This window comes from Lepidochelys olivacea (assembly GCF_965140295.1).
Source record: "Lepidochelys olivacea isolate rLepOli2 genome assembly, chromosome: 4".
Lineage (NCBI taxonomy): Eukaryota > Metazoa > Chordata > Testudines > Cheloniidae > Lepidochelys > Lepidochelys olivacea.
In genome coordinates, this window is record NC_140414.1 from 23,616,530 (window position 1) to 23,760,708 (window position 144,179).

General features: G+C 41.0%; 4 protein-coding genes across 15 annotated transcripts; 2 read left to right on the forward strand and 2 right to left on the reverse strand.

Annotated features, from left to right (window-relative positions):
- Positions 1–9,859: 9,859 nt before the first annotated feature.
- On the reverse strand, positions 9,860–44,077 carry HELQ (helicase, POLQ like; the record flags this gene model as incomplete). Of its 6 annotated transcripts, XM_084626629.1 has the most annotated exons (19): positions 9,860–10,073; positions 12,139–12,273; positions 15,389–15,502; positions 15,999–16,172; positions 16,779–16,877; positions 19,559–19,716; positions 21,576–21,798; positions 22,427–22,531; positions 22,949–23,090; positions 25,875–26,114; positions 27,223–27,368; positions 28,346–28,444; positions 29,705–29,802; positions 34,593–34,665; positions 36,412–36,612; positions 37,355–37,533; positions 38,960–39,716; positions 43,415–43,492; positions 43,913–44,044. In XM_084626629.1, 17 exons carry the CDS (start codon positions 39,690–39,692, stop codon positions 9,972–9,974), a joined length of 3,021 nt encoding a protein of 1,006 aa, XP_084482755.1. In that variant the 3' UTR covers positions 9,860–9,971. The 6 variants fall into 6 exon arrangements, with proteins under 6 accessions (XP_084482755.1, XP_084482756.1, XP_084482754.1 ...); XM_084626630.1 differs by lacking the exon at positions 43,415–43,492 and having other exon boundaries at positions 39,323–39,716; positions 43,913–44,077; XM_084626628.1 differs by lacking the exon at positions 43,415–43,492 and having other exon boundaries at positions 25,875–25,988; positions 43,913–44,077.
- MRPS18C (mitochondrial ribosomal protein S18C) lies at positions 44,049–70,565 on the forward strand. Of its 4 annotated transcripts, none has more exons than XM_084626637.1 (7): positions 44,049–44,189; positions 45,281–45,339; positions 48,662–48,745; positions 49,858–49,915; positions 50,271–50,330; positions 50,413–50,485; positions 70,254–70,565. In XM_084626637.1, the coding sequence occupies exons 3-7, from the start codon at positions 48,671–48,673 to the stop codon at positions 70,525–70,527; spliced, it is 540 nt and encodes a 179-aa protein (XP_084482763.1). In that variant the 5' UTR covers positions 44,049–44,189; positions 45,281–45,339; positions 48,662–48,670; the 3' UTR covers positions 70,528–70,565. The 4 variants fall into 4 exon arrangements, with proteins under 4 accessions (XP_084482763.1, XP_084482762.1, XP_084482765.1 ...); XM_084626636.1 differs by lacking the exon at positions 44,049–44,189 and adding an exon at positions 44,343–44,608 and having other exon boundaries at positions 70,254–70,550; XM_084626638.1 differs by lacking the exon at positions 44,049–44,189 and adding an exon at positions 44,774–45,197.
- Positions 50,529–73,420, reverse strand: ABRAXAS1 (abraxas 1, BRCA1 A complex subunit). Of its 4 annotated transcripts, none has more exons than XM_084626632.1 (10): positions 73,262–73,420; positions 69,335–69,425; positions 67,561–67,597; positions 65,076–65,159; positions 64,928–64,994; positions 63,785–63,978; positions 59,369–59,488; positions 55,479–55,563; positions 52,576–52,687; positions 50,529–51,876 (listed from the first exon to the last, which is right to left on the reverse strand). In XM_084626632.1, exons 1-10 carry the CDS (start codon positions 73,346–73,348, stop codon positions 51,446–51,448), a joined length of 1,308 nt encoding a protein of 435 aa, XP_084482758.1. In that variant the 5' UTR covers positions 73,349–73,420; the 3' UTR covers positions 50,529–51,445. The 4 variants fall into 4 exon arrangements, with proteins under 4 accessions (XP_084482758.1, XP_084482759.1, XP_084482761.1 ...); XM_084626635.1 differs by having other exon boundaries at positions 50,535–51,876; positions 69,335–69,421; XM_084626633.1 differs by lacking the exon at positions 65,076–65,159 and having other exon boundaries at positions 50,531–51,876.
- Positions 73,421–86,556: 13,136 nt separating this feature from the next.
- Positions 86,557–115,214, forward strand: GPAT3 (glycerol-3-phosphate acyltransferase 3). The gene is made up of 13 exons (XM_084627014.1): positions 86,557–86,642; positions 88,035–88,339; positions 99,156–99,228; positions 101,790–102,060; positions 103,523–103,597; positions 105,036–105,125; positions 105,830–105,923; positions 108,377–108,492; positions 110,991–111,046; positions 111,587–111,672; positions 112,226–112,354; positions 113,137–113,216; positions 114,044–115,214. The coding sequence occupies exons 2-13, from the start codon at positions 88,196–88,198 to the stop codon at positions 114,168–114,170; spliced, it is 1,341 nt and encodes a 446-aa protein (XP_084483140.1). The 5' UTR covers positions 86,557–86,642; positions 88,035–88,195; the 3' UTR covers positions 114,171–115,214.
- The last annotated feature ends 28,965 nt before the right edge of the window (positions 115,215–144,179 follow it).

The window sequence follows — 144,179 nt, forward strand, 5'->3', positions numbered from 1 at the left end:
AGTCCTAGACTCTATTGTATCTTTAGTAGCCCACAAAACCTTGATGCTGAAGATAAGCGAAAAGGCTGCCCGACCGGAGCACTAGAGCTCATTATAACAATTTACTGTACTTGTCATTTTCAACTCGCTTTGCAAACTTCTTAATGTTCAAAACTGGGAGACGGGTCTTAGGGCACTAGCCCTTTTTTCTAGATGAAAAAAAGGAAGGCAGAGAGTATGTGATTTGCCCAAGGTTACAGGCATCAATGTCAACCAGGATTAGACCTCCTGTGTGCCTTCATCCCAATCCCATTCTCTGTTCTCCTCTTCTCATTTCCCCAGAGCAAGGGTGGCCAACCTGAGCCTGCGAAGGAGCCAGAATTTACCAATGTACATTGCCAAAGAGCCACAGTAATATGTCAGCAGCCCGCACATCAGCTCCTCCCCCTGCTCCCAGTGCCTCCTGCCCAGCAGCAGCCCCACTGATCATCTGTGTTCTGTGGCATGCAGGAGGCTGGGGGGGGGGGGGGAGGAAGGGAGGGAGACGGGAAGCGAGGGCACTGCAGGGGAGGGGGTGGAGTGGGGGCAGGCCTAGGGCAGAGCCAGGGGTTGAGCAGTGAGCACCCCTTGGCACATTGGAAAGTTGGCGCCTGTAGCTCCAACCCCAGAGTCTGTGACTATACAAGGAGCCACCCCTGCCCCAGAGGAACCCACAACTGTATCAGAGGTATTTAGTTTCTTGGAAGGGGTAATCATGATATTGCATATTCTAAGCATTTCACGCTAGTGGTTGTGTGGCCATTACAAGCAACTCTATTTCTTAAAACTAGTGTGAGGTAAAGATAAAACAGTCTAGGAAATTAAATAGCACCAAGAGGAAGTGCAGACTTATCCAGGGAAACGAAGTGGACAATTCTGACCACAGCTAGTTCTGTTTCTTGTAAACTGAAAAAGTATCATGCAAAGCCAGAAAAACGCCTGTATATTAAGGAACTTAAAAGAGTGAAGATTTTCAACCCATGAAAGTCGGGAAATTCCAGTGACATTTCCCACACAGCATTAACTGAGTCACATTGAACTGTATTACAACATACTGCCCTATTTTACAGTTTAGTGGCTGGCTGTGTATTGTACTGTATTCCTGCACAGAAAGCTTTGGCAAGGTGAAACTCAGATTGTAGGCATAGCTCGGATTTATTAGGTCCCCCCCCCAACAAGAATTAGAAACCCAGAAAACAGTCAAGGTTGCACTTTTCAAAAGAGCCCCCCAAATTATCTTAAGACTGCCCCAGATGCCAGCTGGCCATCCTCCCTTCATCTACAGGGTATTGAACATGTGCACAACAAAACACTGGTTTTTTAACTAATTTAATTCACACATTGTCAATACCAAATAACCTTTACAAGTTGCATATGAATGTTCCAACTTCACAATTTGAGCATTCGGGGGTCTATACATTTGAATGACAGATAATTGGCTGGCATATGTAATCAGAAGATCTGAAGATCCTTCAATACCTCATAGGACTGGGCCCTTAACGAAGAGCAGGGAATGACTAATCACACTGTTATTTGTCTGATCAAGAGGCAGAAGGACAGCGTGATCGACTGCAGGGGTTCCCAAACTTTTTACTCATGTGACCTACCAGCTGCATTTAATCTTTTATGGGGACCACTATTACATATGTACTGTGTGTATTTAACTACTATTTGCTATGTTTTAAATCCAGTAACTGTGCAATGGCAATACTGATTTTGTATTAACTTCATAAAAACATTACAGTATTGGACACACTGCTCCCTCTGCCTGATGCCCAAGCCCAGTGGAAGTGGGAGTGCAGGGTAAGGAGTGAGGTGACCCACACCTAGACCCTTCCCGCAACCCACCTTTTGGGAAACAAGTGTAGCGGAAAGAGCACTGAATCAGGACTGGGAGACCTACGTTCTATTCCCAGTGCTGCCACTACCCTGCCATGTGAGCTTGGGCAGGTTATTTCATTTCTCTGTGCTTTGGTTTCCCTTACCACTCATTGTCTGTCTAGACTGTAAGCAATTGGGGTCCGGCATATCTTTTAATGCTTAGCACAATGGGTCCCAGACTTGGTAGGAAATATGTAGGTGCTGGTATAATGCAAAGTAAAAGCAGCATGGTCACTACATCGTTCTGGTTAAAGCATTGGAGTTTGCGTCATCGCTGATGCTTCAGACTCCGAGATGGATAAGATCCTCTAACCACCAGCACAACATTCTATTTTTTTATTTTTAAAACACAGTTCTCCTCCAGCAGAAAGTACCAACTGACCTTCTGGCTTGCACAAAACACACACCAGCTGTGACCATGGAAGCCCACAACCAAAACATCCCTACGGTTGCAGTTTGCATAGCTATCTTCTACCCCGCAGCTCCCTCAGCCAGCCCTGCAAAATTCTACTTACCCACTCACTCAGGGTGAGTCAACGATCACGTGTAACAGCAGTGTCGGGGGGAGGGCTTGGGCCTAGGTTAGCCATCTTTCATGACAATTTTGCAAGGCTGATGTTTCTTTTTGAACCTTTTTTGTCCCACAATTTGTAGCTGAGCATCAAATGGGAGTTACTGCAGATTCAGCCCACAGGATTCTGTATGATAGAGTAAGAATAAAATGGAGAAGTGAAACAGACTTGGTGGTTTGTTTTCTATGCTCAGGCTGCAAACTTGAGTGGCCAGGGAAGGTCCTGGTGTAACCTTCTCCTTTCCCATCCCCACCCACTGAAATTTTGCAGCTATGCACTTTCTTAGGGACATGGTGAATTCTCCATTCTCCAAGTAAAAACGAGAGGTCTCTCTAAAAGATATGCTGTAGCTGAAACAGAGGTTATGCGCCTGATGCAGAAGTTAGTGGGTGAGCTGTGTTATGCAGGAGGTCAGACTAGATCATAACAGTCCCTTCTGGCCTTAAAATCCATTAATCTATTCTTGCCTGTCCATGATAGAGAGGACTTCTGGACCACACACCTAACTGGTGCAGTTTAGAATGTCTACCTCTATGAATACCAGAAGCAGTTAGGGGGTCAAAAGGGAGGAAACTCCCCCATTTTTCAAAAATTCAAGGAAGGAACTCTTATTTTAACTGTACTGACTGACCCAGATCTACTCATAATAATTATGGGTAGACAAAAAACCTACTCTCCTCAACCTCCAGCACCATGAGGTGCTCTCTGCTTATAGGAAACTTTTAAACCACCTAATCTAACCTATTTAGCTGAACCACTCTGCACGTAATACAGCTCAAAACGTCTGTATTAAATAGACAAATGGTGGTGATCCATTCTCCCTTCCATCCAAAAAAGCTTCCTCACTACGTTGGAGACCAAGTTAAACATTTTTAATTAAAATGCTGCTAGAAAGGCCATTAAGCATGTTAGTGGCTCTAGCAAAGACTTAAGCATCTTGGAAAGCTGAACAATGACAAAATGTAAAAAGAAAAGGAGGACTTGTGGCACCTTAGAGACTAACCAATTTATTAGAGCATGAGCTTTCGTGAGCTACAGCTCACTTCCTCAGATGCATATCGTGGAAACTGCAGCAGGCTTTATATATACACAGAAAATATGAAACAATACCTATTCCCACCCCACTGTCCTGCTGGTAATAGCTTATCTAAAGTGATTTCCAGCACAAATCCAGGTTTTCTCACCCTCCACCCCCCACACAAATTCACTCTCCTGCTGGTGATAGCCCATCCAAAGTGACAACTCTTTACACAATGTGCATGACAATCAAGCTGGGCTATTTCCTGCATAAATCCAGGTTCTCACATCCCCCCCACCCCCATACACACACAAACTCACTCTCCTGCTGGTAATAGCTCATCCAAACTGACCACTCTTCAAGTTAAAATCCAAGTTAAACCAGAACATCTGGGGGGGGGGGGGGGTAGGAAAAACAAGAGGAAACAGGCTACCTTGCATAATGACTTAGCCACTCCAAGTCTCTATTTAAGCCTAAATTAATAGTATCCAATTTGCAAATGAATTCCAATTCAGCAGTTTCTCGCTGGAGTCTGGATTTGAAGTTTTTTTGTTTTAAGATAGCGACCTTCATGTCTGTGATTGCGTGACCAGAGAGATTGAAGTGTTCTCCGACTGGTTTATGAATGTTATAATTCTTGACATCTGATTTGTGTCCATTTATTCTTTTACGTAGAGACTGTCCAGTTTGACCAATGTACATGGCAGAGGGGCATTGCTGGCACATGATGGCATATATCACATTGGTGGATGTGCAGGTGAACGAGCCTCTGATAGTGTGGCTGATGTTATTAGGCCCTGTGATGGTGTCCCCTGAATAGATATGTGGGCACAGTTGGCAACGGGCTTTGTTGCAAGGATAAGTTCCTGGGTTAGTGGTTCTGTTGTGTGGTATGTGGTTGTTGGTGAGTATTTGCTTCAGGTTGCGGGGCTGTCTGTAGGCAAGGACTGGCCTGTCTCCCAAGATTTGAGTGTTGGGTCATCCTTTAGGATAGGTTGTAGATCCTTAATAATGCGTTGGAGGGGTTTTAGTTGGGGGCTGAAGGTCACCTTCACCTTCAGCCCCCAACTAAAACGCCTCCAACGCATTATTAAGGATCTACAACCTATCCTAAAGGATGACCCAACACTCAAATCTTGGGAGACAGGCCAGTCCTTGCCTACAGACAGCCCCGCAACCTGAAGCAAATACTCACCAACAACCACATACCACACAACAGAACCACTAACCCAGGAACTTATCCTTGCAACAAAGCCCGTTGCCAACTGTGCCCACATATCTATTCAGGGGACACCATCACAGGGCCTAATAACATCAGCCACACTATCAGAGGCTCGTTCACCTGCACATCCACCAATGTGATATATGCCATCATGTGCCAGCAATGCCCCTCTGCCATGTACATTGGTCAAACTGGACAGTCTCTACGTAAAAGAATAAATGGACACAAATCAGATGTCAAGAATTATAACATTCATAAACCAGTCGGAGAACACTTCAATCTCTCTGGTCACGCAATCACAGACATGAAGGTCGCTATCTTAAAACAAAAAAACTTCAAATCCAGACTCCAGCGAGAAACTGCTGAATTGGAATTCATTTGCAAATTGGATACTATTAATTTAGGCTTAAATAGAGACTTGGAGTGGCTAAGTCATTATGCAAGGTAGCCTGTTTCCTCTTGTTTTTTCCTACCCCCCCCCCCCCCAGATGTTCTGGTTTAACTTGGATTTTAACTTGAAGAGTGGTCAGTTTGGATGAGCTATTACCAGCAGGAGAGTGAGTTTGTGTGTGTATGGGGGTGGGGGGGATGTGAGAACCTGGATTTATGCAGGAAATAGCCCAGCTTGATTGTCATGCACATTGTGTAAAGAGTTGTCACTTTGGATGGGCTATCACCAGCAGGAGAGTGAATTTGTGTGGGGGGTGGAGGGTGAGAAAACCTGGATTTGTGCTGGAAATCACTTTAGATAAGCTATTACCAGCAGGACAGTGGGGTGGGAATAGGTATTGTTTCATATTTTCTGTGTATATATAAAGCCTGCTGCAGTTTCCACGATATGCATCTGAGGAAGTGAGCTGTAGCTCACGAAAGCTCATGCTCTAATAAATTGGTTAGTCTCTAAGGTGCCACAAGTCCTCCTTTTCTTTTTGCGAATACAGACTAACACGGCTGTTACTCTGAAACCAATGACAAAATGTATGATTCTGAGTCTTGATTTTCACAGCCATATTTTGATTAAATGAGTGGTTTGGGTAATTTCCTTTGTTACAGAAAAATTCAACACAATTAAGCTCAAAAACAGCTGAAATTCCAAAGAAAGGCAAATCTTTCCAAGCCTGATTCTAAACCAGCAAGCTGTTCTGGTCATGTACACACAGACAATTCCTGGCTAGACTTACCACATAGCCCCCTGAAACTAGCGGATTGAGTAAGACAATCCTTCACTTAACATGCTGCGTTTGCTTAAACCCAATTTCTCTCCTCCTTCTCTGATTTTTAAACTTTCTTCAGTGTTTATTTGATTCACAATTATGGACAAGAGAGGAACATTTACTGACACTATTCTTTGATTCCCCGTGTTTCACATGGCTTCGTAAAGAGAAGCTGCAGAAAAGTCATCAGAAGCCACAGGCTTGAAGAATAGTTACTTTTAAAAGCTTCCAATTAAAAATAAAGGCAACTTGTGATTTTAAAAATAATTTAGCTATTCATTGTGACGAATGAGTGGCGTTTGCAATACAGGGAAATGTAAGAGTAAAAAAACAGTCAGATCAAACAGGAAACATTTCATTGCTGTATAGGAAAGTTAGGTTTGTCATGCTGCCAAAGGGTATGACTTTGTTGCCATTCAGTGGAATGTAAATATTCTCCAAGGAATACACAACAACTGGCAACTGTAGATAATCTGGGACCATTACGCAGCTCGAGACATTGAAACATCAGAAGCAGAATAAAAACTAAATGGTCACCTTCTTACAAATCGAGTCACAAAAGGCAACACATTTAACTTGAAGTAGGTGGCTTATAGTCTAGGTAGAATCCATAGCTGACACAACACTTAAAAAAGGTAAAATTAAGGTTTACAATATGAGAGAATGGGCATGCACTAGAAATGCCTTCTCAGAACTAACTCACATGGAACTGGCTTACAAGGCCATAAAAAATACATCTCACTTATAGTGGGTGTGATCAAAACAGCAATTGAAGCCTGGACTCCCCTTTAGAAGAAGCTTTTGTATTAGACCAGTTTTACAGATGGATAAACTGAACTAAAAGGCTTCCCTGAAAATCCCAGTGGCAGAGCTGGGAATCCTGACTCCAGACCCCTGCTTTAGCCATAGGAACATGCTGAATCCCTTTTGTCATGTTCACATGGAAGACAGACCTGCCAGATCCTTTAAATGAAGGAAAAAATCCTTTTACTCTCCTCCAAAGTTTACGAAGCCATTCTGGGGTGAACTTTTTGACAGCAAGATATACCATAATAGGCCATTTATCATCAGTGGGTAATGAACACCCCGTTTTACACCTTGAATTGACTGGCTTGTTTTAATCAAAGACAATAAAGTACAAGCTAGCTGTAATGTAGTGTTCATTTCAACTGCTGACGTCTCAATCACTTCAGTTCTAAAGACAGCAAAGCAAAAGGTCACATCAGAGAATGCCTGTGGGAAACAGGATCATCCATCTGGCACTGCCCAGCCTGCAGAAACAGCAGCAAAAATGACAAATGCCAACCTAAATTTCCCCCAGACTGGGATTTGAGGAATTAAATGCATTTGCTTGTTTCTAACACATATAACCCTTTGTTAGGTCTTTTGAGGAGACCTAGGTTTTGTGGCCTTTTGGGGACCCTTCACATAATCTCTACACCTACCATCATGACTAAACCCCATCTTCTCTGGTAGCAGCATTATCACACCATTTTGTACACCAGAAAACCGACAAAGCAGTGTGCACACAGGGGAGTAAGCGACCCAAATACCACCTGCTGTTAAAGACCCATTTCTCTGCTGTTTAGTTTCATCATGTAGGAAAGATCATATCAAATGTTTACAGTAAGAGTTTACAAATCAATAAAAATAGCCCTTAACAGATCATTAGATTACCATAATAAATTAATACTTCGCATAGCTTAGTTACTTATATAGGTTTTCCTAGAACATTAATTACAGTAGTGGAGTAGTGAGGCACCAATGCTGAACCCCTAACAGTGGTCTATGAGCTTTCTCACTGTCCTTGTGAGTGTTATGAGAATCCAAACACTCCCATCCAGCCTTTTGCCCCTCAAGATTTGAGCAAAACCAGGAAGAGCCAAACAAACCTACCAACATTTAGATCCACCAGTCCTGACAAAGGCTGAAGACATGACTAAAAAAATCCTCTATGAAGGTTATGTCTATTGTTCTCTGTTGGAGCTTTCTCCTGATGTACTTAGCCCTGTGATTCCCCCACCCCCCGCTCTTCACATTCTAGGGATTGTTTGAAATATCAATCATCATAAATGAAAACTCCAAACAAACAAATTAATTTTCTATTTGCAACTAGATTTTTTTTTCATATTAGCCCTACTTTGGAGAGACCTGTGAGCAAGAACCATTTTCAGCAATCTCTTTACCAATAGAAAGCACTAGGGATTTCTACACTGGGCACAAGAAACAGCTCTGAATACTTAAGCTATTGTAAATATTACTTCAGCACTTTGGCAATGGCTAGGACTACATATTTATTATTTTTAAATTTAACTTGGCAATGTGTCCTGATGCATCCAAAAAAAGGCATTCTGCTAGGTAGTGAAATGTCTAGCAATGCCTCCTTTGTGTAAATGGAGCTTCCAGGAGCTGAGCTGTCTGTGGTATTTCTGAAGTGTGAAGCTTGAGTTCATGATCAAGCTTTAATAGGGAGTGTATAAAACTGAAGCAGCGCTGACTTAAGTACCTTATACAATAGCGGCAAAAATACTTACCAGAGTTGTAGCACTAGCAACTTGGCTGGTTTAAATGAAGCCCTGCCACAGATACTTTATTCCATGGCTGATTTGGATTTCCTCCATTCAGCAGTCCAATAGTAAATAAAACTCAGTTGATAAACAGCTTTGACCAGAACTGATCAGCCTCTCCCCACCTTCCGGGTTGGGAACATGTTCAAACAAATCAAGACATTACTAAATCTATTACAGTGTGCATTAAACACCCCCCTGATGCAACATAAAATCGTGTTCTATGGACTAAAGGATAGTATGTCCATCCAAGACCATCTACAGACCACAGACATGATTAATGCTGTGGGTGGAAGGGGTTAACAGTAGCAGTAACGTAGAAGAAGAATGTATGTTGGGAAGTCTGTATGGAACAGGAAGTGCCAGCGGATTTTACAGAGAAACTTTTTCGTTTTTAAAGTTATGCTTAAGCTTCACTCCGTGCTGAATACCACCCACAATGCTTTGTGATTTTGTCCATGGCTTCGGAATTGTTCTGAGCCTTGTGTATAATTTGTGTTGTCCAGTAAAAGCTATTATCTACCTTTCCAATACAGAGAAGTCTAACCTATAACAGCTGAACAGAAACAGCCATCTTAACTGACAGCTACCTCTTTGCCAGAGCCGTCTTGGTACAGATACCTTTTTATTAGCATCCTAATGAGTTTGTCTATGGAGTTGTGGGATGTTGATGCAGTTACTGGAAAGTTAGACCCTTGCCTAAAACCTTTCACCTTCCAATTTCAAAATCACCTTAAAGATATTGATAGGTAAGTTCTGGAGAACCTTTATGTTAGTCTATGCATGAACACTGTATCTGCAGAGAATGGGATCTGCATTTAGCAACAACAGACTCTGAGGGAGATATTATAGAAACAATCAGAAAGGTTTCTAAACCTTCCCAGGCAAAGTATACGTCAGCACAGACAGTGTGAATTTGATGCTGACCTCATGACAGTTAGGTAGAAGTAGTGCTTAAATTAGGCAGTGTTTGTACAGGTACACAGCTTCTGAATCATGTAACTCCTACTTGAAAACAGACTGAATACATACCACAATTGTGAGGTAGTTTAGTCATACAGATAAATATCTACAAAGGGACTAATAATGGGAATAAACTAATTTTCACGTGTGTCTAAATTAAACGTTTACCCTTGGTCTCTAATGATGGAAGGCTATTCACCGAACAGTCAACTAACATTCTACCCACAATTCCATGCAATTGGAACAAGGCTACCTGCATTTATAGAACTGTGTATCTAGTGCCACTTTTTGATTCTTCCTCCTCAGTTATTCAAGAGATCCAACAATCAGACCATTCAAATGACATCCAGAGTTACAAGAGCATTCTGATTTCAAAATTTACAAAAACTGAGGTATACAAAAAGGGTGTTTTGAATATTTATTATGAGAACAGAAGCTTAAGTTACACACATGTACATTAAAAAGAATTAAAATAATTTTAAGAGCTGAAAATTCATTCCACTGCATCATGGTTTTTTATGGCAAAGTTGTTAGGAGGCCCTCAGATGTATCTGTAGGCACCTTCAACAGTTCTTCAACCTCTTCTTGTAGAGCCTCAGCTTTTTCCCTCAGCAGCATCTGCAGCCACAAATTAAATGATTAGGAGACAGTTCACAAACAGATGCCAGTGCAATTAGCAGTAAGATGAAACACACCTCGTCATTCAAACACAAACTAAGAAGAAGAAATTAGGTTATTAGGAACAAAATTACTATCATATTGACTCAAGAATTGCAAGTCACTAGGAGGATTTTCACATTTAATATATCAATATGGCTTTACTGCTCGCAGAAATCTTCTTTATATAAGCCTATCCATCCTACTTCAGTTTAAGCTTGATATGTCAAATCTAGAAGACTAGAACAAAAATGTCACAGAATGTACAGATCACAATTTTTATTCTGCAGTTCTAAGAAATGAGCATAATTTCTTCTTGTTCTATTAATACAATTATATAAACAGCCAAATTTAGGCCATTTAAACATTACAGTTTCACAAGGTTTTAAAGTGTTTTGTTAAGACCATTTCCAACAATAGCCACACTTTTTAAATTGTAAAAACAAACTCTGAAAGGAAGTTAACATTAATATGTTGACCACAAAAGTAAAAACAGCAGATGATGATTTCCTTGCATTAAGCAACAGTTGTATGTCTAATATTAAAACCATAAACATATTATGGAGAATCACAGTAACTCATGAATGTTTTGTGGCATCGCAGTTAGTTTGTTCTTCAGATTTCACAAGTGTCTAAGAATCTAGTGGTAATAATATAACATTATCCAGTGTGATGTATTGTTCTTATTTCTTGGGGCTGTACTTGGAGTCCCTGGCATAAACATATCTTGGAGAGAAATGCCCGATGCAAGCTAAACTGATATAAGCAGTTTTAAATCAGCATGAGTGTCCTCAGTAGAACTTTGTTAAATTGGTGCTAAAACTGTGTAAACCAGCCCTAATTTATACTGATTCTAAGGTCTTCCCTCATATTATAAACTGCTGCTGTTTCACAAGGCTCAATAAATGACTTCCCTCTGCTGACTTGGTTGTAAAAGTAGAACTACTTCCAGTCATTCTGACATTGTTGATGCTTCAACACAAACAAGGACACAAACTAACTGTGAGGAAAAAATTCTGTTGACTAGGAAGAAAAAGCAAATGCTGCTTGTAATTTTTGCTCTGAGATTAGCCATATTTATTATGATTTCTGTTCTCTGTATATTTATCTGTATAACATCCACCATGCTTTACAGACTGATACAAAGCCAAGGTCTTTGCCCGAAGGAGCATGTGTTCTAAACAGATGACAAAGTAAAGAGAGGAATAGGGAGGTAGTAGGACTAAAAGAAATGTGACGACCACCAGTGTGAAGTTAAGCACAGATCTTGTTAGTTCCACAATTTGTGAATAGATTTTTCATGCACATCTTCTATAGTAAGTTGGCAATTTTTTAGGAGGTTGGGGTGAGCGGGCAGGCTATAATTTATAGACCGAAGAAATCTATTCTCCCCAGCCATGAGCACCGCTACAATTTCTGAGGCACTAAACTGCCTCACCAGAGCGGTGCATGTGCAATTGTGATTACTGCATGGGACTAGAAGTCAGGTCACTGATTCCCTGCATGACTCTGGCAAGTCATGCAACTTCTTTGCCTCAGTTTTTTCACTGGTAAAATGAGAATAATACTCCTCCTTCGCCAGCTTGTAAAATCCTTTTAGATCACTGGATGGAAATAATACTTTGCACCTGCATAGCACTTAGCTGCTGTTGAGGCAAAATGGTCAGCAAGGGTCTCCCTCATTCCTTTTATAGCAATATGAAGGAAATACTCTTAGCCTCCCCACAGTGGTATGATTAGGGATCTATTACAGAAAAGCTTCATCTTGAATGAAAATTACAGGCAAAGAGGTTTTATATATTACACACACACACACCCTCCCCTGCTTAATACATGGGAGATTTAAGTGGGAAACTCCCACTAGTAAATTTTGCACGTTGATCCTAGCTAGTCACAAATTACCTAAATCAATCTATTGGGGAAAGATTACTAAATGGAAAAATATTTAGTAAACTCAAAGTTTTCACCCAGAGTTCCATGTTTGCCAATATCCCTTTGACAGCTCAAATAGTCAAGTTTTGCTCACCTTTGCGGATGAAACTATTTGTCTGGCTTGACGTCGTGACAAATGCTCTATCATCTTCACCAGTGTTTCTGGATCTGCATTAGCTAGGTGTGCTAGAGTTTTGTATCCTGAATCATACAGCTGTTTTGCTCGAGACTGCAGGCCAAAAATAAAGCAATGTTAGAAATTAGATTAGTAAATAAGAAGTGCAAGGAACTTGTCAGTAAGTCCAAATCTCTGTTCTGACCTCATAGTTCATTCATATATCAGCTAATTTCTGATTACTTCAAATGGCAGAGTGATACTGTATGCATATGAAGTCCAGTCACTGTTACAAAAGTTTACTTAATAATTAAATTTGTTCCTGAAAAGCCATTATTTCCTCTCTACATTCTTGTTCAGCTATTAGTAACCTTTCTGCCTCTTCCACATTATTTCCTCTCAAGAAATGGATCGGTATAGACCTGTCTTTCCTCTTATTGTCATCTCTCTCTCAGCACTCGTCCTCTATTTGAGCTGAGCACATTTGAAAAATCTGGTCACTTCGTTTAGGTGCCTGAATGGAAGCAGCTGAGTGCGGAGTTCTTTTGAAAATCTGGCCCTTAATTTTTGAACCTCTGAGGACTGTCACTGCCATGAAATCAGATGATTAATAGCCACACAGCCTCAGACAATAAGCTCAGAACAGAAAAGGTATTTTAATTTTATAGCACACAAAATGTTTTATTTTTCTTCCAACATCTGAGTAATACCACCCTTGTTTATTTTTGTATTGGGTGCAAAGCTGTGACTATGGACTCTCATATAATGAATGGAGAGGTATAGTACTTAAGGAATAGGATTATTATTTTTATTATTATTTGTTTGGTTTCCTTTTCTCAGGCATTTTATTAGAGCTCATAATGTTATGATGAAAAGAAACAAAAGCAGCCAAAAAGAGACACTTATGAGAAAGATCTTTGTTGCAAAATTAGTTGTGCTAGGTCTTACACAGTTTAAATGAAAACCATCTCCAATCTGACCATGGATGTTATGTTTTTCATACAAAACAAGGTTAACAAAGATTGTTCTATAACTTAAGATATACAAACAGCTGAACTTTAATGCACAAATGCTATCCTCAGGCTTCACTGAACTGCCTTCCAGCCTTTTTTCCCTTCTCTTGCTTAGTTCCATGAATTTTCTTCTATTTATTTGGTTCTAGTTGCTTAAAATTTTCCTCTCGATAAAGAAACCAGCCTTAAAAGATCTAGAGACTTTACAATGTCCTCTAGAGCAGCCATGGACTAGAAACGTTTAGCCATAGGATAACAGGGCAGTGGTTTGCTGACTTCATAGAAGAGTAGCTTGGTAGCTACCTGTAACTACCTTCCATGTAGAAAAGACTGCATTGTACAGTTGTTTTATGCGCTTGATAATGATAGTTTATTTGGGTGGTCCAGAGTACCTCCAGGATAGTGAGTTCAGTCCTACAGGAGCGGTTTTATTTCATTCATTTGAAAATATTTGAGAGAATGGGTACAGACTGCAATGTTTGTCTATCAAGCGCTTATGTGTAACATTGGTTTTAGTAGTGTTTCATTCACAAAATTCCGCAGGAGTCCGGCCTGCATAGCATTGTTGGCCACACACCACATTCAACACCTTTGAAATCAGTTTTGATACCAGTAAGGACACATCTTGGGCAGCAGCCACTAGAAGGCAGCAGTCATATTTTACGCTGACAGCTGTAAAACAAAACTTTGAAAGAACTGTACAGTTCTACTCTACTTCCCTCTGCAGATGACTCCATTTAAAAGAGCAACTGAAGAGGTAAACAGACCCTGTTTCCCCTTTGCATCAAGTTCAGAAACCTTTACAGAGAAAGGGTTGGCCAGCAGAGGGAAACTGATTAGGCTACTAGCTAGTTTCCCTTCCTGGCGAAAAGCACTACTACTACTGAACCTGATAACGGTAGCAGCATTTGTCCACAATATGGTCTAAGTGTGGAGTCATTTAACTTTGAAATGAGGTCAGAGAATGCACATGAAATAGCACTGAGGGCAGTATTTACCAAACAGATTCATTTGATATTTGAACAGCCTCCTTCAGATTAGAGACCAACATAATTCCCTCCTCAAAATGTGGGCTTCATCAGAAAAGTCACTGTAAAAAAAGTGGTAGCTTCCAACTCAAGATAGGTGCACAAAGTAGACTCTCTCTTGACTAGAGTGATGAATTAAATTACTATACCATTTTTTACTCCTATTAATTCCGCAGAGCCACCAGTAGAACAAAAGAGCACATAAGATTCTATTTCAGCTTGAGCATCAGCAGAATTGGTAACCAGTGTACTATTGTGACATTTTTATTGTTGCTGTTGTAGGAGCCAGAAGGAAAAAGCAACCTGAATGCAAAATTTGAGTTTGAGCTTGCAGTTCTTACAGGGAAACAGTTTGTTGATAATTTGTACAGTCAATTGCTTGACCACACTTTGGTTTATTATGAAACATATTCAAGAGACCATATAACCAGTATCAGTCAGATTTACTGCTATAAGCAAATAATATAGTACAGGGAAAAGGTTCAATACAGTACCAGTCTATGGGAAGCCATCTTGAGCAGCATTATAAAAAGGGATTGTGTAGATCAACTGAAACTAGACTTAACCAATCAGCTTTCTACTTTGTTTTTCTGGTACCATGGCATACCCCTTATCTCTTTATTCTGCACACATGGATTCCTGGTACCCAGGGCATGAAGACACCTTCTAAGTTTGTACTAGGGTACCACGTTCACATGCCTCGATCCTGACAGTTTCTCTACCTACTTAAGCCAAAGCTTACTTCAGCAAATGCAAGATGTTATGGGATACTTAGCAGAGTGAAAAGTATTATAGTAAAGGTATAGTCCATTTTAGGCTATATAATTGCAATTATGTTTGTGCTTAATGTATGAAAATATGTATCTGGCACAGACAATATATATTATTAATATGGGATATATATGTAGCTGGCATATATTGGTCAACACTTTTTACTTATAAACTGAACAGATGAATTATGAAAACCACTGAAACACAAAGATGGCCCTCCACATTTAACAGAATAATTTTCTTTTCATCGTAGAACTTGCACCCCAGAAAGATTTAACAAGATCTTAGCAAAATGCTAGATTCTTTATAAAAATGTTTTTTTGGCTTCTTCCACAGGCACTTGGGGACATCATGGTTGAGGTTAGTATAAAAGCTTGGATTTACCATTATCCGGACTCCCAAAGTGGGTACACTAACCTCTAAAACCCCTGCCACCTCCATAAGAGGGATGAGTTCTGCCTTAACACAATAAGTCAGTCGCTTGGTGAGTTCTGTCAGCAGGGCTTTATAAACCCAAAATTCCTCCAACTCCTGCAGAAACAAAGGATATTAAAGTCTGTAAAGTAACGTTACAAGTCTAGTTAAATTCCTGTACTCTGGGCTAGTATTCTGGTTGGAGCATTGCCAAGGCAGCATATGTGTCGCCTTGGAAGAGGGATTATACCATTCGTAGTAATCCTTCTGGCCAGTTCCAAGAGTTGAGTCCAGCATTCCTCAGCTAGCCACCCCAAAGTTGGGCCCTTTTGAAGGATGAGGCAATACTTTAGGGATTAGATGTTCTTTGGAAGTCATTTTGGATTTTCTGAATTTGGAAAGCTGAAGTAGCAGTTGAAGCTGCCAATGCAGCCATGTTTCCAAGAAGTCACCATGCGATTAGATGACCTCTAAAAGGTGACACCATTTTAATGTACAGTAGTAAGTTCTAAAACTCTACAGCAAAAAGTCACCCTTTTCCTCAGACCCTGATGAATACATTTTTATACTTTACATCATGTAAAAGCAAAAATGTCCATTTAAAATATATTACCTCAGAGAAGTGCAGCACACAGGAGGAGAATGAGGCAGCAGAGTTCAGGAGATTTTGCACATATCCTCGAGACATGTTAAATTTTTCTGAAACGTTCCATATGTTGGTCTCTTTCAGGAGGGCATAAAGAACAAAGGACAGGTACAGCCTATTTACGACACCGTTGTCCACATCCTGGGAAGACAGATGCACATGTTCAGTTAGAACTGTGAGCGAAGGTCCAATAGATAAAACTGAAAGAATATCAGAGAAGAACTCTACATTACTAGGGGAACAGACTATCACCAGAATAGGGCTTTTCCATCTCTAAACCTCTCTAATCCTATGAAACAGTCAGATGTAGTAGTGTTGCATTCAAGAATTTGTGAAGTAAGGGAAGAAATAATGGGAAGCATTTTGGTGAAAACAAAGATTAGTTCAGCCTGCTCTGACTCTGTACACCTCAATCTGATTTCTGTTTCTGAAAACTACAATAATTAAGCTGTATGTTTGCCATGGCTAGCATGAGAGTCCTGGATCCTACCGTTTCCATGGCTATACAATAGAATGCACTTTAATAACTTCATACGAGAAAAAATAAATTAACAGGGCATCATTAACTTGAAAAATCATATTTCTGTCTGAAAACTATGCATTTCCTAGCTACAAGTCACCCCTAAAATTACCTTAACTGTGACATTAGAGAACCCCCAATTATTAGCTGCACTATGAAAAACAATTCAATTGACAAGATTACAATTCTACTGTTTTGTCCTTAAATAAAAATAATTTTCAGCCTACCTTTTTGATGGCTTGTCCAGAAGCCTTTTTCGTAATAAAACTTTCAGGGACTCCCACAATAGCTGCTACTTTCTGTTCTACTGAATTTAGCTGGCTGAACTAAAAAGTAAAATTAAAAAACCAACACTGCAGCTCAACACACTTTCTATATTAATCAAATGCAAAATACCTTTAAAATATTATATCTTGTAACTCCAATAAAGATACAACAGTTAAAAGAGAACTTCAAATACATAACATTTTATCCCTTTAAAAATGTCATAAATATATACATTAATACAGATGAACCCCATTTCCCCTTCTGCAACACACCTGCATGTGTACAAAACACACAGACATGGAATCACTTCCCCCTTATCTGTAGTATAGCTATTTAAGTGGGCACAAGCATCGTTACATGATAGTTTTTGAGCTGCAATATCTGTAATTTTGTTTATCACTGGAGATATGCAAGAAGGCAGTGAAAATTTGAGAGAACTCATGTTCAAGCTGACCACTATCAAATTCTAAAACTTTTTAAGCATATAAAAAAAGTTTTCCTTGAATTTTAGTATCTTTGCGTATAGCTTTGATAAAATATATGAGCAATACTAAGTAGAACACCAAAAAAGCCAATTTAAATTAAGTGCTTATCAGATGTCTGGCTCTGTAATCATTCACAGAAGCAAGCTATGGAAAATTTTTGTGTTACTGGAAGTCAGCGACTATTTTCCCTTTTTGCCAGGATAAGAGTTGCCACGCAGAGGTCTTTGGAATGCTTTATTTTACTTTTCCCCTATGTTTAGTACTTTTTATGAAGGATGCTCAAGAAATAAAATGTATTTTTTATAATATGAACAGAGTACAAAATGATCTCTTAGTCTTTTATTAACCACTTCAGCATCAACCAATTTATTTGGTTTTACCCAGAACTCAGTAGTTTCCTTGGCTACACTTTGAACTGCCTCTGACTTCAGACTTTCCAGTTGTATCTTGGCTTTCACATCAGAATGGGATTTATACAAAGCAAACCATAAGCTTTAGGGATTTTAATGTTATCATGGGCATATTACACTTTACGGTCACTGTCTAAGGGTATGTCTACACTGCAGCTGGGAGTATACTTCCCAGCACAGGCAGGCAGGCAGACACACATACTAGCTCTGCTTGATCTAGAGCACTAAAAATAGCAGCGTTGCTGGGGTAGCACAGGCAGGATCTCAGGCTAGTTGCCTGTGTACAATTACCTCCGGACCCCCCACCTACCTACTCCGATGGCTAGCCTGAGCCACTGCCTGTGCCACCTTGGCCACAGTGCTATTTTTAGCGTGCTAGGGTGAGTGGATGTAGCTCACCCATCTAGTCGTGCTCGGAAGCACACCCCAGCTGCAGTGCAGACATACACAGAGAGGCTTTACAGTTCAGAGATCAAGCCAGACCCAGGTACAGCTAGAAATCGTAAGATGCCAAACTACATCTTAAAACTACTTAAAACAAAACTACTGTTTTGTGCTGTGTTAAGAAGCAGCTCTGTTATATATCTCAATTCTCCTGGCGAAGAGCTCATTGGATTACACAGTTCTAATGAGTGAAATAATAAACTGATTTAGCATATAATTACATTTGAGTTTTAATGCTACAGTACTGGTTACAGTTACATTTTGAATCAATATGATTGTTTCCCTTAGTTTCTCTATAATAAATGTTCATGGTATATTAGCTTGTCCCTTTTCTTTAACTTATGAATTTTAGCTGCTAGGTGGCTAGTAGTTCAAAAGGTTTACTCCTGGGGGAATTCTGTGCCACTGCGCAATGCAGAATTTTGCAAAAATTAATGTTGGGCATGCAGAATTTCCTTTTTCCCCCTACAGAAATGGGTGGCAGAGATGTTGGCCACCACCACAGGCCGCAGGACCCAGCAGAGCCCAGATCACAAATAGAAGATAAGCTCAAGGGGAGGGGGAGGGAACTGGAGTTCCCAGCAGTTGTAGTTCCCAGCACGCCCTGAAGGAAGGAGGCGGCAGCGCACTGGGAACTCCGTGCAAGCCTGGGACCGAGCGCCAGGTTGTTTTTCCCTCTGGATCCCTGTGCTCTAGGTGGGTAGGGTCTGAGAATAGCTGGGCTCTGGGGGGGTAGAGGGTGTGAGTGTCTGGGATGGTGGGGGGGGAGGAGGGCCCACAGCTTGCCTCTGGGGGGGGTAGAAGGTGTGAGTGTCTGCCCCAAGGTGTACCCACAGCTGGACCCTGGGTGGGAGAAGAGGAGAGTGTCAGGGGAGGGGGAGGAAGAGAGGGAGTAGAGGGTGTGAGTATCTGGGATGAGAGGGGGGGCACTGCTAGGCTTTGGGGGGGGGTAGAAAGTGAGAGAGTCTGGGCCAGGGGCCTCAGCTGGGCTCTGGGAGGGAAAGAAGTGTGAGTTTCTGACCCCCCCTTGCTGGGCTCTGGAGGGAGAGGGGGGCAGAGAAGTAGGAACTGGGTTGTTGTAGGTGTTTCTTTAATTCTCTACTCCTGGGAGAATTTTTGTGTGTGTCTGTATTGTTACAAACATGCTTGCTGACAGGTAATTTGAAATATATTACCAAAATAATTGAAACTGGTGTGATTAGAGAGTGTTATTTTGACAAATACAATTTGCAAAATTTTAAAGTATTGTGCACAAAATTAATTTTTTTGGCGCAGAATTCCCCCAGGAGTAAAGGGTTACAATCCCAAGTGAACTGATAACAGAGGAAACAGCTATATAACCCAACCTATATTTTTCTGTGCAGGACAGCACTTGCTGTATGGGTGGAAGCCGTGTCTTACCTGTCTAAAATAGATCATCCAGTCTGGTCTGCAGTGATCAGTCATGTCATATGGAGTTGTCAGATAGAGAAGGTGAAGGCAGCTCTCAAGAACCAACCCCTCAAGACCTTTCTTCAAGTCTCTGTAGAGAGCATCACAATAGGCCAAGTCTATAGAGCCTAAAATGAATTAGTATAAAGATACCAGTTTATATAACAGTGAGAGTTAAGTATAATATATTGTATCATATGTAATTCTCCCTCTGTTCTTTCTTTAGGGACCTTTAATAAAGCCCCTATTTCAGTAACCAGCAGGGTGCCAAGGACTCCCAAGTCTAATTTGTTAAGTCAAAAAGAAATGTATTTTACTACCCCAAAATTGCAATACTGCATGTGGATGACACCCTGGAGAGTGTTACTACAACAAAGGCCAAATATACTTAGAACTCATTTGTATAACAGAAAAAGCAGTTAAAATGAAGGAAGACACTTGGTCTCTATTTTTAATGGGGGGGATATTTGAATATTAGAACTCAGTAGGCAAGACAGGAACATAGGAACTGCCATACTGGATTCGATCAGTGGTCCTTCTAGTTCAGTACCAGATGCTTCAGAAAAAGGTGCAAGAAGGTAGACAAATGTGGGCTAATCAGTCTCCCTTATTATATGACATCCTGACATCAACAATTAGAGATTGGCTTAAATCCCGAAGCATGAGATTTAACATAACTTCCACACTTTTTATTATTGACTATAGCAAGTCTTGAAATTCTTGATATCCATATAAATGTCCAATCCCTTTTTGAATCTTGCTAAATTTTTGGCCTCAACAATTTCCTGTAGCAACAAGTTCTACAGTCTAATTACATGTTGTGTGAAAAAATATCTATCAGTTTTCAGCTTCCCATTTTTAATTTCATTTAATGCCCCTGTGCTCTTGCGTTCTGAGAGAAATCCCTGATCTAAAGTCTCAAAAATTGCATACGCTTACATTATGTCCCCTCTTTTTCATTTATTTTCTACGGTAAACAATCCCAATCTTTTCACTCTCTCTTAATAGGAGTTTCTCCTTGCCCTTGATTATTCTTATTACCACTCTGAACTCTCTCTCATTTAGCAGTATACTTCTTGAGATGGGGAAACGTGCATTGCACACAGTATTCCTGATGGAAGCCACACACTGATTTATACGAAGGCATTATAATATTGTCCATCACATTCCTCATTAATCCTAACATCATTCACTTTTTTGATCAGTAGCTACACACCAAGCAGATATCTTAATCTTCACTGAGCTGTCTACAATGATGCCAAGTCCCTTTCCTGAGTTGATAGAATTAATTTAGAAATCTGAAAAGGTGCACAAGTAATTTACACTTCCCCTGACAATGGGCACTACTTTGCATTTATACACCCTATGTTTGTCATACTATTTCCCAATCACCTAGCTTATTTAGGGTTCTTTGAAGTTTCTCAAAACCTCTCTAGTCCTGATTAATCTAAACCACTTTGTGTCATTTGTAAAACTTGCTACTTCACTACTCACCCCCCTTACCATATGCTTAATATATTAAACAAACATGGCACCTACTTCAGAACCCAAGACACCTTGCTGTTAACTTTTTGCCAAGGTGAAAATTGACCATGTAATCCTACTCTTTGCTTTCCTGTCCTCCTACCCACTTTTTGAGCCATGATAATTCTTTGCCTCTCGTCTCATGACTACATAGCTTCTTTAGCAGCCTTTTGTGCAGGACCTTTTTGAAGTCTAAATAGTTTATGCTCACCACTTTTTCTTTGTCTACTACTTTACTGACAGGTTCAAAGAATATGTGAGACATGATTTTCCTTTAACCAACAGTGCTGGTTACACTCTATTATATCATGATCTTCCAGGTGTTATTTTGATTTTAAATTATTGTTTCAGAAAGGAGGTAAGAGGTTGGATGAAAGTTTTAAGTGAGTGTGAAGAAAAAAAGGCCAGATTTTAAATGTTATTGTGAAAAAAAGTACCATGAAAATGAAGAAAACTCTCTCACCTTTGTAAGTAGCTTGACCCAACTGTGTGATCTCTAGATTACTTTGGGATTTTTGCTCCTTTTCACAGGTCATTTTTCCTTTTAGTAGTCCTTTTTCTATCAGACATCCCAGTGCTTCTCTAGTTATATCTGAGAGGCTCTTTTCTTTAGACAGAAACTGTTGCTGAACACCAAACAGTGTGCCACACATAAAGTGGTAGATCTCTTCAGGGTTTCTTGCAATCTATAACATTTTAGTATGTGATTATTTAAACATAATGTTGCAATCTGAATATTGCTACGCATAGCATGAGAGATAAGTGCCAACCAACAATCTTTGTCTAAGTGAAAACATTATGCTTACTACTGAAGACATAGGGCAACACTTAATTTTATGTTGCTACAGAACTGTGTGATACCTCCAAGTTATACTACAGACATTCTGGCTGTAAGAGATCTGATATAACACTACATGCCACTCTGCTCTAACATTCCAGCTTTTAGTGTATCACTTTTTGGGGCGGGTGGGGGGGCTCTTTAAGGAGTGAGTAATACTAGAACATGTTTAAAACCAATGCAGAAATAGAGCAGAAACCACTTGGGACTTGTCTAAATTAGGAAATTTTATCATCATGTTTCAACATGATTTAACAACTGAATTAGCTAACACAATGATGACCTCATCATCATCATTTGTGTAGACAAGGGCAAGCTATGCTCAGCGCTGTGCAAGCTAGTCATGGTTAAACTCAAGGCCTTAGTGAATACTAATGTAACTGATCTCCATCTTAGTGAAATGTACAGTTATCTGTATCCACACTCCTAATATCAAAATGCATCTCTAGTTGCTCACAAAAGAATTAAATTGTTACCTTTAATCCAACCAAAGACAGGAGCAGGCTTTGGATTCCCTTAGTGAATTCAAGAAAGAGGTTGCTGTAACAGTTCTCCAAAGGACTATTTACTAAATTCTGAATCTAAAAAACAAAACAATGGTTATTTACACTTTGCATTCATAAACTCTCCACAGGTGAAAATATTCCATTTTCAACAAATATCTTGAAGGTTTTTTTAAAAAATCAAACTAATAAGAAAATTGCTGGAGATGTCCAAGTTTTAGGATTGACCTCTGGAGATAAACTCTTATGTGAGACACGACATATGCTGCAGAGAAACAACTGGTCTCCAAAGAGATTGGAAAAGGGCTCTGGCTGCCCTCATGATTGCAGAAAAGGGTCCCACAAAAATAATTATTACAAGGAGAGTCAAATAGTTACACAAGAAAAAGACTGCTGCTTTCAAATGAAGAGTTGGGGGCAAACAATTCAAATCCTCTTCTCCCCCCATCAACTTCTTCTGATGACTCAAGCCACCACATTTTTTGAGTAAGTTACCAGATGTTTGTCTTTTTCTTGCACTATAAGAATACTTTCACCAGCACTGTCAATGCCAGCTCGACCAGCTCTGCCAATCATCTGCTTATACTGGTTTTTCTTCAGGAACTCTGTAGCAACATAGGGAGCTCTTAAAATAACCCTAAGAAAAAAGAAGAGACTTTGAAAAAGCTACGTTTTGTAGTAAGAGTACAAAAACATCAGTAAAATTATATTAAACACAAAGCCCTCCCCAAGAGAAAAGTTTTTATTTGCCTCATGATGCAAGTCTCATTGTTAATGAGAATTGTGCATGCCTGTCAAATACAAAACATACCCCAACAGGTCTATTTGAAAATCAAGAGCAATACTGAGCACATGGAAAGAATCTTTGATAAAATATGAACAAGTGCCAAACTGAATTTTGTATCTATCTTATGGACTGTATCAGCTCCAATCACTATAGTAGTATCTAAGCACCTTATTAGTATTAAAAAAAACAAACAAACAAAAAAAAAACCAAATAAGCAACTATGCCAGCCTGCATTGCTCAGTCGTTAAATTTTCCAACAAAAACCTTCATGCTTTCTCCCAGGCTGCCATTCACTCTGGAGGAGCTCCCCATAAACATTCGCAAAACTCACTCATCCAAAACACTTTCTCCAAGATGTCAACAAAAAAACTTGACGACGGGTAGGGCTGCTGGTGTGCTGAGACCACAGCCTTGCACACTGACCAATACTGTCTCATTGTTTCCTTGTATCCTCCCATTTGTCTGTCTGTATCCATCTGTTGTCTCATCCTATACTTGGACTGTAAGTGCCTTGGGGCAGAAGTCTTTTTGTTGTGTGTTTGTACAGCATCTAGCACAATGGGGTTCTGGTGCATGACCAGGTGCTACAGTAATACAAATTATAAACAGCACCACAATGTCATCAAGGACTTCTACAGACAACCCACAAGTTGCCTCCCCTGCATCTTTATACTGTAGCATCTCCTACAACTGTCTATATTTTTTAAATATTGATTTGATGCAATATGACATTAACCTCAACAAACAATTTGGACTTCTGTCTACACTCTACAGAGTTTAAGTTTTATTTAAATTGAGAATATAGAGCAACAGGAGAATTATTTAAATTATCGACATGCATATTCCATGAACTGTCAAATAAATGACAAAAATGAGCTTATTTCCAAGCCCTCAAATCTCCTTAAGTAATAACTCTATTTAGAAAGGCTATTTCTAAAGAATTCTACACTGAAATAAAGCCAAAATTGCATTTAGTCACGTTCCAGTTATATTGAATAACAAAAATCTAAATTTAACAAACAAGATTAAACACAAACTTTGTCTCTAGATCACAAAACTCTAATATAAAATACTAAAAAGGAGCCAAATCTGTTTTATACTGCCAGATTATTCAGTAACAAGCCTACAAAAAATTGTGCCCCATCAGATTTACTGAAACACAAACATTGCGCTTTAAATCATGCAATTTAAAGGCTGAGTCAACCTGAATGTAATAACTTACAAAAGTTGTTCAGGTATCAGATGCCTTGAGCCCCCTGCCAAATTTTTCTGGTTTTATAATGACATTTTCCTTTTTTTTTTAAATTGTTTCTCTTTTCCCTGGTTGCTGCATGAAAAACCCACACAAGTAGGGAAAAGATTTCCTACAAAATGCTGACAAATGCACAAAGACAACAAATTGGAATTACATTTTTATTCTCTAATCTCTTTCAGTTATAGGTTATTTACTATTGTACATTGATGAGTTAAGACTGCAGGCTATCAATAACCAATTTATCCATGAAAGTGTAATTTATTTTAAAAGCTACTTTTGGATAAGCCCCTTTGTCTGAAGCAGGCAAGAGGACATTCTCCAAGCCAATCAGAATACATAAGGTAACTGATCACACTGAGAAACAATATGTCAATATCCTGCCAAAGTGTACCATTTTCGAATAGTAAGACAAGACCACAATGAGTAATAAATCATAGCATCCTAAATTCAAGAATGTCATTACATTAATTCAATCTTTGTTTTCAATAAATGCATTAGCATTTACACAGCAACAGGTCATTTGGACACACTTCTGTAACCACCACCAGGACCTCAAACATACAGATTGAACAGATGTGCTCTATGCTAGTACATTTTTGTGTTGTCTACACTTTTCAATAATCTCTCCAAATAAAAAGGACTATTTTCAGTGTAATTCCACTTTGAAAACTGTCTAAAAATAACATTGTTTGTTTCCTTATTTACTATCTCAGTGATTTAATAAAAAATTCTCAGTTTATAAGTAAAGTGATGGTTTTCTTAATTGCCAGCTCTATAGATTCTACCTGAAAGCCAAGACGTGTTCTTACTGTCTCATGCACCATCGTAAGTAACAGATTCTGCAACCCAAATTCTGCCCTCAGTTATGCCTGTGCAATCATCTGATTTGGTCCTGCAATTGGAATTTAGTTACAATTCTCTAACTTATACTTGAGTCAAAATAGAATGCATCTTGACTGTTCAGAAGGATTCTTGCTCAGCAGGGTTTCCAAGAGCAAAAAGCAGAAAAACTCATCCTTGAAATCAGCAGATATGACTAACAAACACACAAGGAGAACTACTGAGTAGATTGCAAAAAGAAAAGGAGTACTTGTGGCACCTTAGAGACTAACCAATTTATTATAATAATATAATAAATATTATTTATAATAATAAATTGGTTAGTCTCTAAGGTGCCACAAGTACTCCTTTTCTTTTTGGAAATACAGACTAACACGGCTGTTACTCTGAAACCTACTGAGTAGATTGTGCCACGTTTAATCGCTACTCAGAGTGGAACCTCATTAATATAATGTTGACATCTCCAATTTTAGACAAAGCAGGAGTTTTGACAATATAGGGTTTAAATGAATCCTCACAAATACTTTTGCATGACTAACCTTCGAGCTGGCAGGTTGACTCCAGCAGCTAGAGTAGATGTGCAAGTAAGAAGGCACAGGACACCTGCAGAATAAGCCTCTTCTATACGTTTCCTTTCGTCACTGGTAAGGCCGCTGTGATGGTAGGCAATACCAAATGCAATGGTTCGCTTTAGAACAGGACAGAGACTTCCCTTACCAATATTCTTCAAGTCCTTAATAAGATCTTGTTTCTCTTTTTCCCTGTGATTTCTATATTCCCTTGAGGGGGTTGGGGGCAAACAACATAAACACCCTTAACATTTACATTTTGACAATTCAGTAACTACGTTAAAAGAAAAGCATACTTCTAATTTGCTCCTGCACATTCTCCATTCCTACAGCAAGAATATGTTCACCTCAACCACTGAAGTCCGGAAAACATTTTCTAGTGTTTCTAATACTATTATTACCAAAATGAGAATCACCGTTAGTCAGCAGCAAAAAAAAAATCAACCTATACTTTCAGTCAAGAAAACAGAAAGGATCAAGAAAATGGTAAATGTTCTATTTCAAATGCACTGAGATGAGTAACGAGAGAATGATACAACCTGCCTACAAGTCTAGTAATAGCACAGATTCTTTTCCTCATAGGCAGCAATCACAATGATGGGAATACCAAGTAGTTAGCGATTTCAATTTTCAGTATTTATTTTGTTAAGGTAATCAGATATACACACTGAAAATGAGTCTAAGTGCCATGTAACTTCCTAGAAACATCATTTCTATAGATTTTTTTGGATTATTATTAGATGAATTATTGCATGAATCTGAGCAGATATTGGTTGTTTCATTGATAATGAAATAAAACGTTAAGATATTCAACTTAAAAAAAAAATCCAACTTTTTGTTTGCATCTTACATTCCCAGCATATGTAACCAAACACAAAGAGCTGCTTAACAGGCTACTGTTAGGCATGACAAAGAAGAGAACCACTGAGAGCATGAATGGTAAACAGTGAGTGCTGTAATTTACACAGAACAGCATGAACAAGATGTGAATTCCATTGATGGTCTCTAAAGGAACTTTGCTATTTTTGCTCTTTTTTCTTGTTTATATTTTTTAAACTGATTCTTGAAAAATTGTATTTTAGTGCCTGTTTTTGTTTTAAACCAAAAATGGACTCTGGAACAGGAGCATTCCCTTCAAACTACCCTATAACTCCATTCGCCCAGGGCAAGTTAATTTTTTTTGTTTTTCGTCAGGCAAGTATTTTTTTCATCATCATTGGAAAAGGCAGGTGACTAGTTTTTGTGCTAAAAGAAGTCAACAGTCAAGGCCGATTTGGCATTTCAGGTGTACTCTAAAATAGTAATGAGAGAAACATACTTGTTCAGGTATTTGCATATCATTTCAGCTACATTTTCACAGTTCTTTTTAGTGGAACAAAAGACTAGGCAGGAATAATTTGGAATGACTTCTGTCACCAAGGCAATAAGGTGGTCTGGGTCCATCTTCTGCAGATTACTAGAATACTGAAATAAAAGTGAAAAAAAAGAGTTATCACACACTCTACTTGTGATTACTACATGAATTAAACCGAAGGTCCTGACCCGCAAATCAATTCTGAATCTCCTTTCGCTTTAAAAATGCAGAACTTTAAGGGATGCTCAGTATTTGACTGGAGAGAACAGAAAGGTGTGAATGGAATATTTTGCCTCTTTACTACCATTGGAACTCATTGGTAACACTGGTGCTACCTGTTCTATCGTACTGGTAGTCACTCTATCAATGAAGAAGAGTACTGGTCTAGAGATCAGAAGTTTTTTTGGGGGTGGAGGCACAGTAAAAAGTAGGTAAAGACAACAAGGAGTTCGGATTGTTACATTATGGTTGTGGGCATAGCAACCTAGAATCAAGAACAGAGACCCATTACCTTCCTTCCCCCACACTTCACATCTGGGCACTCAAGTATATTAGGCCCCAAATTTGATCTACATTAAGAATAGTTATACCAGACGAAACAAAATTTCCAGAAATCCAGTAGTCATAAGCCAATATGAAAGAGAAGGGTATCTCCTCCTACCACAATGCAGGGGCAATGCCCTAGTGTGAAAGCCTATCACCCATTCCCAGCTGTCGAGAAGAGAGAGGGTGCTGGGATACCTACCTAGGTGGTTTTCCTGGCCCTTGCTCATAGGCTCTATCCTTTTTGTAGCAGCTTCTGGCTAGTTGTCTGAAATTTTCAAGCACCTCACTCCCCCAGTCAGAAGGGAAAATAAGTTCTCTCCCTTCTTCTCTCCTGTACAGCTGGGAATAAAATTAAAATCTAAAAAACACCCCTCATTTTAGTATTTGGCCTTCTAAAGACCACTTTTCCATTGATATTCTACCCCTTTATCATACTGTATATTTATGAACCAATGAGTCCTAATAATACCTTAATTTACCTTAAGTTTTGAATACTGTATACCTAAAGCAATGAAAAGTTTCATACATTTATCTGTATTACCTTGAAATTAAGAAGACGTGAAAAAGTAAGGCCATTCTCTGCTTTGTCGTTAACTTCATAGATACTATCTTGTATTTTAACATACTCCTTTAATTCTACCTAGGTTGGTTTAAAAAAAAGGAAAGAAAAAGAAATGATACATTAACTTTGGTCAAATTACTGTCTGCATCACTACAACTTTAAAACTATGAGATCTCTTGGAAATACATTTCCAAACTTCAAAAAATAAAGGACCATTCTTATCTCTACACCCAAGAGCTGGCATATGGCATTTATTTGCCTGTTCTTTACCTCCAAGAATTCATTACCTCAAGACAATACACACCTTTCCTACCAACTGGTAAAGTACAGCTTGGCTGATGCTGTGAGCTTCAGGGCTAGTGCACAAGCAATTTACTTTCAGTTTTGCATGCTATTTCATCTAATGTTAGTTAGCTTTACTGATTCCCTTCAAGGTAAGTATCTTTCTGAATTGCAACAGTATAAGTTAAATACAGTTTGTATTGTGTGTCACTTCCACTACTGCCACATATCTTTTAGAAAATAAATGTGATTTGTCCCCGGAAATCTAGGCAAGCCGAACAATGAAAGACGTATGTTTTTAATTCTCAAAGCAAAGGAACACTTTTTTAAACATCTAACTGTATACCCTCTTTTCTCTGCCCGGGTAGAGAAAACAAATGAGAAATTTTAGCCCAAAGGTTTTTTGTTTGTTTGTTTTTAAAAGGTAACTGAAGCATCTGATTGAAGGAACTCAGAATACAAGTGCCTTCTCAATCACAAAGAAGGGCTGGTCTACCTATAGATTTTGTACCACCTTAACTGAACTGATTTAGAAACCAATACAGTTAAAGCAGTACAACCTCCACCTGCAGACATAGTTATACTGGTATAAAGGTGCTTATATTTATGGAAATAAGCTGTGCAGATACAAGCACCTTTATACCAGTATAACTATGTCTGCACGGGGAGGTTGTACTGCTTTGAACTAAGTTTCTAAGGGCACGGCTACACTGGAAACTTCAAAGCACTGTCGTGGGAATGCTCCTGCAGCAGTGCTTTGAAGTGCAAGTGTGGTCACATGTGAGCGCCGGGAGAGAGCTCTCTCAGCACTCCTGGTAGTCCACCTCCACGAGGGGATTAGCTCTGAGCACTGGGAGCACGGCTCAGAGTCTGATTTTTCATACCCCTGAGCCATCAAGTTAGAGCGCTATAAAATGTAAGCGTAGACAAGCACTCAATCAGTGTAAGTGGTACAAAAACTGTGTGTTGAAAGCTCAAAGTATGAAACTAGCAATCACTTTTAACTCTAAAAATAAAAATGTTAAGCAATAGTTTTCCCTAGTCTTGAACACGTACTGGTCTAAAATTATTAGCGTAATACTCCGCTTGCAGGAACTGCTGCAGGTCCCCAACATTGTTTAAAGTTGCACTCATTCCAATGATTTGAGTAGTTTCTATAAAATAGAAAATTAAATGTTGAGTAAATTAGAAGACACAAAATGTTAAAAATGTCACAAGATGTATTTATAGCCTTATATAGCACATATAAAAAGCACTGAATTCAGTATCTAGGCAGCTGTTTAAATCATGCCATTATTTTTTTTAAAAAGGCCAACCAAAGGGGCCCACAGACTTTTGTACCTATTTCAGTGCAAGTTATCACAGCACAAGCAAAGTTCTAGTTAACAGTGAACATATTTTAACACAGCAGTTGCCATATCAGAGCCAACTGCTGTAAACCCAACCTAACTCCATTAATAAAGAAAACTTAAGGGAACAAGAAACTTTACTACCTGTGGAGGAATTAAAGCTCTCACAGTGGTCATTGGGTTAGATCAGAGGTTCTCAAACTGTGGGTCGGGACCCAAAGTGGGACGCAACCCCATTTTACCGGGGTCGCCAGGGCTGGCTTAGACTTGCTGCAGCCTGGGGCCAAAGCCAAAACCTGAGGCCCACAGCCCAGGGCTGAATTTGAAGCCCAAGGGCTTCAGCCCTGGGCAGCAGGGCTCAGATTAAAGGTCCCCTGCATGCGGCTGAAGCTCTTGAGCTTCAGCTTTGGCCCTACCCTCCCCACCCAGGGCGGCGTGGCTTAGACTTTGGCCCTCCCACCCAGTGGGGCTCAGGCAGGCTCAGGCTTCAGTCCCGCATCCTGGGGTCGTGTAGTAATTTTTGTTGTCAGAAGGGGGTCACAGCGACATGAAGTTTGAGAACCCCTGGGTTAGACTTTTATTTAAAGCTTTAATTTGGCAGCTCTTAAGGTTCTCAGTGAAACAGTTTAACTGTTCACCATCACAACAGTCCACTAGCACTCACCTCTCACACGTCAAGAGAAGGATGTATTTTTGAAAACGATGAAGGTAATAGAATTGGAGAGCCACATGACAAAACAGCCCTAGCAATGGTTTTATAACATACAGGGCTCCAGACTAAAGGGCTGAACCAGGCCTAAGAGGCTGCCCAGACCAGCAGCCAATCAGAAAGGGCTGGGGGAGAGCCAATCAGAGCAGGGAAAGAGGCAGCCAATCAGGACAGGGCTACATCCTATATAAAGGCTGCCTAGCAGAGAAGGCAGTCAGTTGCTCTCTGACTAGCAAGGGAGAAGGACTGGCTCCTGAGCTAAGGAGCAACATCTTAGACAAAGCAGTGCTGGGCAGGCTTGGGGAAGCAGAGCAGAACTCTGGCCCAGATACCTGCCAGGCTGTGGCCCTTGCTAAGAGGGGTTGAGAAGGTGCATCGGGCCAAAGGGTGTGGCCCAGGAAAATAGGGAGGCAAGAGGGGAGAGATGGAAGGCAGAAGGAGGCTGCCCCTAGAAAGTCCCTGGGAAAGGACCCAGGGTAGTGGGGGGTCCTGGGTCCCCCCCCGCCTTCCCCCTTTGCACTGTCCCTTGCCATTGAGGAGAGAGGCCGAGACAGACCATGACCTGCCCCTGAGACAAGGGGTTAGACTCTAGGGCTGTGGTTGGCCATGGAGGCAGGGACAAACGGAAGAACGGCTGTTAACAACACCACCCCGGAAGGGGGTGAGACCAGAGTGGTGGGCACTGCCGGAGGGCAGTGTCCTGAAGTGCATGCAGAGTGTCCTGCAGAGGACACCGCCGAGCAGGGAGCAACGCAGGTCCCAGGACAGCGGAGCGGAGCCAATGGGCAGACTACCATGTGTTTAGGACGCCCCACAGCGGTCAAGAGCTAATTCCTGGAGTGACCAACAGGGGGTGCCAGCGGTGATGAGTGGTGACCCCGTCACACAACCAAACAGATTAAAAAAGAAAAAGCAACAATCAAATTGAAGCCTGGACTGAACAAGAGTCCTTCAGTGTAACAAGAAGCAAGTTTTAAAGGCAGGTGCCCTGGAGCTAGGAGTGTTCTGCTGCTGACCTTAGAAAGCCACCTTCTAGGCAGATGGTCATGATACAAAAGGCCTTAACTATCATTAGACGACAGCAGAGAAGGTGGTGTCTTCTAAATAACTGGGTCCCAGACAATGCATATTTAGATTTCTTGAATTTTACTCAGAACACCCAAGTAGCCTTTAGTGCCACACTTGAAGAGCACATGCTGAATGTTCTCCACCTTTCTCACTGACAAGGCAGGTGGCTGTATTCTGTATCAGATGAAGACTGCAGAGGTCCACCGGCGTACAATTGCATTAGGGGAACAATTACAAAAGACATGGTAATACTGTGGCAAGGTTTGCATCCAAGAAGAGTCTCTGGGCTAGTCACAGACAGATAACAGAAATATCTCACAATGCCCTTTTCCGTGTACTCAGGGAAAAAAAGATCTTCCACAACCCCTGGCCACAAACCACACAGTGAAAGGGCAGTGCTCCCCACCTCCATTCTTTTAGATCAGTGACCCTCTTCCATTTATATAAAAAGAATAAAACATGTAACAATGATAAGCCTATCTGCTTCAAGACCGAGCTGGGTAAGTTTATGTAGGGGATGGTATGATGAGACTGCCTACAATGACATGTAGCTGATCGACAACTGCTACATCTCCAATGGCCAGTGAGGGGACACTAGATGGGGAGGGCTCTGAGTTACTAAAGAGAATTCTTTCCCAGAAGTCTGGCTGCTGGGTCTTGCCCACATGCTCAGGGTCTAACTTATCACAATATTTGGGGCTGGCAAGGAATTTTCCCACAGATCAGATTGGGCAAAGATCTTGGGAGTTTTCACCTTGCTCTGCACCATGAGGCACTGGTCACTTGCAGGTTTAAACTAGTGTAAATGGTGGATTCTCTGTAACTTGGAAATCTTTAAATCATGATTTGAGAATTTCAGTAACTCAGCCAGGGTTAGGGGGTCTATTACATAGTGGGGGTGTGAGGTTCTGTGGCCTGCAATGTGCAGGAGGTCAGACTAGATTATTACGATGGTACCGTCTGACCTTAAAGTCTATGAGTCCATGTAATTTATTTGTTTGTGTGTTTCAAGAGGCTGGCATTGAAGGGTAAGGGTGTGAAAGGAGTGGCGGGAGAGATTTTATTCGGCAGTTTGATCTCAACATAAACCAACACCTTGCAAATTCCCCCGATTGCCTTTTGTGAATCTCTTGGGCCTTATGACCTACCAGTTATGAAACACTGTTCTAGATTAATCCCCTGACACAGCAGCATCCATCCTTCCCAGATTAGTTGCAGACATATCACTTCCATTTAAGTCAAAACAAGCTGAGAAATCACAAACATTAGAAAACCATCTTAGATGAAAAAGGAATAAAGAATTTAATGTTGTCCACATACTGGTGACTATGGGTGTGTCTTCACAGTATGGTCATCTTGAGTTAGCACACCAGTTAACTGCACTTGAGCAACTATTGTTCAAAACAACGAGTTACTGAGTGAGTTGCAAAGTGACTAGATTAGCTGCTGCTGAGTTGTAACTCAAGCTGATGTATCCCCACTGAAGTACTAGCTCAAACTTCAGCAGCATTCAGGCTTCGACCTCCCCCTGCAAGGGAATGTCTACGCCAGGGATCTCAAACTCGAATCACCACGAGGGCCACAAGAGGATTAGTACATTAGCCCGAGGGCTACATCACTGACACCCCCCTCCCTACCCCGGTCCCCACTCCACCCCTTCCATGAGGCCCTGCCCCTGCCCCACCCCTTCCCCACCCCCATTCCAACCCTTTCCCCAAAGTCCCCACCCCAACTCCACCCCCTCCTTGCCCCTATTCCAACCCCTTCCCCAAATCCCTGTCCCTGCCCCGCCTCCTCCCCTAAGTGTGCGGCTCCCTGTTCCTCCCACCCCCCGGAAAGCGTTAAGTGCAGCCAAACAGCTGTTTGGAGGTGGGAAGTGCCTGGAGGTAGGCAGACGAGCAGGGATGCGGCGTGCTGGGGGGAGAGGGAGTGGGGGAGCTTGATGGCCACAGGAAATAAGTCCAGGGGGTGCGGGAGAGAGTGCAGGGAGCTTGGCGGCCCCCAGGGAATAACCCCACAAGCCGCATGTTTGAGACCCCTGGTCTATGCTGTAGCTGGGACAATGTTTCCCAGCATCGACAGACATGTACTAGCTCTGCTCCAGCTAGCATGCTAAAAATAGCAGCGTAGCTGCAGCAGCATAGGCAGTGGCTTGCGCAAGCCACCCGAGTTCAAGTCCACCTGACTGCCCAGGTGTGTACTTGGGTGGTTAGCCTGAGCTGCCACCCATGCCACACTACTATATTTAGCATACTAGATCCAGCAGACCTAGTGTGTGTGTGTGTCCACCCATGTTGGGAAGCATGTTCCCAGGTGTACTGTAGACATACCCTGAAAGGCCAGCTGTCTTGAGCTTATAGTACCACCTAACTCAAGCTACAGATTTTTGTATGTGGCTGGAAATCAAGTTAAGGGTAACACTAGTTATAACTCAAGCCAACTGTGCCGTGAAGACTCACCCTATGCAATGGATACTGTTTCACAGTGTTCCCTAAGGCCTTTATATAAACATTTAACAGGAAGGGTCAGATTTCACTCTTGAGGGAAGAGTTCACCCCAAACTGGAATTTCTCAGAGATGAAGGAAGGGGACTACTACAGGGCCACTTCATGAACTCCTGCAAGGCACTACAAAGGGGTAAAAAATAACCGCAGTGATCCATGGTGAAATACACTATTACTCAGTGGAGTTTCTGATATTTTAGAAACCGCGAAACAAAAAATAAATTAAAAGTTGGATTATCTCTCTCAAGTTATACAAGTTGTTACTTTACATGGTATTTTTAAAGTTAACTAGTCATGGTGCAGGAGTTACTTACTGCTGGTGTAGAGAATTTTTGCAAGAATCATTTCCAGTGTAGCTCCACGACTCCCCTCACCAAGCATGTGCAACTTTGGGGAATAATAAAGAGAAGTGAGGCATGGTAAATTAGTTACTGACTTAGCAATATTTCTAAATACAAACCAACATACAAATCAAATCCCAAATATTTTTAATATGGTAAACCTTTTGTCCGATTTCTCTTTAAGTTTGGTGTATTTTGACTCTAAAGCCTCCTCCAATAATGTCATCTCACTATAAAATATTATATATATATTTATTTTTTTAGGAGAATGCGGAAAAAAAGTATGTGTTTAACAAGGTTTGCTTTCCATTAAATTAAATGACAACGGTCACAGGGATGGCACTTCCTGGCAGAAAACACTCAGTGCAGTGATCTTTTATTACTACCCAGTTAGAATTTATTTTGTACATCTCTTATCTTGATCAAACTGTGCAACGAGAGGTCTGGGGCCGCTGCGGGGGCCAGAAGCAAGTTTCAGGGAGTTTGACAAGCATGGCTGGCGTTAGACCCAGGACTGAAAGCTGAAGCCCTGCCATGTACGACTCTAGCCAGGCTCAAGTACCACCACCCAGGGCGGAAGACGAAGCATGAGCAACTTACCTTCATGATGCCGTCTGCGGCATGGGGCCCAGGCAATTGCCCTCCTTGCTCCCCCCTAACGATGGCTTTTGCTTTTATATGCAGAAAAACAACTGCTGTGGCACAGCTGGGCCACGTGTGTGTGTGGGGGGGCGCTCAGAAAGAAAAAAGTTAGGAACCCCTGCTTTAGAAGGCAGTGAAGGCCTTTTGCTAACAGTTAATGACAGTACAGCAATCACTGGCAAAGCAGCAGTTAATTCTCAATGTTTTCGTCACAGAACATTTTATTAAAAAGGGACACCTTCAACTTGAGTAATATTGTTGGTAGTTACATGGGGCTGGATTGACACCTTGTAATCTAGTTTAAGTAAGGGGAAGCACATAGCTACACTATACCAGGAGCAGAGTAGGGACGGAGTTGTGACTCTGGCCTACACTTAAAAATTAGACTGTCCTAGCAATATCACTCAGGGTTGTGAAAAATGCTGTGCCCTGAGCACTGTAATTAGGTCATCCTAACCCCCACGATAGATGTAGCTAGATCGATGAAAGAATAGTTCCATCAACCTAGCTACCACCTTTTGGAGAAGTGGATTAATTATATCTACAGAAAAAACCCTTTCATCGACATAAGAAGCTGCAGCGCCTTAGCTGTACCACTGTAGTGCAGTAGACATATCCTCTGTCAAATCTGAATAGTGCTGTTCCTTTATCTTCTTAGATTAGTTCATGCTACAAATGGACTCTCAGAAAACCATGTGATCAAAAATGGTTTATGCTAGACTGAACATGTTTTTGTGTATAATTAAGGGATCAGTAAAACACATTCAATGTAACCAGTTCAAGATTAATTTAAAGTTTGTTTTATACTAGTATGGGATGAATGCCCCTTGTATCCTATTCTGCAAATGGCTGTGTTTTAGGTAGTTAACATTTGCCAACCATCTTTAAGAAGATTTCTCAGACAAATTAAGAGCCCACTGCTCTATTAAGATACCAGAAAGGAGCAAATCCCAAATGAGCAATAACCCTCAAGACAAATCTTGGATACTCTCCAGCTTGCTAAGCAATGGTTTTCTAATATAGTACCTGTACAATATGCCCATTTGTACAGTATATATACAGTTTTAAATGGTGTATTTTTCTTGTAACTGTTTTGTAAATAAAATAGTAACATATGTATTAGTAACCTGTTGCAAGTTTTATAACAAACCTCATCTACTACAACTAGACCCAGGTCACCAACTCTTCCTGTTTCAATCAAGGAGTTCACTAGGCTGTGTCCTTTCTCTATAGTAGCAATGTACAGTGATTTCTTCATTCTCCTTTTGATTGGAGGAAATCTTCCTTTACTTCCCGCATATTCTTCAACCAAGAAGCCTAGCTCTATTCCAAAACTTGACAAGGCCCAAACCTACAATATAATAAAATGCAAAAAGAACAAATTACATGAAGAGTAAATTAATTTTCACACTTAATGACTTTGATCTTGCAATTAACTCATGCTAATGGAATTTCAGGATTAAGGCCAGAAAATAAGACATTATTTCATGTATACATTATGCAACAATACAGCTGACAATAAGAACTATTACTTGAACAAATGACTACTGCAAAAAGTGAAATCAAAGCATATTAACGACAAAAATATTTTAGTACATAAGCCTTTCAGGTGTTGAGATTTGTCAAACCAGTGACAAAATACTTCATCTGTCCTCCATAAATCACTTATTAGTTCCATTAGACAGCTATGTTTTTTTTTTGCAAGATTATTTAAATGTCAACATGGATTTTAGAGTAGACTTGGATTAGACGGCACTGCAAGCAAGGCACTAACATTCCAACAGCTTGGTGCAAATCCAATTTTTCATAACTCAGTTGAAGTGGATATCCTTAACTATAGACTATGTACATTTCATCACAAAGAGTAGTTTGAGAGCCTCTTAACTGAACTAGAAAATAGAAACATACTTTTCATTTCCAGGCTGATATTTATTCAAGATACACAAGAATATATTCACTAGAAATCTCCTATGGATTAACAGAGGATTTAAAATATTTACAGTCAATTTTCCAACACTGGTAAAAAAAGTGCATGTATAAAAAGTAATATTCATTTCAGAACAAAACAAAAAACCAAAATACTGTTTTCACACCTTTTCTTGGACAATAGCCACATATGGTAGAACCATTAAAACATCTTTCTGCCTGCAGAGTAATTCCTGAAGAATTAAAATTTCAGCTACAAGTGTTTTTCCACCACTGGTTGGCAATGAATATATTAAGTTCTTTCTTTGTTGCAGAGATTCTAACGTTAAGCAAGTGTGCTGCCACTCTGTAAAATTGAAAGAAAAATTATTTTGCCACCTCTCTTCTCACATGCATGCTGATTCAGGATCAAAATACACCCTTTAGTTTTACAGAAAACGTATGGGCAGATTATTGTCTCAGGCAGCTTTCACTGATAAAGTACTGAACATTTCTGACGATCCAGCCTGCCCATCCTCCTTCTTATAAAAGTGTCCACAGAACAAAATATTTTAATATACCACATACAGATGGCTCCATCCTACATATAGGTATTAAAGCATCTACAGCAACAGCCTGCCATTCAGATTGCCCAGATGGTTAAACAGCTTTCAGAAGGTAGAAATTAAAAACAGCTTCATGGAATGACCACCAGCTGCAGCTGGGCAAAATATTTTTGGTGAATAGTTTTATTTGCCAAAATATAGAATTTTGGTTGAACTTAAACTATTTGTGATTTAGTGTCCAGTCTGCAAAATACAATTTTTTGGTTCACTGAAAAGTAATATTTTGGTGATGTCTTAAAGAACCATTTCATTTTGACATTACCAAAATTTTACCAGATTAGGTCACCCGAACAACCTTAATTCCATCCACGTATTATCACCTGCACACCACTAAAACCCAGTAGACAACCTTGCATCGCAAGGTTGTACATCTTCGAAAATAAGAGTCACAAAACCAACAGCATGTCTCAACAGAAATACTCAATGTGACATTATCTAGACACAAATACAACCCCAAAGTAGTTGGCAAAGCCTATCTCAGATTTCCAAAAGAAGACAGTTCTACCATAAACTGAGAAATTAAGAATGTTTCTATCCTTTAGGGGCCACAGAAGTTGAGGTGCCTTTGGATAAGAACTTCTTAGCCCCTATATTTTCTGTTGATCAGGTAATTCAATCTTATCATAAAACTTAAACACAGGAACATACAGCTTTAAGTAGCTACAACAATGTAACTCCAGCCTTTTTACAAAGCACATGCAAATACCATGAAAAAAAATAAATTCAGAATTTCTTAGCAAGAGTGGTAAATATCAACCATCTCTTCCCCTACATCCTGCCTCAACTACAGTTTTAAGATGACCTTATCATGCTTTTAAGTCCTCAAAAAAAAGTTTGGTTACACAACGAAAGCTTAGGGTGGATGGGGGACAGAGTTACAGTTTCCATATTTTAATGTTTAAAAAAAAATTAAGAGTAACCTTAAGTTTCCTTGCTTTCCACTTTTTCAGCTACAACATTCTTTGAAAGATTTTTCCTTAGAATTTATGGGTTAATTTTAACTAATTCCAACTCAACAAACTTACTGTCTAGCAACTTAAAACAGAAATTTTGTTTCCACGAGTACATGATGAAAAGGTTGCATCAATCTGCTGGAAATATTATATCCACTGTAACCCAAGAGCAAACAACTGTGATTTTTTTAAACAAAAATTTAATGGATATTACCATAAAGTTTTTCAATCCCTCGGAACTGTATTAAGAGATCTCTAACTTTACTGGGTAACCCATAAAAAGGGCCAATGTCAACAGAAGAAGTTTCAATAGTTTTCTTGGCAACACAAATTTCTTCAGACAGAACAGCTTCTTTGAGCTGTTTAGTTCTAGAAACCTGTGGAGTCTGAGCCTTGGCATTTCCAGTCATAGTATTTTTGAGGTGATCTTTGAGACTCTTTCTTTTACTCATGTTGGACGTGGTGCTTGGGGACAATTCATTATTTATTTTGGTGTGCTCTGCATTATGGTGACAAGACGACTGATTCAACATTTTATCAAGGCAAGAATTCATGTCATTAGCACTCTCTTTTGTACCTGATGATTTTCTAGAATCAACTGAGGTATTATTCATTTCCTCAAAATATAGAAGCTGTGAAGATGGCAAGTCATCTAAAAAACAGTCTCCAGGTTCTAGAGTCCTGTTATCTTGTTCACTTGTGGTCCTCAAATGACTCTCTTCTTCAGTTTTGAAACCAATAATGTTTCCTGCAGCAGAAAAAATTAGTTCCTTGCTTCTGGCATTTTGTAATTGAAGATACCCAAATGCAGGCTCTACAGTAGCTTTTTCTTCCATGTTTTTAGTACATGAAGTCAAGTCAATAGATTGAATACATTCCTGCTCCATATTATCAAACTGAGCTAACAAAGAATCATTTCCAGAAAAGCTGTCATAATCACCAAACATGTCCTCTTCACTGTCATTATTATACTGCAAAAAAAAAAAAAAAGAGTATATTTATGAATATTCAACAGCAAATGGGAGGCTGACTCACATGCTGACAGATTTATATCTGAAACATCTGACTCAAAACCAAAATGTCAATTTCATGAGTAATTTAAGTGTGCATTTCATTCTATTTGTGAAAGATAATGGTTGGGATTTTCAAAAGCACTAAAGTGACTTGTGGTCCTAAATCATTGAGGCTTGGTCGACACTCAGATTTCATACTGGTACAACTATTTCAGTGCGAGTTATACTGGTATGACACAGCATCAACAAGTTGCATGAAGGTGCCTTATATTGGCATAGCTTATCCCACCCCTTCTCATTCAGAAATGAACAACACTGATATCAGCCACCTGTTCACCAGTGCAACTGTTCATACTCAAGGAGTGCTTTATCTGTACTAATATTGTTGAAGTGAGCCAACTCTTGTATTTAGACAAGTCCTCAGTCACATTTGGTAGCATTTTTTCCAAAACAATATAAAAGATCTTTAAGTGCTTTACAAAGACAGATGTTTTACAGATAGGTGCAATGAGGTACAGAATGAAGGGTAAGTAACAAAGCTGGGAGGGGAAGTGAGTAAGGGTCAGACCAAGGTGAAGCATAAACCTGCATACCTGACAAAGTAACTAGATTAGCACATACAAAAATGCATGTTACCTTGAATAAATCAGCCAATTAACTTGAGTTAACACAGGATCACTAATGCCCTCTATTAGAGAGCTGTCATATGTTTGGGGACAGGAGCAAGTGCACATAAACCTGGACTACAAAGGTAAGAGGTTTGGAAAAGTGCTGCACCTTAATAAGGCTCAAATGAAATGTATACCCCAAATAAAAAACAAACCAAAACAGAATTCCAAAAAAATGCCACCATAGCTAAACAACAGAGTGCAAGAGGTGGTTAGAGGCAAAAGGCATTGTCAAGGCTGAATCCCCACTCGGTCTCTCCGAGTGCAGAAAGTGGGGGCCCTCAAGGATTCTAAAGATTAATGCTTGCCACTCCAAGCTTGTATTAAACTCCCAAGGTTACAGCTTTTCTCTGACCTTGGCGTGGTAAAGCTGTCACCAACCAAATGCAAAAAACCCACACATGTACCCAGGAAGAAGCACTTGGGAATTCCTCCCTGTGGGGTACCTTCAAACCCTTTCACCCCCCTCTGGGGAAGAGCTGAGAAAGAAAAAGGAAATTAGCTGTGGCCACCAGCTAATTAAACAACATATGCACAAACCTCTTAGGACACCAAAATCCAATCCTGTTCTTAAAAAAGTTACATTTTTATGAAAAACAAAAAGAAAGAAAATACATCTGGAACTTCGGCTTTTGCTAGATTTTAAAAGAAACTCCAAAGATTAAGCATCCAAAATAGCTTTCTTGGGGGTTCAGCTTAAAAGTTATAAGCAAACAAAAGCATCAGGAGTTAGCTCAGAGGAGATCCACAAGCCAAAATAAAGAATAAACCTGATCACATTTAACTAAACGTTCCTTACCCAAATGATTCCTTCTACATATGGAAGATAAGTTTTGAACCAGGTATGAAAAATTACACATCATTCCTGCTTATAGCATTACTGCTCTGTCCCTGCAGCCCAGAGAACAACAATGGGAAAGTTTATTTCCCATTTTAAAAAGTTCTAGCCTTCCTATTGGCCCTTTTGGTCAGGTGCCCACTCCTTTTCTTTTACCTGTGGGCTTGTTAACCCTTTACAGGTGAAGGAAGCAGAGAACAGCTACCAAGAGGGATTTTACAGCTAACTGGCTGGCTGGGTGTCCATCAAAATGAGCTGCACCCCACTTCATTTATCACAGGCATCCTTTAAAAATTGGAAGTCAACAGCTCTGGAAAGTCAAGTGTAAAAGTAGAATAAGGCAGACCAAGAAAGAATTTGAAGAACAAGTAGCTAAAGACACAAACTAACAGCATTTTTTTTCAGTACATCAGAAGCAGGAAGCCTGCCAAACAGTCAGTAGGTCCACTGGATGATCAAGATGCTAAAGGAGCACTCAAGGAAGAAAAGGCTTTGTCTCCACATTGTGGAGAACCTAAATGAATTCTTTGCATCAGTCTTCACTGCAGAGGACGTGAGGGAGATCCCCAAACCTGAGCCATTCTTTTTAGGTGACAGATCTAAAGAACTGTCCCAGATTGAGATGTCAATACAGGAGGTTTTGGAAAAAATTGATAAATTAAATCACCAGGACTAGATGGTATTCACCCAAGAGTTCTGAAAGAACACAAACGTAAAATTGCCAATCTACTAACCATGGCATGTAAATCAGCCTCTGTACCAAATACTGGAAGGTAGCTAATGTAGTGCTAATTTAAAAAAAAAAAAAAAAAAAAAAGGCTCTAGAGGCAATCCTAGCAATTACAGGCCAGTAAGTCTAACTTCAGTATCAGGAAAATTGGTTGAAACCATAGTAAAGAACAGAATTATCAAACACACAGATAAACATATTATGTTGGGGGAAGAGTCAACACAGCTTTTGTAAAGGGAAATCATGCCTCACCAATCTATTAGAATTCTTTGAGGCTGTTCACAAACATGTGGCAAGGGTGATCCAGAGGATATGGTATACTCAGACTTTCAGAAAACCTTTGACAAAGTCTCTAACTAAAGGCTCTTAAGCAAAGTAAGCAGACACAGGATAAGAGGGATAGTCCTCTCATGTACTGGTTAAAAGACAGGAAACAAAGGGTAGGAATAAATGGTCAGCTTTAGCAATGGAGAGAGGTAAATAGTGTGGTCCCCCAATAATCTGTACTTGGAACAAGGCTATTCAACATATTCATAAATGATCTGGATAAGGGGGTGAACAAGAAGGTAGCAAAATTTGAAGATGATACAAAATTACTCAAGACAGTTAAGTCCAAAGCTGACTGCAAAGAGTCTACAAAGAGATCTCACTAAATTCGGTGACTGGATGACAAAATGGTAGATAAAAGGTAATGCTGATAGTTAATACTGATGTACAGTAACATGCACTGAAAAAAATAATCCCATGTACAAAATGATGGGGTCTAAACTAGTTGTTACCACTTAAGAAAGGGATACTGGCCTTATTGTGGCCAGTTCTCTGGACACAAATGAGATAGATAATAAAACAAAAAATACCATAATGCCAGTATATAAATCTATGGTATGCCCACACCTTGAATTATATTTGCAACGCTGGTAGCCCCATCTCAAAAAAGATATAGTAGCATTATCAAAGACGCAGAGAAGGGCAACTAAAACAATTAGTCGTGTAGAACAGCTTCCAATGGAGGAGAAATTAAAAAGACTGGGACTTGTCATCTTAGAAAAGAAGCAATTAAGAGGATATGATAGAGATCTATAAAATCATTAATAGTGTGAAGGAAATCAATAGCGAAGTGTTATTAATCCCCTCACTTAACATAAGAACCAGGATCACCCAATAAAATTAATAATGATTTAAAACGGTGGTTCTCAAACTTTTGTACTGGTGATCCTTTTCACATAGTAAGCCTCTGAGTACGACCCCCCCCCCTTACAAATTAAAAACACTTTTTTATATATTTAACACCATTACAAATGCTGGAGGGAAAGTGGGGTTTGGGGTAGAGGTTGACAGCTCGCAACCCCCCATGTAATAACCTCACAACCCCCTCAGGGGTCCCAAACCCCAGTTTGAGAACCCCTGATTTAAAACAAACCTAAGTACTTCTTCACAAAACACACAGTCAACCTGTGGAACTTGTTGCCAGGGGATGTTGCAAAGGCCAGAAGAATCACTGGGTTCAAACAAAAAAAAAAAAAAGAATTAGGTAAGTTCAGGGAGAGCAGCTCTATTGCTGGCTATTAGCCAAGATGGTCAGGGACACAACCCAATGCTCTGGTTGTCCCTAAACCTCTGTCTGTCGAAAGATGGGACTGGATGAGAGGAGGCCTCTTGATAGCTGCCCTGTTCAGTTAACTCCCTCTGAAATATCTACCATGGGCCACTGACAGGCCACTGGGCAAGAGGGACCGTTGCTCTGACCCCTCCCTGCCAGCTGCCCCACACTGTGGCCTGTGGGGAGCGATGGGCTTGAGACAGCCGCAGTGCCCCTCCCCCGAGCAGAGCGGCCCCACCCGCTTAGTCTCATTCACTCCCATTATGGGGAGTTATCGCCAGGGAGGGAACCCAGGCGTCCTGCCTGCTCCCCCCGTACCTCGGGGCTGGCGGGGGCGGGCTGAGGCTCCTCCCCGGCCCCAGAGCTCGGCCTCTTCCGGGCTGGAGGGAAGCAGGCGCCGCGGGACCGACTTCGGTCCCGGCTCCTTTCGCGGGCACAGGCAGACCGGCTCCTCCTGCGCACCGCGGGGCCGCCCCCCTCCATCCCTCGGGCGCCGGGCCAGAGCGGTCAGGTCCGGGCCGGCGACGCCAGGCCTCTGGAGCGGGGAAACGCCTCCAGGGGCGCGGGGGGCAACGGCGGCACCATCGCTAGACAGGTGGGGGGAGGGCAGGCTCCTCTCTGCCGCCCGCGAGCGAGACCTCCTGAAGGGAACAGCCTCCTGCTTCCCAACCGCCAGCCAACCGGAAACCTGCCCCCCCAGTCCCAAACGTCATTTCCGTCCTTTAACCAACCACTAAAAAGAAAAGATACAGAAGAGCGAAGTGATCCCGCGGCGCTCGTGTTCCCATTGGCTGCCTTGTGGCTAGCTGCGCTCTGATTGGGTAGCATATTTACTAGTTGGGCAAAGGACGTTAAGCGCTGTTGGTCGCGCCACAGTGTAGTGACAGGAGGACGGGTGCCGTGAAGGGCCAGGCGGGAGGAAGATGGCGGCCACCCTAGTGGTTTCATCCCGGGGTTGGGGGAGGCTCCAGCAGATCCTGGCAGCTGGTCAAGGAGCCAGCGCCTCCTGCTCTGGTGAGAGGCCTCGGGGGCGGGAGGGCCTGTACGTGCAGCACCTGGGCTGCTGTCCGCGCTCTCTCTGCGGCTTGGGAGCCCCGGCTCCGCCGGCCGGGCCGCAGCCTCGGCAGGGCGGGCGCAATTCTCCCGCCCCCAGTTTCCACCCTCCACGTGACGCGGCCGCAGAGCGCCGACCCCTCTGGGATGGCAACGCCGCGGACGGGGGGCGCGCCCCGGTGGGCTCTGGGGTGTCTCTCCTTTGAAGCCTCGGGGAGTGTCCCCCGGAGCAGGCGTGCGAGGGTGGCCTCAGGGTGTCACCGCCCCTGCCCTGGTCAAGTGTGGGGGGGAGGGAGGGTTCGCCTGCCCACTGATGGAGCTAGAGGTTGGTGTTTGCAGGATCCCTGCTGCCAGTAGGTCTCCTGCCTACTTCAGAAATGTTACTGTGAACGCACCTGCAAGACTATTTTAAAATAGGGAAACAAAGAGCAGGGGAAGACGTTGAGAGTTCAGTGAAGGGTCCTCCCGACCCTGTGCCTAATCTCTTAGTGGAAAAACTTCTACAATCGACCCACTTTCCCCCTTGGAAGATGCACAACTTTCAATTTAGGCAGGACATTGTTTTTTTGTTTTGTTTTGAGCCAGTATTTGTAAAGTGATTTAACAGTAACTTCTATTTTGTTCTGGCAACAGTGTTGTGGAGAAGGGGATATAGTTCACAGCAGGAACAGGTGTCCCACAATGAGGATCTGGTAAGAAGGCTTTAACTTGACATATTTTGTAGTTGACTAAGCTTGCAGTGCTGAGAAAAATAGCTCTTGAAAGTATGAGTTTAATCATGGAGGAATTCTGTGCCAAAAAATAAAAAGTTCTGCATATTTTTATTTGTCAAAATAACATAATATAATCATGCCAGTTTCAATTTTAGTAATTTATTTCAAAATACCTGCCTACAAGTATGTCTGTAACAATACAGACAACAACAAAGATTCAGGAAATGCTTTTTGACAAATAGATTCCTTAGTAGGCATATTAATATATAAATTCGAGTAATAAGTTTCTGCATTGTAGTTTAAATGAATTATTTCCTGCACCCCTCAGAAGGAGTGGAAAGGCTTGGGGGAATCAGGGGTAATGGAGGAGCTGAGGAAGAGGGAAGTAATTGCTGGGAAGAAGCCTGGAGGTGAACCTGGAGGGTTGTTGGGTGTGGGTGTGAGAAGTATGGAACAGTCTGCTTTTGGGGTGGGGGGATTGTTAGGGAGTCTCCCCCATGCAGACCCTAGCATCTCCCCCATGCAGACCCCACATCTCCCTGGTCCCCATGTGTCCCTGCACCCCCTCACTCAGCCACCCCTCCTCCTCCCCTTGCCTTAATATAGTCACATTCATCCCTCCATTATGTAAATCCTAGAGGAGCATCCTTCAAGCAAGGAAGGGAACCAGGAAACATACTGCTTCCACCTACTGAATTCTAGCAGTTGTCATGGTGGTGCTACATAGAACCAACTAAAAGCCATTTCTTTTATAAAGTGGGGAGGAGGGAAGAGTTACAATTTTCTATCTTTTTAATATCTGGGAGATGCTCAATACGAAGATGATGAGGTCCATACATACAAGTAAAAAAGTGCCGAGACAAGATCAGTATCTCTACATTTAACTGGGGCTATTAAGCGATTAAAAAATTAATCACGAATTATTGTGCTGTTAAGCAATAATAGAATACCATTTATTTAAATATTTTGGATGTTTTCTACATTTTCAAATATATTGATTTCAATAAACGCAGAATACAAAGTGTACAGTGCTCGCTTCATATTTATTTTTATTACAAATATTTGCATTGTAAATAACAAAAAGTATTTTTCAATTAACCCAATGCCATTACTGTAGTACAATCTCTTTATCATGAAAGATCTTACAAATATAGAAATATGTACAAAAAAATTACTGCATTCAAAAATAAAACAGTGTAAAACTTTAGAGCCTATAAGTCCACTCAGTCCTAGTTCTTGTTCAGCCAATTGCTAAGACAAACAAGTTTGTGTACGTTTACGGGTGATAACGCTGCCCACTTCTTATTTATAATGTCACCAGAAAGACCTTGTAAATAAGACATGTAGTAAAGATTCATGTCCCTTCATGCTTCAACCACCATTCCAGGGGACATGTGTCCATGCTGATGACAGGTTCTGCATGATCACAATCCAAAGCAGTGCAGACCAGTGCATGTTCATTTTCATCATCTGAGTCAGATGCCACCAGCAGAAGGTTCACTTTCTTTTTTGGTGGTTCGGGTTCTGTAGATTCCGCAGCAGAGTGTTGCTCTTTTAAGACTTCTGAAAGCATGCTCCACATCTCGTCCCTCTCAGATTCTGGAAGGGGATTCAGATTCTTAAGTCTTGGGTTGAGTGCTGTAGCTATCTTTAGAAATGTCACGTTAGTACCTTCTTTACATTTTGTCAGATCTGCAGTGAAAGTGTTCTTAAAATGAACAACATGTGCTGAGTTGGGGTAGCAGCCATGTTAGTCTGTATCTGCAAAAAGAAAAAGAGGACTTGTGGCACCTTAGAGACTAACCAATTTATTTGAGCATAAGCTTTCATGAGCTACAGCTCACTTCATCGGATGCATTCAGTGGAAAATACAGTGGGGAGATTTATATACACAGAGAACATGAAACAATGGGTGTTACCATACACATCGTACTGAGTCTGTTTGGCAATTCTTCAACAAAAAAACTTCAAAGACTCCAACGAAAGACTGCTGAATTGGAATTAATTTGCAAACTGGATACAATTAACTTAGGCTTGAATAGAGACTGGGAGTGGATGGGTCATTACACAAAGGAAAACTATTTCCCCATGTTCATTCCTCCCCCTCCCGCTGTTCCTCAGACGTTCCTGTTAACTGCTGAAAATGGCCCACCTTGATTATAACTCCAAAAGGTCCCCGTCTCCCCCCCCACTGGTAATAGGTCACCTTACCTGATCACTCTTGTTACACCCACTGTTTCATATTCTCTGTGTATATAAATCTCCCCACTGTATTTTCCACTGAATGCATCCAATGAATTGAGCTGTAGCTCATGAAAGCTTATGCTCAAATAAATTTGTTAGTCTCTAATGTGCCACAAGTCCTCCTTTTCAACATGTGCTGAGTCATCATCCAAGACTACTGTAATATGAAATATATGGCAGAATGCGGGTAAAATAGAGCTGGAGACATGCAATTCTCCTCCCCCAGAGAGTTCAGTCACAAATTTAATTAATGCATTATTTTTTTAACAAGCGTCATCTGCATGGAAGCATGTTCTCTGGAATGGTGGCCGAAGCATGGCTGTTTAGCATATCTGGCACGTAAATACCTTGCAATGCTGACTACAAAAGTCCTATGTGAATGCCTGTTCTCACTTTCTGGTGACATTGTAAATAAGAAGTGGGCAGCGTTATCTCCTGTAAATATAAACAAACTTGTTTGTCTTAGCAATTGGCTGAACGAGAAGTAGGACTGAGTGGGCTTGTAGGCGCTAAAGTTTTACCTTGTTTTATTTTGAGTGCAGTTATGTAACAAAAAAAAATCTACATTTGTAAGTTGCACTTTCACGATAAAGAGATTGCACTACAGCACTTGTATGAGGCGAACTGAAAAACTAATTTTTACAGTGCAAATATTTGTATTAAAAATAATATAAAGTGAGCACTGTACACTTTGTGTTCTGTTTAATTGAAATCAATATATTTGAAAGTGTAGAAAAACATCCAATTTAATAAATTTCAATTGGTAGTCTATTGTTTAACAATGCAAATAAAGCTGCGATTAATCATGACTAATTTTTTAAATTGTGATTAATTTTTTTGAGTTAATGGCATGAGTTAACTTTGATTAATCAACGCCCTACTTTTAACCTACGGCAGCTTGGGAAGCCAAGGTCTGGGTTTGCAATATGAAACCACTTCTAATGACGTGTGCTATTGCTAAGTCTTAAAATCAGGCTTCATTTCAATTTTCCAGAACGTTTTTATTTGTGTTCCAAAGAAATCAAGAAGTAGAATAATAAACTACTACTTATTTCAGCCAATTCAAATGGAAAACCCCTATAAGGATCCTCCTAAAAGATGTGTCTTGTGTGGAATAAATGTAGACTACAAGAATGTACAGGTGAGATTCTTTACCATATGAATTTGTGCAGTGATTGTCTCAGGCAATTGTTTGGTCAATTTTATTTGTGGGGAAGCTGCTATTTAGGCAGGAGGAACCAGGGGAAAATGGGACTAGAAGGATTCAATTCTAGAAATGAAGGGTATGAAGTTGGGGGAGAATGTGAGCACTGCTCCCCACTAGCTTGTTCTCTTTGTACTAGCTGGAGGAAATGCTGCGCCTGCAGAAGCAGAGCTAAATTGACAGTCAATTTCACTTCCTTGCTTCCAGCGGCACTGCTGGGGGGAGTATTTGGGGCACAGGTATGATTTTATGGTATGCAAAACTAGACTGATGCTGTAGGGCTCTCCACAAGGGGCAGTTGGTTAGGACAGTGATCAGCTGAACTATCATTTGCTTTATGAGTGACTAGAAGAATGAAATCTGATGTACAGAATAGTTTGGGCCTCCTATCCTTACTAGAGGAGACACTCACAACAGGGTTGTGTGGGTGAAGCATGACATTCAGAAGAGTGAAGAGCTTAATGTACTAGCTTGTAGGGGAAGTTAGTATTCATTTGGCTGCTAATATTAGTATGTAAAAAACTTATTTTCTTGAGGAAAATTTCAGTTTTGCAAAAGGGCACAGCTGAAAAATTGTTGCCTCTTTGAGACACTTAGGGCTCTGACTTTCAGAAGTGCTGAGCACTCACGACTGGAACGGAGATTAATGGGAGTACTCTGAAAAATCATGCCATAGGATTCTCAAACTGGACCTCCAAAGCTAGTAGATACTTTTGGCCTTAATGCGTGACTCAGTTCCTGATGTGTAAAGTGCAGATGATAGTAACCATAGGAGGTGAGGGGCTAATTAATTTCTTAATATTTGTAAAGAACTAAGATGAGCTCCACAGAAAAGGTGATCATATTTAGAACATTAATATACATGGTTTTTAAATTCTGGTTTAAAAGCCAGCAAGTTATTCTTGTGATAAGTTCTTTAAGGCAAATAACGTCCTATGCCATAACATAGGGTGCATACAATAGTGTGAAATACCACTTTTTTAAAAAAATTAGTGTTTAAAGTTACTGGTTTGCAAGACTATTTATTAAGCTTTTTGCTTCTTCAATAGCTTCTATCCCAGTTTGTTTCTCCATATACTGGTCGCATTTATGGCAGACATATAACAGGTATGTAAGCTGTAGTCTAATGTCAATTTAACAAGTAATCTTTGTTTATCTTATTACAAGTGTTGACTTAAGGCTAATATTAAAATTTAGCATTTTGAATTTAACCATCATAGTGGTAAGAATTACTGTCCACTGTGAAACCACTGAGTAATGTGATATAACTGGGTATTTTCATGATTAGGAATTCAAACATTTGAATTGTACGCTTTCTACATACTAATAGTTTCTGTAATCTGATTTATCTATTTTCTAGTAAGGTTTTTTTTTAAAAAAAGTCCCAAGGGAATCCCTAATAACCAACCTCCATCTATTATTTGGATACCTGAAATAAGATGCTAAAAACCTGTCTTTACAGGCTTGTGTGGGAAGAAACAGAAAGAGATTTCAAAAGCCATTAAAAGAGCTCATGTAATTGGTAAGCATAGCTGTAAACTAGTTTTTGTAGACAAAATTATTTTTTTATTTAAACACTTAACACCAGTATTAATTTCTTGCAGGATTTATGCCAGTTGTGTACAAGGATCCAACATTTCTTAATGACCCAAAAATTTGTGATATCAGGCATCCGGAGTAAGTTATGTAAATTGTGCATAAAACAATAAAGTTATTTATAATGTTTATATACTCATTACTATCAGAACCTTTACATCTGTAACAAAATACTAACAATTTTAGAACGGATGCTCCGGTCAGTTATACTCTTACCCAAAATGCTTGGCATTCCTCTACATAACTGCCAGAAAGAAGTTGTGACATATTACACACTATAACAAATAACAGAACTGAGCACTCATTAAGAGAGAAAGTTCTCCATGTTTGCAATAGAGAACTTAAAACCTGTAGGAAACGTCTCAAAACACTTGTGTGCTGTTTTCCTGCATTATAATCTCATCTTAAAATGCAGCAGGACCCTACTCCATACCTTTCTGAGTTTGAAGTAAGGGAAAACATGGAGTTAAACTTGCTCATCATAGGAGCAATTTGCAAGTAAAACCCAAGATATAAATGGTCAGAATGCAAGAGAGCAAGTGATTAGAGTAAGACAGAGCAACCTTTGCTGTTAACATAACATTGTAGCAGACCCAGATACCAAGCTGCTTTGGCACTGTCTATTTCAGCTGCTGCTGAGCAAATCTTAAATGTGGTGGTAGCCTCCTTCAGCAATAGCTTAGCAATAAGTACATATCATCACTTAAAAAGGCAAGGTACAGCACATCTCAACCCTGACAGTTGCAGCAGCTCTTCAGTTTTCAATGTCTGTACTCTACTACTATTCTTCCTACTGTGAGCCCTGAGAGAAAGGGAATGCAGAGTGAGGGAATGTAATCTGGACTCTGCTCTATATTTTTCCAAATAAGATACCTGCATTTTAAAAAACTGTTGTACATGTAAAAATTTTTACAAAAGGATACTTAAATACATTAGTTTAGCCCTACTGTCAATTGATGGAACATAGTAAATGTGTTGGCAGCAGTTTTTTGGTGCAGCAGTAGTCACCCTGAGGAAAATCCTACACCTGGCCCAAAAGGATTAAAAAGTTGGCGATTGTGGATATTCATTAGTGTCTTTAAGTTTCTCCAAAGTTTCCTCCTCTGTTTCAGTACCACTCATTGTAAGCTTTCCTTCTTGGTCTCTGTTGTCTTGGTCCCCTTTAAGTAACTTATGGTGAAGTTGCAATGAGCGTGATTTCTTGAATGGTTTTCGTCCAGCTGTGGTCACGCTAGCTTTACGCTTGGTTATGTGCCTTGTTCCAGCTTCAGGAAAGTCACTGTCTTCTTGCATTAGAGTCAGTTTGTCCATGACATTTATTTTGTGGTCTGTGTTACAGCAGTGTTTAGAAATCTGCCTGCCTTTTAAGGAAACAATGCAGGTCTGAAGTCCAGAATTTGGGAAAAATGTTTGTAAAGCTTGACAAAGGAAAACATTCTCCTTTGGTTCATCTGAAACACACTTGTTCTCTCCTAAATAATAGAAAAAATAAGAATTTCAAACTAGCCTTTTCTAGTATTCCCATCATTAGTGTTCAGTCGCCTTTTTGTTTGAAAGTTTTGGAGTGGCTTAATGTGCAGAATAGTCCTTTTAATTTCTATACATTACCAGCATAGACCTCTCTATACAATACATTGTATAGAGAGGTCTATGCTGGTAATGTATAGAAATTAAAATTAGACTATTATAGAAATTAAAATTGGAATTATGTTCATATACATAAATTAACTTACTATGATTAGCAAACTTTCTCCTTTCAAGAAAAGGTATTAAGTTTCTCTTTTGACTGGTAGTTAGAAAGTGATGGTGGCTAAACACAAATATCCAAACTGTTTTCAGACTCCATTTGCAAAAAATTCAGTGGCTAGCAAATTTTATTTTTTGATACACTGAGAATAATAAGTGCTAGTAATGAGTGGCATTTCATATGTAGTTTAATATCTAGTGGCAAACTTCCAAAATTGCAACTGTAGAGATTACTCACTAATGTAGACTCTAGAATTAATTCCATATTTTAGGGTTTTTAGACCAGACTGAATTTAGTGGGATAAGCAGAGCTGAAATTTCATGTCTTATGGATTCCTCCTAGTTATATTAAGTATTTTTACATGTTCAGTTTTGTCACATAACTCATATTTCCATGGAGAGGCTTGATTATCTTTCTGCATTACCTGAAGTTTGTGTTGGCTCCTTTTTTCTTTTTATTTCTTGTTTTAGTTGGTCCACTTCTGCTAGGAGTTTCTCTACTGATCGTTCGCTGCCCTCTACTTTAGAACATATCTTCTGCAAGAGAAGTCAATTCTACTGAACATTCAATTGTAGTCATTAAGTCAGTCTTATATTGGATTTATTTATTTAAGTGTTCCAGATAAATTTCAAGGCATCCTTAAAAAAAAAAAAAGTTAACACATTGTACAATGTCTTTTTTTAAAAAAAGAAAAGGTCCAATACTACTAAACAAAACATACAAAGCAACATTGTGGGTATAGTGAACGGTAAAATTACTGAATCAGCAACTACCTGGAAAACACTTAAAAAATCTTGTAGTCCATTCCACCTATAATCCTAGAAGGTTTGCTACAGTATATTCTAGTATTTTATGCAGTCTACTTTTAAACTCAAGAAATGGGACTTCATCTGTTTTCCTTTGGAGGCAAGTTTACTTTCTCCCATCAGGGTTACTCAAAATACCACTTGAAATTTCCCATGTTTTCCTTTGTTTAATTTCATGTTACTACTCCTAGTTCCATCACTTTTAACAACTGAATTCACTTGGTTTTAAAAACATGAACCTAACATTGATTTGTGGCACTCCGCAGGCCTACAGGTAGTACTTCTGTCCAAGTAACTTCAAATGACTATTTCAAGAAAGTGAGGTATTGTATCATGTGCTTTACTGAAGTCCGTAAAAGTTACATGAATGGTGTTCCTTCTTTAACCATTTTTCATCTCAATTTAAAAGGACAGCCAAGTTTCTCTCTAATCCTGTGTATATAGTGCTTAAGATTCAGTTGTTTCTTTTGTGCTTGGAACTTATCCCCTGGATGCGACTTTAGTTATGGTAAAGTTGTCTTTCTCAATATTTAAAAGAAAATTCTTCCCCTAGCCCCTTCCATTCTGATGTCTAAAATCATGATACTACTTTTAAATTTCCAGCAGCTTAGTAAACTACCTTGTTCCCATCTGACTCTGAGGTGCATACTAATTAGCACCTCTAGATGATTCACATTTAGTTTCTCCTGTTTTTAAAAACAGTATTTATAATCCTTATTACTTCCAAATAGCCATACTATCTACTTATTTTTCTCAAGACCAATTTCCAAAAAGTAATGCAAGAGCTCATTAATTTTAAAAACTGTGATTGCAGGCTCATTACCAGATAAGGAGCCAACTTTCTTTCCTTATATTTGCAAAAGTTATTGGACAAATCCCAGACTTCCATGATTTTGTGTTTGGTATTGCCCAGATAGAAGCTTTGATATGAGTCTGTGCTTAATACAAAAATTCTGACATTTGTTTCTTGTACCATAATCATATTGAGGAACTCCTCTTAGAAGATTGAACACAAAGTTTAACTAAAGCTAGTTGTGCTACAAAAAACTTAATAATTTCTCTAACACAGTAGCCAAAACCCAAGTCTTCCATATAGTCTAGTAGGAGTGACTCAGTCTGCAGTGCAGTCCAGTGATCCCTGTTTGGGAACACTCTTTTCTTGTGGGGAATGGAAAACTACTGTGCTGCTTCATTAGGCTTCAAAGCACTGTTAAGATATCTCCCGTTTCCCTTAGGACTAAGTGCCTGAAAGATCATCTTTGAGCAAGCAAGATATAAATTTATCTGGAATTAGGGAAAAGTCTGAAAACCTTGCTGTAAGCTTCCATTGAATAGTAACGTGAAATCATAAGTATCTTACCTATTGCTCTTTTGCTCATTGGAAAAGATATAAACTGCATCAAAGACACTAGAGCTGCCACTCAATAAATTAATTTATCAGTTAACTTTTCAAATATGGATTTGATGTAATCTTCACAACCACAGGGATTGGAAACTTTAAAAAAAAAAAACTATGTTGTACTGAAATTCATAGATTATGCCCAGAAAGTTTCCTAAATAGAATTTCCAGCACTTAGGAGCAGACCCATATGCTAATTTGTGAACTTTTCAAGGGTGTGTCACCTTCAATCTCACTCCAAGCAGTTCATTCACTGCTCTGTTTCCTCTGAGATGTTAACACTTACGTAACCTGGCAGATTAATGTTTCCACCAGTTTTACTGCTTAATCCAGAATTCCCTTTGGAAAGACAGGTGTGGAAGGCATAGATATTTATGGGGAGGAGAAACTAAAAGACAAGATTGGGAGCAGAGTAGCAGAGGGCACCCTTCTCATTCCAATCCCTTACAGTAGCCAATGAACCCCTACCCCGCACAAAAAAAGAGGGTGTTGTAGATATCTAAATTTCTAGCTGCCTGAGGAGGAAGGCCAGTATCCTCAGGTATGACTGACTGACATGGCAGACTCAGGCAGAGCATCCTACTTGGAATAACAGCACCTTGCCCCTTTTCAGCAGATGGAAGGAAGGGACTTGACTTCTTTGGTACTACCCTAGGATTTAGCTGGTTGTCTCTTCTGCAACAGTCCATCTTTTGTATCAGGTACATTTTTCAAGCCCTGCATTGAGATCCCAGCAAATAACTCAAGTTCTCCACTGTTTTGGGTCATTGTTTGTAATCATCCAAGCAGTTAACGGAAATGCTAGATTTTGTATGACTTATGTCAACTGTTTTATACCAAGTCTTTCTTCCACCTCCCTTATATTTGCATATTTCTGCACAAGACACCTTGGATCTAATTCTCAGGTACAATAATGCCACTTTACATTATGTTGGCAGTACAAAAGGACCTTGAAGGGGGAACAAATTATATTTACAGTCACTTTAAGGCTTCTTTGTGCTATGTTAGGTTGCCTTAATGTAAATGAGAATCAGGACCTCCAGTGTGAATATTTGACTTGTTTGCAGTGCTACCTTAACATCTACGATCTGACATGTGCTTTTCTGAAAGTTAATGACCTACCTTCAATTCCTCCTGCAAGGTGGCATACAGTTCATTAATCTTGTGAACCTCTTTTAGTGATCCATCTTCATAAAAAAATTCTGACCTTTGGACACAAAAAGAAGCCCATTATAGAATTAAATTTAACTGTGCATGTGAACTGAGTGATGCTTTTGTCCACTAAAGTCTAACGTAGATGTCTACATCAGCTGTAATTCCTTAAGCATAATGGATTTTCAATGAGGAGCAGTAGTGGACTTTTGGCTTTTACTTTTGTGTTTGATTATAAACTGTAGGTCTCTGGACTCCAGTACACCTTTCACGGGGAGATACTTGTTTCTTAACACTTTTATTAAATAAGGATATTTTGTGATTTTTTATCCTCTCCTCAGATCCAGAATCTGTGGTAAAAGGATTAGCTAACATATACAAGTCAATAACCGAAATACATCTCTGTACAGTGGTCTATAGCAGAGGTTCTCAGACTAAGGGAAACACAGGCATGCAGCATGGAACATACCAGTGGTTCTACACCTTTTTTTTTTCCAGGTAGCGCAGGGCTTCTAGTTGCTGCTGCTTGTGCCACTGACAGTAGCCTTAGCTGTTAGGATTGGACTGCAGTTCTGGGTGTCCCCAACAGAAGCAGCTGCAGGGCCTACTGACTCCCGCACAGAGGCTGCTCCCTTCATGTGCAGAGCAGGAATGCTGCACTCTATGTGGACAGGTGAAGCATGGGGGACTGGAGGCAGCTTGATAGCAACAGGGATCTGTTCATTTCATTCTCACGCAGTAGTGAGCTAAGTGTGGGGGCAAGAGGCTGCAAGCCAGGAGAATGTGTGCCCCTTTTCTCCAGCCAACTGCACTCTCTCCCCTGCTTATATGGGGTCAAGGTCTCAGGCAGCCAGACAAGAACAGTCTTCTGGAGAGGGAGCTGGGAGAAGTCAGGGACAACATACTGGGGAAGGAGAGAATAGTCAGAATTGAACCTATTTCAGGAATAGGCCAAGTAGGGGAAGGAACAGCTCAGTGGTTTGAGCATTGGCCTGCTGAACCCAGGGTTGTGAGTTCAATCCTTGAGGCGGCCATTTAGGATCTGGGGCAAAAATAAGGGACAGTACTTGGTCCTGCTGTAAAGGCAAGGGACTGGGCTCTATGACCTTTCAAGGTCCCTTCCAGCTCTATGAGATAAGTATATCTCCATATATTTTTATATTTTAAAGCCCACAGGACGAAGCTGTGCAGAGTAACAGATGCAGGGATAAAGCAGTGCAGGGGGCAGTGCCCAGAGGAAAGCTGCTGAGAGTCCCTTGTGTAGGGGTACGGTAGAACATAAAAATGGCCACACTGGGTCAGACCAAAGGTCCATCTAGCCCAGTATCCTGTTTTCTGACAGTGGCCAATGCCAGGTGCCCAAGAGGGAATGAACGTAACAGGTAATCACCAAGTGATCCATCCCATCACCCATTCCCAGCTTCTGGCAAACAGAGGTTAGGGAAACCATCTCTGTCCATCCTGGCTAACAGCCATTGATGGACCTATTAGGGTATACAGGAGCACAATGCCAAGTTGCTACATGAAACATCTCACCAGCCAGTTGCAAAACCAAACATTAGAGAGAAAGATTTGAGAGTGTCCTTCTATGTGAAGGATGTAGTCTCCATGCTACAGAATATTTCATAGTAAGAACAGTCTAGCAAGTGATTAAAACACAGGCTCATGACATATGGGTTGTATTCCCATCTCTTCTACAGACTCGTGAGTGACTTTGGGCAAGTCATTTAACTTCTGTGTCTTTGTTCCCCAACTGTGATATTGGAATAGTCTCTAGTTATCTTTCCAGGTGTGTCAAGATGTTTAATTTGTTAGTAAGTATAATCATTGTCAGATCCTCAGAAGGTGAGAGAGGGCAAAGTAATATTATCATAAAGGAAAAACTCTTATCTGGCCCCACATTTAGCTTTTGTAAAAGCAAGATGTTACAAACCGAACAGAATTATTTCCGTGGACTTTTTAAATTCCATTAGAAATGGTTCAGTTGCTTAGATTTATTTTTTAAATAAACTGTTCTCAAAACAAAAATCCAGCAGCACCAAGAATATGAAAAATCAACTAAACAAAAATGACTTCAACTTCATTGGCCAATCTATAGAACTGCAAAGAACAAAGAGCATTACAGCAAAGTAAACTGGATTTACCGGTAATTTAAATAATTTAAGGTATTATCATTAATGTAGGTAAAGACATTTTGTATACAACATTATTTTGAAGTTGACAGTATCAATTCAATTTGTTATGACAACTGAGCTTGGCCAAAAGTTATGGAAAAGCAATGAATTACAAAACAAAAGTTTACTCAGTGATTGTTATTGTTATTAGGATATAGATATTCAGGTCTGTCTGCAAAGGTCTATACTTTAAGAATTTAGGTGTATTATCATCACTTAGCTAGTTATATAGGTATAAAAGAAAGAATCAAAATCACTGTCTGCCCGTGTAAGGGCCCTCTCTTACTGTGACAGTCTGAGACCCTGTTCTTAGGCTAAGGCCTTTGGCTAAGCAGCAGAGGCAGCCAAAAGCTGGGAAGTGTATGGTCAAATCCTTACATTCCAAACTAGTCACATTGAAATAAGGTGCTATTTGGCTGTTAGGAATACAATCCTGTCCTGATAATGCCCATCACCTCCAGAGAAAGGGAAGAGCCTAGAAGATATAAAGGAAACTTAGTTTGATTGCATCCTGTCTGGCAAGAAGAAAAGGAGTACTTGTGGCACCTTAGAGACTAACATGAGCTGTAGCTCACGAAAGCTTATGCTCAAATAAATTTGTTAGTCTCTAAGGTGCCACAAGTGCTCCTTTTCTTTTTGCGGATACAGACTAACAGGGCTGCTACTCTGACACCTGTCTGGCAAGAACTCACTTATCAATACCTGAGGTGTGAATTCCTCATTTCTTTGTTGTTCTTTCACTTTAGTCCCCATTTCCTTATTGTTCGTCTATATAATCTCTGTCTGGTTCTGTGATTGTTTCTGTCTGCTGTATAATTAATTTTGTTGGGTGTAAGCTAATTAAGGTGGTGGGATATAATTGGTTAGATAATCATATTACAATATGTTAGAATTGGTTAGTTAAATTTCAGTAAAACGATTTGTTAAGGTATGGCTAAGCAGAACAAGTTTTACTATATAGTCTGCTGTCAATCAGGAAATAAGGGGGCGGAATGGGAACAGGGAATGGGGGTGGGGGAATTGGAATCATGTTTTGCTAAGGCGGGGAAATGGGAACAGGGACACAGGCAAGGCTCTGTGGTGTCAGAGCTGGGAAGGGGGACACTGGGGAAGGAAACTGGAATCATTCTTGCGAGACACTGAGGAAGGAAACTTGAATCATGCTTGCTGGAAGTTCACCCCAATAAACATTGAATTGTTTGCACCTTCGGACTTCAGGTATTGTTGCTCTCTGTTCATGCGAGAAGGACCAGGGCAGTGAGCGGGTGAAGGAATAAGTCCCTAACAGTTATACCTGGCTAGCAAATTAGGGTTGCATCACTTGCTGAAGAGGTTTAAATGGGTTAGAATTTTACCTATGAAGCATTCTATATCTGGATACAAAGAAGCACAGACCCAAAATTGTGAACTGGTCATTGATTTCCATTTAGAGAAGAAGAGTTCAATTACCCTACAAATCGTCTTTGGCACATATTACTTAATACGAAACCTTTCAGTTATGAAGGTTACCTGTTGGGGTGTATCAGATGAGATACTGTAGGTAAAATTTAATACAAATATTGTTTCTCACTCTATGATTCTGAAAGTGTCAAACTGCTGGTTCCTTCCCAGTATGTCAGTTTTTGAAATATACAAAATATCATTAGAAGAAACAAGTTCAATATGAAAAAAGTACATCATTCCTACCTGTGTTTTATTACTGCTCTGCCAAAGCCATCAGAAATACAGGAGCCAGACACAGTTCTGTAACCTTGCTGTTCTGCCATACCCAAGTTGGCAACTACTAGAGGAACTTTCTGAAAAAGACTTTTTAAAAAAAGCAAGAACATAAAAATTTATCAGTGTATCTGTGAAAGATAATCTTTATTATAAAACTATGATACAGGTGCAGAATTCCATTTTATTAATTCTCATAGAGGAATAAACTTCAGTCCCAGACAAATTGGTTGGAACTATAGTAAAGAAGAGAATTATTAGACACAGAGAAACACAATATGTTGAAGAAGAGTCAACATGGGTGAGGCATGGTCTCTCTTTACAAAAGCCATCTATTAGAATTCTTTGAGATGGTCAACAAACGTGGACAAGGGTGATCCAATGGATATAGTGTACTTAGACTTTCAGAAAGCCTTTGACAAGATCCCTCAACAAAGGCTCTTAAGCAAAATAAGCAGTCATGGGATAAGAGGGATGATCCTCTCATGGATCAGTAACTGGTTAAAAGAGGAAACAAAGGGTGGGAATAAATGGTCAGTTTTCTTAGTGGACCAGGTAGTGAAACTAACTTTGTTGAGCCACAAATGAAGCACGCCCAGAAGATCTGAGACTCTCTTAGGTGACTCTCGTATAGATTTTTCCCCCTTGGGGGAGACACCAGCTGCTCTGAGTAAAAAGCCTACTTGATGAAGATGTTCACTTTCAGTTTTCTCTAAAGCTCACTGTAGTCAACGAAAAGACTGCCATTGACTTCAATGGGCTTTGAAGCAGGCCCCAAATGCTAAAATTACGTAGCCTATAATTGGAGAGCATGGCCCTACCCCCATCACAATAAGTTTATCATGAACTATTATTCAATGTTTTAAATACTGGAAATGACATTGGTTTCTGTATTTTGGCTCTGACCCTGCAAGTTGTTCCGCAAGGGGAAATTCTTTGTAAAGCCCTACTGAAGTTGGGCTCTCCACGGCTGACGGCATACATAGCTTACAGGATCTGGCTCTTTGTCATGACATCTCAAATTTAACACATGGGTCAAAAGTCCAGTTAAAGTCACATTTCCACAAGTTTTCTCATGTTTAAGGTTACGTTATTATTTTTAAATGTTTTTGTGTATGTAAATTACCAAAAAGAGAATTCATATGTTTCCTTAGGTAATTTACTGGTTTTTTTACTTGAATCTGGTTATTGAAAAAGGTATTTTTAAAGATTAGTTTACTTATTTGTACTATTTAAATTTACACTTATTTTTTGGACAATGAATCAAAATATTTCAGTTAGTTTTGAGGCATTTTTTACTTTTAGGTTCTGATGTGTTAACTGTAGTGTTTGTTTACACCTAAACATTCCCCTTCATTGTATAAAAGCCACACTGTATTCAACTGAAATGTTAAAAAGCCATGAAGACATTTGTATTAGAGATATAGTGTAAGATTAGATTTGGTTCAAAAGCTAGGTTTTGTAAAACCAGGCTTCCACATTTAGTCTCAGGCAGGAACACAGACAAAATCTAGGTAATTAGAAGACTGATGTTTTTATTTAAATTTATTTAAATGGAGACATCATTTTTAAACACATGACCTACAACATTTGCAACTCACACATGCAGCACTGAGATAGTTTATGATACCCTACCTTGCAAGTGAAACAGATTAGAAACTGATTAATCTACTTTCACTGTCCAAGCTGAAATGTAAAATCATACTACGTAAACAGCAAAAACCAAAATATTTGTTTCTTTCAGGTATAATATTTTAAGGTGTCATTTGCAATGCAAGAAAAAAAAGCTGTCATTCAGAACTGAGGCACTCCCTTTAATTTTAGGTTTTGTAAAACTTAAGTTTCAGGACAAAGCTACCTGGCAATGTCTCTCAAGGTTAATTTATACCTTTTTAAATTGGATTTTGGTTAGGACAGTATGGCATCAATTGGTTTGCAAAGAAATCAAGGGAACTCTTTAAACACAAGCAAGAGAGTCTTAAAAATTGAATGATGATTGGTTATGACAATCTGTTTCTAAGCGCTAGCAGGGAAAAGATGCAAAGGAATCAAATGTAAACCATTTCCAGTGTGAGCATGGTTTGTTTCTTATTCATTCTGGGATAAGTGACTTCCATTCTCCTTCAGATCCATATACTTCATGTGATGTTCAAATGGTTGATCTACTGTCAACTGGCTGGATCATGCTGCTTTTACCTTCACCTTTTAACATCATCCACTTATTGCAATGAAGGTTTGGTCAACACAATTGACAGTAGCAAAGCTTTGTTTGTTAAAGATGACCCATAAAAGTGGGGAAAATTGCCTCCTCCTCTTTTCTATTCTTATCATGCAGAAAGGGGGCCTGAAAGTTATTTGTTATTTTTAATATTTTTTTACATTGGAAATTAAGTTGCCTACTCTGTTTTTTCCTGAAAGGCCGTGAGTAGGATTCTGACATCACAGGTATCAAGAAAGGAAACCTCACTGAAAGGGGAAGTGATTCTTATTTAATTCAATTTTAAGCATTCTGAATTTGTGTTTTAAAATAAATGCCAAAATTAATATTTGGAAAAAGATCTTCATCAAAGACTGAACATCCAGCCTCTTAATTAATGATGAAGAAGTCTCCCAAATCCATTCCTTGGGGGGCCTCCAATGAAATCTCAAAATATGAAAGACAAGACCTGATGTTCCTGATATTTTTAAAGATAAAAAAGAAAAATCAGCCTCTTTATAGATTATAAAAGATCAAAAAAGTCCCAAAATAATTTCCACCCTGTGCCAATTACCTTTAAAAAAGGGGAGACAGGCCAATTTGTAATTCAAATAGATAAACAAAACCAACACAAGCTTTCTTAAAAAAATTGAGTTAATTTACTAATGAAATAGTTTTGTGAACTACTGTATTAAGCCAGCTTTTTGAATTTACTTAAACTGCTGTTTATGTTGTTGATGAATGAAGCCATAAGACCAATTTAGAGAGATTGTTGTACTGCTGTTGTATCAAATTGCAACATTTATAAAAAGTGCCAAGAAATAAGATGTCAAAATGTAATGAAAGATAACAGGAAAATTCAACATAATATGTAATAGGAAAAATTTGGTAGGCATTGACATGACAGCTTGAATAAGCTAGATACAAAACCCCCAGATTTGAGCTGGGTAGAAAACAGAGTATCTGTCCGGCAGGAAACTGAGTTTGAGATTTTGGTCTGAATCAGAATAAAATGTCCTTTCCTGTGGAAGGGAATATCCCAATATGGGAACATACCAGTGCCACTGCTGCCTGTCTTTCCTGTCAACCAGCCCTGCTGCCGGTAGGAGGAAAAACCCCAGACTGATGACAGGAAGGCACCCCAAGATCCAGGCAGCCTGGTCTGGGATTCCTGGCTGTCAAGTTCTCCAGGTGAGGCAGGCCACCTGGAGAGCTGACGTGGAGCAGGAGAACCCTGGGAGCCTGGAAACTAGGGATGCAGATGAGCTTGGGAACCAGGGCTCCCAGCCAGCCTCCCAGGCAAGCTGCAAAGGAGATGGTGCTTCTGAGGAGCCAGGAGCCTGAGAACCAGGGCTGCCAAGTCAGATGGACAAAATGGCAGGACCAGGCAGGATTCTGTCGCATCGGAAACCTGCCTGGTTTCCATCAGAATTTTGTCAAAATATACACATTCCCACAGAACAACTAATTGGCATTTTCCAATAGAAAAATGTTCTGTCAGAAAACTTATGACCCACTCTAATGTAGATGGTTGCTTCTGGTAAGGACTTGAGTTCCCAGATTGTCTAAAAAGAATTGCTAATACTTTAAAGAGCCTTGTGGTTAATTTGATACAAACTAAGAGTGATAAAATCAATACAGGAACTGGCATACGTTGTTCTTTGCCTATGCCAGGTGAACTTTGTCAGAGGCTCAGAACAGTCATTGCTAAAGATTTCTCTACATCTGCTATAAGACTCCTCAAAAAAACAAACAAAAAAACATCTGATGACAGAACATAAAGACTTACAAGATCACTTAATTATATCTTGGGCTGCAAATACTGCTCGGAAAACTTGGAGCTGAGAAAACCAAGGGTTGGGGTCGGAGTGTTCAAATGAAAGAAACTAGAGAGAGAAAAATGTACAGAAAGACGTCCATCCAAATTACAAGGGAGAGGGGAGGATCTACCAGTATAAAGAATCATTTCTAAATCTGTTTTGCTAACTTTGTCTAGTTTACTTGAAGATTGTTTTCATGAAGAAAATCAACAGGTTTCCTAAGTGAATCAGTCAATGTTGGCATTAAAAATAGTAATTTTGGTGAGAAGTACTAGAAAAATGAATAGCATAAGGAAAGTCACAGCATATCTATCATACATCCCTGTGTCCTACTAGAATTAGAGAGAACAACAACCAAGTGGTACTTACCCCTCTTGTGGTCTGTGCAAAGCATGTTCCAATCTGTAAGTGGAACAACTTTCTGTAGTTACACTGGAAGTTAGTAACAGAAAGACAAGACCCTGATTTGATAAGTATGACTGTAAATTCCTGTGAAGAAGTCTCTCTCGAAATGTCATTGTCTGGTCTGTATTACGTCTGAATTTGTACCAGCCTATCACATTCTGGGTAGGAAAAAAAAAAGATTTATCTAATCAGTGTTACCATTCCCTAGAATTACACAACCATATAACAAAACACACACACATGTGAAAAAGTCAGAAGAGTGGTCAGCCCTGAACTGAATTGGAATTCTTTAAGATCGTAGACCCTGATTCAGCAAACAGGCTTGACTTTAAACACACAAGTAGTACCATCCCTATTCAGCAAATCACTTAAACACAAGTAGTTCCATTAGAACTACCCCTGCTTATACGTTCTACTGAGTTGAGGCCTTACTGAAAACATTTCATACCCCTCACGTCCTGAGAATATAAATCTATCAAAACTGGTTTGCTTTCAAAGCTTATGCCCAAACCATTAAGCTTGCTCCAAATTTGGCCCTGTACCAGTACACCTCCCCATCCGACTGCAGTGTCATCCTGTTTATGTATTCTGTTCTGAAGCAAGGGCGTTTGATGAAAAATAAACTATTTGTATTTTAAGTCAGACAAGAGGATGTCAATCTGATTCAGTAAATGAAAGGGCAAACTCTTCCAATGCATGTACTAAAATTCCAATAAACTGAAATCCAACTATCTGTGTTTCAAGTGAACTGTTTGAACTGAAGAATACTTCTTTGATCCAAATACAGAAGAGGCCATATGATCTCACTGCAACATTTAAATGGTTCACTTGGGAGATGAGGAAAAAAAATCCAACAGCAGCACAGAAGAGGGAATAAGTATTCCCCTAAATAAAAAAGAAAAAAAAAGGATTGCTTTGTGAGGACGAGATTTCAGTACAGTTTAGACTTTTGTCATGGGCTGAAAAGACAACAAAAGGGAATAAGTACCTAAAGTGAAATTATGGAATGAAACATAACTAAAATATGAATCAACATAGCAATTACAGAGTCAGCACAATACCCTGCATAAAACCCCAGAGTATGGATTATTTTTAAAAATAAAATACCTTTTTGCAACCTGATAATATTTTCTTCAGTTCAGGCTCATTCAGTTCACCTGCAGAGTTATAAAAGCTAGAAGAGATCATAAGAAGGATCAGAGAATAAAAGGTTACATTCCAAAGTAAATATTTCTTAAAATAATCTAGCAGCTACCTCATTTCAATCTGATCCAATGTTATTAAAACAAAGTCTAGTGGGAAACACCTTCCCAGTACATCCTGATTTTCTTGTTTACACCTAACAATAATAAAAAAAATTAGGCCTGTCTGAAAGTGATATTGAAATAATGGCATCCGTTATTCACATTCTAAATACAGATATAGGCCCCAATTTAGCAAAGCATTTAAGAACAGTGTGACCAAAAGCACCCCACATTCAGACCCCACACACTAGTGTAATAATTTTTGTGCAAAATATGCCTTTTGAGGTATCATTTAAAAACTAACACCACACTGATAATCAATACTCTTGTGTAATGTTTATATGAAATGCGTATTAACAATTATGAACACAAGATGAAATTATTACTATAATGTGTTTACCAGACAACTCTGGGGAGTGGGTAAACTGGTTTCTCAAAAACAAAGGACAAGCTGATGCCTCTAGCCAGGTATCATCAAAGTTGATTGGCAATCACCTGTCAAGTGGCAAAGAATGGGGGCAGGAACAGATGGATCTGCATTTTAGCAAACAGCAGCATAGAATCTCTTTCACAATGAGACACCATATCTCCATCCTTACTTTTCTTTTAGCTAGAATCAACTTTATCTCGGGGTAACCCTCAGGGAAATGCATTTCAAAGGGTGAGTGGACTATAAAAGTGAGATGCAAAAACACAGCAAGGGTTCTCTCCCTTTCTCTCTTTCACCTAAGACGACAAAGAAACCAGTCCTTTGACTTTGGGGTAGTTCCTGACCTGAGAATTTGGTCAGCAATTAAGGATTTTACCTTGAACCAAGGCTAGCTGGTTAAGTTTTAGCTACTAGAAAGTATTTTATCTTTATTTCTCTTGTGACCATTTCTGACTTTACTTGTACTCACTTAAACTCGATGCAACACATCCCTAAGCCCATGCCACTTCCCACAGCCCCCACTGGCCTGGAACTTCAAACCACAGCCAGTGGGAGCTGCAATCGGCCGAACCTGCGGACACTGCAGGTAAACAAATCATTCCAGCCCGCCAGTGGATTTCCCTGATGGGCTGCGTGCCAAAGGTTGCGGATCCCTGTTTTAATCAATACTAACCTAGTGTTGTGTTTAAACTGAACTGTTTTGGTAACTCCAATTAAAATAACAAACTGTTGCATATTGACTCCTTACAGTGCCAATGGACCTCTAATATCTGAGCCGCCCAGGAGAGGGCTGGATAGTGCAGAACACATGTTTTGGGGAAAATTTGTGACTGGGAGTGTGTTGAGGTCACAATAGCTGGTGGAAGCCAGAGTGTGACTTGAGTGTTGCTGACAGGCTGCTGGGGTCAGAGCTATCGCTATATGCAGACACTCAGCGTGTGACCTGCGTGCTATTAGGCTGTTCGTAAGCATTCCAGGTTGGGAGCTACAACAGCAAAGCATTGTGAGGCACCCAGGGTTACAGGGACTGCACCCAAAATGTGACACACAGGTTTAAATATTTAAATGGAATAAGGATGGATTTATTACATGCTTAAGGGCTTTCTTGAACCATGGCCACAGAAAGTCAGTAATGGTGTGGTGTGGCATGGCTTGAAGGTTTTAGCAACATGAGTTTGGACTGGGTGTATTGAGTGATGTGGGCTCATCTACATTTTTCTACAGCATTCATCATGGTATATGAATACCTGTAATAATCCCAAATGAATGCCAATAAAACCTTTATACTACCACTGTGATGTATTCTGTATTGGCCACATCATTTTTATTATAAAACATTTTAAGTGTTTGAGGGTTATAACATTTTTTTATTGGGACTATTTTTCGTATCCCTTTGCCTGTGAACCTTGCTACTGTGAGTTCAACTGTACATGCCATAGAGAAACAAAAAAAATGACACTTTTTAAAACGGCTAAAAATGACCTAAAATAGATTTTATATATATCACATTTAATGCCAGTTATCTAAGGATCTTCTACAACTAGAAGCAAGTGAAGTGTAGCTCACTGATAAGTTGACATCCTTTCCTATGGTATAAAGCTTTAATGCTTTCACTTCTATCCCTGATGGGTCATAAGATATCCAACCTTAAAGTGTTACTACCTCGAGCCAGTGTAATTCTGGGCGGAAATTATACACCTGTGGGAAGAAGTTGCTTTTTGTTTTTAAATGAAGCTATTTTTAATGTTAGAGTGAGTCTCAAGAAGATTACATAGTGCGCACAGTGCAGATCGTGGTTCTACAGTTCATAACACACGTGGTATACAGTATATACATTCATACATGCACACAGATATAAGCATACAGTATACATCTAATAAAAAGTACTTAAAACTAATACAATATTGTACCAAATGGATACATAGGCATTTCGTATCTGTGTCATTTGGAGAAGCTGATACGTCATTCACCACTAGCTATGTTATTTCTTCATTCATAGGATGTGAGCTTAACTGATGTAGAAACCCGTCATTTAATTTTGTACATGTTTAGTCAATGATACTAACCTGAAAAGCTGATAGCATGGAATATGTTTTTGTATATCTGAAAGAAAAACAATATATTACTCTGGCTCCACGTACTCAGCACTCTCATTCTTCTGCAGATTATATTTATAGCCATACCCTCCTGAGAAGTAAAAATTTTATCAAGGGACCTTTAAAACTTAAAACAAACACTAAACTCCAGTATTGACTCACACTGGGTCACAATAGTAGACTCACAATAGTAAGTCTTTAAAAATAATCCTGTGGTTTTTCAAGACTACAGGGAAACCATCTACATGTTTAGGTGTGTTTTTCAATAAACTATTTTTTCCCCTTGTGCTTTGCCAAGCAAGAATCATGGCCAGTTTTTCCCATTTTGTTCTCTTCATTTTTTGAGAACAAGAGTAAAAATAAAACATACACTTAATCAAACTGCCTTGTATTTTTCAGTTAAGGCCCAGATCCATTGAGCATAAGAATATATATCTAATACCAATTAATTGTAATGTTCTTTCTAGTTTTGCACTCAGCATCAGAATTATTCTTACAGTTAAACTTTTATGCAAGAATATAGTTGTTTCATAAATGAAAGTTATTTCTATAGTGCTCACAATAATCTAGATGTTTTCAAATACATAATTCAGTCCAAAGTGACTCTCCTGGTTTTCAACATCCTGCATGGAATTGATCCTGGTTACGTAAGAGAGAGTCTCTCTTGGACTACAGCTGTGTTCCAGTGAAGCACTAGAGCTGTTGGCCACTGGGGTAGGTTCATTACTATAGGATGCAGAACCTTCACAGGAGCTGGATCAAGAATATGGAACTCACTACGAGAAAAAATAAGGACAACTAACCTCTTAACATTCAGAGCTAAATGCAAAACCCTCTTCTTTGCCCAAATCCTCCCACAGTAGTACTCATTGCAGAGGGGAGTACTAGGTCTTACAACAGCACTCACTTTTATAACATTATGTTCAAGTGATTTTTTTCACAGGGTCAGCTTCTCTTATGTTCATTTTTTCTTCTCAAAGGTTCATATAAAATATAAGATGACTTCCCAGCACTTAATACCTCCACAGAAATTTGTTTTTAAATAAACTTCAAGTTGGAAATATCTGAAAGCCTGCTTGATAATAAAACCTGAAGAAGAGCTCTGTGTAAGCTCAAAAGCTTGTCTCTCTCACCAACAGAAGTTGCTCCAATAAAAGATTACCTCACACACCTGGTCTCTCTGATAATAAAACAGTCTTTGACACGTAAGCACGTTTCATCTTCGAGGCACTTAAGTATTAATGAATTAATCCTCACAGCACCTTCTGAGAAAAGCAAATAGCATACCTATTTTACGAATGGAAAAAAGGACCCAAAGTCAACCTGGTCTAAATGAGCTGAACTTCATGGAATTCAAAACCGTTCCAGATTTCATCAGGATTGAATTTGGTCCAAAAGAGGTTAGGTGACTTACTCAAGGCAACAGAAGGAGTCAGAGGCAGAATCTGTTTTTAATGTGACTTCTTGGTACAGAAGATGTATTCAAGAAAATATAAACTCATACTTTTGTTTCCATATATCTAGAACTATTAGATAAAATATTTTGTTACATTCATATTTTCGTAAAAATTTCAAAACGTTAAAGAAGATGAAATATGAAAGATTATCTTACAAAATGATAAATACCACATTTAAATACAGCATTGTGACAACATTCAGTAGTCTTTGTTGCCAGTCTGAGGCCCAGATTCAGTAAGGTACTTAATCATATGCACTGTCCCACTGAAATCAAGAGTAGACTCACCAATTGTATAAACAACTTCAACATCATCCATCTGAGAGTCAGTAATGCTGTTCTTGGCTTCACCTTTCACTTCTCCAAGGAGGAAGCCTTCCTTTGTAAGGGGAGCAAACAGAGGAAAAACATATTAGAAATAATTAGGGCTCTCGATTAATCACAGTTAATGCACGTGATTAACTAAAAAAATTAATCACAATTAAAATAATTAATCGTGATTAATCGCAGTTTTAATTGCACTTTTAAACAACAGAATACCAATTGAAATTTATTAAATATTTTGGATGTTTTTCTACATTTTCATATATATATTGTATTCTGTGTTGTAAATGAAATCAGTGTATATTATTTTTATTACAAATATTTGCACTGTAAAAATGATAAACAAAAGAAATAGTTTTTTTCAATTTACCTCATACAAGTACTGTAGTGCAATTTCTTTGTCATGAAAGTGCAACTCACAACTGTAGATTTTTTTCTGTGACTCAAAAACAAAACAATGTAAAACTTCAGAGCCTACAAGCCCACTCAGTCCTACTTCTTGTTCAGCCAATCGCTAAGACAAAATTTTGTTTACATTTACAGGAGATAATGCTGCCCTCTTCTTATTTACAATATCACCAGAAAGTGAGAACAGGAATTTGCACGGCACTTTTGTAGCTGGCATTGTAAGGTATTTACGTGCCAGATACGCTAAACATTTGCATGTCCATGCTTCGGCCACCATTCCAGAGGATATGCTACCATGCTGATGACATTCGTTAAAAAAACAATGCATTAATTAAATTTGTGACTGAACTCCTTGGGGTAGAATTGTACATCCCCTGCTCTATTTTACCCACATTCTGCCATACATTTCATGTTATAGCAGCCTTGGATGATGACCCAGTACATGTTATTCATTTTAAGAACACTTTCACTGCAGATTCACAAGAAAACGCAAAGAAGGTACCAATGTGAGACTTCTAAAGATAGCCACAGCACTGGATCCAAGGTTTAAGAATCTGAAGTGCCTTCCAAAATCTGAGAGGGTTGAGGTGTGGACTATGCTTTCAGAAGTCTTAAAAGAGCAACACTCCACTGCGGAAACTACAGAACTCGAACCACCAAACAAGAAAATCAACCTTCTGCTGGTGGCATCTGACTCAGATAATGAAAACGAACATGCGTCGGTCTGCATTGCTGTGGACTGTTATTGAGCAGAACCCGTCGTCAGCATGGATGCATGTGCCCTGGAATGGTGGTTGAAGCATTAAGGGACATATGAATCTTTAGCGCATCTGGTACGTAAATATCTTGCGACATCTGCTATAACAGTGCCACGAGAACGCCTGTTCTCACTTGCAAGTGACATTGTAAACAAGAAGCGGGCAGCATTATCTCCTGCATATGTTTGTCTGAGCGATTGGCTGAACAAGAAGTAGGACTGAGTGGACTTGCAGACTCTAAAGTTTTCCATTTTTTGGAAAGTTTTATTTTTGAATGCAATTTTTCTTTTACATAATTCTAGATTTGTAAATTCAACTTTAATGTTAAAGATATTGCACTACAGTACTTGTATTAGGTGAATTGGAAAAAAAAGAAATAGTATTTTACAGTGCAAATACTTTTAAGCAAAAATAAATATAAAGTGTGCTCTGTACACTTTGCATTCTGTGTTGTAACTGAAATCAATATATATGAAAATGTAGAAAACATCCAAAAATATTTAAATAAATGGTGTTCTATTATTGTTTAATCGTGCAATTAATCACAATTAATTTTTTTAATCGTGCGATTAATCACAATTAATTTTTAATCGCTTGACTGCTCTAGAAATAATGCTTTTATTGACAATGTTAAAAAAAATCTACACTCCATCATCTGGACAACGAGCTGTGGGAGACAGGAGTTCTAAAATTTACAAAAATAATCTATCAAAGCAAACATCTTGAACTTTTAGCACTGTCCTTTATTTTGTGTGGCCTGCAATCATTTCCCCATATGATTTACTGCCACAAACAATAGTGCAGTCAAAGCACAACAGAAAAGCCCACAAGTGGTGGAGCAAAATGACTCTCCCCAAATGCTTACGCTACTTCTCCCTAAGTTCAGCAAAAGCATATAGGAAGGAGAGACAGCAGGAATAAAAGATAAAATAGCAAAAAAGGAAACATTTCACAAGAATAAAAAACTATAAAGGTGTGGGATGGATGGCATTTTGTTTTTAAATGCACAAATATGAGTGCAGAAAAAAATCTGGGGATCTATGTATTCTTTCTTGCTTGCTTTTTACTTCTGTTATGCTTCCTTTTTTAAATAGTTGGAATGGGATGCGGACTTAGTTTTAATGACCACCTGTCAGACTTGGACCTAAAAGTTTGGCCAGCTCTTAACAACTATTCTATAACATAGTGAAGTGAGCTTTAGCTCAAGAAAGCTTATGCTCAAATAAATTGGTTAGTCTCTAAGGTGCCACAAGTACTCCTTTTCTTTATGCAGAAGTAGAAAATGCCACTTTTACACCACACAACACAGTGTCGCTGAGTTACAGTTCTGAAAGACATCAACTTCCTGACATTAGTGTCCTTAAATTCTAAACACTAATGTTGCAATAAAAGAGGTTTTAATACAAAAGATTCGTTTCTAAAAAAAGTTAAAAACTAGATCAAATGTATGTTGCCAAGATAAAAGTGTGTGTGGATCCTGACATCTAGGACTCTAGTTTTAAAATGTAGTTAAAATCATAAATTGCATCAGGCCTGTAAGCAATTTTCCAGTAGCTATAACTTCATTTCCAAACTAATGCCCTGATCTGAAACTACTGTAGATCTGCATGGCCAGATTTGAGCAGAGCCCCACTGAGATCAGTGGAAATCTACATGGGGAGAGGGGTCTGCCAGCATGAAGGAGCTTGCAGGATCAAGGACCAAACTTTTTGTTAAACAAGGCAAAATACACTTATCTTCACTTAGGACCAAGATAATCAAAACCTCTGATATTAAAAACAAATCAAGTTTATCCAAGCACGAAAACAAGAGCCCAGAACATTCCCTAAGACCTGGGCAGAAAAGCATTTCAGGTGTCTTCCTCCCCAGAAATAAAATACATTTCAGCACAAATGTGTAATTTTGGGGGGCTGGGGGGCGGGGGTGGGAAATGGTGCACTTCTGGAAATAACCCTGATCCTGCAATCACATCCATGTAGTTAGATCTTCAGCCTTGTGCACGGGCACAAGAGTCTGCCCATATTGATCAATTTACAGGACCGGAGCCTACCTCTCTTTTATCATTATAACCACATCATTGCTACCACCACCTACGTAAGCGGGGGGCTGCTTTCAAATTGTGGTGACATCTGAAGTGAGGGAGATTTTAAAAGAAGGAGAGTGATGTTGCAAGATACCTCATTGAAACACAGGGAGCAAAACCCTTCCCCTTCACACAGCAAGAGGTGATTTATTTGTAATCAAAACAGTGCCTTGAAATCAATCCCCAAAGGATCTGCTGCCCCTCTGGCACGGCCCTGGCCCTGGGCGGCAGTAGGTCGGGGCACACTTTACACACCGTTATTTACACGCAGAGGGAGGGGGCCGTGGCGCTTACACGGTAGCCAGCAGGAGAGGGGCTGGAGGGAGCCGGGAGGCATGTAGTGAAAGTGAAACCAGGGGAAGCCACTGACACCCAGCGGCGGCTCCCCCGCCCAGGGGAGACTCAGGGGCAGCGGGGGGGTGGGTGTGTGTGTGGGGGTGGGGGTGGGTGGATGTAAATCTACTTCTTAACCTCAAACAACCGCCCCCCTCCCCCAGGCCGACCCCCAGGCCCCGCCTCCCCTCTCCTCCGGGCCCCAGGCGCTCCCCGCGGGGCGAAACCTGCCCCCGCCCGCGGGCCCCCCCCCCGGTGCCATTGTCCCCGCCGGGGCCGGGCCCGGGCGAGGCGGTGCTGGCGGCTCACAGTGTCCGAGTCGGTGTTGAGGTGCTGGAAGGCGAGGGCGCCAAAGACGAAGCCGGAGAGCAGGGCCGAGGTGCTCTCCCCCTCCATGCTCCCCGCGGCGGCCTGGGCCTGAGTGGCCGCGGGCCGGAGCAACAATGGCAGCGCTGGGCCGGCGCGTGAGAGACCCCTAGTGCCCAGAGGGGAAATGGCACCCGCCGGCTGGCGCGCGGGGACACACACACACACACACACACAGCGGGCTCTGCGGGGGGCACACGTACACACACACAATGCTCTGCGGGGGCCACACGTACACACCCACACAATGCTCTGCGGGGGGCACACGTACACACACACAATGCTCTGCGGGGGCCACACGTACACACCCACACACACCCACACAATGCTCTGCGGGGGCCACACGTACACACCCACACACACCCACACAATGTTCTGCGGGGGGCACACGTACACACACACCCAGAGTGCTCTGCCAGGGTCACACATACACACACTGCATTCTGCCAGGGGCACATGTACACACACACACAGAGTGCTTTGCTGGGGGCACACGTGCACACCCACACCCCGTTCTACTGGGGGCACACGTACACACACAAAGAGTGCTCTGTTGGGGGCACACAGGCAACCCACACCGCGTTGTACCGGGGGCATACACACACACACACAGAGTGCTCTGCTGGGGGCACATGTACACACACACCCAGAGTGCTCTGCCAGGGTCACACACACCCACACTGCATTCTGCCAGGGGCACATGTACACACACAGCACTCTGCCCGGGGCACACGTACACACCCACACTGCATTCTGCTGGGGGCACATGTACACACACACACACACAGGCGCAGATCTTGGGCATCCCCACACACACAGCCAGGGGTGCTGGAATAATGCGTATAGTGTGGGTGCTGAGAGCCATTGAGCCAAACTAATCGCTCACTGTGTATAATGGAAACCACTTCAAGCACCCACAGCACCGCTAGTTCTAGCACTTCTGCGCACAGCCCCCTTCTGGGGGCACCCCTCCACACCCAACATACAAGCCCTCTGCTGGGGGCACACCCCCAAGCGCACTCAGAAACCTGCACCATGCTGGGTTGAAATCTCTTAAAAGGCATTTTGGACCAATGATGTGTGGTGTGTAATTGGTTACCTGAGTCACAAGGCATTGTTTCTGCTCTCTGAGTGGACAACTGACATTTTTTTTAACAGGAGAATAATGAACTTTCTAGAACAAATTCTCAGATAAATAATACTTTATATGTATACAGCACCTAACTCAGGGGGACATCAGCATTTGGTTCTGGTCCTGAACTAGAACTGTTACACCTTAGTGTGGCTACGCTCTTAATCCCAGCCTAAACTTAAACCAGAGCTAGATCTGAACATTACAACCTCAGCCCCTATTTCCTTATTTTATTACTATTAGGAAATAAGACCTTGCATTCCTTGCACACTTGAGCTCTAATCCTTCAAGCTCTTCTGCTCAGGCAGCCTCCTGTGCTCAAATGGAGCTCTGCTGACCTCTGGCAATCCCTGTGGGTGTCATGTTCGTCCTGCATTGATCAGCTTGCAGGATCAGGGCCCTGAAGAGTCATAAAGATCATGCAGAACCCTCACTAGTAAAGAAACTGAACTCTTCTTTCTGAAAGAACATTGGGGGAGGGAATTATAGGATAAAACCAAAATGGTTATTGTCTAACCCTGAGCTAGTTTATTTCCTCAACTAATATTATTTCCAGGAGTCAGAACTCTGTCCTAGGGAAAGACTTCTGAGAAGGGTGAATGTAATTGCTGTAGACTCCATTAAGAAGTGGGATTTTATATGGTGGGAAAGTGCTATCAGCTGTTTCTGGCACAAGGTGTGACATCCATAGTGATGCAGACAGAGCTGCCCTTTGTTTAGCTGAACGGAGTGATTCTCCCCCATATGTATATTTAACAGGAACGTTTGTTTCATTTCAATATATATCAGATGGATTTCTGACAGGAATTTTCAAAACAGTTTATTTGTCAGCTAGTACTGACCATCCATCTTCTTACTGAAAATTTCAAAATACAGTTAAACACTGTCTGATGCAACTATTATTTTTTAAAAATCTGGCCAACATTTTCTGCATTCATGACCTGGACATATGGAACTTTGGTCAAAATTCTCAAGCCAGGTCACCTAAAATTAGGCTCCTAATTCTGTGTTTATTTGATTAAAAATAAATGACTTTATTTTCTGAGGTGCTGAACACCAACAGTTCCCACTGAAGCCAAGTGAAGTGAAAATCAGGCCATGTTTATTTATGTAGCTGAATATAGGTTTAGATGCCTAACTTTAGGCACCCTCATTTGAAAACCTTAGACCATAAAGAAGTTTCACTGGGTGTGGAGAGGTAGGAGAGCTCCTCACCATCCCAGATCACAAGCATAATGCGGTGTAGCCGGGAAAGTGAAGAAGAGGGTGGCAGCTTCAGACCAATGCCTGACATGCACTTACTTGAGGTTTAGATTATGTCTACACAACAGCTGGGAGGGTGCTTCCCACCACAGGTAGACAGACAGGAGCTAGCTCTGCTCCAGCTAGTGCACTAAAAAGTGTGGCATGGGTGCGACCCGCTGATTTATTATTCTATTTAATTATGGCTCTTCAATTAGTGTACACTCCTCCTTTGTGAGTGAAGATCATTGTGATCAATTGTTGTCAAGAACAGCATTTGGTACAGCCAATCAATCGTGTTCTATATGAAGGTCATGGTATTGGCTGGTTTCTAATCTTACACTATGTTGGATCCCGTGCAATATGATAATTGCTTCACTAATGGGTAGTCATTATTATGTGTGATAATGGATTATTGACATCAATGAGTAACCCCCAGTTATGTATTTGTTTGGCTATAAGGAAGATACTTATGAGTTGAAACGTTAGCCCTATTAGCTGGTATTAAATAAAATAATAATGTATTATAGAAAGCATAGCATATTGAGTTATTTATGTATAAAACTTTATGTATTATTATTTATTTAAACTGTAAGCTTTTTTAGGGCAAAGAGCATATTTTTTGTTCTGTTTGTAGAGCACTTGACACAGTGGGGTCCTAGGACATTGCTGGCTCTCCCAGGCGTGGCCACAAAACAAATAACTAATAATAATAATAACTACTATTAATTACTCCATAGAGTATGTATTATTTATATTATTTAATAAAAAGATACTTAACACATAACAAACTGCTCATAATATACTACATTTATTGTACATAATATATAAAAATTAGCCATATGATCTAAATATCTCTTTACTAAATAATATTGTACACAGGTACATATATTCATATGTACAATATTTAGTAAAGAGATTTTTAGATCATATGGCTATATATATATGTGTGTGTGTGTGTCTAAGTGTATGTATATTTATATACACACAGACATCTTTCTTCTTTTTTTGGATGTGTTTTAACCCCTCCTTTTCTAATTTGTTAGTTTTACAGGCATACCAGCAAACAGCTGCTTAAGGCTATGCTTACCAGTCACCCCACATTTATCAGTGATACAGATGAGGGTGCATTCGGCATACTTTAATTTTTATTGTACTGTACTATAGATATTAAACCAGTATCTGTTGTTTTAAATTATTATATAACCAAAAGGTGGCAGCACTGTGTTCATGTTCTACTTACACAATTAATACGAGAGATGCTTGTAACCTTATTAGTATCCATATGAGAAGCTTTTACTTTTTCTAAGTAAAAGCCATGAGAAAGTGACTCCATTTGTTGAACAACAGTATGTTTTCCTTTTCCTGTAGGATATGTAGTGCAAACAGAAATGTGCATTGTTAAGTAACAGATTATGCCACAGAAAAGGCTGTATTAATGACTGGGATCAAGAAATCATAGAAGCATATTTTCTCCTCCAGTTCTGGTGTGCAGTAAAGAGCCAAAATGGTCAGATCCCAAGTGGGGTGGGGTGGGGTGGGTATATAAAGAAAGGCACTATCTCTGCAGCATGCTACAGATATCAGGCCAGATTTTCAAAAAAGCCCAAGATTAGGTATTTAAATAGGAACTGTCTGAACTCTCTTGAAAACCTGCCCTTTGGGTTTCATTTACTTTTCTGTTGCCCCTAAGTGAAGGATCTACATCTTTTAGCTAACAGTAAGGTCTTGATTTTGTCCTCTGATATACAACACACAGTACCTTTTATCTTGGGTAACTGGCAGTAGTGCTTGAAAATTAACCCTTGCACTGATGCAAACTATACAGATGGAAGCCACAGTATGGGTCAGAGGGTGGGTCCAATCCTCACATGCAGTGTGATTCATCCAACCCAGGATAGGAACTGAGGGCAAGTGAAGTCTACACTACTGCGCTACATCGGCACAGCTGTGCCGTTTTAGGGCATCTGCTGTGCCAACAGGAGAGTGCTCACCCATCGACATAATTACTCCACCTCCACAAGAGGCAGACGCTATGTCAGTGGGAGAGCATCTCCCGTCGACATAGTGCCGTGTGGACAGGGGGGTGTCTTTTTCATGAAGTTAATCAGGAATAGTTAATCCACTTTAAATTTGCACACACACCCCCATTGCTGATTAGTTTTGAAGCATAGACGAGCGGAGTGTGTGTGTGTGTGTGTGTGAGAGAGAGAGAGAGAGAGGGAGAGCAGAAAATTGCTGTAGAGTGAAAGTGTTACTATAGGAAGTGTCAAATAACACCTTTAAAAAAAGAAAATGTTACTTTTACTCTTTTAATACCTTTAAAAAAAACTTTACCCCATATTTTTGAGGGCGGCAAACAAATAACTAGATCAGGTGGGTGTTTTCCTAAAATTCTGAAACAAAGAAAAAAATGTGAAAATATTGAAACATTTTGTTTTTTTCTCAATAAATTTTTCATTTTGAAATATTTTTGTTCATTAATGTTTGTGAGATACTCAGATACTAGGGTGATAAGGGCCACATCTGTACCTTGTGGATAGATCAGAGAAGCAACATGGTTCTCTGTATAGGACACTGGACTGGGAACCAAGACACCTGGCTCCTGTCTCTGCCATTGTGTGCGACCTTGGGCAAGTCATTTTATCTCTCTGCCCCTCCCACCCTTTATCTGTTGAAACAGTAAGTTTTTGGAGGCAGGGACTAACTCACTATGTGTTTGTACAGTGCCTCGTACAATAGGGCCCTGATCTTGGTTGGGCCCTGCCGACAATATTGTAATATAAAGAATAAATAATAGTAGATAAAAAGGAATTTTAAAACTAAGGCTAATGTTAATACTCATGAATTTTAATATTGTTTAGAGGTCAAAGATGGCAGAGCAGTAGACTGTAAAATTCCAGGTACAGCTCAAAGATACAAAGTGAAGCTGAAAACAGACGACTCTCTCTATAAAGCATATCAATTTTTACAGTGAATTATAATCAATACAATAGCAGAGGAAAAGTATGGCCTACAGGTAATCAAAAGATGAATGAATGGAGCATTCCACTGAGTGGTTTACTGGCCACTTGCCATTCTTCAATGGCAGCGGATAAAAAAAATACTGTGATAAGTATAATATTTCAGACCACATTTATTTGCAATAAAAAGGTGATATTGACATGGAATTAAACTGCTTGATATTCTGGACCTGTGTGGCCCAACTGACTGGAGACAAATGAAATGCTACTTTTTATTAGATCTGACCTACTAGAAACCAATAACATATAAAAAACTTACCATAAAATAAAAGAGTGGGGCCGTTGCATGAATCTTTTTTCTGAGTCAGTTCAAGATTTCCTTAACTCTGGCAATAAAAATTGCAATTTCCCCCCCCCCCCCATGCATCATCTCTAGAATTATTCTGACACTTAAAAAAACTACAGCCAAAATAATTTATATCGATTTATTAAAACCAAAACATGAGAGGTGAAGTCAATGGGAGTTTTATGTACTCAGCACCTTAGTATTTGGCCCGATAGCACTGTCACAATACGTTGCATGTCTTGTGTTACTTTGTATTGAGATAATGAATTAAAGAACATTTTTACACACAAAAACAGTCTCTTACACATGATTTGAACTCTCTATTGTGAATTTATAAACAAAATAGACGCTAATTAGTCCACTTTTGTGACTGAGTCAGCAAACATTAATAAATGTAAGCCTTACAAAATCTATGTAAGATGGGTAAGTATGGTTATCCCCAGTTACATGTGGAGAAATTGAGGCAGAGAAACATTCTTGGGATTTACTCAAGATCATACAACAAATCAATGACAGAGCTAGGAATAGAAGGCAGGAGTTCTCTCCCCCAATTATTTTGATGTAATTACTTGGCTACAGCAGAAGCAGCTCGTGGGGCAGCAGAAGGGGACAGTGTCAGGGATCTTGTTGCCCCGGGGCACAGAGCATGTGAGATAGTTTGGCAGTTGGGAAGGGAACATGTGGACGAGGGATCTCTTGCTTATGCCTAGTAAACCTTGCCCTCCCCGAGTCCCAGCAGCATAGAGATCCATTTCCTTCTTGTTAGGGGTTTATATTGCCCTCTTCCTTTGTGCTCTGAGCAGCAAATTCAGCCAACAAGAGAAATCAACTTGCGTGACTCATCTTCACAGGGGAGGGTAGAACAACCAATGCCTTTTTTTCTCTTTAATATCCCACAATAATCTGTCTGGTGTTGATGGGCCTTCCTTGTTGGCCAGGACATGGCACCTTCTGTTGGAGATCAGCACTTCACACTAGTTAATGTTTCTCTCCTGTCTGGTGATTTACACAGTCACAGAGGCTCACAATACAACCACTCACATATTACCTTACAATATAGGATACAGATTAATGCATACATCAGCTCACAAGCGTTCTGTAAAGTCTAAACATTAAATATTCTTCTAATCCTAATAGCTATTGTAACAATACTGACACACGGGATCCAGACTGATTCCAGCTATGTATTTGTCAGTGTTCAGTTGAGACATGCGGTCCTTGGCTTGAGGTGGCACCTGGGCTGCTAGTGTCACAAGTTTTGTGGAGAATTCCAGCTCTGTTTAATTTAGAGGCCAGATCTTCAGTTTGTGAAAATTAGCATAGCCTGATTAACTTCAATGGAGCTATGTAGATTTACTCAAGCCGAGGATCTAGCCATAGGGTTTCAGAGTAGAAAGTCCCTCTTGTTTGCAAAATACGTTTGCTGACTCGAGCTAGGCTTAGCCTAAATGGCAATTAATCCAGAACAGGTTACATAAATGTGCCTTATTCCCTCACAGACTACAGTGGGGACGGATAAAGCAAAATGGTGGAACTAGCTTGAAAATGACTTATTGCCATGTGTTCAGGTTGAAAACAGCTGGGTTTTTTTAAGACAAAGGCCATAGTGCAAGGAAAGCAGTTTCTTTATAAGTCAGCAATTTTTTTTGTAGTTAACAGCCAGTTATTCTTTGATTAGAATGCAAACTATTCACTAAGAGTGAACTTTAGCATAATTTATTGTAGAGCTTTGCCAGCAGCTCTGTAATTATGAGGACACTTTCAAATGACTAGGCATATTTTCCCCTGCTGTACCTGGAGAAAGAGAAGATTCCAAGAGGAATTCAAAAGCAGAATTGATTTCTCTTCACTTCAATATTTATGATCTGCTCATTTAAAAGAAATATCAAGGAGTGGAGGGGGGGGGGTGAGGGGCAGGGACACCACTCCAGGTACTAAAATAGCAGCTTGTGTTTGTATTTTCACCACCTTACTTACAATGCACTTATCCTGTTAAATGTACACAGAGTGGCTTGTCATGCTTGAGCATGTGACGTCCAGGAGAAAAAACAAAAATCTTTGGCCATCTAAAAATTTCATGGCTGTCATCATGCTTTGGTTGACTGGAACGACATTGCAAGTGGGACAGCAGCAGTACTTCTTGTATTCTGAAAAACAAAGGTGTATGACACTTGAGCTAAAGGAGAATCTCCATTAGCTGCTAGCACTATAGGGGTTATGACTTGCACTTGAGCAGTTCTGATTCCATCATGTCAAGGGCAGTGGTACACACATTAGTCAGGTCATTACAATAGAAAAGGAACATGTTATTTCTGTGTGATGCATTATTGCAACTAATTGTTGTTCTTTTCTGCTGAATTTTTTAAAAAGAAATCTACAGATCATCAGAATTTTTCTTCTATCTCAAAGATATTAGTAGACTTCAGCCCCTGTATGATTCAGAGGTTTGGAAATGGGGCACAGAGCCTTCCACATATACACCTCTGGTTTGAAACCAATCCAGATTTGGAGAACACATCACAATTTGAAGGGTGCCTGGCAGTCCATCAGAAATAAGTTGGTGGTCTCTGTCGAGTGTAGCGGACAAGTCTCCACATCACCAAACCCACTGTGGTGTGTATAGAGACCACTGTGAAGTCCTCGGTGTCCCTGGATTTGTTAATTATAGATATGTATTTTAAATTTTTACTTTAAAAATGATAATGAATCCAGGTGTAATTTTTTCTCAAAGAATTTCTAGTATTAAATAAATCTTCCCACACACAATTTCTTTTTTCCCCATCTAACACTCACAGAAAGTTCTCTGCCAAAAGCTACCTTTGACAATTAGCAACCATTCAAATATAAAAATCAGATAAACTTTCCTGTAGCTGAATTGTTGACTCCAATATCCACAAGGCAATGTGGAATTTCTAATACAGAAATGTGATCTTGTGGTGAAGGCGTTAGAATCAGAGATCTGGATTCTATTCCCAGTTCTAACATGGACATCAGGTGTGACTTTGGGCATGGTACACTTGGGCTAGCCCCACTTCATGGCAGCAATTAGCAATGTGAGCTGTTTAAGTCTTGAAGGAAGCATGTACTTCAAATACCAAAGTTTCCAACAAACTTTGGTGAAGTGTGAAGGAGCAGGGTGGTGGGTGGGAGGAAAAGAGGGTGTGAGACACAACACAGAAAGCCTGGTAAAAAGTGAGCAGATACTCTTGCTCAGATCCTTGAAGATATTTAGACTCCTCACTTCCATTGATTTATTGAGTTCAGTGAAAGTTAGAAGCCTAAATACCTTTGGGCCTCTGTCTTTTTCATCGTATCAGGTCTTTGTTGAATCCTAGGATGCTAGGAACCACTTGGATTAATGATCTAAGACTTCATGTTAAAGTGATCTTCTGATTTATTGAATGACTTCACACAGCATGGCCAGTCCTTGGGTGCAACTGCACCACAGAAATCGGGCCTGGATAAACCAATATGCACTGGGTGAACTTGCCCCGGGCCCCCATCTCAGGTTTGGTCCAGCCATTCCTCTGTCATGATGGTCAGACCTGAGATGGGGGCCCTGTGCACCTCAGCTAAAGCTGTCCCTGCTCTCTTGCTAACACAAGTACTCCAACGTTGCTAGCACTGGTGGAACTATATCACTAGAGGGAGAATTGTTAATACTCCTCAGTCCTTTTTTGTCCCTCCAGCTCTCCAAATGCCCAAATGTTCCTAAAGCTCAGCCCAAGAGCTGTGCTGCCAGAAGCTTTGCATTTCTTAGGTAGCAGCTCACCTTCTTCTCCTGATTATTTCCTGATAGGTTATTTCCTGATAGCTCTCTGAGCAGAGCCAGTTCTAGGTATGTAACTAACAATTCCTGGGTTTGACCAAAGGGATAGGAATCAGGCAGCCCCATAGCTAGGACATAGGCATGGGGAAGCAGACTGCATGACAAGAGGCGCACTTGTGCTTGCCTTCAGAAGTTCAGGTACTTAGTGAAAAACACAGTCTCAGTCAGAAGCCTTTTACAATTTATTTTCATGAAATAAGAAAAGATAAGATAGATATTTCTATACTTGTTCAAATATTCAAGCATTCAAAAAATTAAAAGATTCAGAAATATAAAAGTATAGATCTTAACATGAAAGTGCAATGTAATGTAAACACTATTCATGAAACTAAAGTTGAAGTCTTCTTGGATAACAGTATCTGAATTCCTCCACAGAGACATCCAGGTTCAGTTTTGAAGTCAAATCACTTTCATATGTCAAGAGAATTAGGTTTCTCTTTCTTTCATGGGTCATGTTCATCCTTCGGTGTGATAATTTTTTTTTCAAACACGAAAACGAATTCTCACAAGCTGCAGCTGATGCCCCAAACAACAGAGACCATTATTTCAAAAATATATGGGAAAGCATACTTTATTTCCCTAGCAGCACCTAGAACTTCTTCAAATTCTTTGCAATTTCTCTTATCTATCAGTGGTTTAAATACAGCCATTTCAGCTTTCTCTGTCTCCATATCTAATCCAAGCAAATCAACTGAAGCTCACAGTAATTCCAATTTCAAGAAGTCTGGCGATCTGGTGGAATAGATTGCTGACAAGCTTTTGTATAACTTGGAGTTCTCAGAAAATCTCCTTTGCAATTCACTACTGGTTTCATCAAACAATTAATGATAAATTTGGGACCTCTGGTGCTCATTTACACTTTGGAACCCTGGTAAGTGCTCAGTAACTATGTAATCTTGAAATTTTAGGGGCAATACCTTTGCTCTTTTGGTGGCACATCTTAATGTTGATGCTGTTGACGCATGTTTCAAACCAGAGTGCTTGGATGAAATCTTCAAGAAAAAAATCTTCAAGCATATTTCTCCCCCCACCCTCCATTTTCTTCACAGCCAACAGTAATCAATTCAACACTGCTGGCAAGGTGCATTAGTTCCTTTTGAAGGTAATTGTTCAGAGAAGCAAACTCTTTCAAAATCAAAAAGAAAAGGAGTACTTGTGGCACCTTAGAGACTAACCAATTTATTTGAGCATGAGCTTTCGTGAGCTACAGCTCACTTCATCCACGGTATGCATCCGATCAAGTGAGCTGTAGCTCACGAAAGCTCATGCTCAAATAAATTGGTTAGTCTCTAAGGTGCCACAAGTTACTCCTTTTCTTTTTGCAAATACAGACTAACACGGCTGTTACTCTGAAATCTTTCAAAATCATTCTCATAACCTCATCTAAGAACAAGAATTGTTTCGATGATTAACTTCCAATAGTGGACAAGTCTCCATATCCATTCACAATGTTTGACAGAATACTCTGAATCACTTCCAAAGTATTGAGGATTATTTCCAAGGTTTTCAGGTGACCAGTCCATCTTGTTTCTATGAGTCTTTGCAGGTGCTTGTCTTTGTACAACACACTCACTTCATGCCTGTAAAAAAAATTGTATAGACTTACAATTTGAGAACATATCTGCCACTGCTGAGCTCTTTCCACACATGTGTGTAACCACCAGATGTAATAGGTGACTCAAGCAGTGTGTGTAAGGTATTTGTTTGTTTAATTTCTGCTGCAAAAGCATTTGTACACCTCCTTTGCACTCTGACATAACTTTGGCACCATCAAAGAAAGCCCATAAAGAATTTTGAAGGTCAAGACCCAAATCTTTCAAAATATGTTGTGTGAGATCTTCAGCAGTGAGGCCATGCAGTTGGACTACTCAAGTAAGTCTCTCCTTGGCTTTGATATCAACAGAATAGCGTAAAACAATGGACACATTTTCAATATTCACAGCATCCATTGTCAAGTTCTTCTGCCTGAAATGTGACACCACCTCACTATTTTTCTCAGTATCTTCAACATATCTTTCAAAACTATCTTCTTCATAATATCAGTTACTTCATTCTGAATTTCAGCAGACGTGTACTTTTCACTTTTCAGAATCGTTCAGAGCATCCTTGAATTTTGGATCTTGTCCTGCAGTAAATTAAAGTAGGTTGATAAAAAGGTTCTTGATGAATCGTTCAGAGTAGATCTAAGTCCTTGAAGTTTATGATATCTTGATCTCCTCTCAGAAACAACTCATTTATCACAGCAAAGTGGATAAGTTTTTGCAAAGGTTTTTAAATAATACCTCTTTCTTTCAATTTGTGAGGATGACACTAAAGCAACAATTATGGCACCTGAAAAAGGAAGTTACGATAAAATAAATATCATAATCAAATTCATAAGTCAGGAATGTTACTGAGCACATGAATAAACTGAAATAACAAAATTAGTAAATATTTTGTATGGTGGATCTACCACATCAAGTTTAGGAGCTTTCTTCAAGATAAGGGATATTTGCGTAGGTGCTGAAGAGCCTGTTTTTAAAAGGTCTCCCCCACCTTCTCTCTCTCTTTTCCCCCCTCTCCTTTCTTAGTTTTCCGGGAGGAGAGGTTTCTTTTCAGTTTCAAGTTGTTTGTGTTTTCTCATTAACTTTAATGGTCCACCATTATAGTTTCTGGCTTGTACAATGTTAGGTACTTGGAACTAATCTCCTCTGGTTAGTGAGATGGCCTCCTCTGGTGATTTTTTCACCTTTCTGTAGTGAGGTGGAGCTGAATGTTGCTGCACAAATTATGAGCACAATTTTATATACACAAATGCATAAATTCCTAACCACAGTTTGTGTACATATCTCATAACAATAATCAGGTTCAGAATATTACACGCTTTCATAATGAATCTAACTTGACATATATTTATACACAGTAATATTGTATACAACAGGTTGATTGAATAGCATATTCTTTTGCGTTTACATCCATGTTCTCTCTTTGGGGCGTTTGGACCCTGATTGTCTCAGAAGTGTAGAAATAGGAAAAAAACCAAAAACAATCCCCCCCACTCCAAAATCCTGCAGCTTCTCTTTTCCTTGTTGCAGTCTAGTCAGCCATTGCATTCAAGTGGACTAAGAAGTTTTCATGTTTGATTAAGCCTTTGCCTTGAGAAAGTGCATTTTTCCAATTGCAAAATCCAGATTTGGTAAAAAAAACCATAGTAGCTCCCATTCCATCAGCATTGCCAGGGTGTGTGTACAATCAACAAGGTAAATAAATCGCCTTGTCAGGCCCCACCTCAGCTACAGGGCTGGAGTCAGGAGACCTGGGCTCTGTTATGGGCTCAGACATAGATTCACTGTGTATCCTTGAACATGTCACTTAATAATGTTTCTGGGTTTCAGTTTCCCCAGCTGTAAATTGGAAATAATGCTACCTTACTTACCTTCATAATGTGCTTTGATCTGTAGGAATGAAAAGCTCTCTGTATAGACACAAAGTGTTTATGATTTATTCATTCATTCATTATTATGGTGAATCATTATTTTTATTATTATCCCAATAGAGGCAGTTATCCTTAATCTATTCCTTTCCTCTGTTCTCCCTCCTACTGCATTTCTCTTTTCTACCAGGGAGAACGCTATTGCACAGAAAAGTCAGGCTGGGTGGGGGTTGGAGTAATACAAAGTTTATGGTAAAACTGTCTCTCTGCTAAGTGAATTATGGTATGCAAACGTTGGTAGCTTTTCCTGTCTCTTGATTGCAGCAGGAAATATATGTGTGCCAGCCCTCGCCCAGCATGTTTTCTCTTTGTGCTCTTTGCTTAGGAAGCCCTGGGTCAGGTAAGAAGGGAGTGGTTATTGTACTACTCTGGGTAATGACGATTACAAATTACTAGCAGGGTTTAAACCGTGTTTACTTAAGAGTTGAGTGAATTGCCTAGCTAAAGTAACCTGTACGAAGGAAATCTGTCCTGTTTTGCTCAGGGCGATACGTTTGCTTCTATCTTGAACAATGGCAAAGTAGCCTAAAGGCTTGTTCTTAAACGGAAAAATTAAACAAAGTTACTGTTCCCGCTGAAGGCTGAATTGTGGGCAGTTATTTTTCAAGAGCCCCTTCTAGACTTTAGGGAATTTACAACTCATGTTCTCCATTATAAACCTGGTCTTCTTTTTTGCTGGTCTTAGCAAACTGTAGCTCTACTAAAAAGAAAAGGAGGACTTGTGGCACCGTAGAGACTAACAAAATTTATTAGAGCTCACGAAAGCTTATGGTCAAATAAATTGGTTAGTCTCTAAGGTGCCACAAGTCCTCCTGTTCTTTTTGCGGATACAAAAACCGGCTGCTACTCTGAAACCTGTAGCTCTCCTGTGGCTGTTTAAACTTTTCTTGCCTGCATCCAATACCTGCTGAGAGACGGGATCCCAGAGAAACCATTTTAACGGAAACGTAACCCTTTTATGCTGTCTGCAATGATCATATATGAGATGAGATAAGGGAAGTCCTTTTTAAAAAACGCGTGCGGTTGATAAAATTGTATGTCGTCTAATTACTTCCTTTGTTGACTTATGTGGACTGGGGGAAGGGAGGAAAAACTCGTGTTAAATAAGAATATGACTAAAACTGGAAGATACGGGGAGGTGTCGTATCTGAGATGACTTTCAAAGTGCTGGGGATTTCTTTGAAACTGGCTAGATTTTTTTTTTTAAGATGATGTGGGTTGTGTTTTTTTAATTTAATTTTATTTTTAAAGTGTCCTCTTACTCTTGCCCTCTTCACTGCTGCTGTTGAAAGCAAAATACGTGACCCTGGCCAAAGGAAATGAAACCTTCTGGGGAAGATCCACCAAGGTGTCTCTTTTCTGGGCTTTCCTTTTTGATGTGTCCCCAGTACCAGAGGCGCATACGTGTGCCCCAAGCATTGTGCTCTAGCCGTACGCAATTGAAACGGCTATGATCCCATCCACCTTGGCTCTGCATAAGCCTACTCCGTTACACCTGGGAGAGGAAGCGAGCGACAGGCAAACTGGGTTCCCTTTTCAGTTAGCCATTTTAACCCTTCCAAGTTTATGGGACTCAAGGGGAGCACATCTCCGAGCCCACCATCTCTCATCTTGGTCTGCACCTGGATTTTCCCCTCGCAGGCTGTAGCTGCATGCTATTCATCTCTGGCTTCTTGCACCAGCGGGTCCCATATCTGCCCTCTCCCCCCTCGCATGTGTTCTTTCCCTGCAGAGAGGGTTTGCAGCTGCTGACCGGATCTTGAGCGGAATTAGTTAACGGGGCGGAGCAGGAGAGGGCGGACGACACAAATCTCTCGCTTGGCTCTCAGCGGCCAGCAGCGATCCAGGAAGCGGCGGGAGAGGGTCCCCTCTGGAGCAGGGGTTCTAGCGATCATGGAGGACCTCATCTCTGCTGCAGCCAAGGTCTTGTCCGTCTGGCTCACTGTGGTGATTACACTGATCGTGTTGCCATCGGTGTTCGGAGTGTCGCTGGGGATTTCTGAAGTCTACATGAGAATTTTAGTAAAAACCCTGGAGGTAAGTTGGTGACCTTTAAAACTGTATAGTTAATACACTAGTTAATACAAGGGGGGGGGGCGACCTGGACATGGTTTTTGTTTTTTGGTGGTGGTAAGGGTGTTTCCAGTAAAAGCTCCTAGTCTGCAGTAGTAATTCTGCTGACTTCTGCATAACCACTTCTCCTTGCATGAATCAGTTTCTCTAACTCAAGAAGGTGTGTTCTCTCTCTGGATGAGCCATCTGCCAATGGCTGGCTAGTCAAGACTGGAAAACACTGAGTTCCTGGGAATGCTACATACTTTACAGTCCTAAATAAGGACTAACTTTGCTCCCTGGTGCTATTTAATCTGTCTCACTTTCTATTGGTCCAATGAATGAGCTGATAGTCAAGCTGTGCATACAGGAGATCCTTCCACATGAAGTATAGACAGTGGAGGGGTAAATGCCTGCTTTAAAAGAAACTATCATGAAACTGCACAAATTCAGAATAATTTCATGCCAGTTTCTGAACCAAAAATCCATTTCCTTGCTAAAATGTTCTGTTGTGTTCTCATCCACACTTGTGATAGCATAATACTAAACTGTGAATGTGAAAACCTGAACAGCCAGTGATTATTCTAAAATCCCACGTGTTAACACCTTGGAACCCCCGTCATGCAATAACATTCTAGGCTGAAATCCAGTCTTTGGATGGAGAAGGGTAAGAACATAATGTACCTTGCACTGCACAGTGCAGTAGCGTTCTGCCTTCCTCTCCTTTTTAACGCCTCTGACCACAGTCATCTGTGCCAAGCTGCTTATAAGCTATAGTTTAGGGGACCAGCTATGAATCTTGTATCTACCTCAGTCTTGTTGATCTTTATGCTTGTTGAATGCCCGCATTTTCTAAATAACCTTCTCCTGTTGAATAGCATTGAAGTTAACATATTGCCACAGTTTTTGACCAAATATCACATACAGTGGAGTATAAGCCATGATAGCACAGGCTAAGCAGGAACGTTGTCCATGTGTGCACTACATCACAAGTAGGTTGTCTAACCAATCCTATGCAATGGATAGCTACCCAAGGAGATGCTCAGGGAAAAATCCAGTTTTGATGCTCTATGGAGCACTTTCTCAAGGCTATTCTTAACAAAACACTCTTGCCTCACTTTCTCCAGGTCAGGCGAGAATCTCGGTGGGGTTAGGTGCTTAATTTGTAATGCCTTGCATTTGATGTGGCCCCTTGACCTGAGTACGATGTCACTGTTCAGATTCCACGTGATGTTAATTCCTGGCAGTCCCTGCCATGCTATACTTCAGTCACTTGGCACATAAATACTCATCGTACTGGCAATGATGGCCACATGCACAGCTTTCTTGAGTGCTGAACTTGTGCAACAATTCAGCTTCCCGTCATCTTCTGAGTGGGGTAGGCATGTGAGCTGATCTCCTTCTTTCCCCCTGCCATCTTCCTCCTCTACGGAAATCTACTTCTCCAGGAGAGTGCTGGTTAGGGGTAGGTTGAAGGTGGAATGTGTGTGACGTTCTAGAGGAGCAAAGGGAAAGGAGGCGCTAATGCGGTACCTGCCTTTTTTAAAAAGAAATTAACCAGGATTTACCTGGTTAAACAGTCAGCTGTTTAGCTTGACACTGGTCCTGGGTGAAATCGTGGAAGGACATACTGGGAAGCAACCAGGAAATCATGCTGCCTCTGTTTATGCCAGTCAACATGGGGTTTAATAGAAAATTGATCTTGTTAAACTTGGTGGTGGTCTGTGAGGTTACCAGTTTGGTTGAGATAATCTATTCAGATGCCTTACGGAAGCAGGACTTGGTATCCCACAACGTTCTGATCTTTTTTCTTTCTTTCTTCTTTTTTTTTTTAAAGTGCTATGCCAAAAAGTAGCACTTATTAAATGGCTTTTTAAAAACTGTCTGATAGATCTTAGAGTAACTTTAAATAAATGGCAAAGAGTCCTGTGGCACCTTTATAGACTATCACATGTATTGGAGCATAAGCTTTGCTTATGACATGCATGCATCCGACAAAGTGGGTATTCACCCACAAAAGCTTATGCTCCAATACGTCTGTTAGTCTATCAGGTGCAACAGGACTCTTTGCTGCTTTTACAGATTCAGACTAACACTGCTACCCCTCTGATACTTTAAATGAGTGATCCAAAAGAGTTATTTCTAGTGGAGGGGACATCCCCACAGGGATCTGTTCTTGGCCCGATGCTATTCAATGTTTTTGTTGAGATGACCCAGGTTGATCTGCCATTTAATGCCCCACTAGTTGTATGGAGCAATCTGAATATCTTGGTAAACTGGCCTTACTTGAGTAATACACATTTTATCTGTTTAAAGCTGTAAGGTGACGCCTTTTTAGGAGCTAAGAATGTTCATTGTGCTGATGGAATGAGGGATGGCTGCTTGGAAATCAGTGACCGAAAAGTCATTGAGGTGCTAAGGAGGACATGAGGGATAAGCAGGTGAATGTGGGCTGGCGATGCTGTGCCAGGGATGAGCAAAGGCTATCTTCATATGTATTAAACTGGGGAAGATAGAATAAAACTAGGGAGACATTACCTCTGCATATGGCACTAGTGAAATTATTACTGGAATACTGTGTCCATTTCTGGTGTCATCCTAAAAAGGATGTTGACAAATTAGATGGGGTTCAGCAAAGAGCTATAAAAATTATCTTGCATTTGGAAAACCTGATTTGGAGCGAGAGACTAAGCAGCTCAATCTATTTATTTATCCAAGAGATAGTTTGGAGGTGACTTAATCATGGACAACTTCTAACAGAGTTAGAGTAGAGTCTGCTTCTAGTCTAGCAGACAAAGGCATGACTCTAACCAGTAGCTAGAAGCTGAAGTTAAAGGAACTCAGACTAGAAATAACTCTCAAACCTTTAACACTGAGTCCAGCGGCGTATTAATGCCTAGGCTAACAAATTTGCACAGGCAGCCAGAGTCTGCTTCCCCGGTGCAGGTTTATGCCCTCAGCCTCTGCCCCCGGTCCCACCCCAACTCCACCCATCCCTGCCCCCTCCTTGCCCCTATTGGTCCCCTTCCCCAAATCCTCCTCTCCTGAGCGCACTGTGTTCCCCCTCCTTCGCGAAGCTGTTTCGTGCACAAGCACTGGCAGGGAGCGGGGAGAAGCAGGACCCAGTGGCGCGCTCAGGGGAGGAGGCGGAGCAGAGGTGGGGTGGGGGGGACGGCAAAATCATTAATCCTCCACTGACTAATTGTAATAATCATTAGAACAACTTACCTAGGGATGTGGTCATTTTTGTTTCTTTGTCATGTAATATTTTAAAGATTAGGTGTTGTTTTTTTGGTTTGTTTCTAAAAATCTCAACCAGATGCTATGGGTTTGATGCAGGAAGCACTTCATGAAATTCTGTGGCCTGTGCCATGCAGGACTAGGTCACAATGGTCCCTTCTGGCCTTAAATTCTAGGTAAATTGCACCCTTTCCTTTCTCGGAAACCCAGTAAGGTACAAACAACAAAAATGTGTTATGTATTTGCGTAAGAGGGAGTGGAGGTTGTATAATCTAACTGGTTTAAACATATGAATCTTCATGTGGATAACAAAACTGGTGAATGAATACATTTTGCTTCCCTAGTCATGGTTTTAGTGAATAATATTGGCCAAAACGTCTGTTTTTAAAAAACAAAACAAAACTGCTATTTCCTCAGCACTAAAACATTTTGTGAACTCCTGTCAGTTTTGACAAACTGTTTCAGTGGAAACAATTGCTGCCCCTCAAGAGGAAGAAAACAAAATGGAATATTTTGGTATGTTCAAAACCCAACATTTTGAATGTTTGGTTTAAAACAACTTTTTATTTTAAAATGTCATGTTATTGAAAATATTTAAATAGTCAATATCAAAACAAAACATTCCATTTTGTCAAAACAAAAATGTATCATTTGACCAGAAGTGTGTGTGTGTGTGTGAGAGAGAATTGCTAGCAAACCAAAAATCCATTATTCACACAGCTCCGCTGGACAGCATCCGCAAATGCCTTTAACTCCTTGTTTTTTATCATTGCACAGCTGTCTAGCGCAGAGAGGTAGGAATTCAGAGCTATGTAGGATAGAACAATTTGTTAAACAGAGTTAAGTGTCTTCCATTTGGATTTTCTTTGTTTGAAATTTCAAAACCTTTTAACTTCTTAAATGTAGAAAATACCCTTGATCTCCTATAACTCTCACTCGTGAGGGCTTCTAATAGAGCTGCTTTTTTAAAAAATTATTATTATTATTAAGTCCTAATGTGCCTGTTCTTACTGTATAACTAAAGGTACATGGGCTAATAGCGGATTTCTGTTCCTCCTCCCCGACCAATGCAAAAAACCCTAATTGACTTCACTTTCCGATTCTGTTGCATTAAACAACACTGCCTTCTTTGCAGTGCAGGGGAAACTCTCTCTTTTTAAGAGCCATTTCTTTTGTTCTTGAGATCATCTTCTGCCCTCTTCTTTTCCTCTTTCTTCCTCCTCCCTCCCCCCCAGCATACAAAAGTAGCATAGAAACATCTGGTCTAAATACAACCTGCCTGCATCCCTCTAGGATGGCACCGCGGAACAGATAGCTGAAGCAAGGACTGATGTTTCTAATGCTGTACTTCTGAGAACTTGACTGGTCTTTGCTTCTAATTACTGCTCTTGTCCTTTAACTGCAGATGCTTCTTTGCTCAGTTTTAACCAAGCAACAAGACCTGCTTTTCCTATGCTTGCTCTGCTAGAGTTTCAAATAGCACTGTGTGGAAAGCCTCTAAACTGTTTCTAATAATTTGTGGTCTAGCTTTGTAGCATCTCTCAGTGCTTAGGAAAGCCAAAGTCAAACTGAGCTTAAAAAGATTTTTTTTTTAATTTTTTTTTTAAAGTGTCTGTGATCTTAGGCAATGGTAACAAAAGTCAGGAAGAACCTTTGTTCACAAAAGGCATTGTCAAGTCTTTCTCAACTAAGATTGACTTTGTCTTGTGATGTACAATATATTCTCTCAGGAATGTGCATATGTGACTTTCATTAGTATGAAGGATAGTTTGGTATGCACTGAATAAAAAATACCTTTCTGAAATAGAATGCTCTGGTTTGGCTAATGCTTTAGGCACAGCTCTAAAAGTATATAGCAGCCTAGCTATAGAAGGGTAGAACTAAATGGGCAGTTTTCACAGATAAGCGGTAAGTAGCAGGATCTCAAAGGATCTGTACAGGGACCAGTGTTGTTCAAGTGGAATCTGTACTGGGACATTGAGGTGGCAAAGTTTGCCACTGATACAAAATTACTCTGGCTAGTTAAGTCCAAAGCAGACTGTGGAGACTTACAAAGGGATCTCACAAAACTACGTGACTGGGCAACAAAATGGCATATGAAATTCAATCTTGATAAATGCCAAGTAATGCACACTGGGGAAAAAAATCCCAACTATCCATACAAAATGAATGGCTCTAAATTAGCTTTTACCACCAAGAAAGACATCTTGACATCTCTTTGAATAGTTCTCTGAAAACATGCCCTCCATGTGCAGCAGCAATAATAATAATAATTAAAAAAAAGAGCTAACAAGGTTAGGAACCATTAGGAAAGGGATCGATAATAAGACAGACAATATCATTATGCCACTGTAAATCTGTGGTACACCCACACCTTGAATACTGCATGGGGTTCTGGTCACCCCGTCTCAAAAAAGTTATATTAGAATTGGAAAAAGTCCAGAAAAGGGCATAAATGATGAGGGATATGGAAAAACTTCCATATGAAGAGAGGTTAAAAAGGCTAGGACTGGTCACTTGGAAAAGAGACAACTAAGGGGGGGTGGGGTATGATAGAGGTCTATAAAATCATGACTGGTGCAGAGAAAGTGAATAAGGAAGAGTTATTTATCCCTTCACAAACCACAAGAACCCTGGTCACCCAATGAAATTAATAGGTAGCAAATTTAAAACATCCATAAGGAAATACTTTTTCACACTATGCACAGTCAACCCGTGGAACTCATTGACATGAGATGTTATGAAGGCCAAAAGGTCTTTTTTTGAACCCAGTGATAGAGAAGTTCATGGAGGATAACTCCATCAATGGCTATTAGCCAAGATGGTCAGGGATGCAACCCCATGTTCTGGGTGTCCCTAAACCTCTGACTGCCAGAAGCTGGGACTGGATGAGAGGGGGTGGATAATTTGATAAATTGCCCTGATTACTCCCTCTGAAGTATCTGGCACTGGCCACTGGTGGAGGACAGCAGTGGTGCTGGAACAATTTTTATAGGCAGGAGGAGCTCAAAGCGGAAACCATGTCTTTGGGTTTCTTACTACTTTAAGACGGGGGTTGCAGCAGCATCCCTAGTTTCAGCACCTATTTAAGACTGGACATGGGGCTATGTGGGCTGTTGGTCTTACTTCATATGGCTGTATTTATGTTTAAAAGTTCACATTATTTCAAATACAGTAGTTCTTTGAAGTGCAGCATTTGCCAGGGATTACATTGTCAGGTCTCCTCCCTAGAGACATTTTGTATCCTTGTGGGATTGTACATAAATTTTAATTTTTAATACAATGAAGTCCTAAATTGGATTAACTTGATTCAGTAAGGTATATCCAGGCTAATGCAGGAAATTGCCGTATCTGTCACATTTCCTTCCTTAGGTGTCACAGTTGATGACTTCCAAAATATTAGCTACCTGAGGCTACACATTTCCAGGTCAGGGGCTGGGAAGTGCTGCCTTGTAGAGTTTCAATACTTGTGTGGATAGAGCAGACAGCAGATCTGATTTCTGAAAAAACCTGCTTAGCTGCCGTCCCCCCTCCCCCGCCTTTTTTTCTTTTCTTTTTTTTTTTTTGCTCAGCTTCTTGAAACAAGCACAAGAAAGAGGGGAGGAGGGGGGAAGAATGCCAGAAACCATATCAAACTTGCCAAAATCTTGCAATATTGCTCATGTTTCAAGAAATACTATTGCACAAAACATTTCCTGGAAACTAGTGACTAGGTAGAGTATTTCCCCTTGTGCCTCAGGTCAAGCTACAACATGGTAGCTTTTTGTTGTAAAGAACCTTGCTCGGTTGTTCATGTGCTGTAAGTGGCTTGGTCTAGTTTATACTGAAAGACTGCAATGAGTGTTTTAACCATGGTTCTGATGTTTGTGACTAGGTAGTGTTACATGGTAGCAGTTTCTCCCCGTAGTAAATACTCCTCCTACCAAGGCATGAATTCAAGAAAATGATGAAATTTCCTTTCTTTTTGTGTGTCCCACCAAGCACATTGCAATCTGATTTTAATCCAGACTCTGCTATGGTATAGCAGATTTTGTGTAGGAAAAGTGGCTATGGAGCTCCCAGATCAGGCTATTTTATAGCAATTTTATGCTCTAAAATAGCATAAAATGACAAATGAAATGTACCCTTTGAGAAGGACAGACAAGCATGTCTTAGCTGTAGATGTTACCTTTTTTACTTTACTTTACACTTCAATTTTTATTTGCCTTGAAGATCGCTGCCTCTCTTGCAAAGCATTGCTGTACATTGTGATGTTGCAAACACTACAGATGCATGTCTCAATATCCTGTGTTTTCAGGATTGCTACTGATTTCTGCTGTGTTGAGACCTATTTGATTCTGCCTTTAATATGGATTTAGCTGTGTCTAAAGTAGTGCAGCAATAACATTAAAACTTTATCAGGAATGCTTCCAAATGAGACACCATCTGCTCCCTCTAAACTCTAAATTGGTGACTTTATTGATTCCTATCTTTTCTCATGCAAAACAGGTAGGGATCAAAACTTATCTCTGATCACTACTCTAAGACAATTGGCTGGGGAAAAATCCCAATATACGTACCAAAGTGTGTCTAGCCTGGACCAGAAGTGAAAGATAGAACTTTACATCATGGATGCCACTTACTGTAATTCATATTTTTGCCATGTATTTGAAAAAGGTAATACCTAGAGGCCAAAAGTGGGTCCCGGTCTGACCTATTGCTCTGCACTGTACAGATATAATAGACATTTCCTGCCCCCAGGGCTGGATTAACTTTCCTGTGGGCCTGGGGTTATTAGATTTTGTGGGGCCTCTGTATAAAAGTCTTTTTCCTGGGAGGGAGTTCGGTGCAGGAGGGGGCAGGGGATTGGGGTGCAGGGTCTGGGAGGGAGTTTGTATACGACTCAGTATACAGGGAGAGGGAGGGGGATTCTGATCTGGGGCAGGGGGTCGGGGTGAAGGAGGGGGTGTGAGGTGCAGGCTTTGGCCGGGAGGTGCTTACTACAGGCAGCCTCTGGCTGGCAGCGCAGCAGGGCTCAGGCGGGCTGCTTGCCTGCCGTAGCCCCATGCTGCTCCCATAAGTGGTCAGCTGCTAGCACATCTCTGTGGCCCCTGGGAGGAGGGGGACAGCATGCACTCCGTGCACTGCCCATGCCTGCAAGCGACACCCCTGTAGCTGCAGGGATGGTGCTGGGGGTGGGGGCAGTGTGTGGAGCCGCCGCCGCCTCCTTCCCCTTGCCAGGGGCTACAGAGATGTGCTAGCAGCCAGCGGCTTCTGGGAGCAACGTGGGGCTATGGCCTGCTGGCAGGCAGGCAGCCTGAGCACCTCGCTGCACTGTGAGACTTTTAGCGGCCCAGAGTTGGAGATCGCTGCCTGATTTATTTTTGTGGGGCCCTGCTTGAGCCGTGGCCCTGGGCTGCAGCCCTTAAAGTCCCTGACTTAATCTGGCCCTGCCTGCCCCCAAAAGTTTTGTCTTGGCATAGGATGGAAGGGGTGAGGGAAGAGAAGCTGCATGTGATGGCATGAGCATCTTGGATACCTTCATGCGGTTTCCTGGGAGAGGGAATCCCAGCAGAGGTACAAATGCTGTCTATTAAAACTATTTGAGAGAAGGGATTAAAGCAACATGTAGCTCTATAACTCCATTGGGAGCAAGAGAAAAACAAAGGAAAGTATAGGCTCTCTACTTAATAGGGAAAAAGAGCTAATAACTGATGACATCAAGAAGACTGAGGTGTTCAATGTCTCTTTTGTATCAAACTTGAATAAAAAGGCTGATTGGGACCAGGTCACAGTTAATACAACTGGGGGAAGGAACACATTGCAGAATAGAGGGGGAAAAAATAGGTTCGATATATATAAGTTGGCAGGTCCTGACAAAATTCACCCTAAGAGTACTTCAGCTCGTTCTTGAAGTAATCTCAGAACCATTAGCAATTATCTTTGGAGGACAGGTGAGCTCACAGAGGATTGGAGAAGGGCAAATCTAGTATTGTCTTTAAAAAGTGGAACCGAGAGGACCTCAGGAATTAGACCAATCAGCCTAACTTTGATACCTGAAAAGATACTGGAACAAATTGTTAACCATCACTTTTTAATAACCATGAGGACAATAGGGTTATAAGGAATAGCCACCATGGATTTATCAAGAACAAATCATGCTAAACCAACCTAAGGTCTTTCTTTGACAGGTTTACTGGCCTAGTGGAAGGGGGGGAAGCTGTAGATGTCATGTATCTTGATTTTTAGTAAAGCTTTTGACACAGTCCAACATGATATTGTCATAAGCAATTAGGGAAATGTGGTCCAGATTAAATTCCTATAAACTAGGTGCACAACAGATTGAAAGATCATACTCTGAGTAGCTATCTGCTGTCAAACTAGGAGTATGTATATAAAGGGGTCCCACAGGGTCTGTCTTGGAACTGGTACTAGTCAACATCTTAACTAATGACTTGGAGTGGAGAGTATGCTTATAAAATTTGCAGATGACATCAAGATGGGTGGGGTTGCAAGAACTCAGGACAGATTAGAACTCAAAATGATCTTGACCAATTGGAGAATTGGTCTGGAATCAACCAGATGAAATTCAATAAAGGTAAGTGCAAAGTACTACATTTAAGGGGAACCCCCCCTCAAATGCACGACTACAAAATAGGGAATAACTGTCTAGCTGGCAATGCTGCTGGAAAGGATTTGGGGATGATAGTGGATCAGAAATGGAATATGAGTCAACAGTGTGGTGCAGCTGCAATAAAAGCTAATATCATTCCGGGGTGTATTAACAGTAGTGTCCCATGTAAGATATGGGAGAGAATATCTCGCTCTATTCAGCACAGGTCAGACCTCAGCTGGAGAAGTGTGTTCAGTGTAGGGTACCATACCTTAAGAAGGATGCGGACAATCTGGAGAAGGTCAAGAGGAGAGCAACAAATGATAAAAGGCTTAGAAAACCTGACCTATGAGGAAAGGTTAAAAAAACGGGGCATGTTTCGTTTTGAGAAAAGAAGACTGGGAGGAAGGGGGTGGTAGCTCCCATTAACCTTGGGACTAGGGTTACCAACTGTCTACTCGCACAAAATCAAACTCCCTTATCTCTAGCTTATCTCTGTAGCCATGAGCAATAGAGTATTCCCTCTACACACATCCCCCACTCTAAGCTGAGGTTCTACTGACCTAATATGACTCTGGCAGCTGGGGCATGGCTTATAGCTGCTTGGTCTCTGATCTGCTTGGATGCTGAGGACCACTAATGAAACCTTTTTAAAAAAAATCCTGTGGTGATGTGTACTCTTGACTTTGAACTGGCATTCTGTTCTATTAAAGTTGGCAGAGTGAGTCTAGGACGACTGTTTTCCACTGACTCTTGCTGGCAGGATTTTATCTGTACCAAGACACTTAAGAACAGGAACAAAATCAGAGGTGGTGTGTGTGATGGTTTGTCTGTCTAGTGAAGAGAACTTAATGCAGATGGCTTTCAAGGGAAGTACCGCTTACCCTATAGGAAGTTCTTTTAATGGTGAGCAAATGTTACAACATCAAATGCTATCTCTTAAATGCACACTTTTTTTCTCTTGAACAGTGGGCCACAATACGAATCCAGAGAGGAGTCAAACAGGAGCAGGCAAAGGCACTTAAGAACTCTGCTTTCGGTGGTAAGAATTTTGAATGAAGAATGTCTCAGTAATATTAACCTGAGGAAAATGAGGAACAGATTTTAAAATGGGGGTGAATAAGGAGCTACTAATCTTCTTAAATTACTATTGTAGCACCCAGAGGCCTAAGATCGGGGACCCACTGTAGCTGGCACTGTCAGGCACCTAGTAAAATACAGGCTCTGCCCCCAGGGATCTTGCAGCCTAAGGCAGGGACGGCCAACCTGGGGCTCCGGAGCCACATGCAGCTCTTCAGAAGTTACTATGCGGCTCCTTGTGTAGGCACCAACTCGGGGCTGGAGCTACAGGCGCCAACTTTCCAGTGGGCCAGGGAGTGCTCACCGCTCAACCCCTGTCTCTGCCACAGGCCCTGCCCCCACTCCACCCCTTCCCGCCCCCTCCCCTCAGCCTGCCGTGCCTCTCCCCCCTCCCCACCTCAGCCTCCTGCATGCCACGAAACAGCTGATTGGGAGGTGCAAGGAGGGAAGGGGAGGTGCTGATGGGGCGGGGCTTCTGGTGGGCGAGAGGTGCTGGGGGGCAGGGGAGAGCTGATTGGGGGGCTGCTGACATATTGCTGTGGCTCTTTGGCAATGTACACTGGTAAATTCTGGCTCCTTCTCAGGCTGGCCACTCCTGAGCTAAGGGTTTGATTCTGCCACTCTTACTTGTGACTGTCTTTAAATGGTTTAGTCACTCTGCACTCGGTTGCAGGGCAGGGTCTAAATATAACATTATTTACATGGAATAGTACTGTACTCCAAGAATAGCACCATTTATTTCAGTAGGCCTGCTTATGTAAGGTATTGCTCAGTGCGAAGGGTGGCAAAACCTAGTTAATAGAGGGAGGCTAAGGGCGGGAGTGAGCATTATGTGCACTTCGCAGATGGGATCTGCGGCGATGTCTACGCTACGGCCCTTTACAGCAGCACAGGTTTCGTGGTGCAGCTGTGCTGCTATAAGGTCTCCCACGTAGCCGCTCTTTGATGGCAGGAACCTGCAGGCATAATTAAACCACCCCCAACAAGTGGCGCTAGCTGCATTGGCAGGAGACTCAATCCTGCCCACATAGCGCTGTCCACACCAGCACTTTTGTTGGTGAAACTGATGTCAGTCAGGGAGGTGTATGGTGTTTTGTTTTGTTTTTTTGTTTTGTTTCCACACCCCGACTGACAAAAGTGGTAGTGTAGACAGAGCCTGAAGCTCAGAAGTCAAGTGACTTGCCCCAGGCCATGTAGTCTGGCCAAACTGGGAACTGAACTCTGGTATTGATCCCGGTTCAGTGTCCCAACCACAAGGTCATTCTGCCTCTCAGTTAAACACTAGATCACATCAGTAGACAGCTCATGTGTGGCTACGCCTGCTACTGATTTCCTCAAAACATCTTGCGTAAGCAGGACTTCAGCTCTAGTCAGCACTTACACTTTGTCCCTGATCTCCAAGAGGTACCCAGCAATGGCACAGGTCTGTTTGATTATTATTATACCATAATAAAAACATTGGGCAATGAATATTGCCACTTCTAATGCAACTCTGAACAACTCCTTATGTTGTTCTTGGCTCCCTTTGCACTACATGGACAAAGTTCAAATGTTGCAGTTCAATTTTTATCATCTTATGAAATAAAATAGTAGGGGGTAGGGCTCTGCTTTCTTACAGGAACTGTTGGTACAACTGCCTGCAGGATTTTTCTCAGTTAAGTGAATACAATTGTGGCTTGTGAGCTACTGCTGACCAGGGGTGGGGCTGAACTGGTGCCAAATGCAGGCTAGCTGCAAGTCTGGCCAAAGATGAGTTGTTTTCAGCAGCTCTTCAGGTTTTAGCCACCACCATCTTGGGGTGGTGGTGAACAAAATTGTCCAACGCAAACAGATGCCAGGGGTAGGAAAGATGCTGGGGAGTGGAGAATGAACACTTTAAATATGGTTTGCAGCATTGGGGGAGGAGAAATCTGTGCCCAAGTCACAGTTGCATTTCTCTGGCAGTGCAAAGTGGTCTTGGAGTAAGTGTAATTTACACTGGAAGGCTCTATTGTATTGCCAGAGTGGTGTAAAGGGACCTTAATGTAAATGAGATTGGGTCTCTGTTCTATACTTTTCCAAGTGGAGCACTGCTTGCATCTAGTCCTAAGCTGCTATTGTCCTAAGGGACAAAGCATATGTATCTTCCAGAATAACTGAAGCAAGGATGAGAGTACCCACCTGTATCTTCTCTGTGGGGTGACTCTGGAGCTGTGGTGAGGACACGTGGATTAGTTTCTAATGTTCATCCTATCCATGGTTTAGGAAACCCACAGGGAGAGAGCAGACAGGAAGGAAAGAGTCTGCCTTGTTGCATAAGTGTCTGCGTTTTGGGGGTGGCGTGATGAAGAACTGACCTGCTGCATAGTATTTGCAAATCTATGACACACTATTCTGGCAGTCAAACATACGTGGCTCTGATATTGTTAGGTCATTATCTGAGCGGCACAGAGCAGCAAGTAATCCTTTGTGACAACAGGACAACTGTTTAAATCCATTCTCTGTTCAATTATCTAGTGATTTCCTCACATTTCTGTTATTAAGGCATCATACAGAGAGATGAAACCACTATGGAGAAGGAGATCGCGGGCCTGCACAGAGTAGACTTTGAACTCTCCGATGTGTTCTATTTCTCCAAGAAGGGGATTGAAGCTATTGTGGAAGATGAAGTCACCCAAAGGTTTTCTTCAGAGGAACTAGTCTCTTGGAACCTCCTTACAAGGACTAATGTCAACTTCCAGTACATCAGCCTGCGTCTGACTATAGTATGGGTCCTCGGGGTCCTCATCCGCTACTGTCTTCTGCTGCCTCTTCGGTGAGCCAAGTGCTGGGAAGCTAGGTTTTCATGTGTGTGTATGTATGTGGTGACACGCTGGGGTTCACCCAGGCCGGTAAGGGGTTCAGCCAACACTTCTTGCAACTCTAAGCACCTAGAATGCTCTGCTGCTGTAGCTCTCAGCCCTGACACCAACAGCCAGCCTACAAGCATGGAGGTCTCACCCAGGCTCCCACCACCCACTTACTCTTTGTAAGGGGAACTCACCAACCTTTCCAGCCCCAAATTCTCCCCCCAAGAACACCTTTCTGCAGCCCCTCTTATTGTAGCATCCACAAAACCTGATCAAGTTTGCTGCTCCTTCAAAGCAATAGTACAGAGAGCAGCTTATTAACTTAGCTGTAGCTGACAATCCTTCCATTTCAGTCAAAGCACTGAGTTCGTTTACGGTAAAAGGCAGACCAGTTTCTTAACAAAAGGGCATAGACTTAAGTCATACCAAGTGTAAGAAATAAAGCTAGAAATGGTGACAAACACACAAATAAAAATACGCTTCTAAAATTAAATTTAATTTCAGAAGGCTACATTCTTGGTCTAAGCAGGTTTCTCACCTATAGTCAATTTCCAGAGACTTTTAGCCATCTTGGATAATCATGGATAACTTTTGGGTTTTCTCCCCTGCTCTTTATAGTCCAGTACACTTTTGAAATGTCGTCGGCTTCTGAAAGATAGAGTTCCTTCCCCCGCTGGGTGTTACATCCACGGAGATGCCACACTGGCACTTTCCTGCTTGTGACTTTCACAATGCAAATGATCTTCTTGCAATCGCAGATACGAATGAATAGCCCACTGTCCTTGGCCACTGTCCTTGGCCATACCTGGCTTGAAGTGTTGGCCCCTTTGTCTGGAAAAACCCTGTTTATCGACTTCCCCTGAGGTGTCTGGTTTAAACATGTTTTAGTCACATTTTCAGCACATCTGTATAACTTGTAGATTTACCGGACATAGGTATATCGTGCAAGAATATTAATGATCAGGGAGGAGTTTTCCAATGATATTACATGACCCCTTTACGATACAGATTATGGCAACAATGTGTTAGGTGCAGTGAGCATGTCGGGTCTGACCAGAGTTACTGAAACACAGCAGTAACTCACCACTGGGCCTCTGTCACATATGCACGAATGTGAAATGATCACTCTGCAGTTTGAGGTAACTGAGTCCTGCAAGAAACTATGACGAACATGCAAACAGGGCTTTTTAAGTTATCACGCTGCAACCGTTGCTGTGGAGTCTTGCACTGCTCCTTTTACTCCCGTCCCCCATCTTAAAATTGAAACTATTGTAGGGGCTCAGATATTCATCAGATACTCTTCAGCATTCTAATGTTCTCTAGTACATCTAGTTAGATGTTTTTGTGACATGAATTACTGTAATTCCCCTCCAATAGGGATCTTCTTGCTGCAGACAAACAGTCTGGTCTCTTCCTTTTCGTTTTTAGTGTTACCTTGGCTGCCATTGGGATTGTTTCAATGATTGTGGGAACCACACTTGTAGGGCAGTTGCCAAATAGCAGGTAAGTGTGTGGGTTTTTTCCCCCTTAATTAACCTGTTTGGGTTGGGTGGGGTCCTGGGGGACGGTTACAGGCAGGGGGTCCCAGGAGGGGGTGGTCAGGGGACAAGGAGTTGGGTGGGCGGGTTGGATAGGTCGGGGGTTCTGAGGAGGGTAGTCAGGGGGCAGGAAGTTGAAGGGGGAATTGGGTGGGGGGTACAGCCTTCCCTACCCGGCCCTCCATATGCTTGTGGAACGCTGATGTGGACTTCAGGCCAAAAAGTTTGCCCACTCCTGGTGTATGCGGAGAATGTCAACAGTGAAGGATATGGTGGTGAAAACGTGGTACTGCGCTGGTAAGAGGAGAGACTAACAGAGTTCCTGGGAGCAGAGGAGGATGAAGGGGAAAGCAAAAGACAAGCGTGACAGGCAAAATGGGGAAAGTCAGGTGGGGCAAGGAGAGGTGCAGAGGCAACAAACAAGGAAACAATACTTGCTGCAATGGAGAAACTCTGAAGTGTGATTACAGTCCAAAGAGTGACTGGGAAAGGAAATATTTCTTGTGCATATTCTCCGTTCTCTCTTTAGTGATCAAGGCGGTCTTGAAAAAGTGGTCTTATTTCCCTTGGATGTGCAGGGCCAGCCTGGCTCTGGGCCTTGAGCTGGATTCTAGTACTCCTTTGCAGCACCAACAGAACTGTTAATTAAGTTCCAGTTGTGACACTTGTGCTAACCCACCATTTTAAGGGGATAGCACCTGTGTAACTGAGAATCTATCTTGGCCTGGAGGGCCTCTCATTACTGATGCTTGTCAGAGTCCAGCTTGATTTGTCAGGGTCCAGGTTGACTTTGCAGGGAGGCAAACAACAACAAAACCCCCTCTCCTTACCTTTGAAGTGAGCATGCTCAGTATGGAAATAACTGAGAATGAAACCCCAATGTCACTCTAAACTGCAGTGCTACTCTGAACAGCAGCTAAACACTCCTTCCTTCACTTGTTCCCCTGGTCTCCCTCTCTCTGGTTTCTCCCCAAGCTATCCAGAGGAGCCTGGGAGGTCTCTGCTGTGTATGTTGTCTCTACCAGTGGCATCACCACTTTTTATAGTATGGAAGCACCTCTGGGGAGTCAGTCTTGGTTGGGCTGCCTTTGTGCTGGGGTGTGTGTATATAAAATAAACACTCTGAGATGGCAGGCTTGTTGGAGTAGAATTATCTCAATAGACAAGACCGAGTGGGAAGTGAAGTGATTTGCCCAGGGTGTTGCGGCAGGTTGGTGGCAGAGCTGGGAATAGGACCGAAGTTCCCAGAATCCCAGTCCACTGCCCTAAACACACTATACTATTGCAGTAAAGTCTTGGCCTAGTCCTTGTAACTGGAACACTTTGCAAGGGCTGAGGAAAACGGCATCTATTATAATTCCCTTGCAAGACTGTTTGGAGGTGTAAGTGTACGTGTCTTTCAGCGCTAAAGATTGGCTAAGCGAACTGGTTCACCTGACGTGCTCCCGGATCCTCGTCAGAGCTCTGTCTGGTACCATCACATACCATAACAAGTGAGTAAGTCTGTGTTGCACTCCACTACTGTAAAGGGCAGAGCCATCCCTTGGGTAGGACGATTCGGGGTGATGGCTCTGGCACCCATGCTTTGGTGGGGCCCCACGGGCTGGTGCGATTGGACAGTCCAGGAAGAGACGAATCTGTCACTTCCGCCCCAGGCCCCACGCCCCTGTAGGGATGGCCCTGGTAAAGAGGATACATAACTCTAGACAAATAGGACAAAGGGGGTAATTTGTTTTTTGGTGATGTCAGTGGTGGTATGTCTCAAAGCGAGGACCTCTTTTAATGAACTTTAATTAGTCTGTATGGAATTAGCATGACTCTGCTACACAGATAGAGTGGCTGAATGATGAAGGTGTTTGCTCAGTGTTTGCTTATTTGCTTATAGTGTGACAACTAAATCTCTTACCAGAAATTATTCTCAAAGCATGGTTCAAATGCTATTTAACACTGTTTACATTAACAGCAGGTCTAGTCTGTAAATGGACAGAATTTGTTCACCAACAATTTTCTGTAGGTTAGAAAATAATCACAACAATATTGTAGCTTGCAGGTGCCTACAAAATTATTGTAACTGCTGCTGTTACTATTCCACTGAAATGCAGTCTCCCAGGAACTAGTGAGACACTTGATATAATCAACAAAGGGAACATAGTTATGTTTTGTACAGTGAAGTGAATGATGCTTCCTGTCATTGCAGGGAAAACAGACCACAGAAAGGAGGTATATGTGTTGCCAACCACACATCTCCAATAGATGTTTTAATCCTGACTAACGATGGATGCTATGCAATGGTATGAGAAGTGAAAACCTCTAAATGTTGTTTTAGACAGTAGCGATCAGGAGGAGGCCGCTAAAGTTTGTGACCTAAACTAGGGTCTCACTTCAGATGTCTGGAATAAATGCTATGTACTAACCCAGTGGATCACCAGCCTCTGATATGGGAAGGATCTCTGACTTCTCGCAGGATTTTCCCCAGAATAAACGTGCATCCTGAGATCCCAGATAAACTCCATGGCTTCTGCCAGGTCATGTATGAGCACTTGGCCCCTTCAGACCAAAGTGTAACTGAGAATCTTGAACCACTGCAGAAGTCACAGAAATGGAATCTGTTGGATCACTTAGTAAAAATGCATTTCTTTACACTGCATTGTTAAGATTCAGGTATGTCTACATGGCAGATGAAGGTGTGATTGGGCATATCTACACTAGCTTTAACCTCATGAATTTAGGTAACCGTAGTGGTGAAGATATGGTAGTACAAGCTGGCAGCCCCAGTACAAACCCAATGGGCTACACACTCAGATTGCTAGTCTGCTAGAGCCTATGCCCACTGCATCTTTGCATCTATGTTACTCGTGCTAGCTAGATTAAAGCCTATCCATCCTACAATGACGCCAAAATTTGTGGTGTAGACGTACCCTAAGTTATTGCTCAATGCTCTAGAATTGAGCCTCTGCTCTCAATCCTTTTTTCAGTGTAAGTAAGGAAGGGGGTGTTTGGTCCTTGAGCAAGGTTGTCTCGGGTGTCAAGGTTAAAAGTTGGTGGCCAGTAGAATTGCTGTGAATGCACTGTTCATAAAGTGCACCTGGGAATAACTCGACAGCACAGGTGCCTGACCAGCAATGGCTTGCTCTTCAAATGCAGACTGAGACACTCTGCATTACAATAGAGCAGATAGTGATAAAATGGAGTTAATTCCTGATAGTGACTAAGACTACTTCTGACTTTCATGAAGGGGCCTAGCAGCAGGCCTCCTTCAGCCCCTGTGATCAAGTGCTGGAGGTGTATTTTGGGTGTAGTGATGAAGGAATGGCTTGTCAAGTAAAACTCCTGCTTCCATCTGATCTGTCTAGCAGATCTTCTTATTGCTGTTGTCGTGGAATCTGTGAAGAAGGCTGTGGGAGAGGGATGTTGGCTCTTGTGTGTGTTACTAAAGCTGCCCGCTGTGAGGGTCAAGACCTAACTAAACTGGGTGTTAGTCATTCAAAAGAACAAATCCAGTAACATTCTGCTGCGATAGACTTGTTCTGAGGGAAGACCCTCTCAGGGTCCTGGAGCCCAAGCCCGACAAGTCCATACTGCAATTTTTACAACCCACAACCTGAGCCCAGCGAACCCAAGTCAGTCGCAGGTGTTCTATTGCAGTGTAAATATATCCAGTGTGTCCAGCCTGTAAAAAGGCACCCACGAATAATGGCAGGAGCGGACTATCTTTTGTGGTGGCCTGTCCATCCTGCAGCTTAAGACTGACATTCGAGCCTGGCTACAGGTAGTGCTCTAGGGATGAGATGCAGAATAGAAATCTACTTTTGTAGCTGAATTATTGGGATTGTGAAATGCCCAGAAGTAACAGGTTAAGATGGGGGCATCTCCATGTAGCTTGTGATGTGGTAATGGCACAAAGATGGTATGAAATGCTAACTTTCATCTTTAGTAAATGTTAACTTTCCTATGGTAACACTTCAGTGACAGTACCTAAAATCTGTGTAAGTCACTGGTAGATCAGAGTACTGCAAAATATTTTGCCCAAGAGGTTATAAAAGTAAAGGCAGAGGACAAGGTTTGGGATGGAAAGAGGAAGACTTCTCTTAAGTATTGATGCTAATTGCATTATGAGTAACATCTTTCTGTTCATGCAGTTTTTGCAGAGTTCTTGGTGTGCATGCAAAAGCATGTAAAACTTTCCAAATTTAGATGGGTTAGTACTCAGATATATGCTCACCCTAATATGTATGAGATGACCTAGTGCAAAATAATGAAGAGACCAAGACAGTACGAACTCTAAACTATTTTGTAAAAGCAGAACTTCAAGTGCCTTTAGTAGCCACCATATTGGTTTGAACGTGCTTAAAGGGATTTCTAGCTGTGTGCAGAGACTGTTCATGGGGGTGAGTGGAAACCTGACACGTCAGAAAAATGCAGACTCAAGGGTCTTTTGTGATTTTTTCCTGAAGATGCACAAAAGTAAATGCTTACAAAATAGTTACCTCTTTACTTTTTACTGTCTATATATTCAGGGTTTGAACGGTGGTTGTATAATATTTAAATAGTGCTAAAAGACCAACTATCCAATACTGTATTTTCTAGGTGTCTAGGAAATGAATGCTTTTACTGGATTTCTTTTTCTGTACATTGCAAAGCTCTAGTTTGGGAGATACATAGCTGTATTTTAAATAGGCATTAAGCAGATGGACTTTCATTTTGCCATGAGTTTTGTATAGTAGTCTCTCATTTGGGCTTGCAGGTTGGCCAGGCTCACGGGGGTCTAATGGGACTTATTCAGAGATCCACGGTCAAAGCCTGTCCCCATGTCTGGTTTGAACGCTCAGAAATGAAAGACCGCCACCTAGTGACAAAAAGGTAAGGAATGGGCAATAACTCAGCTGAGTGCTGCTGTAGTTGTGAAAAATGGCATTATTCGAACTATAACAATCCTAGCATCTGGGATCCCTAGTCATGGGCCAGAACCGCATTGTACGAACACAGAACAAAAAGATGGCCCTTACTCCATAGAGCTTACAACCCAAGTATTACACAAGAGACAGACATACAGGCAGGGTGGGGGCAATAAGGAAACGGTAAGTCATTGGTCAGCATGATAGGCAGTGGCCTAACAATCTTGCCCCTTCTGGAGGGTGAAAGGCTAGACTGTAGAAGCACTTTATCTGCAGTGAATATATCTGGCCATCTTGTTCTAAATGCTAAACACCTTGTAGAAACACTGGGAATACCAGGACTCAACCTCCTTCTATGATTGTGTATTACCATAGTCTGGAGTGATGTGGATTGCAGTTGTTTGCAACATGCATGCAGTGAATGGAAAAATTACAGTTGTGGGAGCAATCCTACACTATTTTTCTTTGGGAATATTACTTTGCATCTAATTAGCAACAGAAATGGAACTTGGATGTTACCCACAGATGGGGACGGAATATGCAAGTGTGTGCTTGCAAACGAATGAGATACTGCAGAAATGGGGAAAAATTTTAAAAAGTCATTAAGCACTCTTGGGATCTCTTCCTATAGTAAAATAGTTTGGACAAAAGGTTCTAGTGACAAAGATGTTCCAGTTGCGACTGCACAGGACTTCTGACGTGGAGTTAATCTGATAGCTCTGCTGCCAGGGTCACTTGGTGTGCAGGTACCCAAGTGTCTTGCTGTTTCTTTCCACAATTATAATCTAAATTGTTTTCCCACACGAATGTCAAGGAAAAGCCATATGAAATCCCAAACTGGGACTGTTGGGAGGTAGGAACCGAACTTTTTTCTCACAAAATATTAATTTTATCATGAAATAGAATTACCTGTGGCTTTTGCTGAAATGTCTTCTAAATTAGAGCCTTCTAAAAACCACAGACTTGCCGGTTTTAGATGAAGTTACCTACAGTACTGAGTTCCTCCTGGAAAGGGCAAGATTTCCTCAAAGAACAGTATAGTCATGTAGCAAAGAAGAACTTTCCCTTAGCGCAGTACAATAGAAATAGTAGTGCTATATTTCAAGTATCTATGAAGTTTGTAGTCTAGCGTCAGGTTTGTTGTAAAGGGCATCACTCTCCTGACTCCGGAATGGAGTTGTTCCTCCTTAGAGATCTGAGTCTGGTATAGCTGACCTCCCATCATGGGAGGGAAGCTCTCATTAACTGGGGAGAATCATTCTCTCATCCTTCTTTCTCTTCTTGCATACCTTCACTAACTACTTCATTAACAGAAGATAATGGAAGGGTTTTTTTGTTTTTGGTTGGGGGGGGAGGGGGAGGAGAAGACAGGAGATGAAATCTTTATCCAATCATCCTGATCATAATAACCTTCCAAACAAAAAAAAACTTTCAAACTAAGTTTCTGCCCCGGTTGATTCAAAGGAGCACCTGCTGGTTGGAGCTGGATTCCAATGCCAGGTGTCTGTATCCCATCCTAAATTTTTTGTGTAGAATTTTCAGGGTAGTCTTATAAGGGATAAACTTGTCTTTCACCTTCCTGGCTTCTAAATGGTAGATTGAAGGGGCATTCCAGAAAGTCTACTCAATCAAGATCAAGGGGTGAGAATTTTGGGCATTATAGATATTTCAGAAATGGAGAAGACCTATGATTAAATAACTAGAACCAAGATTATTTAGCTTTTATCAAACTTGCATATTTTGCTCAGCCTGTTTAAGTATTGCAATCAGTGGGGCTTCCACCACTTGAGTGTGCCACAGCCTAAAGTATCTTACTGCCAAGAAGTTTTTTCCGGATAGACTGCCTAAAACTTAAATTGAACTTTATGCCATTCATCTCTTGCATTAACACTACTTCCTCTCAGTGCGTCAGCCCTTCAAATACTTGTTGTTGGTTTTTAACCCCTCAGTTATTGCTTGTGAATCTTGCAACAGAAGTGCTTCTTCACAAACACCCTTATTGAAAACTTTCCTCTTCTTATCACAGTATATTAGCTACTTATTACTAGAGCTTGCCACAAAAGCACGATATTTCATGGCGGGGGGGGGGGGGAAATCTTGCTGGCTCTTTCCTACAAATTTTGACTTGCTCTACTTATTGCACTTAAAAATCAGAAGCGTTAATAGAGGCTAAACGTGAACTCACACATGCATGCGCTCTCTCTCAGATCCATGCGCAAGAGAGCTGGGGATGTCCCTTTGAAGTAAGAATAATTGGTGAAATACTGGGTAGGACTAAATATTAAAGGATGTTTGGAGCTGAATCTAGGCTCAAATGATATTCCTGTTATGAATTACAGATGCACAGTGATATGTTGCATCAAACATTGGCTTTTGGTTTCTGTTGAATGTACATACATGACTGGAAAAATTAATCCTGTTTCAAACTGTATTGCTTAAACATCCTTCTTTCTGCTTCTACAGACTGAGAGAACATGTAGCAGCTAAGAACAAACTGCCAATCTTAATTTTTCCAGAAGGTAAGAAACTCTCATTCCACTGGATTTAGTTGTCTTCTCAGTGCTTATGTCACTCTTGGTTGTCCTGCTGTGACTCCTATTGCTCAAACAGATCTTGTTCCAAACTTGTAATAGGAAACATCTAGTATCAGGATGCTCCAGCTTCTCCCAGAAATGGTGGGATGAAGGGGAAGAAGGCTGAAAGGGTTTTTCCCACACATGGCTTAATCCTTCTTCTCTGATGCAGAGAGAGCCTGTTGTGTATCATGCATGGCCTCCCTGCTTCTACCTACCTCTCCATCCTCTTCCCCCAAACCTCAGCGTTACTCTTCTAGCACTACAGGGAGGGGAGCACTGCCCCACCATTCTCTGACCTCCAATCTTTAGGCCTGGACAAAGCACAGACATTGGAAAGTCCAATTCATTCTTGTTGGAGGTGCTTTTTACTGTTCCCCAGTGGCTGCTTGCTTTGCAAACTGGTATAATCCTGCTGTCTGACTCCATTAGAATACATAACAAAAGTTTTCTGACTGCAAACACTCTGACTTCTCTTTTGTCCAGGCACTTGTATAAACAACACATCAGTAATGATGTTTAAGAAAGGAAGCTTTGAAATAGGAGGGACCATCTATCCAGTTGCAATCAAGGTAAAATACAATAGCAATATGTCTCCAGACACTGCTGTTTACCTGTAGAAAGGTCTGGCTGCTTGGTGGGTGGGTGGGAGATGGACAAGAGTTTGTCTCAGTACAGTTGCCAGTAGAAGCACATGCTCTGCAACTGGCCCTCTGGTGTACTTGGCCATTGGAAAGCAAACAACTGAATACCCATGAATGAAAGTAATTCAGTCTCTTTAGAGTTGCTCTCTTGAAATAAGTGGAAACCTATTGGTGAGTTCTATTGGAGTTTGCCTTACAACGTGGAAGACTGGAGAGAAGTTAGGCAGGGGCTGGTCTGACCAGCCCATGAATTAACAAGTCAATATTTGAAGGAATAGGAAAATGAAGCTTGTAATCCAGGCTAGACTTGACACCCCTGTAAAAATATACATTATCTCCCCATGCTGCACCTCTGGGGGTGGAGGCCAATGTGTAATGGTTACTAATGTCCTCCTATACAGCCTTCTGAGTTAAATGCCATAACATGTGTTTACACCTTGGATCTATATTACTTAAACTTACTATTTTTGCCTTTCTGTAGTATGACCCTCAGTTTGGAGATGCGTTCTGGAACAGCAGCAAATACGACATAGTGAGCTACCTGTTGCGAATAATGACGAGTTGGGCCATTGTGTGCAAAGTCTGGTACATGCCACCGATGGTCAGAGAGGTATTTTTGCATGTGGTTGATTTTGTATAGGATGTAAAATAAGTAGGGCTTAGAGAATCAATCTTAAATTGAGCCTCCTTCAGTGCTCTTAGTAGCATTGTTCAACTTCTTTTTAAATTTTGCATTTCCCAGTGTATTTAAGCATGAAATGTATCTGCAGTATATTAGCTGTTGAAAAAGGAGGCTGTCCCTGTCCATGTAGTGTTGCTCTGGAACTAAATGCTGATGGCACAATGGCTACACAATTACTCATGCTAATATGAGCTGTGCTGCTAAGAATAACACTCGCTGTTTGGAAAATTAGTTTATTATTAAGTCATCAATCTGTCTGAGGGAAACTTTCTCTATCTTGCCATCACTTCAAAAACAGACCTAAAATGTATGCTAGATTTGCCTGGCAAGTGTGTGATTTAAATTTGCATGGGAAGTGTGTGATCTTCCATTTAGTATCAAGTTGCTGATGAGGAGTGGATTAACATCCTTTGAGGAAAAGGCTAAAAACTAGACATTCGGAGAACAAGCTTAATGTGTCAAAGCTGCTCCACTTCCCTCTCTGACACCCCCCCCCCACACACACACACCCTTCCCCCTCCCCAAAAAAACCCCAACCGAAAACCCCAAACAAAACCGGACAAAGCCTAATGCTCCGAAAGCAAAAGTTTTCTGGTCACAAACTAAAGAATCTGTAGGACTTGTAGCACAGCTGTGTGTGTGTGTGTTTTTTTTTTTTTAAATAAATAAAAATACATAGGTAAATTGACTCTAATTTGCATCCCGTGTAGGAAGGAGAAGATGCTGTCCAGTTTGCCAACAGAGTGAAGTCAGCCATTGCTCATCAAGGAGGACTGACTGAGCTTTCCTGGTATGAGATGTGATTTTGCTTGCACTTAATATGACATTTTTGCATACATGTCTTTTAAGTCTTAATGGCTATAGAATGTGGTTCAGACTCTCTAAACTGTCTAGGGGACTTGGACACTACTTCACTATATAATTGAAGATGTGTTAATCCCCTAGACAGCTTTGACTGCCTCAACCTTTGTGTTCTTTAACTTAAATGGTCTTAGCCAGGATATGGTAGATAATGAGGAAGTTGGCTATTCAGGCACTTTCATATGAAAGAAGGTTTTCTTAATAATTTATATGATGACAATACAGAGCTCTTGAACAGTGGGTTTCAGCTAAAAGTTTCAAAGCACAATACAGTCTTCCCCATTTGACAAATAGAAACTAAGGCACATAGAGGTAACATTACTGTAGTGAAGAGACGCAGCAGATCAGGAGCAGAGCTGAGACTAGGACCTAGGACTGCAGAGCTCCTATCCATTGAACATCCTGCCTCAGTATGGGTTTATGGTACCCCAAGAGCATGTAATGCTATAAAATAAGTGGATCATGCTGAAAAATCTCCAGAGCGAGGCCCTGATGAGAGCAGTCAAAATGCACAAGTGGATTCAGTGCTCTACAGAGCCAAGAAGGATGGGATATGGAATTTATGTAACATAAGGGACAGATGATGATACTATTCACGCAAGCGCTACTGTCCCTGAAGTCAAGATGAAGTTACATGGGTGCATATATTTAAGGGCTTTGGCCTAGATCATCAAAAGCATTTAGTGGCTCAACTCGACTTCATTTTTTCCCTAATGTTGAAGTCTAACTGCATCCTTTCTGTCTTCTGTGCTCCAGGGATGGAGGTCTGAAAAGGGCCAAAGTCAAAGACACTTTCAAGGAACAGCAGCAGAAAAACTACAGCAAGATGATAGTAAGAAATGGATCAACAGGAAATCTATCAATGGGAGCAGAATCCAACTGAACTCCAGCTTTTCCAACTAAGCTTCCCAGGACTAGCTCTGACAGGAATACTGTGGGTTTTTCATTGAGAAAAACCAAACCTATTCTAATGTGTGTGGATATCCTTTATGTGGATGGGGCAGAACATACAAATGGGGCAGTATTTTGTTATGTATTTTTATTGCAAGCATGATATTCCACTGGATTGCAGCTCCAGGTATCATGGAATAGAACCTGACTTAAAACTGGGGGTGGAGGGGGAGAAAAAATGCAGTTTTAAAAAACAGTACATGACTCTCTTGAATCTCTCTGAAAGGGAAGTGAAAACAGTGAATCTGGTCTGATGCTGTGTGTGCAAATAACTCTTCTTGCTACAGTCACTCGGAAGTTGGAAACAAATTTGTTTCCTGAACAGCTGCTTTCTCTCTCATCATGCTTGTAGGCTGGCTTTTTTGTTGTACAGTTCTTAACTAATCTTGCGGTTTGAGTGATGCAGGTCTGTTTGTCTCCATTGGTTTGTATTTCTATGTATGTGAAGTAGGGAGGTGGTGAATAACCTAGAATGACAGACACTAAACAGTGGGGAGAGAAGTGGGCAATCAGAACAACATCCTCTTCAAACACAACCAGGACCTTGGATGGCCTCTCACCCTAGAATTGCCTCTAATGGAAACTGATACCTGAGAAGATATTTAGGAGATTCCTCTAGAAACATCTCTGCATACTGGAACTATTCCCTAAACTACTGTGCTTCTTCAGACTGGTACAGTAAAGGGAAGAGATGATTGGGAGCTCCATAACTGAAAATGGATACCTCTGTATTATAGTAGATGCATTTTTATTATAAGTGCAGTAAATTCTTCTTTTTGCATAATGCTAACAGCTTAACAAAAATCGGTGGGGATCAGCTACCACAACACCGCTCATACTTGACTGGGCTAGCAATATCTATTACAAACCAAAACAGAATTCATGTGTCATTTGCAGTAAAAGAAATGGCCTGTTGGGAATGCACATGTACTGCAGCCTTATTGTAATGGGGAAATAAATTCTATATTTCTAATGATTCTCTGGTAATGGTATTTTTCCTTTAACTTGTTCGTTCTGGTTTCTGTTTCTCTTCTGTTGGGCAATGGTTTGCAGTGTGGCTCAGATCCACAAAGGGACATGGGCATGGCAACACCTAGCCACCCAGTGGGATCCATAAACTCTGAACTAGCCACCCGGGATTCCTAGATAATGTCTAGGGAGAAACAGGTGCCTAAAAAAGGGATCCACAAAAGCCAGCCTGCTAGGTGGGGAGGCACCTAAGCTAGTCAATGGCAGATGCTGAAGAGAGGGGTGTGGCCTAGGCCCTGCCCTTCTTAGGGCATTATGCATCCATCTCTGCACAGAATCCACAGATGGGAGTCGGGAGCCTAAGCAGTTTCTTGCAAGGGTGGTAATGGCAGAAGAAGCCTCCCTTTAGTCCCCTCATTAGGGAACTCCCCAGGTTCAATTCTTCCCTGTCCCTCCCCGCCTGCCGGGGAGCAGGGAATTTTCCACCTCTCAGGTGAGTGTCCTAACAGCTCGTGTAAGTAAGCATTGCTCTCTGTGGCCCAACGCATCTTATTTATACACAGTGGAACAGCTTCAGCAGGAGAGTCCCATATCTGAATATCCTATAGTCTACTGAATTTTTTTTTTTTTTGGGGGGGGTACTCATTCCCTTCTCTCTAGCCATTTTGTGTGGAGTTAGGTACGCTCAGAGCATGCTTCCTGAATTGGGCTGTGCCAGTGCAATAGATGGGGCAATACCTGATTTGAGGCTCCTGCTATATCTTAGGCCCAGAGCCGCAGTAGGATTTAGGCACCTATGTTCCTACTTAACGCACTGTCAGAAAACACAGTGAAAATAGCGGGAGATAAATCACTGAAGTCAAGGTTGACCTCAATGAGAGTTGGATCTGGCTCAAATGAGTATAGTGGCATGCTACAATTCTGGAGTCCAACTATTTTAATCAAACCTCTGCTAACATAGGCCCACTTTTTGCCTTTGATTTAAAAGAACAAAATGACTTAGTGGCCCTTGTATGCAGGGAAAATAAATTGCTTCAACACAATGCGCACTGAACTTGAAACTAGAACAGGAGGGAACCCCAGAGACACTAGACCAATTAACTTACAATTAAATGCAAATAACAATGAGCCTCAGCATGAGAGCCTGTAATAAACTATTAACTCATTTAAAAGAGGGGGAAAAAAAAAACAATAAAACCTCTTCCCTCTGCCATGGGAGAACCCATTTAATGCTGAAGAGGTCATTATAAACTGGGGATTTCCTGTATACTTCTAAATATGAAAATTGCTATTCTTTAATTGAAAATTATGGGCCTAAACCTATAGGTACATGAGAGAACCTCTCTCAGGTGAATTCCTTCCACTGAAGTTAGCCATGTTACTGACCTGAGCAGTTTTGTGGGTCTGATTTGAAACTCGCTGAAGGTCTTCCATCAACTTAATTGCATATTGGATTATAGCAGGGGTGGGCAAACTACGGCCTGAGGGCCACATCCAGCCCTTCAGATGTTTTAATCTGCCCCTCGAACTTCCACTCCAGCCAGGCAGCAGGGTCAGGCATTTGTGGCTCCGCATGGCTCCCAGAAGCAGCAGCATGTCCCCCATCCAGCTCCTACAAATAGGGGCAGCCAGGGGGCTCTGCATGCTGCCCCTGCCCCAAGCATGACCCCCACAGCTCCCATTGGCCTGGAACCATGGCCAATGGGAGCTGCAGGGGCAGTGCCTGCGGATTGGGCATCATGCAGAGCTGTCTGGCCATGCCTCCATATAAGAGCCAGAGCGGGGGACATGCTGCTGCTTCTGGTAGCTGCTTGAGGTAAGCACTAACTAGAGCCTGCACCCCAACCCCCTCCTGACCCAGCCCTGATCCCCCTCCTGCCCTGTAAACCCCTCAGTCCCAACCCAGAGCACCCTCCTGCACCCCATCCCTCATCCCCACTTCCATCCTAGAGCCCGCACCCCCAGCCGGAGCCCCCGGCACCCAACCCCCTGCCCCAGCCTGGAGCCTCCTCCCCCACCCTGAACTCCTAATTTATGGCCCCACCCAAGAGCCCGCACCCCAGCCAGAGCCCTCACCCCCTCTCTTCACCCTAACTCCAATTTCGTGAGCATTCATGGTCCACAATAAAACTTCTGTACCCAGATGTGGCCCTCAGGCCAAAGTTTGCCAACCCCTGGATTATAGCCTCCATCTTCCAAAGTGATTAGTAACTTTTAGGGACCAAAGGTGATGTACCTTAAGTGGATATGACTTTTCAGAAAGTGCTAAGCATCCAGGAGCTGAAAACCTAAGTGTCTTAAATTGGCACCCACACTCACTAATCAAGTTTGAAAATTTAGGCCTAAGTCTTGGCTGAGTGCATCCTAGGATATGGAATAAACATGGCTCATAGATTTTATTAACACAATGGGAAAAGTTGCGTTTGTCTTTTTGAGTGGAGGAATGTGGTATCTCCACTCAAAAACAGCAGAGAAATTTGATTCAAACTCTTGAGGTAAAAAGAACCTTTGGACAGAGACCAAGCATTTTAAAAAAAAAAAAAAAATCAGCCCAAAAGGCAAAGTATTCTGGAAAGCTTAGGTGCATATGAAAAAAGGGGCAATAAATGAGATTTGGCTTGGGGATGAGGGATGGAAAGGAAAATCTCTGAGGCTATGGTAATCCCTGTTAAAAAACAAAAGCTTTGAGTAGCTCTGCAATAAGGAGCAAATTTCAGAGTTCATTTTGTATGTTCATTTTTGAATCTTAAAACTCAGTTTGGTAAACTTGAAGCTTTGTTATTACAAGGACAGCAGAAGCAGCAACCACTCCAAGGTTGTATAAAAGCTTCCCTTGTGAACCCCTGTCTTCTTGCTCCTAACTTTCTGACATTTTTGCTGTATGGAAATTTTGTATGTATGAAATTTTCCTGGCTTGGTATCTACTTGAAAATAATTCTTAATTTGTAGAATTTTTGGGGGGGTGGGTGGGGAAGAGGAGTGGGATAACAACCTCTATTTAATAAAGAAATGTTATAGATGTAGCAGTAGAGGGAACTTAAAGTAGGCTAAGAGTTCAAATTTAGCATTGATGTAGTCTGAGCAGAGGAGGGTTACATTTAAGAATCCTGGAGAAAAACTGGCTGAGATTTGTGTTGTGGTTATGGGGCTAGTTACACCCCTGCCCCTTTCTGCTCTCATAAATTTGCCTAGCTTTATGTCAGTGAGTAGTCCTGCTGAAGTCAATGACAGTGCTCCTATGTGTAAGTGTCTGTGATGGCTGCCATCTTGGCCAGCACACCAATTAAGTGGGACAGAACTGCATTATGAGCTTCTGAAAACAAGCTACTGAAAATTTTTTTGTAGGACTTTTGTGTGTGGGTGTGGAGCTTAACATTTTTTCCCAAGGAAAAATACCTTGTCCATTAATGTCTAATTTAACTGAATATTGTACAGAAGGAATGTGGGATAAACCAAGGGCTCCTGGTACATTTAATAGTCTCTTTTTGTTATTTGTAAAATGAAAAGTGTCTAGGGTAAACTGGTTGCTGTTTGAATCATTTTCTTTCTCTTCCTCCATGGAATGTACTTGATCATGGACAACTTGCCAAGAGTAGCACACTTATTAAAAATATAAATTAGCGCCCCCCCAAAGACTGAAAATATATAAGTGTATCTTATTTGCCACCAGGTGGCAATCAGCTCTTTATTGCTACCCAAGAATGAAAGGCTGCAGGACACCACTACGAAGCAGATAATGCAGAGCTAGAAGCACCCACAAGAACCCCTTTCTAAAACTAAATTTCTTCTTTCTCTTTCTTTCTTTCACTTTATATGGTAAGAGTTGCAATGAATGCTTGATATTACACCCATCAACTCCTTTTCTTTCTCTTATAAGAACTACCAAGGGCGGCCGGAGAGAGAGAATGTGTATGTGAACGCATAGACTCCCTTATTCTGTGGTTATGGGCCCAAAATCTAATGCTGTAGTAGCATTGGGATAAAATCTGTTGAATGGTCAGGGCCAGGTCTACCACCTACTAGAAAGGTCTGTGCAGGATAAATGTGCATGGTCTTATTATAAATGGCAGGAGTTTTAGTAGGAAGGACTCTGCACTCTCTGGAAGGTGTTATTTCAGTAAATGTAAAATGCCTCAACTCATTATTAGTAAACTACTCAGTCTTCTGAGGAAACTTTCCATTCAATATAATCATTCCTCAAACTAATAATAGTCTGTCTCAGGTGATTCTGCATCTGATCAGGCTTGAAACAGTCCTGTCAACTCTCAAACTATACAATATTTGGATTTCAAGCCTCAGTCCCAGCTCCTGGACTCATATGACCATCTGAATATCAGTGCTCATTTTAAAACAATTTTTTTTAGCCCCCATGGAAGTGGAGTAAAACCAAAGGGCTCACAATCCAGAAGGCAAACAAGCACCACACACTTATTTTGTTAAAATACATGATTTTTCAGCTAATCACATGACTTATAGGGGCCTGATTCATAATTTTTAACAGTTGGGGATGTCGGTGCTGAACAGTGTGAGAAGTGCCTGTCCTGTAGCATGGCCAATTCAAAGCATAAATATAAGACATCTCTTGTGATGGACCCACCACTTACATTGGGGAAGTCTGAACAGGAGGGTTTTTGAAGTAGGACAGAGAGAAAGTCCCAACTTCTCCTTTTCCTCTCCTTAGCTCAACCCCCTTTCCTCTTTTTCATACTGTCTGGGGAGCTGGCTGGAGATATTTTGCAGGGTTGGTAGAAGGGGCAGTAGAAACTAGGATAAAACATTAATTTTTGTACAGATGGCAGGATATTGGGGGAAAGACCCTGGCAACATCATGCTTGTTTTCTGGAGACGGACGGTCTCCCTACTGGCACGGCATTTCACACTTCTGTCTCTGGGCCCAGCTGGAATCTAGATGTCTAAAGGCGCATACATTTGAGGTATTTTCTTCTCTCATTAAGTTTCAGCTTTTCCATTCTGACTGCTTCTATAGCCCCTTTCACCACTGTACCTAAACATCTCTCAAATGCTAGTGACTTCATCCTCGCAACACCCCTTTTATTATCCCCACTTTAGAAGTAGGGAGCTGAGTCACAGAGACTAAATAATGACTTGCACAAGGTCACACAAGACTATGGCAGAGCCAGGAAATTAATTATCTTCTGAATCCCCATCCAATAGTTTTACCACAAGGCCATCCCCACACGACCCTAACGGAGGATTGCTTTGAGTTTGCTTTGGACAAAGGGCCTTTATACTCCTATTTTAGTGACAGTCAAATTGGGTTCTGTAATTATTTTCATGTCACGTGAAAGCTTCTCATATAACATAGTGCACTGTAAGTATTGGTCTTTTGGGTTTTTTAATTAATTTGTCCCAGATTTAAAAGAGTTTGACCCTTAATGTGGTTTGTCCTAGGTATATGAAATTGAGACAACTGCTAGATAAACTTGGGCCATTGCCATCTAGTTGTCTTACTCAGTAAGCATAAAGAGAACTGTGGAAATCCTTGAAACAATAGTCTCTCCTTGGAAATTTGTTATGAATAATCCAGTAGTGCTGCAGGAGCCTCTAGGACAGGGTCTAAGTGTCACTGTGTAGTTAGACTTATGAATGAGGCAGTTTCTCTTGCCCTCAGTACTCAACAGATCCACAGAGGTCTCTGACCAAGTCCATCCTCCTTTAAATATCTCACATGTGGTGTTAACCTCCTTTGCAGGCAGATGGTGTGATAGGCTTTGCTTTGTTTGCCTACTTCTTCACAGGACTATCTACAAATCCAATCACAACCACAAACACTACAGCACGCTCCCAGTTCAAGGGTGGGAAAGGGTGTGCACAATTTTCAAGAGGTTTAGAGCCTTCACTAGGCTAAATATTCAAAGATCTGGGTGCTAATTTTTGAACTCTTCTCCATCCCTCTCCCAGTTCTTCACTTTGAGTCCTCTCACTCCTCTCAACCCGATTCTTCCATCCCCCACAGACTCTATAGGGTGTGCAGTTAAGGGTCCCCTTGCCAGCAGTTCACTCCATTGCAGGATCATGGCCTAAAGTTCCACGCTGCTGATGTCCAGAACAGAAGGAATCCAGGCTTGTGACCTGTCAGAGAAGGGTTAAACCTTTCATATGGGGCACAACACACTACAAAGACCTGGGTGATTCATCTACACCCAAGTTTAAATGGTTGTACCAGGCCACTGGGATTATGAATGACTCAAATGGCAAACTGTCCCCAGAGACTTAAGCTACCATGCTGGTTTTATCACAGTTGTGCTGGCTGGCGCTGCCATCTCTGATCAATGCGTCTGCACCTTTATCAGATTCAATCTGATACCATCTTGAATATTTTTTTTGTTTTCCCCTAAATGAACATAATAAAAAAGGCAGAAATGTGACCTCAAGAGGCAGGATACAGACTCCAATGATTGTTCACTGTCTCCATCTTTTTATTAGATTTTCTGTGTTTTTCTTTTTTCTATTTGCTGGATAGAATCCATACAAATGAAATACAGGCTTACTCAGTAAATAATAATGAAAAGGTAAATTCATTTTACAGAGAAGCCAGTGCATGTTAGACATCATCTTGAATGACCGTGATTTTCTTGAACTGATCACCAAGCTATTACAGTCTCTCAAAAATAATATCTGGCTTTTAGGCTCTATGATTGTGCACGCGACCTCTGCTTACCCTTTGGCTCTTAAGAAAAATTGATTTTTTTAAAACATGTGCACAATACATTGCTAAAATTACACTGATATGGTTTAATTTACATTATATTACTGTTCCAAGGGATGATTGCACATGCCGGGGATCTTATTTGTTTTTCACTTTACCTGTGGCCCTCTCTCGCCTATGTTCTACATTTAAAGGGTTATACCATTTCTTGCAATGATAGGCTGTGATTCAAATGAAATAAAGCCTTCTTAGATCTTTTAACAGATCAGAAGTTCTCAACCTGGGGTTGCAAACAGGTGTCAGGGGTCGCTTCCCATACAGCTAAATGGGAAGGGAGGTCTTGCCTATATCCTGGTTACAGATTGAGAATCACCGTAACACTCATTTACTGTAACATTCAATTTCAAGGGATGAACCTTCCGTGCAGAGGGCCTGTCTGTCTTGTTAGCTATGTACCGATATTATATCTTAAACACGTTTAAGAGGTTTGCATTCTGTGTGGGATGGTTTTCTTTAAAAACAAAACAAAACTGGCCATAGTGGACATGGTTGTGACAGAATTTTTTTGTGATCATAATATTTCCATTCCAAAGGCTACTGCCTTGTTCCTTTTTTGTAACTGATGGCTTTAGAAAAATATAACATACCTGACTTCTCAGCACTATTATTTAAGTCTTAAGCACCTGATGTTTTCAAAGATTCTACAGAATCTTGGGTGACATCTCTGACCCCTTTGAAATCTCTGAGAAAACTCCCACTGAAATCAGTGAGGGCAGGATTTCACCCCATATGTTTGTTGACCACCGAGTGGAAAAATAGGCTAACTGGTCTTCCAAATAGTGGCACATTTTGGTTGATTATAGCATTAAAGGAAAAGAAAAAACACACTACCTGTAACTTTTTAGCAAATACATCCAACGTGAAATACGCTGCACTGGAAGTTTTTAAATAGTCACCTTCACGACACTGTAAAGCCTTCTTCATCTGAATGGAACATGGGACAGAGAATGTTTGATAGATAAACAGGAGTTCATATTAGAAGAGGACTAATTCATATCTTATGTGCATGAGGGGACATAACCCAATTTATGATAGGGTTTTCAGATAAGAGAGGCTCTATGGCATTTGGGTTTGCATCAAACTGGCCATGTCAGCTGTTGATTATGGCCCCAATTCAGCAAAACACTAAAGCATGTGCTTAAACATTTTCTACTTCAGTGGGACTTGGTTGCATGAGTAAGTGTTTGGCTGAAGAGGAATGGACTTAAATAACTGATAGGTTGAATCAGGGCCTCAGACCATTTAATACGGTTTCATTGTGCTTTGTATATTTGTGTAGCGTTTTCAGAAATGCCCAATTGCCTTTGCAATTCAATAAACGCATTCATGTATACAACCTGACATCTTTAAAAAATAAGGTCCAACCCTTGATAAATAATGATGCCTATTGTGTGGTTTATTTAATACTGCCTGGATTTCTCCTATAGACCAACCAGGCACTGTCTCCTATAGTTTGTTTCATTGTGTGGCAGCAGAACAATAGGAAGGTTAACACTGTGTCATCCTCACTTCATCCCAAGATAATGCATTAGACTAGATGCTTGACAGCACCACAGTATAAAGTGAACGTGATGGCATATAAACCAATATTGGGATCGCTTTAACACAGAACTGCTCTTGTACAAATGTACTGTAATTTGTTTTCTTTTGCTCCACTGCATGCAACAGTTACACTTGATTTCTGTACCCAGTAAAGTCAGCGGCCTGGGCAGGGTTTAATCCTCTCCAAATGATCAAGCCATGATCAAACTCGCACTTGTACACACAGCTCTTATTGCTATGTTTGTGCTCAAGAGAGAGGAAAGGAATTCAGAATAATGGATTCCTACTGGCAACAGAAATCTCTTCCATCTTACACTTAACAATCAGAACTATACCGTGTCAGTGAGCGAGAAATAGAGAATCTCATTCAAAAGGCTTTAGCAACAGGTATTAATTAGCCCTCAAGTTAGCCATATGCAAAGAAGCCAGCAGTAAATTCAGTAGATCCAGGCCAAGCTATTCTATATCTGTCTTGGCTGAGTTACTGTCAAAGTTAAGGCTGGAGTTAGGGTCAGAATTTCAAAGGTATTTGGACACTTTAATGTGTAGATAGGTGCCTAGTGGCTTTTTCAAAAGCACCGAGGCACATAACTAAGATGCAGATAGGTGCCTCATGTGAGTTAGGTGCTATGACATTTTTGAAAATCCCACAAGGCACCTGTCTGCATCTTTAGGCATTTTTGGAAAGAAACTGGCTGGAGATCAAATTGCTTTCAACATTAACAGTTCTTCAATCTCACCAGGTTCTTGAGCAATGCAGAATAAAACTAAACATGTAAAACTGCCCCAAACACTTGTGTCAGAAAATAATTAATGATCTGTGGGGTGGAGGGTTCATTGCTGAATTCTATTGCTGATTGAAAGATCTCCTAGTATTCTAGTCAATTCAACTTCTTATATTGCACTCAGCACTGTGGTATCTCAGCACCTTCCAGAAGAGCATGCAGCAATGTCACTACTTGCTCCTCTTTCCCTCACCTCCATAAGTACAGAAAAAACCCTAGTGCTTTGTTATGAGGCTTAGTTTGTGCTCACTCTCCTCCTTCTTGATGTCTTTCAGGCAGGCCCCAATCCTAGTCCCACTGAAGTCAATACAAGACTTGCCATGAGCTTCAACAGAAGCAGGATCAAATCTTTCATCCACACTCAAGCTCTGACTGTAGTACCATCCTCCAATAAAACCAAATTCAGAATGAGTTTGTGAAGCAATGAGCCCTTTGTAAAATGCTTTGAGATCTCCTGATGAAAAGTGCTCTATAAGAACTAGGATTTATTATTATGGTTTCAGTGGGTGTATTGGTTCTTGGTCCTGAAGCTATATGAACATCATAGGGACTGCAGTTTTTGTGGCTTGCACCAGTGGGACTGAAAAAATGGCAAAAGATACACATCTTGGCAAAAGATACACATCAGTTGAACTAAACCTGAAGATCATGGGTTCAAGTTAGACAGACTTGAACCTATATTGTGACACTAAGGCCTTGTTTAGACTAGGATTAAAGGTGTGATGTTAGTATGTGTTAGCTAATGTGCTACCTAATATAATTTTTAGAAGTCTTGTGTAGACAAGGGTCACTGTCTTTAACACCTGCTAAACTAGCTGAGCTAAGGCCTGCTGTTACTGCCTTTTATTAGTGTAAATTACTGTATTTATGCCAGAGGCTGAATCTGACGTTATAAAAATTATTTCTGTTAAATTAATTCCACATCATTTTAAACTTCATATATCCCTCATTTAAGGTCTTTATCAGACATTTCATCTCCCAGCTGGACCTTGGCAAGTTGAGAGCTCCCTACATCCTTTTTTTTTCAAAGTTGCAAATGTTATTTATTGATTTTTACATTATTGCAATGTTATAAACCATGTCATATGAAGAAGCAGCACCAGGCAGCCTAGAGTGCATATGAATAAAACAAACAAACAAAAAAAGCTGGTTTACAAGTCAAATCGATTGGCAGATTCTCAAACCAGGAAGTACAAAGCAGAATTTTTACTGCTTTAAATCCTCCCTTGTTCATGGGAGAAACAACATGCCAACATACAGAAAAGTCCTGTACAGTGGGGTAAAATTACTCAGCCCAATTCTTGAGTCTGCTCTGGCTGCTTTCCACTCCTCTGGCACACAGCAGTTGGAAAGCTGAGGATTCCCGTTGTGTAATGAAACTGCACTCCTTTTGCTTCTGAAAGTTAGTATTTTGAGAGAGCTGCCCTTTCTTTTGAGACTGACACCAGCAGAAAAAGTCAAATGCTGCTCTCTGCCCTATAGCAACAGGCTTTACAAGTAGTTTGGATGAAAAAATTCTCCCTTTGACATACCACACCTGCTTAGTATGAAGTTGCTGATAGGCTACTCAGCTTCTACCACAATAGCCAGTTGGCTAGAGGATCAGCCAGGTCTCTTGTAGGTCTCTGACCTGGAGGATTTAGATTGTGTAGTGGCTACAGACTTCCTGGTTTTAATAGACCATCCTGTTCTAAACTCCTTTCAGCCCTTTGGTTATTAATATTACTGTGATGCCACTTAGTCTGGCAAGGAAACCAGGAAGTCTTTAGATCAGTTTTCTCAGGATCTCACTGAAGTGATTATAATGCATCACTAAGGTTTGTAAAGGACAATCATGTTCATTTTCCCTCCTCTTGAAATCTTACAAATGTGTCTTTAACCTTTACAGCTCTTCTTGAAAAGCTGATGGATTATTTGAATGAACTTCTACTCTAGAGCACAACAGGAAACAGTGCGGAGAAAAATTTCATTCTACAGTAAGTCAAAGCTCTGTGTTGTATTTGAAAATATTGCTTTATGATGCACAGTCAGCCGTCCAAAACCAATTTCCATTGTAACTGCCTGATCCTTACTAATGCTTCTCAGCCTAGGATTGCTTGTTGAAATAAACTTTTTCCCAATATGCCTTTCTAGGACAGGCCCTTTAAATTTGGAAAAGGGGAACAGCTACAGGCCTTAAGTGGCCATTTTGTAACTGATATCTACTTGCTGTATTTTCCTCTTTTTTTAGCTGATAAGTAGTAGTAATACTTTTATCTCCTGTTGTGCCTTCATTTTCTTATTCTCAAAGGCTTTTCATGAAAGCCACAGACAGTGCCATTCTTGCTAAAAAGTGATGACATTATGACACTGTCACTATGGGGCCCCAGTGGAAGAGAGATTGCAAGTCTCCTCCTGCTTTGCATGCTGGTTCTTTTCTTAAAAAAAAAAGAAAAGAAAAGAAAGACCTTTACTACTCAGATTCATAGATTCCAAGACCAGAAGGAACCATTATGATCATCTAGTTTGACCTCCTGTATAACACAGGTCATAGAACTTAAGCTTTAAGCATCAACGTTTCACTGTGATGTTCTTCTGATTGTTACACAGTATGAAAGCAGAATTTATTTTTAACTAAAAACCTTTTGTTTTGTTTTGTAATAAACAAAATTCAGACTTGAATCCTGGGGTTACCATGTCTTTCAGGTTTCCAACAAAAAATCCCCAACGAACCAACCAATCAAAAAACCCCACACTGATAAATGTTCAGGATCTCATGAGGACATGTGCACAAGGCAGGGATCATAAATGAAATGTATAATAAGAGTGTCCTGAAGTTGGGACTTTCATACACAATGATCCTTCAGTGCCATGTGCGATTTTAGCACTGTTGCATTTATTCTTCAAGGCACCTATACCATCTCAAAGCCTACTGAAGCAGGAAAGAACAATAGGAACAGGGGAACTTCCATACTAGATCAGATCCAAGGTCCACGTAGTTCAATATCCTATCTCTGATAGTGGACACTACTAGATGCTTCAGAGGAAGGTGTAGAAACCCCGCAGCAGGCAGATGTGGAATAATCTGTTCCCCACATTAGAACTCATCCTGATCTCTAATAGTTAGAGATTGGTACAAGACTTGATACATGAGGTTTAATATTCCTTTAACAAAATTTGAAGTAATTAATTTTGATAATGATGGATATTCTTGATATCCATATAAATAACCAATCTCCTTTTGAATCTTATTAATTTTTTCACCTCAACAACTTCCTGTAGCAATGAGTTCCATAGTTTAATTATCCATTGTATTGAAAAAGTCTGTATTTTTATCAGTTTTGAACTTCCAACCAGTTAATTTCATTGCATGTCACTTTGTTCATGTGTTATGGGCCAGGAAGAACAAACACTTCCAATCTGTCTTCTCTAGGCCACTCATTATTTTATGATGTCCCTTCTTATTCATCTTCTTTCTAAGGTGAACAGTCCCAATCTTTTAAATCTCTCTTCATGTGAGAGTTTTTCCAGGCCTTTGACATAGGGGCGAACAAAGTATTTAAAACAAAGAAATAGGATTCGATTAAATATAATGGTGAGACCCCCTCCCCCAACCTACACTTCTCAAATCTTTTCAAGGCACGTCTCTCATTTTATTACCACTATATTAATGGGCCCACTTGAAGGAGCTCACTATGACCAAGGAAACAGAAACAGACAAAAACTGGAGGAGTTAGAAAGGACAATGGAAACCTAAAAGGAATTTTATGTTTCTCTGGCAGTAATTAAAGCAGTACAAAGAAACATGTTAAAAATCATGCTGAGTGGTGGGGAGAGAAAACTCTGAGTAGATACTGTGCAAAAATTGAGATCTAGCTCACAGAACCAGAGTACCAGTTTTTCTTTCACAGATAACACTGTTTTGTATATGCTTTATTGTATGTATAACATGGTTAGCATATGTAATGGTAAATTAGAATGCTGGTACTTCTGTGAAACAGTGTTTAAGCCAAAGTCAGAAGTTTCTTCAGCCATAGTATTCTTCTTTCTATGCAAGAAAATGCTCAGCAGTTAAACCATTGATTATTGGGCTTTAAAATAATATAAACCACAGATATTTTTAAAACCCAATATTGAGCGGGGGGCTTGTAAAACATGAGATTTATATATGATTCACAATTTAAGCTCCTTATATGCAAATACATTCAACAACCCAAACTCCCCTGTTTTTGCAATGAAACCTGAAAATATTTCCCAGAGTTCAGTTACTGTATGTAAATAAAATTTGTCTTATTTTTCTTGACCCAATTCATTGAGAGATGGAGGGTACCACTATTCATCATTTGTAATGTTGTAATCAGATTAATTTCCATGGTAAGAAACCGCAATTTCACAAATGCTAGACTGCAGCATCATTGTATGAATCAGGGGAGAAGAAAAAGCTCAGGACAAAGGAGATGGCTTTTGTGTATAGAAAGATATCCTGGTAATCAACATGAAGGGAAAGATAGACTGAAAACATACCTAGATGGTAAGGTCTTTGGGGAAAGGACTGTCTTTTAGTTTTGTATTTGTACAATGCCTGGCACACTGGGGTTGTGGTCTGTGAAGGGGGTGTGTAGGAGCTATCACAATACAAATAAATAGTAAATAAGAAGAATTCAATGGGATTCCAGCAAACAACAACAACAACCCAAAAACCAAAAAATAAACAGGCTGGGGTTTTCAAAAATGTATTAAGAAGTTTGGTGCCCAAATCCCATTACATTTCAGTAGGATTTGTGTGCCAAATTTCCTTAGAGGCCTTTGAAAATCTCAGCTCTAGATATTAGACTATTTTAATGTATTTATTTAAATCTGTCTGTCTATACTATATACCTGGTACTTCTCTGTATATGTTTAGCCTTCATCTTGCAATGAACTCTGCACAGGCAAAGAGGTCCTCCTGTGGGAACTCATTGCAGGAACAGGGCCTTGATTTGCAGCAATGATGCAGTGGGTTCCTGTCAATCATGATACAGACTTTTAATTTTAGGAACAGATTGTGATACGCTTAGGCTTTCCTCTTCTGGAAAGGGCACCGTTTAGCTCACTCTGTTTAAAATTTGATGTTGTTAAACCAGGGCAAACTTCTTATACTGACATACTTAGGCCCGAGTTCATCAAAGCGTGTAAGCATGAGACTTAATCACGTGCTTAAAGTTAGGCAGGTACATGAGAGCTTTGGTGAATATAAATAGTTTGCTGAATTGGGACCTTACACTAGATTATCCCATGCTTAAATTGGTTATCTTGCATTTGTAAATTATCAATTTAAAATAAATCGATATAAGCAAGAGTTAAATGCCTCCATTTTGGGGTTGTACTGGTTTAACTAGGCTAATCAGATCTATGTAGTTTAACTGATGCACTTCTCTAGACAAGATCTCTCCCACAATGAGCAATACCTTCCTCCACAAATAGACCCATTGACTTTAATAGGACTATGCATGAGTACGGTAGCCTTTAATCTGCTTAATTTGTCATGAAAGAGGTACCAGGGCTCAAGCCATTTTTTTACATTCATTTTTTTACATTCCTGCAGCAGGCCCAGAGGTGCCGGGGTTATGAACTGTCAAACCTAGAGGTGCTGGGGCTCAGCCCTGGCACAAATTAAGCGCTGCTTATTCACCTTGAATAGTATCATATTCTGGCCCTTTATTTGTAGTGTAGCATTTTTAATGATGTCACAGAGAAAAGTGCTCAACAGAGACATAAATAGATAAATGTAAGTTTCCTGGCTTGTGTAGTTCTTTATGAAGATGGACTAGAGGCCATTTACAAATTCATAGTGGGATCTGGGGTCTGGTGTGTTAGGTGCATTTGGATCCAGGATTTTGCTTTAGTCCCATCGCTACTATACACTTATCAGATATTCTTACTGTTTCAAGCAGTAACAGCTTGTCCTCCTCACTCCATTACTGATTATAGAACAGCATAATTCCTATTAAAAAGATTCTAAAACAAACCACAATAAAAAAAATTAATAAAGGATTAAATTGGGGGTGACTCCAGATTTTGAGCACTCCAACATTGGAGGGGGTTTTGATTCAGGGTTTTGGTTATTATTATATTGGCACATGGGTACCCCATTATGTTAGATGCTGTACATACACATAGTAACAGACAGACTTTGCTGCCAAATGCTTGTTGTCTAAGGTCCCGATTGTGCAATTTGCTAACTCCAGCTGGGCTCTGTGCACACATAGTGGTACACTCACAAGCAACAGATTGCACTATCAAGGCCTAAATAGACAAATCAGACAAAAGGTGGGAGAACAGGATTACTATTATCCCCCTTTTTCAGATGGAAATCTAAGACAGAGGTCTAAATCCTCACAGATATTTAAGCACCATCAGTGGGAGTTAGGTGCTTAAACACCTTTGAGGATCAAAGATGTAGATGTAGAATCATAGATATAGAATCATATCAGGGCCTGATATAGAATCATAGCAAAGCTTTTGATATGGTCTCCCACAGTATTCTTGCCAGCAAGTTAAAAAAGTATGGATTGGATGAATGGACTATAAGGGGGATAGAAAGCTGGCTAGATTGTCCGGCTCAATGGGTAGTGATCAACAGCTTGATGTCTAGTTGGCAGCCAGAATCAAGCGGAGTGCCCCAAGGGTCAGTCCTGGGGCTGGTTTTGTTCAACATCTTTATTAATGATCTGGATGATGGGATGGATTGTACCCTCAGCAAGTTTGCAGATGATACTAAGCTGGGGGGGAGAGTAGATATGCTGGAGGGTAGGGATTGGGTCCAGAGTGACTTAGACAACTTGGAGGATTGGGCCAAAAGAAATCTGATGAGGTTCAACAAGGACAAGTGCAGAGTCCTGCACTTAGGACAGAAGAATCCCATGCTCTGCTACAGGCTGGGGACTGACTGGCTAAGCGGCAGTTCTGCAGAAAAGGACCTAGGGGTTACAGTGGACGAGAAGCTGGATATGAGTCAACAGTGTGCTCTTATTGCCAAGAAGGCAAACGGCATATTGGGCTGCATTAGTAGGAGCATTGCTAGCAGATGGAGGGAAGTGACTATTCCCTCTATTTGGCACTGGTGAGGCCACATCTGGAGTATTGCGTCCAGTTTTGGGCCCCACACTACAGAAAGGATGTGTACAAATTGGAGAGAGTCCAGTGGAGGGCAACAAAAATGATCAGGGGGCTGGGGCGTATGACTTACGAGGAGAGGCTGAGGAAACTGGGCTTGTTTAGTCTGCAGAAGAGAAGAGTGAGGGGGGGGACTTGATAGCAGCCTTCAACTACCTGAAGGGGGATTCCAAAGAGGATGGAGCTTGGCTGTTCTCAGTGATGGCAGATGACAGAACAAGGAGCAACGGTCTCAAGTTGCAGTGGGGGAGGTCTATGTTGGATATTAGGAAACACTATTTCACTAGGAGGGTGGTGAAGCACTGGAATGGGTTACCTAGGGAGGTGGTGGAATCTCCATCCTTAGAGGTTTTTAAGGCCCAGCTTCACAAAGCCCTGGCTGGGATGATTCAGTTGGTGTTGGTCCTGCTTTGAGCAGGGGGTTGGACTAGATGACCTCCTGAGGTCTCTTCCAACCTTAATCTTCTATGATTCTATGATTCTAATTGTAGGACCGGAAGGGACCTTGAGAGGTCATTTAGTCCAGTCCCCTGCTCATGGCAGGGGTAAGTATTATCTAGACCATCCCTGACAGGTGTTTGTCTAACTTGCTCTTAAAAATCTCCAGTAATGGAGATTCCATAACCTCCCCAGGCAATTTGTTCCAGTGCTTAACTACCCTGACAGTTAGGAAGTTTTTCCTAATGTCCATCCTAAACCACCTTTGCTGCAATTTAAGCCCATTGCTTCTTGTTCTATCCTCAGAGGTTAAGGAGAACGATTTTTCTCTCTCCTCCTTGTAACAACTTTTTATGTACTTTAAAATTGTTGTCATGTCCCCTCTCAGTCTTCTCTTCTGCAGACTGAACAAACCCAGTTTTTTCAATCTTCCCTCATAGGTCATGTTTTCTAGATCTTTAATCATTTTTGTTGCTCTTCTCTGGATTTGTTAAGTAACATACCCAAGGTGACACAGGAAGACGGAGGTACAGCCAAGAATCCTGATCTCTTGAGTCCCAGACCAATGTCTAAATGACAAGGCCAGTCTTCCTCTCTGAAAAATGTGCACATATAGTGTCATAGATTCCAAGGCTAGATGGGACCATTGTGATCACCTAGTCTGACCTCCTATATAACACAGGCCAGAGAACTTCCCCGCCCCCAGGTAATTCCTAGAGCAGATCTTTTAGAAAATCATCCAATCTTGCTTTAAAAATTGTCAGTGATGGAGAATCCACCGTGACCTGTGGTAAATTGTTCCAATTGTTAATTACTCTCACTGTCGCAAATGTATTCCTTATTTCCAGTCTGAAGAGTCTAGCTTCAACTTCTAGCCATTGAATCCCATTATATCTTTCTCTGCTAGACTGCAGAGCCAATGATTAAATATTTGTTCCTCATGTAGGTATTTATAGATTGTTATCAAATTAATAAATAGATGGAGCTCCTGGAGTCTACCACTGTAAGGCAGGTTTTCTAATGCTTTAATCAATCTTGTGGCTCTTCTCTAAATTCTCTCCCATTTTTCAGCATCCTTCCCGAATTGTAGACACCAAAGCTGAACACAGCATTCCAGCAGTGGTAGTACCAGTGCCAAATAATCTCTCTATTCCTATTCAAGATTCCCCTGGTTGCATATCCCAGGATCACATTAGCCCATTTGGCCACAGCTTCATAATGGGAGCTCATGTTCAGCTGATTATCTACCAAGATCCCCAAATCTTTTTGAGAGTCACTGCTTCCCAGGATAGAGTTCCCCATGGCCTACATTCTTTGTTACTAAATGTATACATTTACATTTAGCTGTATTAAACTGCATAGTTTGCTTGCACCCAATTTACCAAGCGATCCAGATCACTCTGTATTAGTGACATATCCTCTTCATTATTTACCACTCCCCCAATTTTTGTGTCATTTGCAAACTTTATCAGTGACGATTTTATGTTTTCTTTCAGGTCATCAGTAAAAATATTAAATAGTATGGGAACAAAAACAGATCCCTGTGGAACCGCTAGAAACGCAGCTGCTCAATAATGATTCCCCATTTACAATTACATTTTGAGACCTATTGGTTAGGCAGTAATTGGCTGAAATCCCTTGCTTGCCATGTCATTCTGTGCATCTTAAAGTGCCCTCTTTCCAGATTCTAGCACGATGCCAGGGAGGCTTTGGCTGTTCCAACAGGCTTGCTCTGTTTTCTCTGATGTGTACATTAGCATATAGAATTTTTTATACCTATGGTAAATCTGTATCCTGAAATGTGTTTGAGGGACCAAGCCACTGCATCACCCCCTGATGAAATTCAAGAACAATTGCTCCTGAGAGTAGATGTGATTCCAAAGACAAAGTATCACCTGCTTCTTGTTTATCCACTTTAAATAAATCCAAACTGAGCTGGCGTTTTACAGCACATGCAGCTAGAGGCCAGCACCAGCTCATGTTTGTATCTCTGACTGGCGATATTGGCTACAGCAGTCCCGCAGGCAATAGCTGCTCATTTGTATGGTGCATGATTTGCATACTCTAACGAGATGGGCTATAATTGGTCTTCATTGATTTTGTTTTCATTGAGCTAAAATAGAGTCAGAGCTTCTTAGGCTAGAAGAGCTGATTGATTTGTGGTAGGATTCAGGACTATTCAGTTGAAGAAATAATTAATTATGTCCTTATTTAGTAATCATCAGGGTCCAGGCCTGTTTCTTACTGGCCCAGTGTGTTCAGCTGAATTTTATTTTTTAGACTGAGGCTCTGTTTTTTAGAGCTGTGGATGCAACATACACACCATTATTTTACAGGAAATACATGGACCCACTCTCTTCTATATCCCCTCATAAATACATTTTTCTCACACACCTACTCTTAATCAGACACCCTGCAGTCCTTCTCACCGTTTCCATGTAGAGACTATATTATTACTTGCCTTTTTTGGGTAAAATTTGCCCATCAGATTAAGGGCTATGGAAGATTTCCCCCTGATCCTGGCCACTGAGTCAACAATCATGCTGAAACAGTGGCCACAAACTCTCTTATCGGGGATGCAAAGAAGTTGCTGCACCTGTTCTAACTGCCATAGAGGAGCTGCCCACTTGTTGATTGGGGATGGAGGCTGGCACCTGCCAAATACTGTGCAGTTCCTTGTGCCCATGTGTACTGGCTTTGTGGGATGGGAAAGGCAGGTATTCTCATGGGAAAGGTGGGTCTTTTTGTAAACTCCCGGCTCCTACAGTCATGTGATTATGTGAGCATCCCAGCCTTCATTTAAAAATAAGGCGTTTCTAGGCCTTATGGTTGCAAGGAAAAAACTTGCAAATGTGAACTGTGAAGGGCTCAAGCACCAGAAGGCAAACAACCAACCCAGGATTTATTAATTTTTAAACTCTTGTGATTTTTAAGACAGTTTCATGATTTTTGGGAGCCTGACTCATGTTTTTTTGAAAGCAAAAGGTTGGCAATAGTGGAAGAGGGTGAAGTTTCTCTTTTAAACAGAAAGTGACAGAACAAGGGGGATGCTATGGGGGCAGGCCCAGTGGTTAAAGCAGATTGGAACAGAAGAGGGAGCTCTCACTGCACCAGCCAAGGAGAACCCTGCTTACCCAAGCCAAAGGACGGTATACTGCACTCTCTCCCTCTCTGTTATCTTGTACTTTAATCCCTGAGCCAGCAGTTTAGTGAACCTGCTTGTTCTAATGTCTTGATCATCCATAATCTCTCTCTCTCTCTCTCTGTATGTACAATATATGATGTGTTATGCATATATCTATAGTATTTATTGGTAGCATATGGGAGTAGATGTGCCAAACGGCTCCTACAAGTCCTGGGGAGGCTAAATCTTTCAGTACTTTACTTAGGTTTTCATCAATCCTACCTCAGACAAACTCCCATTGTGGTCAGTTGGAGTCAATGGGTGTTTGGCCTATTGTATTCAGGTTCTTATATTGCCCTCATCACCATAATATCTGAGTAAAGAATGAGTAAAAATTGAGGTCAGGTGTCAGGATTTGCCGATTGACAGCACTGATGTTCTATGCAAAGACACTGCAGAATGTGATTTGAAGAAGAATGGCTACTCCATAATTTCTATAAATGCAATGTGTAGCAAGTCATTTTCAAACTTGTCTCACACTGTCATCAGGAAGTTCAGCATAGTGCCAGACGGAACTGGGTGAGTTTATTTTAATTTGTGTGGGGGGGTGGAGAGTGAGAAAACCTGGATTTGTGCTGGAAATGGCCCACCTGATGATCACTTTAGATAAGCTATTACCAGCAGGACAGTGGGGTGGGAGTAGGTATTGTTTCATATTCTCTGTGTATATATAAAGCCTGCTGCAGTTTCCACGATATGCATCTGAGGAAGTGAGCTGTAGCTCACGAAAGCTTATGCTCTAATAAATTGGTTAGTCTCTAAGGTGCCACAAGTACTCCTTTTCTTTTTGCGAATACAGACTAACACGGCTGTTACTCTGAAACTTGTTGAAAAATAACCTTTTTAAAAAAGTGGGGTTAGAGTATTTGTTTTGTTGAAAACAATTGTGCATTTGAAATTTTTTTGGAAAAGTTTTGATGGAAATTTCAAGGAAAAAAGATGCCTTTTGTTGTTTTTTTGTCACGGGCTTTCTTTTTCTTTCATTCACATAGTCAATTTTGATTGGTCAGTTTAGTCACCCAGTAAGAGTTTTTTTCAAAGTTGCAAATAAACTGATTTCAAAACTGAAAAATTATTCAGTTAAAAGAAAAAACTCCCAAGAAAAAATGAAAACACCAAAATGGGTCAGTTTTGGGAAAAAAAATGAAAAATGCTTTAAAAATTTCAAAATTCTTATGATTCTTTAATTTTTCATTTGAGCCCAACCAACATCCCTTCCACACTCCCTCTCTCTTTTGGCAAGAGCAGTTGAATAGATATATCTATTTGGCTTGGAAATTGGAATATGTCAGGGGTTGGTAAACTACGGCCCGCGGGCCAGATCCAGCCCATCAGGGCTTTGGGTCCGGCCCGCGGGATTGCCACTCCCTTGGCACCATGGGGCTAAGGCAGGCTTCCTGCCTGCCCTGGGCCCGTGCCGCTCCCAGAAGCATCTGGTACCACGTCTCTGCGGCCTCTGGGGGAGAGGGGGCAGAGGGCTCCACGTGTTGCCCTCGGCTGCAGACACCGCCTCCCGCAGCTCCCATTGGATGGGAACGGGGAACCGCGGCCAATGGGAACTTCAGGGGAGGTACCTGCAGGCGAGGGCAGTGCGTGGAGCCCTCTGCTCCCTCTCCCCCAGGGGCCGCAGGGACATGGTGCCGGCTGCTTCTGGGAGCTGTGTGGGGCCAGGGCAGGCAGGGCGCCTGCCTTAGCCCTGCTGTGTGCCACTGCCACCCTGGAGCCACTCAAGGTAAGCGGCGCTGGGCTGGAGCCCGCACCCCAAACCCCTCCTGCACCCCGCACCCCAACCCCCTGCCCTGAGCCCCCTAACCCCCTCCCCTGAGCCCCCTGCTGCACCCCACACCCCTCCTGCACCTCAACCCCCTGCCCTGAGCCCCCTCGTACACCCCGCACTCCTCCTGCGCCCCAACCCCTTGCCCTGAGCCCCTTCCTGAACACCGTACCCCCTCCCACACCCCACACTCCCTCCTGCACCCCAACCTCCTGCCCCAGCCCTACATTCATGGCCCTGCATGGAACTTCCACACCCAGATGTGGCCCTCAGGCCAAAAAATTTGCCTACCCTTGGAATATGTTGATTAAATGCTGTGAGAAACCCTTTACAAAGCTGCAACAGATCATGTAAGTGTGCGCACCCATGTGATACGGTGCTGCTGTAACTGAAAGTTGTTGTCCCTTGCTGTGGCTTTCTCAGGAGTGATTCATTTAATTAAATGCTAGTGCTGTCCTCGATAGTGGACGAAGCCATAGGATGGAGGCACGTTTTATGAGCTGTTTCAGCAGAGTTGAAAGCAAGGTTATGATGGCCTTATGCAGCAAAGTTAGCTTCAGCAGATGTGTAATAGTGAATGCGTCCAATAAATTTCCTTCTTATTTTTTGCTTGCAGCAAAATATGGTAATGACATTTGTTAGTTTTGGTAAGGTGGTGAATCTTATTACAACGATTACATTATATACTAATGAATTGACTGTATGCACTCTCTCTGCTGTTGCCAGTAAAACAGAGATCAATACATAAATTGAAATGAGCAAGTGAACAAATGAAACATCTGAGCAAGTGCCTCCCCCATGCAAGCAACCACACTTTATAGTGAAATGATCCTCTATTAGAAGGACTTCCTGTGACTTCCCTGAATGAAACCTTTTGATTCGATGATTGCATTGAAGAATACACAAGTGGATATAAAATACATTTACTATAACAACTCCTTGGACTGGCCCCAAGTTCTTTGTAGTAACTGTCTGCACCATGGCCCTGCCACTGGACCATTGTAGCATTTCTGGTGTAGACATTACTTCACTTAAGCCCTACTTTGGAGCTGAAACCTGCACAAGAGTGAATTTACCCCAGAGTCAGGGCAGGATTACGGCCCAGGCAATATCAGCATGCGCCTAGGGCTCTGGTTCTTGGAATGACATGATAATATTGAAATCTCAGCTTTCATTTTAAAACATTGGTTCTAGTCCTCATGATTGTAAGAAGGGTTGAAGAAGTGACCCAAGTGGAAACGATTTAGTGACAGAATCTGCAGAGAACCTAAAACAATGGCCCTGAGATATGTGAATTGCCTTTTTCATCTCAGTGGGTTAACTATGAAACCCGCTGCTTTGAGAACTCCTGCCAACACTGAGGGACTCAGAGAGGCAGAGCTTTAAGAGAGAATCCCAAGAGAAATGCTGAAAGCCCCACAGCATAAGGCTACATCTACACTACACTTAGTAGCAGCTACACAGAAGGGATTTTCCAGCGCTGTAGTAAATCTACCTCTCTGAGAGGCGGTAGTTAGGTTGATGGAAGAATTCTTCCATCGAACTAGCAATGCCTCCACCGAGGCTTAGGTTGGCCTAAGTGCATCACTCAGGATGTGAGATTTTTCACAGCCGGGAGCAATGTAATCAAGCTGACCTAACTTTGTAATATACACCAGCCCTGAGATTCAAGTGGTGCATTAGCCTTCTTGTTGGCAGGCCCTATGCACAGGAGTGAATTTCACTCCTTTTAAGATCGCCTTAAACTAATTCATTGGATGTCTCAATATAAAGAGGCAAGGGTTAAGATTTTTAGCAAGTGTGCTTTTTAGTTGGGCACTAGAAATCTCTGTCACTTCCTGCCTGATGTCTGAAATGATGAAGGGTCTATTGTCTCATTTAAAGAGATTCTTATATTTTTTCCTTTCTGCCTTAATTTAGAGGTCATGCACCAGGCAGGGCACTTTAAAAAAATCAAATCTTTTTTTGTCTACTGTATTCTGATCCCTATAAAGTCTGCGATAGTTTTGCCTTTGAATTTATTGAAAGCAGGATCTGGCCTTAAATCTTCCTAAACATACATTTTCTGGGAATCCCAAATGCCATGGTTTAAGATGGAACAGTGTAGCAAAGAATGGTCATTTCTACTAGACTGATATCCTCTAAAAATGAGGACTCTACACACAGATATCCTCCAGATAATGAATGAAATCAGTAATCAGTTTTGGAGCAGATGAGCATCTTGGGGGTTGTAAGGATTATTGGACTGCCTACCCTGTAGCTTCAACTATTGCACTGTAAAGATAATGAATGATTAATTGATGTCATATTTTATATTTATGTTAATGGATAGCAATGCTTTGGCCACTCTAACTGCAGTAACAGCTAGGGCATTAGAGAAAGTACTCTGTTCTGACCCGGCAACACAAGGAGAAACATAGGACAAGTAGTGCAATTGTCACCAATATGGTTAAAGAGGAACAGCTTGTCACTGGCAAAACAAGAGTGATCAGAAAAGTGGAACGAGAAATACGGGGTGATGGGCTGAATTAGAGCACTCACATTTGAAATGTTCCGGAGAATCCAATGCCTGGCATCTACTTTGTGAAGAAAGGCAACCTTGCACAGCATTGTGGAAGTCGGAGATTTTCTTTTTTTCTTTCTTCTTCCTCCCCCCACTCCCCACTACAAGCCTTGATTCCAGCTCTCCAGAGGAATATGCCACAACCATGCCAAATATTGTAAGTCCTAATAACACCATACCAAGGTCTCTATATAAACTGATCCTCCTGTGTCTCTTCTAGTTACTTGTTTACAAAGGCATTTATTGCACCAAATCCCAGGTTGACTCCCAACTACAATGGATTGTTAACATCCCCGTGCTACTTTCTGCTTATAGCATTAGCCCACATAACTTCATGTATGTTCTGGGCAACCTCACTGGCTGCTCAGTTGTGTACTTTCCTGTAATTAACCCACTGAAACACAAATAAGTGGTGGTAAAAACAACAGCAGTTCTATGAGAAATTTGAAGTTAAAGATGTAATTAGCTCATATTAGCACATTTTTGAGCAGTAAATTGTTAGATTCTATCAGTGTCAGTGTGATATATAAAACAACTTGATTCTTGCTGAGGTTAGCCACTTGTAGCTGTTCAGCTATAACCTTGTGCAAAATGGTATAGTGTCACAACCACATTTTGTCTAGTACTGTGTCAAAAGGTATCAGGCATTAATTCTACAAAGAGGAAGAAAAAAAATCAACCCCTAAATGTAAATTTAGGAACAAAGTTTAGAGCCACCTTCTTTTGTAAAGCCTCCTGATGGAACAGTAACCTAACAAAGTACAGCATGGAGAACTCTGGAATAGAAGCTTTCTGTCAGGTGCAAAGGTCTGGCATGTTCTACTGTGATACTGCTGCATCTTGTCTCTAATCTGTACTGAGGAAGGGGAAGGCAAAATACCATGGTAAAGATTGTTCCCATGACTGAAACTTTCCACTGGTTCAGACAGACTGAAGTAAAGCTATTTAAATGGCACTTAAAATAATATAATTGAAAACAAGATTGTGGGTGGATGGAGTATAACTTGCCAGTACTTCTACAAACAATCAGGTTGCTGTCTTGGGAAGGACCCATTAATAACACACTTATTATCAGCAGCCAGATGTGTGATAGCTCAATTTTGGAAAAAGGACAAATCCCCCAGCACCATTGTCATCAAGAAATATAGTATGGGAAATCCTTTCAGTGGAAAAAAAGGACAGATAGATCAAGTACATTTTAGGATGTATTGTTACCATTTTTGAAACTTGAACAAAATAAATACACAGGTCATAAGAGGCTGATCAAACACAAACGGGCCTTTCAAAAATAATAAATACAGGTTATGAATAAGATTTGTTAATACGGCAATTCATTTATTTTGATAACCAATAAAATAAAAAGTTTAAATAATTAATAATCATGAATGCTGTACATTTCTGTAGCATTTTCCACCTCAGCATTCCAAAACACTTTATGAACATTAATTAAGCCTAACAAAACCACAACAAGGCACGAAAATTAGTAGTATGACCCCCATAGACAAAATGGGGAAACTGAGGCAATGAGGTCAAATGACTGGTCTGTGTTCACAGGAAGTCTCTGGCAGAGTCAGGACTAAAAACAAGATCTTTTGAATCCCGGGCTTATGCTTGAAACATATTAACCATTCTTGTTCAGACTATATTTCCAGAAAGTATGAGAGTCTCTTCTGGTTTAATTGGAATTTGAGCAATTAAGGCCCACAGCAAAACTTATGAACAATGGTTGCTGGTTTCAACACTAAATTACAACTTCTCCTTTATGCCATCTTCAGCATTCGAGATGCCCTCAGTAGATAGCAATTACTGCATATTTTATAACAATGTGCGAAAAATCTTTTTGGTCAAAATTCTAATTTATTTCTACTTCAATTAACTTTTTCTTAACTGTGTATCTTGTCTCATAAAATGATGAACGCTTTCCAGTTTATTGAAACAGTTGTTTTATAAAAGAAGAACAATATGCTTGAGCAACTCTTCGTACTGATACATCATCATCAACCTTAATAACGAGTGGGAGGGAAATATAAGGTGGTTTCGACTCCATGGAGAACATTTGTAGATTCTATCTGGAACAGATTTTATTAAAATTGCAACAAACTTTATAAAGCCCAATGTATGGTTCATTAAGGGAACATTACCTTACAATTATGATTAATTAGATTAAATTTATGAAAGTGTGTTGTTTGTTCAAATCAAAAGGGTGGAGGAGAAATGATGGATGATGAAAGAGTGTGATAAATGAAGAAAGCAGCTGAACTAAATTGAATGTGTATTCATCCGTTTTCACTTCATAACTAATGATAAATTGAGCATGTCACATTTAACAATACATGTCTGGGCTTAAGCACAGTCTCAGCTTCTGTACTCTAATGTCTTCTGTCAGGTAGCTAAATTCAAGGGATGTGATATTTTGTCTGGTGAAACCTCCACAGTTCATTATCTATCTGCCCCACCAACTAAAATCACAAATGAAATCTCTCACTCTCTGCTGGAAATAAAATAAGGGAAGTCTTAATTATAAAAGATGTGTACAGGAAGGAGAAAAATCTCCTGATAAAGTTTTAGTTTGAGTGAGAAAAGGATGTGAGTCTAAACATGTACTTTGTACACAAAAATATAGTTTTGGAGAACAGCAAGTCTGAATCTAACACCCTTACACTAAATGCAGTGGGACTATTTGTGGAGTAAAGTGCTACTCTCAGCAAGAGATAAGGAGGGTGTCAGAATCTGGTCCCAGTTGTCAAGAAATTCTGTTGGGCCAAGTGTCTAAGTGTGAATGATTATCCAGGTTTCTGGACTCTGGGAAATGGAGATGGAAATCTCACAATAATGGGCTTTCTTTTGAGACTTCTGTTTCTTCCTGCTTCAAGTCAGGCTAGAAAGAGAAGGAATAACTTTTCTCACGGTATTTTGGCACATTTGCTTCCATGCCTGATCAGAAATAAGATGTCCAGGTAGGCATGAAAATAAATGATAACTTAAAAAAAATCATCTTAACCTCACAAATGTTTGCTTTGGGATCAGTTAAAGTTTTGGGCACTCTCACAAGGCCACTCATCGCCAGGGGACCTCTTCCTGGCTGCTCTGGGGATTAGCTCCTTCCAGCTCCAGGCCCCCTTCTCACAGTGGCATGCCATTTCTCTGCCTCTCTCCCTGGGTCTGCAGCCCCTCTTTCACTCTATGAGCTGCTGCCTCTTTGTGACTCAGCCCTCTGGCCAGTTTACTATCTGTGTTTCCCCCTTCTGTGGAAGTCCTTCAAAGTCTTTCCTCAGCAATCTTAGGCTGTCTTCCCATTCACTGCCCCATGGTGCCATGCCCGCAGTGGCTGGCAGGGGAACCCAGATCTGCTCTCTACTCTGGGTTCTGGCTCAGGGATCTTCTAGTCAGCAGCCTAGGTCTGTTTCCTTCTAGACCTCTCTGCCTTTCATCCTCTCTTTGTATCAGGAGCAGCTGTCTTAAACTGTCTTTCTGTCTCTCACACCTCTGCTCGTATCAGGGCCAGTCTCCTACAGGGGCAACCGTTATTGCCCACATTCTCCACCTCACTATGACAGGGTGTTCCTTCTTCCTGTTTTTGCCGGACGTTGGACATGTTGGGGCTTTCCTGCTTTCTTTCCCTTGGGGCTAGGCTTCTTATCTCCCGCATAGGGGCACTCTCTCAAAGTGTCCCCTTGGCCCACAGACCTAACAATGCCTTACTCAGGTTTCCAGCCTCCTGACCCTGGAGCCCCTCTTCTTGCCCCAGCCTCCCACATTCCTCTTCTGCTGGGCTCCCTCACTCAGTCAGGGAATTACTCAGCCATCCGCTTCTCCTCAGCCGTGACCTGTCAGGTTAATTAGCCCCCTTCTCAGTCTGCATTAACCCTTTCAGGGCAAGTGTGGAGTAAACACCCCTTCACATCACCTCTTGTTTTATCCAAACTGGTCCTCCGATTCCTATTTCTAACCTATTTGAACACACTAGATCAAATTTGTCTCTGATGTAAAACTCGACTGAGTTACACCGAGATGAAGTTTGGCCCTAATGCATTGGACATTTGCAGGACTATCTCAGTCAATAACCTGTAAATCTTTGCAACATGCAAATCAGGGAGTACAAAGTGGCTGTGCACAGTGGACCAAGTAAATTAAGTACTAGGCAGAATCCTCTACACACTAAATGGAAGTGTGAAGGGCTGTTTACCTCACACAGGTTGTGAAAGGGTTAATATGGGCCCCAGAGGCCAATTAACCAGCCTAGGTGCACCTGGAGGGAGGGGCCCAGGACTAATTAGAAATAAAGCCCAGCTGGGTGCCTGCAGTTGGAGAGAAAAGGCCCCAGTGGAGGAGTGTTTTCCTCTCTCTCAGAGAAAAGGCCTGGTGAACAGGTTAGGCTCCTGAGGGGACAACACAGACGTGGAGCCTACAAAGAGCAAGGAGATTCTTGAGGGAAGCTTCTAGAATTCCTGAGGAAAGGAGAGGAGGCAGTGGAGGAAAAGCTGCTGGGAAGAAGTGGTTTAAGATAAGCTGTGCAGGGCTTGGGAGTAGGGGCCAAGAAGCAGAAAACTTCAGTGTAGCCCGAGAGGGGCAGAAGAACTATTAGCTTGGATATTTGTTGGGACACGCATTTGGGCCTTTGCCTCAGAAAGTGGCTGGACTTCAAAGAGATCTGGCTAGAGGGCCAGGGTGGTTCTATGGCTGGAACAGGGTGTAAGAAGGTAAGGGGAAACTGAGGCAAAGGCTTGACGCAATGCCACATCTAGTCAGGAGGGGGTGCCTTGGAGCAGCACTTTCACCACAGGAAGTGGCAGGTCTCTTGTAGGCCCCTATCCTGTACCCT

Excerpts from the sequence above, each read along its gene's own strand:
- GPAT3 (XM_084627014.1), top strand. The coding sequence starts at position 88,196 with ATGGAGGACCTCATCTCTGCTGCAGCCAAGGTCTTGTCCGTCTGGCTC. Across the intron at positions 99,229-101,789 it reads TAAGAACTCTGCTTTCGGTG|GCATCATACAGAGAGATGAA; the intron begins GTAAGAATTTTG and ends TCTGTTATTAAG. Across the intron at positions 112,355-113,136 it reads TGCCACCGATGGTCAGAGAG|GAAGGAGAAGATGCTGTCCA; the intron begins GTATTTTTGCAT and ends CATCCCGTGTAG.
- ABRAXAS1 (XM_084626632.1), bottom strand. The coding sequence starts at position 73,348 with ATGGAGGGGGAGAGCACCTCGGCCCTGCTCTCCGGCTTCGTCTTTGGC. Across the intron at positions 67,598-69,334 it reads TGAAGTTGTTTATACAATTG|ATATACAAAAACATATTCCA; the intron begins GTGAGTCTACTC and ends TTTTTCTTTCAG. Across the intron at positions 59,489-63,784 it reads TTGCACAGACCACAAGAGGG|TCTTTTTCAGAAAGTTCCTC; the intron begins GTAAGTACCACT and ends TTTTTTAAAAAG.
- MRPS18C (XM_084626636.1), top strand. The coding sequence starts at position 44,518 with ATGGCGGCCACCCTAGTGGTTTCATCCCGGGGTTGGGGGAGGCTCCAG. Across the intron at positions 49,916-50,270 it reads TTATGGCAGACATATAACAG|GCTTGTGTGGGAAGAAACAG; the intron begins GTATGTAAGCTG and ends CTGTCTTTACAG. Across the intron at positions 50,486-70,253 it reads TGTGATATCAGGCATCCGGA|ATTCACAAGAAAACGCAAAG; the intron begins GTAAGTTATGTA and ends CTTTCACTGCAG.